Source organism: Strigops habroptila, chromosome Z, assembly GCF_004027225.2.
Source record: "Strigops habroptila isolate Jane chromosome Z, bStrHab1.2.pri, whole genome shotgun sequence".
Taxonomy (NCBI): domain Eukaryota; kingdom Metazoa; phylum Chordata; class Aves; order Psittaciformes; family Psittacidae; genus Strigops; species Strigops habroptila.
The window spans coordinates 37,872,393-38,016,571 of NC_044302.2; the positions used below are offsets into that span (position 1 = coordinate 37,872,393).

General features: G+C 39.8%; 1 protein-coding gene across 3 annotated transcripts; it reads left to right on the plus strand.

The window, feature by feature from the left end:
* Positions 1–34,070: 34,070 nt before the first annotated feature.
* On the plus strand, positions 34,071–118,978 carry ZNF608 (zinc finger protein 608). 3 transcript variants are annotated; one of them, XM_030470126.1, is made up of 10 exons: positions 34,071–34,322; positions 37,331–38,381; positions 72,147–72,402; positions 107,323–107,410; positions 108,150–110,601; positions 112,314–112,731; positions 113,291–113,463; positions 114,372–114,525; positions 115,785–115,866; positions 116,857–118,978. In XM_030470126.1, exons 2-10 carry the CDS (start codon positions 37,494–37,496, stop codon positions 116,861–116,863), a joined length of 4,518 nt encoding a protein of 1,505 aa, XP_030325986.1. In that variant the 5' UTR covers positions 34,071–34,322; positions 37,331–37,493; the 3' UTR covers positions 116,864–118,978. The 3 variants fall into 3 exon arrangements, with proteins under 3 accessions (XP_030325986.1, XP_030325985.1, XP_030325987.1); XM_030470125.1 differs by lacking the exon at positions 34,071–34,322 and adding an exon at positions 35,318–36,302; XM_030470127.1 differs by lacking the exon at positions 34,071–34,322 and adding an exon at positions 35,318–36,302 and having other exon boundaries at positions 115,785–118,978.
* Positions 118,979–144,179: the final 25,201 nt, after the last annotated feature.

The following is a 144,179-nucleotide window of genomic DNA, read 5'->3' on the forward strand; positions in this document are numbered from 1 at the left end:
TTGCTTGTAACACCTGAACTTCTGCAGATTTCCAGCCAATTCATTCTCTTAATCAGTAACAATAATTGTCCTGTTGCTCTGCATTCCACATAACAAATTCTTGTAACTCTTCTTGTAACTCATTCTCCCTTTGTTGTTCTATATGAAAGATTTGCTAAAGCAAAGTGTTTGGGGCTGATCATATGCATGGTGGGTGGGACTTCATGTTCTGCTGTTGCCTGTAACCACAAGGGAGCAGGTGATGGACCAGGTTTCATGTTCCTGACACTTTCTGGACAAGAACTTCAGTTATCAAATACAGGCTGAGCATTATGATTGTCTTAAAGAGTCAGAAATGCATTGCATATGTAAGCACATATGTTCAGTAAGAGAGACTGAGCATGTGAATTTGATATTTGCAGGCAGGGAGCTATGCAGTTGTCAGGAGACAATTGCATGCACCAAGACTGATCCACTCTCAGCTACGGCAACTCAGGAACAGGTTAGGTAAGCTACTACATGCAAGGTTTTTCTCCATGATTGCGCATTTGACCTTTCAAATTCAAGCCCGAAATGTCAGTGATCACCATTTTTGCTTGTTATACAACTCTAGCTGTAACTAGTATAACTGTTTTTACTGCTACTCTTTGCTTTTATTATTTTTCTGTGGTTAACCCCAGGACTCTAGAGGAACAGTTGCTTACTGGATCACATACGTTAATTTTGTTTGTCTTGCACATTTTTCCTCTTGGATGATTCAAAAATAAGGCACAGTGTATCTGTTGCAAGTAGCCACAGTTAAGATAAGAGGTTGTGACTCCACAGAATTGTTTGTTCACAGGATAGCCAAAACAAAAATGGTTTACAGAGCTTTTTCTTTTACATGTTTTCAGAAGCATTCTTGAAGCCTGGACTATAATCTGTCTCATGGAGAGTGCTTGTTTGGTTCTTGTTTTGGCTTCCTTCTTTGTTGCTCCCTCCATCTGTTCATCTCCTTTTCTTGCTGTGTTTCTTCAGCTACCTCTAGAGGAAACATTGTTCCTTCTTGTTTTTTCCATTGATCCTTTCACACCAGGACATCTGGACAATGATAGTCTTTGCCTAGCATTCAAGTAGTTGAATTAATAATGAGCTCGAACTTGAGGGAAGTTATGTAGAATTCTTACAGATAGTCTCCTGAATTTGGATATTTATGTCTGTTGTCACAACCTATTTAAGGACTTTCATGGTGTTTCCAAAAGGCTGCAAAGAAAAATACAATCCTCTCAGCAAGTTTGTGGTAAATCTTTTGTGGTGAATCTTTTTTCAGTTTTCTTTTTGAAGATTTCACCCAAAGACAACCAAAAATAGAAAACTACAATATCAGTATCCCCAAGGACATGCCCTCATCTGTTATAAATGCATCTAGATAGATACAGATGTTTTTATGTGAAAACACACCTTCAACATTTCCTAAATCCTCACAAACAAAATGGTGAATCATTCACCTAACTAGCCAATGGCATGATTGAAACCTCAATTTACAGATATAACACAAGAATTCATGTTTGATTTTCAGATCGAACAATTTATAGCAAATGCATAAATTGTATTTGGGATAGCCTGATTGGATATATTTTATAAAGCCCTCCATATTCTCAATACAGTGATTTACCCAATAACAGTTTTTCTTGGGAAACTACTAACGTGAGGGCTTCCTTTTTTCCACCAGCATTGTTCACCTCTATCTGCATATGCTTATATGCAACTCCTTCAAAAGTTGTACAACAGAACATAGCTCTTGTAATACCCAAGAAAAGTTGTCTCCCTTAGCTGCGCTACTGCAGTATCAGGTTGTTATCAGTATCAGTTGTTATGCAGTATGAGTTGAAAGTAACATATTTTCTAAATGAAATAAACTTTTTCAGATCTATGACTACTACGCTAAGATGAACAGGTCAAATATTTTTTCAGCAAAGCAACAGCGGAAAATCAGTGGAATATAATCCACAAAACTGGCAGAGTTTAAAGGCAGTATTCCCTGTATGTCATATTATATTTCTACCAGAACTGCCTGAACAGGATGTTAGACTGAAGTGCGTGAATCAGCCTGTCTAAGTACCTGCTTCGTCAGGCAGAACCTATTTTTCTCTGCTAATTTGATAAGGAATGTAATAAAAATAGCCTTCTAAAAATACATACTTTAATAAAGTGGTTTTCGAAGTTTTATCACAACAACTCTGTTCCCACATTACTTAGTGACAGATTTTCAAACAACTCTAGCCACAACAGACAACCTTAAACTACCTGGGGTCCTTGAGAGGGGTACCTGAGTGGGTTGCATGGTATACCTATGGAGGTCCCAGTGGGAGTTAGGCACATCCCAACAGGGTGCAGCATAGCCAGTACGTGGATCACTGAAGCTACCATCCTAGCAGGTCAACAGGCACTGCAGCCTTGTTTTGAATCTCCAGATTGAAATCTCCTCCTGCAGAAGGCTATCTGAAATATTTCATCTGAGGATCATTTCTATCTCTTTTAAATACTTCTAGAAAGTATAAAAGTTGCATAGAAAGTCATCTCATCAGATGTCTTTCCAGCCAGAGAGAAATAAAAACATCACCCCCCTCTTTATTTTCCCCACCAAAATCAGCAAATGATAGGGCAGTCAGGGTCTGAGGCACTTATGAGTCTTCTTGTTGAAGCAATTTTATTTCAAAGAAAATGATACAGGATTAGCACAGAGAGGAAGTAAGTTGACTAAACTTTGTGCTGATTCCTGCTTCAGGTGCTGTTCATATGGGCATGGAAAGGGCCAAAGATAGACAAGATGCACCCAATTAATCTGACAATTCTTGTTATATTAGTCCACAAAGGCAGAGCCAGAAAAGTGTACTAGGTGAGTACATGAAATACTAACTTTTAAAAGGAGAAACACAAGCAGGCAAAACTAATTGCAAACTGACGAGAGTACCAGGGAGCTGAAAAAAATAAGAAAGGAGCTAAAGGAAACAGAAGAGCAAAAAAGGATTTATGAAAAGTGACAAGGCCATTAGTGATTCCACTGTGGAAGCATGATTGACTTTGTCTGATAAAATGAGGCTTACATCCATTTACTAAGCAAAAGCACAAATGTGGATCATAACCAAAATTATACCACCTACTCTGTGGATAATGATTCAATTTTATTAAAAGTTATAAGAAAATTGCTGAAGGAAATGGAACACATACCTTTGCACTCAATGATTGTTAAAACTCACCTGAAGAAATTATTCTGAAGTTTCTTTACATGTCTTTGTGTCCCTTATATATTGAAAGGGGAAGAAAATTACAACTGCAGGTCCTTAGATTGAATAGTATCTATCATAGACTTAGCACACAAAATTGTTGTTGGAGCCAGTAGGAGAGGAAATCATGCCATAAGACTGAATTTCTAAAGGATCAGGCTGAGCTTCATTGCACATTGTTGGATGTATTTTCAATTCTACTTTTCCTCATGAGCAAAGCATAGGAAATTTGAAGATGGCAGATACACTCAGCCATTAATTGCTGTTTCAATTGCTTGCTGGTCAAGATGTTTCAGTAAGAGTCTTGTAAACAGCAACAGGGAACAAAATGTCAATTCAGGACATTTTATTGCAAAAATAAAAAAAGAAACAAATCAGCACAAAAAATTCTACTGCATTATTTTTCATCTTAAGAAACGCTTCAAAGAACCACTAAGACTTTCTCCAGAGGATGTCTCCAGCAGCAAAACCACCCTGATTTTTTATTAACCACCCTGAATCATTTTATTAACTAAATTGATTACTCATAATTATTTTATTCATATTTATAAGTAAAACAATAATTAAAATAATTAAATAATTAACCTTGAGTATAGTAGTAGCAAAATATAAACTACAAATAAACACTGAAATAAAAAAATACTATTTATGTAAATTTTATATTGTGTTATTTATTTATTGGCTTAGAGATAAGGTGAATGTCCACTGTCCTTGAGAAAATCCCCCCTCTACATTCTGGGAAACTCAGGAAACTCAGTAGGATTATCTTGCCTTACATTCAAGTTACAATTTTAAGGAGCCACACTAAGAGGCAACCCTGGGCTTTGCACATAAAAAATTAGTTGAGATATTATTCCTGGGTTTTATAAAGTCTTCAAAAGGATTTCATCCAGGATTTAAAAATACTGACTAAGAAAAACCAGGACAAAGAAGTAGCTGCAGAATTTTCAGCAACTGTATAAGGAGCCAATGAAAAGACTGTAGCATCCTTGCTCAACCCCTCTGAAGCATTTTCATACCTAGAATTAAACCAAACCAAACCAAAACAAAAAACAAAACAAAAAAGAAAAGCCTGTTCTCATGCATTGTGTTCATCATCTGGACACCCTGTTCTTTCATGTTTCTTTCATTTTCACCAAGACTTTGCTGATTCACTGCTCCTATTTCTAGTCAGTTAACATCCTCTGTCCTGAAGTATGTTTGAGTTAATTTTATGAAGTAAGAACTGGGCCACCATTTATTTCTGTGGACTTCCTGATATCTGTAATAACTCCCACAGAATTCATAATAATGTTTCATGCTATTCTTTGGGGAAAACAACAATGTATGGAAATCCATTTTTGAAAAGTCATAACTGTCTATTAAGTTGGACAACGCCACTGGAGAAAATTAATCAAAATTAATCACAACTTTCGTTGATGCACCTCTTGTGTACTAATTTACTTAAATCATATATTACCTTTCATGAAACAGCCTTTAATATGAATCTCACAATGTATGCTGGGACACAATGTTCTGTTTTTCTCTATACATACTTTCTTCTAGGTTTACTTAGCACTTTTCCTCAACAGTTCTTCTCCAGGTTCTCTCTTTCAGATGTGCCATTTCTTTTACAACAAAGAAGTTGAAGACAAACTTTCCAAGTAAGTAGTGGAGATATCCTCTAAACAGTAAATCCCAACTGTTCGGGGTTTTTTGTGGTTTGGGAGGTCGTGATGTTTGGTTGGTTTTTACTTTTTTTTCTTTTGGGGTTTTGGGTTTTTTTTTTTTAATATGCCAATTGTAGCTTTAGGGAACAGCATGGCCCCTCCAGATTGCTGAACCACCCTTGCTGGAGGGCCAGTAACCTTTGGTGTGCAGGTAGAAACAGGCAGCAAACAGATGGAGGAAAGAACTCACTCTAGTTTCACCATCAAAGAAAACGTGTAATGTAATTACAAGCTGTAGTACAGACAGGTTATCTTGTCTTTTAGTTTCAGTGAAGAAAACGGGAGATGACATGAAGCCATGACTTGAAGCACTAAAAGAAATGTGGCAGCAGAAGCTGGACCATTTTCTGTTTCAGTCGGTATGGTGTTGATGGCAGTTTGGCCTCTGACAATACGCGGGAGGGATGGCAGAGAGAGATCATTGTGAGCACATGCTGTTTGTTATAGTGCTTCTGGAGGTTTGCTCTTAGAAGCTGAAGTTTTTTCTGTGTGATCAGATGTAGGGAATTGCTTTGAATGACAACAGTGAGAAGAAGCACTGGTGACTGGCTATGTTAAAGCAGATCTTGCTAGCAATTTATGGAGATAGGCTGTTGGAAAGACATCACTGGAGATTTAGGGATTGTTAACAGGGAGATTTTAGGCATGTTTTTGAAGTAATTCTTAGGGCAGATTTTGCATCATAGTTGTTCTACAGGTTGTCTCAGTCAGAACACAGTCCATCTCAAAGGAATTCAGTTTGGTTTCAAAAGCAGTTTCTGATGGTAAAGACAATGACTTTGGAGTAGTTTAGTCAGTGTTTCTACCTTGTCCCAAGTTGTATATTCGTTGCTCTTCAGGGCATGCTGCAAAGTCCTTCTTATCTTTGCAGGTATTTAGAGAGTCTTCAAGTTTGTAAGAGAAGGAGCTGAAGATTACGGGTGACTTAGCTGATTTTTCATGGTGTGCTATAGTCAGGCCTCCTTTAGTGTTCTGTGAGAATCTGCTAACAGGAAAATGCATAACAAGCAATTTAATGAATAAAGATTATTTTACTGCAAAATGCTACATTTTCTAATTGGGTATTAAATTTTAGAGGATCCCAAGAAGTCTGGATAGGTATCAGAAAATAAAATAAAATTAAATTAAATTAATAATTCCCATCAATAAGGCCTGAAGTTACAAAATGAGGGCAAGTCTGGATTGAAAAGTTTAACATTGTTCAAAGAGCTCCACTACTAACTCTTCCCTTGACAGGCTTATTCCTTTAGCAATTTTTTTTTTCCTTTTTTAATATTTCTTTCCATGTGGCATTACCATATGTTTCATATTGCATAGATTTCCACAAACAGAGCACATGCACACATTTCATAGACTGTTGGTCTTTTTCCTGTTCTGAACAATGTTGACAAGTGTTTTTTCTCTGACTTTTATAAAAAAGGTTTTATTCTTTTTTTTATCAGACTGAACTGCATTATTTGCTGTTGGGGAGGTTGTACTTTTGTAAGCTATTCCTTATAGCAACTTTAGAGACTGGGGAGTAAACTAATAGACCTTCTTTTCTGGAGAAGCACACTCATCAGTCAGCGACCCCAAATGCTTATCCCAGGAAGCGAGCTCTGCTATAGTCACTGCGTGATGTCAGCCAGGACATCTAACCTCTCTGCATCTCATCCACATTCAGGCCTTGCTCATCTTCTTCTGCATGCATTGAGGCCACCGTTTTGAATGCTTCCATTTTTATCATGAGACATATTAAGTAGGATATAATTTTCTGAAAATTACAGCTTTTAACGTACGCTGTTAAGCAACCTGAATCACAGTCACTACTTAGAAAAAAAAAAATACCACACTTAAGTACATCTCCGAGCAGTTACAATGCCGTTGTCAGACATACTTAGTTATTAATAGATGTATTTTGTTTGCAATAATGTTAGTTTCCATTATATAGAAAAGAGTTGAGGGAAGAGATCACAGAAGTATGCCAGCGTATTAGAGCCATACTTTGAGGTGTAGCTATGCCATCCCTGATGCTGGAGAGGTCTCTGCCCTCTTATCTGCTGGCTGCTCCTCTCTGGGCTGGTGTCACCTTGCAGACGGAGCCCACAGAAGTACCTGTGTGTTTGTGCCATGAGGTGGGATCAGGAAACCAATACAGATAAAAGACAGCCTAGTACCAGCCGTCTCCATGCATTTCGGATGGATCAGTTCCCTCAGCTGCTTTTAGCCTCTGCTTCACAAATGCTGCTTCTGGCACGTTGCAGCTCAGCACAATGGAGGGAATGGGCAGCATTAGCTGTGCATGGGGATGGCTGTGATTTTGGCAGCACTGCCAGTTTACAGGTGCCTAAGCCTGCAGCCTAAGATTTTCAATAAATGATGAGGCTTCATGACACAAGAGCTCCATGAATTCTTTCTTCTTATAAATTAGACATGACTGAAAAATTCTGTATCCTATTGGTACAGAACTTATAAATAAACTAGGAACAGAAACACACAGATAAAGTAGACTGAGCAATAATTTACCAGTGTTGCATTTTTCTCCATTCTGCATAATATCCATCTCTGTGCTGATAATATCCATCAGCTCATTCAGTTAAGTCCCTCTTTAATAATCTCTTCTCACTTCTACAGGGTAGCCTTGCTTTTTTAATGAGGGAAACAGTACAGAATAAAGATCACTTATTGATGCAGCATCTCCTTTGTTAAGGTTATCCCTTAACAGGTAATGCAGAGGGGAGCAATCAATAGATCTGTTTGAAAGAGCAAATTTTCAAGGTGTATCATGTATAACTCTAATCATTCAAAAATGTCATAATGGTAGGGAAACATCTTTAAAAAGGGAAAACTGGTGCATCATGTCACACTGAAAGAATTGTGTGTGATTTTTAAAATAGCAGTGAGAAAGTTAACATTTGTACTCCTTTAATTCCTCTTTCTACACACAGACTATCTACACATAGCTGATTATTATTGCAGGATTGTTCCCTATGGAACATTTTTACAAATGTTTTCTTTCCTGTGACCTGTCCATAGATCCCTAAAGTTCACTCATACATAAGGAAAAGGGAAATGAGCAGAATTTTCCATTACAATAGCATCCCAAACCATCCTTTTAAGGCTATATCTTTCTTGATGGTACACACCACGGAACTCCCACTTCAGAATCATTCCCCCAGCAAGTGATAGCCATTGGGAGGAAAAAAAAAATACACAGTTATATAAGCTTATGTCAGCCATTCGAATAGCATTTGCCTCCAGCAGATATCAGTAAAATGGAAGAGAAAATGGTGCCAACTCTCACAACTGAATCTTAACTACCGTTCCCAAAAGGTCAAATGTTGACATGGCCAGAGAGATGTCAGAGCTGCTAGGGCTACAGTACTACAGTCCTGTGGGCTGTGAACAGCTTTCACTATGCAACAAAATCCCTATTTGGTGTTGATTCATCTGTCCCTGAATCCTTAGTTTGTTTTGCCATGGTGAGGTCTCAAGTTTTAGGACCTGGCCTAGAGCAATGCTCTGTTTACATGGGATTTTTAAGTGCTGGCTACTAATTGTATTATACTTGCAGAGATCTGAACTCTCTCAAAAGACCCTGAGAGAAATTTTGCACCTCTTTTCCTTTCCTCTCCGTAATGTTGCAAAGAACTAAAGAAAAAAATCCTGTTGCTTGTCATGGTTGATAAAATAAATATGTTTTTCAATCCGTTAGTGATAGAGTGCTTTCAGGAGAGGAGTGAATAATACCAGGTGTTCCGTGGGATACAGACATTGTACTCACATTTCGTTTCATAGGAAACAGTGGAATAAAGCCATGTTTGCATTCTATAGCTGGAAACAAAGAAGTGAATATTCTTGAAGTGGTTGCCTTCAGTGTGAAACGGGGAATGAGGGAGGTTTTGTTTACTGTGAGGAATGTCACTACCAGATTCCTTAATCCTTTGTCAACACCAAGCTAATTCAGCTTTCATGAAGACAGGGTAGGGCAATGAGTAAATGGATCAGTTACATTCTTCTACTATCACACTACATTGACATTAGGGTTTGCAGGTTGCTCTGCCTAAAGAGCTGTCTCAGATTTATGCTTCATGGGTTTTGGTTTTTTGGTTTTGTTTTGTTTTTTTTTCCTAAATCTTTCTTAGCCTATGCTTTAAAAATATACGGAAACAACAGAAGATAGCTGCGAAACAAACATGACGCATTTCACAATGATCTCAGCTATGCAGTAATAGCAATTAAAAGCTACAATATCACACTGGTCACTACAATTAATGCCATTAAAGTAATTAGGCCCAGCAGCTGTAGGGTCAAGTAAAGACAGCTTTGTAATGACAATATGGCAGAAGAAAATTACTGACATTTCTATCTAAATTATATTCCCTAAATTATCATCTTAATACCAAATAAATAAATTTAAGATAATTCAAAGACTGATTACAGATGAAATTAGTGCAACTACTTACTCTGCAGTTGGCTATGGTTCACATTTTAAACATAGTTAATAGCCTTTACTCACTGTATCTGGTTATACATGTTGTTTCTCATTTACATTCCTTTGCAATATGCTGACAGCGCTACATGTCTGAAAAGAAAGATCTCATCCACCAGAGGAAAATGGTTCTTCATGTTATAGTGCTTATAATGGACATCGTTGCTGCACTGTTCTAATAATAATGACCAGAAAAGGAATGTGGGAGAGAGAGGCTCTATGCTGTTTTCTTTTCAGTTTTGTGTTCCAAGCCTTTCCTGGAGTCAACGTGAAATGTAATTGCTCTTTTGACCTCCTATCTTCTCTCTCCCCAGGTCTGAGGAAGAGCTACACTGGTTGATTATTGCAGGAATGAAAGGCACTCTGACCTTGCCGACCGGACACCTTGCTGCTTTCAATGTTGTCCATTATGCTGAAGGCAGGCAACTCCTGAAGAGAGGCTGAAATCTACAGGAGAGCTGCTTGCTGGGCAGCCTGCCAGCAAGAGCTTTGGCAGCAACATGGCAGACATCTCCAGGCAGTGAAGGAAGCCAGCTGGGAGAGGCAGAGGGTATCAAAACATTGTTAGCACAGGCCGTAAAGAGCTCTCAGATGCTGATCATGGATTGCTTCTTCATTAATAAGACTTTGCATCATCCACCTGAAAAGTACCAGAGAAGCAAAATTTTTTTGCAGCAGAATGTGGCAGTCATTAAGTTAAAAAAAAAAAAAAATAAAAAAATACCACTCCAAGCCCACAGTTTTCACAAGGATAGAGAGATTGTTGCTGTATAAGATCCATTGAAAATACTCCTCCAAAGAAAATGGGTCAAATATTCAGTTGCTATAATTGTGCTAAATTGGAAAACATTCACCATAAAATCTTCCTTAGAATATTTTTGGAGCTGTAAGAGGCTGGAAGACATACCACCTGGCAAATACTCTCTCTCTTTTCATGTGTGTGTGTTTTTATACACATATTTCAGAGACCCAAAACCTCAGAATTCATAGTCATAAGAAGCCATTATTTGAAATTATTTCCTCTTACTCTGACTGTAACTTCGTTTGCTCTCAGCCAGCCATGATGCCTCGCTGAACAAGGTTTCTAATTTGACCTGAGGATAATACGGAGACACAGGCAAAGCTGTTGAAGGGCACTGATAGTGTGAAGCTGGCCCATTTTAAATGAAGCTATCCAAAAAGAGATTCCAATAACATGGACATTTCATTTAGAAACAGCCTATCCCAGCACGGTCACTACTGCTTCAATGTCATCATGATTTGAAGGCTGCCTAGTGACTCATACAAAATCAATCAGTGCTCTGTATTTGGTTTTGTTTTCTTAATGGGTCATGTATCCCTATCACAAAAAGCCACAAAACAACTTGGACAAGAAACACTCATTTTGTTTCCTCAAGCTGGAAAGTCCAGCAGGGACTGCATGATTGCTAGATTACTGTCACACTCATGGAAGCTAATGCTGCTTACCACAGTGGGAGATACGCAGGGTTAGGATGACAAACATACCATGTATCGTGCGCCCAGCAGTCATGACACACATTCTCCAGCCCCACTGGATCCCCGCACGTCCTGCCATGCTGTAGACATGATAGATGGCAGCACGGCCAGAATACGCAAGTGGCTGCCCTGCATTGCCTTTTGCCATTCACCTTCTCCAGTTCTAGCAGGAAAGGCATGTCCTATGTCTTCACAGGCACCTTCTACCTCAAAAGTATTGTTATATCAGATCACTGCTGCTCAGGAAGCGAAGCCCTGCCCCACACTGATGCTGTACTGCTGCCCAAAAAGCCCAGAGCAAGAAAGCTGAAGAAATTGCTCATGTCCAGAATTGGGCATGTATTTCCCTCATTGCTTGGTGCAGGGTGTTTGGACCAGCAATGGAGAATCTATTAAAAATCACTGCACACGGTAAAAATTGTTAATGACCTTTACTGTCAAAAGGAATACTTCCCATCAAGATTGCACTGAGATGGTCTGGTTTTGTCTAAGTGTACCACCAATTCATTCCATGCAGTTATGTCTCTGATGGAGCTCCACATCACCAAATTTCTGATTCCCTGTAGGAATTTGCCACTATGACCAATGCTCCCATTTAACCTCTCTCTGATAAACGAAACTGACTGCACACCCCAAATCTTTCACGGGGAGGCTTGTTCTCCAGTCTTTAAATTTATCTTCTGATTATTTTTTGTGTTTTCTCCTGAATATCAACATCCCATTTGAACACAGTGCTCCTGTATTAACCATCCCACAGAAAAAAAAAAAAAAAATATAACAACAAAAACCACAGACAAAACCAAAACAAACAAACAAACAAAAAAAAAAACCCACACCAAAAAAAAACAAAAAAAAAAAAAAAACACAAAACACCCAAACAAAAACCAAAACAAAACCAGAACCAATAAAATATGGAAGTGAGATTTCATCTCTTGAACCTATTTGAGAGTCACACAGCTTTGTTACTCAGCTGACTATTCCCCATAAGCCTCAGCTCATTTTCAGAGCTGCTGAAGTCCCCTACCCTGTAAGTAATGGCTTCTATTACTTGTTCCAAGCTGAACTGCTATATGGTATGGCTGGTTCCCTTCTTTTTCCTTTTGTTGGAAAACGAAAAGCTACAGTGTCGTGTCAAAGTGAAAGAAGCCATGTTTTAAAATAACCTGCGTAAAGAACCTAAGCCTGCTAATACAGGGGATCCTTTCATGAAGTTACCATACCTTCAAGAGTTTTTCCATGGGACAAACATACATCATAGACAGGAATTGTTATATTTACACTTCACCTTATAGTGAAAGGGCATTCATATTGAATCCTATTTTGAATATTAGTTTTACTCATAGCTTGTATATTTCAAAAAAAAGTTACCAGGATTAGCATTGGAAAAGGAAGCATATTGTACAGGCAGAATAAGCATAGTAATAGGAATGAAGCCAGGTGAGCAGGAGTCTAACACAAATGAGAGTAAATATATTTCCTCCACCACGCTGCAGGAGCTAAGTGGCTTTTTTCCCCATTCTTTCCAGAGTTGAAATCCCTGGCAAACAGCTTGCTGCAGCTCAAGTTATTTTGTTTGGAGAAATCTAAAAAGGTTAAGCCAACTAACACCATGAAACAAATGGATCAGAGGTATTTGAGCCCTGGAAAGTCAAAGTATTAAATAAATTGTAAGTTCATACTGTGCCAGTTCTTAGTTTTCATTGCCTTAATCTGAAGGGTGAAGAAAAATAAAACTGTGTTAGATAAAAATAAAACAAAACAAAAAGGTATGAATAACGTGACATGACATATATAAAAGAGTTTTCTCTCACTCTGCTCACATAGAACCTCATCAAATCAGCATATTTTTCCTGAAAGCAGTTCAAAGAACAGAAGCTGCCATTTGTATCCTGTGTTTTTTGCATCTCTCCAGGCTTGCCATCTTCCACACTTGCTGTCTAAATGCCTTGTATTGTAGTTACAAAACAGAAGTTTTGATTTGGAACCTGACAACGTGTTCAGGTTTTTTGGCAGTCTCCATGGTTGCAGTTCTCTGCAATACAAGTACCTATTTAACACAAATGGCTTATGAACATAAACAACTGCGTGCACTTTCAAAAGTAAATATTCCTGAACGCTGAATGCACTTTGCATGCATAGGCTTGAGGCACAGATCTCTGTTTTGCCTGTGAATCAGGCTTGGTAGGTATTCAAAGAGGACAGAAATGCTTACTACATAATACATTCTGTTCATCTATACCTTCACTCTAGTAAAAAGCAATAATAAATGTCATTTTTCTGAAGCATGGTGCTATGTTCACCTTGAAATCTCTAGTAGATAAAGCAAAATGTTTAGAATTTACCTACTATACCCTCTAAAAACACCTTTATGAGGACTTTCAAGGCCAGGTTGGACAGAGCCTTGGGCAACATGGTCTAGTGTGACCCCTCATGGCAGAGGGATTGGAACTAGATGATCTTAAGATCTGTTCCAACCCTAACTATTCTATGATTCTATGACTTTGTCCTGGTCCAAAAATTAAAACTGAATACTAGCAAAATTGAAAAGATACTAGTAGTTATTCAGTGTGTGTGTGTACACACACATTTTGGTGTATGGTCTATTTGGAGTATTTTTAATCCTCATTTGGGGATTCTTTTATTCGTTTTGATTGGTGGTGTTCTCACACAGATGACACTTCCTACTTTTAAATAATGAGGGGAAGGGCTGTTAGAAAGATGACCAGAATGGAAACCCTAAAAAATGATGGCTCCTTTGCTATCTGTCCAACCCTGCAAGGTGTTGGACTTTTACTGTTGTCATTGAACTGACTCGGAAGAGATGATAAGCCTCTGGAAACATCATGCACTCCTGGGAATTGGGCTCAAGTGTGTCTAAGGTTTCAACAATTGTGCTTGACGCATACATGCAATCTGCTTTTGCTCTTTGCTTTATTTTAAAGGTTGAAATGTGGCATTTCAAAAATGTAATGTCAGATAAGTAGTAAGTCTGAATGCTAAGGGTTTACCGAATATCAGATTTCATCCAACGAGATGGGAAAGACATAATTTCTGCAATATTTGCTAGATTAGGGATTTTATTTTTGTAGGAAAGGTAGGTTTTGTCAGAATGGCTGGCAGCTCCTTTTCAGCAGACAGGTAGGAGTACAAGAAGCTTCCTTGTGTTCAGTATCAGCAACTCCTGTTTGATTTGCATTTGAGGGAGTTTTTTCCATAGTGTATTCATTTGCCAGTGAGTTAATGTGTCCCTGCATAATCAGATAAGAATGGAATAGAATTACTAATTATAAGAGGAGGTGGAACAAGGGCATGTCAGTAGAGCAGCCTTTCCTTCACCCACCTAATCTGAACAGACCATAATTTCAACTATCTCAAGTAGGGTTTTTGTTTGTTTGGTTTTTTTGTTTGTCTGTTTTTTCTCTCAAAACTAAGCTCAGAAAATGAAATGCCGTGGATTGTCTATGACAGCTACTAGTTCATTCTGTGAAGCTGGAGTTAAAGAAAAAAGCTCTTTTGCTTGCAGCTAGGCAAACACGTCACCTTCTAAATCCAATCCAAGAGCCAATTAATTAAAGCAGAGTAAAAAATATTCTCTGTGAAGCACGAAGGACAAAAAGAAAACAGAAATATTTTGCTCCCAGTGCAACATACTCTTAATGTGTTGAAGTCAATAGCCATAATTGCGTTAGAGAAAATGCAAATGTCATAAACCTTTAGGGTTGTAATGTGCGGTTCATGAGGCAGGTCTGCAGAGTGAAGGAAGGAGGACTTCCAAATAGCTTTGTCAGCTGGTGTTGGGCCTATGGGACTCAGAAAGCAGGTTATGAGTAGCAATGCGTGGCTGCTGTTCCAGACTTGTTAATGTTCAAGAGGTGGGGCCTTGACCTCACCCTGGAGGTTATGGCTGTGGCACTATAGGGGTTTGTGTTGCAACCAGGGACAATGCTTCAGGCTGCTTAGCAATGCACTTGTGCGCCCTTCTTCAACATCCATTGAGGGGCACGGTGACAAGCAGAAGGCTGCAAGATGAAGCTGGGACATTTTAAAACATCACACAAAAACAAAAATAGTGAATTTACCACTAGCAAATTCATCCCTTCTACAGTCTCTTGGACAAAGCGGCAGTACAAACACCTTGGAGTTTTATGTTGTATTATTACTTCTAAGCTTCTGAAACTCGCATAGATTATCTGTTTTAGCTGAAATACTTTGTAACGTAGATGAAGCTACTTTTTGAATCAGAATTACATCATACTCGTGTATGATGTAATTTCATTTCACTTCAGTCAGCTTCTATTTTGGTTTTGTCTGACAAATTCTCACTGAACTCAGTGAGCTTTAAATATGATAGCTAATACAGAAAGTGGATACATCATGTTTATTACTTCTGCTTAATAAATTTCATAGTCATTTTAAAATAAAACTATAAGCATATATGTCATGATAATATTGAAAGTGAATACAGAGCTATGAATATCCATAAAGGTATATACGCAGTTTGAAAGAAATGAAAAGAAAAGGAAAGAAAGGGAAAGCAGGGGAAAGGAGAGGAGAGCAGGGGAGAGGAGGGGAGAAGAGGGGAGAAGAGGGGAAGAGAGGAAGAGAGGAGGGCAGGGGAGAAGAGAGAGGAGAGGAGAGGAGAGGAGAGGAGAGGAGAGGAGAGGAGAGGAGAGGAGAGGAGAGGAGAGGAGAGGAGAGGAGAGGAGAGGAGAGGAGAGGAGAGGAGAGGAGAGGAGAGGAGAGGAGAGGAGAGGAGAGGAGAGGAGAGGAGAGGAGAGGAGAGGAGAGGAGAGGAGAGGAGAGGAGAGGAGAGGAGAGGAGAGGAGAGGAGAGGAGAGGAGAGGAGAGGAGTAAAGCTACTGTCTTTAGAACTGTAGCGCCATGTCTCTACATACAGGATTATTGGATTCCTTGTTTAGATAGGACTATGCTTCAGTTATCACTCTTACAATCCAGATTCTATCCAAAAATTCTAGCTTTGATTACCTTCAAAGTCACCTTATAATTAGCAAACTACAGAGAAGGTGCAATATGCAAGACAGATGAAGGTGTTGAGATCCAAGACAGCAGCAGAACACAAAGCAAAAGGGCTCCTTCTGTGGAAACTGGAACACATCTCAGGCATTGTTTGAAGCGGAGGTGCCAAGCCAAGGACATCTAGCACCTCTGGTAGGTACTCATGCAGTAGGAACAATCCAAGAAGGATGCTTATTCAGTCTAAATGAGAGAGATTCAAGCTAATCTGCTGCACATAGTTTCTACTTTTCCATTGGTTTTACTGATGTCATTTGACCTCACAGGAAAAAAAAAAGGCATGGTCTGAATGTGCCCACTAGTACGGCAATAATTAATTGCTGGCTCTTTATACCCTCATGAAGTTTATTTATGGTAGGCAACTGGTAAAATGAAAATAACTACATGCCTCTGATTTTTAAATATCATTTTGTTCTCTCTGTCCTGAAGATTCTTCTGAAGCACAACACATCATTCAGTGAATCACTGAACTTAAAAGCATCTCGGGCCTCCACAAAATTTTCCAAAAATAGGTGTAACTAGCTTTCTTACTTCAACTTTCCCCCAGCCCCTTAAGGGATTGGTATTGCCCTTCAGGTACCCAGACAATGTCTGGGAATGTCTGTGATCTTTAAAATGTAAAATTTCAGCTCCACTGTATTTGTATGAAAGCCAATTCTGTATTTTTCCCTAAGCTACAGAAAATGTCGAAATGTGTAAGGCATGATGATGGTCAGAATTAGAGCCCTTACTGCATTATTTATAGACACTAAAAGATGTCACAGCACTTCTCCTAGATAAAGAAGCCCAAGAAGCTTGTATTTTTAAAAGTCTTCAAGTGGATATTTCCATAATAACAATTGTGAAGCAGTAGGTGTGTTTTGCTAGGCAAACCTTTGTAAATCGCTCATTTCCGCGATTGGCAAAAGCTTTTTACAAAATGTTAAAGGAATGTGTACAAAGTTGTTGCCATTTAGCCAGGAAAAAAAAATCCTAAAAAGTCTGCATTTTAAGAAGGATTTATTCACACAACTAGACTCTAAAGCTGTAAGTGGCTGTGCCATACTGTATGCTTCCATTGTTCCCAAAGCTGCTGTGTACATTTACTGAATTGGCCCTTTCCAGTGGTCAGTACTGGTCAAACCTTACTTTTTAAAGTAATATTAAGTCATATTTTTTTATACAAATATATTTATATATATAAAAAAGATGAAGTAATATTTTTTAAAATAGAAGTGGAACAATAAATTTTCTTTAAGTAGCCCCCTAAGCTATGGTCCCAGGTTCAAGGGAGTACAAATCTGTGTTTAGGATCTATCTTTCCAAGACTCTTCTCTGAACTCCAGCAACAATGTACAGGCAATATTCGACACACAGACTTAAAGAAAATTATATATTTTGATTCAGCAACTGAATATCCATTCCTGCCTGTTGATAAGCCGCCAGAGGATTTCTAAAAATGTTCACAGACATTAACTTGCATGGAGAAAAGCCACAGGCTGACAAACTGGATCCTCTCTAGAAACAGGATGATCTCAAATAATTGAAAGGCATGTTTCTGTGCATGCACGGTAAGATGGAAGGATCAGACTTCCAGTACATTGCTTGATGAAGATAGCTGATCACCACTGCCCAGGCAGCTCCAGGGACACCTGTGAGGTTGCACAGCAGCTTCGTGGAGAACATGCACTGGGTCCAACATGCCTGGTGCTGAGCATCCCGCAATGGCTGATGGAGCCACTGTGAAAGGAGACCTGCAGCTCTAGGTGTTCCTGCTCTGAGACAATCTTGTGAACACTAGCAGTAAGTGTGAGAAGCACTCAGAAACAGATTCATTATCCTTGCTGATTGTTTTGATCAGTTCTTACTGAGTTGTAAAAAACAGACAAAGCAATCACCTTTGTGCTTTTGAAATGTACGTGGTGATGACAGACATACATAAATTCTGACAACAAAGTTGTTTTCCCTTTTTCTGCTTTAGCGCTTATTGGTGACCTACGAAGAAGTCTGATGGGCAACAGAGAAAAGAGAGTGCAAAAGAGGGAGATGGCATTAATAAACAGGTGTTTCTCCGTGTTTTTGTCAAACAACTGCAAATTTGTTTACAACGTCTTATATACCATGCTGCATAATTGGTCCTATTGTATTCTTTTAGCAGCATGGAATACATGTCAATTACTATTTGTAGGTTTTGAGATATATATATTTGTTACGTCTTTCCTGAAAGGCTTGAAAATAAAAGCATTTTTATTTAGCTTATTAGCATTATGTAAATAGCAACATAACTAGCCTTGATTTCTTGCCACTATCTTGGAAATATTTAAACATTATTATTACTTAGCTCAACATTCCAGTTTTATCTCTGAAATTAATGCTCTTAGGCTCAATTTATGCTTGTCAACAAATAATGATCATCGATGTGAGCTGGTTCATAATCCAGAGGTACTAGGTTACAATGTGTTACCATGGAAACTGTGGTTTATTGCGTTTTCTCTACTTGATTTAAGACATTTGACAATCATAGCAACTGTTTGCCTGTCTTTCCATATCATAAAAAATTCAAAAACACAAACAACCAATAAGGGACACTCACATGGTTCTTGGACCTCACTATAAAAATAAAAAAGAAATTACAACCTTATATTTAATAGGGGCCTTTTGTGAATAGTTTATCTCACAGAATGTCTAGGAGTGTTGGAAAATTCAATCAGTGGTTAGTTATCGAATGGACCTGTCTTGCCTGTGGTTCATTTTGTTTATTGCATCATATATCTTTTATGATCACTGGGACTTTAGCCTGAAACAGCATTTTCTTTAACAAGAGCCATGTTTCCTCTAACATTGTTTATTGCATCTGAAACATTACTCTTTGAAACCACGGTACATTTTCAATTGAGCAAAGGTCTGTAACGGAATACAGCATGTCTGTGTTTATTCAGGATCCCAAGTAAAAAATATCCCAGTTCATGTAACATTAATCACTTTGCCAGTGTTCAGTTGAGGTCATTGCCACATTCCTAGCAGTATTAAGCCGAGTCAAGATTAATCACGTACATTAAACCCTGCGAGGAAAGCACGTGAAGCGGATCTGAAATTAGACATTTGGTGAAGGACTAAGAGTCCACTGTAACAAAATATGTTAGCAGTGCTGCAGCAAGCTTTCAGAATGAGATTTTTCCTACTATGTTGTTGTCAGCTCATCTATATTTAAAGCTTTGTTCCTGTCTCCTTCATTTAACCCATTCTTTAGAAGTTCTAAATATAACCACTAAAATGCTTGCTATATTTTTTTCCCTCTTTTTTTACTTATCATGTATTTTAAAAATGCTTTAATGTATTCTTATGTAACTCAGATTAGGTTTCTGGGATTTTTAAAAATCCAGGTAATAAAATCCTGCAATATTTTCAGACAGAAAAGTTATTAATTAAAAAGTATTTAAAATCAATTTTGCTTTCATACTTTCTCTTCTTTCTGTTTGTGCACATATTTTAGTATGGTTAATGCTTCATATTTCAGGCTGAGGTGTCCCTGCCCATGTCAGGGGGGTTGGAACTAGATGATCTTAAGGTCCTTTCCAACACTAACTATTCTGTGATTCTATGATGTTGCTGCAAGTGTAAAAGATGCATTTTAGACTGTTCCTTTATGTTCTACACAGTAGACTATAAGAATTCGTTTGTCCACTCTTGTACATTTCCATTAAGTATGCTTGGTTTTACTATGTTACAGAGTCATAAGAGGATAATTTAAGCGCAAATAATTCCCACTGAAATTCCCAAGGAGAAAAACCTACGGTGACACGAGGATTACTGTCAGTTATTTCTGCCTTGAGAATATATTGACATGTCAAAAACACCAGATTCATGTTTTAAAAAAATTAGGAAACCAAGCAATTCAGCAACAGGAATGGAAAGTAAACTGCTGAACTATAAAATTAAAGAAGGTAGATGAACATTATTTTTCCATTCTGCAATGGCCTAGCAATGGCCAGCAATATCAAATGCTCTGCTCTTCAGTGATAACAAAGTTTTTTTTACACAGCCAACATTCAAAATCTGGGATTGCCCTAATTTTATCTGTATAAGGTGCGGACTTATACAGCTCTACAGAGTCCCAGAAGTAAATAAAACATGCTCTCACACAGTCCTGGAGCACAAAAAAGGCTTCTGCCTGGAGCTGGATGGACTGAGCATTGAAGACAATCTTTTTCTCCTTGGAAACTCACGTACTTTCCACGGACTTCTGTGATGTGCAGGAGGGATACCACCACCTCAGGGTCCTTGACAGGAAAGGCTGTTTTCTATAGAAAAGGGAAGTAGTATCTGATCTTGGTGAAGACTCTCATCTTGAAAAGGACACCTAGCACCAAACTCTACAAGCTTTAGCAGAATTGTGACATTTCTGAAAGGGTTCAGACACTATTAAGTTTTTTGTCTCCTTCCCTATGCACTTTTCATTCAGCAAGAATGGGCTTTTTATAGTAGACCAGCACAGAAAGCAGTGAGAAGGTCTAATGCTTCCCTATACTTCGAAAAGAATGTTCCTCCTAGGGATCATCAGAGGCACTGGTCACAGGTGATGGCAGTAGATTCTTCTAGTAGCAATGAAATTTAGGAGACATCTGTTTCTTGTGTGTTTGTCACAACTTTATGCTAAACTGATGTCTGGAAACACTTTATTTAGATCTGACTGGCATTTACTCTTGATGCTCCTCTGTAGAATTAGTCTTTTTCCAGTGGTAGTACTGGAAGTTTCTCTAAAATGTTCTCCTTTGCTGCAACAAATGTTCCCCTTAAAACAACAACAACAAGAAGTCTACTGCTTTCCTGGGACATACTATAGGTGTGGCTTTTGTTGTTTGGATATAGGTCTCATACTTGCTGTAGGACTTGGGAACGAATTCTGTGGCCTATGTTTCAGTAGTATGTAGAATACATATTCTGTGCACCTCCTAAAATACTTACGGTGTGGTTTTCTGTGATTGCAGGGATTTGGCCTTCTTCCCAAACCTCTACTCTAGTGTGTCCTCTAACAAAATGGTTAGGAGTTCAATGATTTCGACTGTGCTTCTGGTTCTGCTACAGACTTCTTGTGTGACACTTGAATTTGCACTTGTCCATACTATCTGTCTATTTAGCAATTTGTCTACTAGACAATATTTGGGCTTCTGCCACATATTCTGAAGGGGTATTTATGAACATCTATTTGAGAAATAAACCACACTTTCTTGGGATTTTTTCAACCCCTTATGGGTTTGTGGTGTAAGGAAAAAAAGAAAAAAAGGGGTTTTTTCTGTCTTTGGGAATACTTGCTTACAAAAACTTTATTAATGCAAGTTTAGTCAACTGACAGGGCCTTGCAGGCTTGGAGTATACCAAACTACATGTGCAACACTGCCCCTGGAAATCAGCTTACCTCTGGCTTTATCTGAGACTAAATTGCACCAGTACCTGTCCTATTTGCTTTAGGTGATGTCATAGTATTATGCTGGGTTGGTAGTATTACTACAGTTAGTTCAAGTTCCACCACCATAACAACCTCACAATGTTTTTCTGAGTCCTTTTTTTTAAAATTTTTTTTTATTGACTAATTGGATGACTGATATACCATTACAGATTTAGAATTCATAGTGAGTTTATGCCAGTCCTAGGAGTAGGAGTGCCTCTTAGAGATATTTCTCCATGTCCAACTTCAGAGCTGAAGAAACAAAGTGAATGTATCAAGAAAATTCACTAAAAAGTTCCAGTTTTGTTAAATTCACAGAGAAGAACAACACTGTTGAATCCTCTGCAAAAAAATACGACTCTGTGGCTCCATGTGTGCTAGTAAATGGATCCCACACTGACGCACTGAAGCTGAACGGTGATACAGCACAAAGTAGTCCCATAGGCGAGTCTGACACAGACATGTGATGCTTCAGCAAATAAGAAGCCTGCCTAGAGACAAGGAAGGAGTCAGTGGGCAACTTGGCAAGAGATCAGGTGACTTTGTGTCAGGTTCCTCATACCTGAAAGAAGTCATACAGAAATTTACTTTGCGTTTCTAAAATCAGTCCATGAATTTAACTCAACACAAAAATACATAGACCAAGACAAGAAACAGTAATTCTTGTAATTATTTCCTTCCTCCTGATTTCTTACCATTTTGGAACATTCTTATGTAGCCAGTGGCCTGGTCCAGAATGTTCTGTGTGACTCTTCCAAATCATTTGTCTTCCCAACCATTTACTCTCATCAGCTCAGCTCATCATCTATTACATATGTTGATTTAACAGCCAAACCTTTCTGCTCTGCTATGAAAGCAAGTTATTTCTTCCCTTCCTTTGCCTAGGATTTCCCACGTGTCTCTGTAAGTCCCTGTTCCAACATCTTGATTTCTTTGCTCATTTTATTTTTTTTCTTCAGTGAGGAAGTTACTGTAAAGTTGTGAATTTATAGCACAGTCATTCTTCTGCACTAAATCCCTCACACTGCAGATGCTCTGAGGACAGAGGCAGATCATTTTACTGCAGCCATGCCAGGGGAAGTGGTTTCTATCCCTACGTACCAAAAGTTTTTACCTTTTCCTCTGAATGAGGTGCTTTCATGAGTATACCTTAGTCTGCTCCCAGCAAAATGATTGGTTTATGTTTAAAATGAGGTTTTTTGGCAATTCAGCCCACAGATTTGGTGATGGCACCTGGGGCAGCAGTCTGAGAAGAGGCAGGTCTCTGTCCTTACGGTATAGTTAGATGAAATGGCATAACCCAGTTTAATGGTTTACTGCGACTAAAAGGGGTGATCCCGGCCTGTTCAGCCCTCAACTTCCTCTCCCTTGCTCCCACCTAACCTGCATGCTGCCAGTGACCCCCTTAGAGGTGACAAACCACTCCTCTAACTGCAGAGCGAGCTGCTTCGGCTCACTGAGCCAGCAGCAAACCAACGACACAAAACAGTCAACAGGTTTTTGTTGGCTTAACAAACTCCACTGATTCACTTAGGGGTCAAATGAGTGCCAGAGCTGTGCAATGGAGAGGATGAGACCACACAGCTTGAAGAAGGCTAGAGAAAAAGTTGGAAAACAGGGCCTGAGGAATGAGACTGCCCCTTTTGGCAGCACCAAGCTGTTACAGCAGCTCAAGTGTCTGGCTGAGCTGCACCCTCACCGTGCACAAAGGATGCCCGTGTGAGAAAGAGTGCAGCAGTTAGTGTGCTGTAAAGTCACACCCCTGCATACGTTGCAGTAACTTCACTTGATCCATAGAAGTCTTTTGTTCTGTGCTTGTTCTCCAAATTCCCTCCCTCCAGGCAGGTAAGGGAAGTAGCTTCAGCTAATCTCCTTAGCATACCTATTGTCTAGCTAAAGTACAGTCATTATGTCCAACAAGCCTCCGTTGTCACCCATCTGGGAGAGAGAAGACACAATCCATGTGGGCTGGATACCCATTTGCCGGGAATTCAGAAGCACTGCAAGCTTGCAAGCCTGCCACACCAACCGGGACTCCTAAGTCTTACCCATTCACCCCAGTCGCTGCATTATGTCAGACTTCAAATTACTAGACACTGATTAGGTGGGAGAAAGGTTTGCCAGGAAACTTCTTCTGGCTGAATGCACATACATTGCACAGCAGAACATGTCGGGCCCCTTATCTAATTAATTCTGTAATTAACAGGCATTGCCCAGTTTTGGAAAGATCAGCCTTTTTGTGAGCACAAGCACTGCAAGTGACTGGGACAGAAAATGTGGGTTTGAATTAAATTTTCAGTGGCCAGTTTTGACCTTATTCCCTCTAGTAATTAGCAAGAATATTCTACTAGAATCAATGGCTTAACAACAATAGAGGCAGCTTCAGGATATAACTATTAGGCTGTAAACAGCCACTGTAGATGAAATAGAGTTATTTTCTAAGTCTACTGTGACTTATCACTGTACTCCCATGCCTCTTCCAAGAAATTACTAAACTTCACCTCTTCCAGTAAAAGGCCCCTCTAACTCACTTCTGCCTAACTGTGTTGAACTACTTACAGTGGGGAAAATAGTCTTGCTAATTTGTCTCATTTGGCTGGAATGGTCTAGGGAATGCTCAAGCCAGGGAGAATATGATGTCCTGTCCCCAGGCAGATGATAGGCAGTACCTCTTCCACTGCCACAGCCATCTGGAGAGTAAATGTCTATCTCTACCACTCCAGTCTCCCAGGGAGATACCCAGTAATGTCTTCAGAGTAAGAAACTTCTAGGGACCAGTTAGATATATATTGGATAAGCCATTAAAACATCACTTCATTTTAATGATTTGTATCTGCAAGAGGATTTAAATTAGTAATGGCTTATCAAACTTTACAGTTGAAGTTACTAAAAAAGACCTCTGAATGATTAAAAAAAATCATATATGTCTGTATGTACATATACTCACACAGATGCACATATGCATGTTATTGCAGGAAGAGCTGAAATCAGTTTGGGTTTTTTTGTCTCTCATAAAAGAAATGGCTCACACATGTCATCCAGCTTGAAAATTTCCAAGAGAGCTGATTGCCAGCAATTATTTTATATTTTATGGCGCATTCTTTCACTCTATATTTGGTTTTGTTCATATGGAGTGCTCAGTGCAATACAAAGGCTTGCAGAGGGTTGGAATTCCTAGATCCCTCCTGAAAACTTGTTATTAACAGAGGCTGCTTAAAAGGACTTTCCATGGCTGCTGGCTGATCCTGAAATGCCTAACAACAAGGTTTTGGGGGTAGGGGGAGGACACCTTAACAGGAAAAAAAAAACCAAAAAACGGAGATAACACTTATTTCCTCATTCTGAGCAGGAGGTGTAATGTCTTTATAAAGTAATAATTAAAAGAAAAAAAACAATTACTGGTGCCTTATCTGGACCTTGCAGCTGTACTTCCCCTTTTTGCATTAGCAGTGTGTGTTCTAAGGTTATGAAAAACCATGAAAATTGCGTCTTAAGAGGAGTTTTATTCTTTTTCCTGGGATTTGATTGAAACAGACAGCTACATTTTGTGTGTATATAATTAGGCAGTAAAATAGGCTTTGAAGGCAGATTTCTGTTCAGTATGTGAGTCACATGCACAACAGTCTTTCATTCAGCAACCAAAGACTGATCTTTTTAATGCCTCAACTCGCTCAACATGTTTTCTGAATGCTACATCTTGGGGGGGAGGGCGGGGGGGGGGGGGGGGGGGGAGAAAGGGAAAAAAAAAGAGAGAAGGAGAAAACCAAACCCTAACCAAACAGCTTTTAAGCCATATTTCTTTCTTTCTTTCTGTTTTTCCTCATTTCCCCAAATGAAAAACAATCTGAAAAGCCAATCTAGTTAGTCTGTGGTGATTTAACCTTATGACAAACTGATTTTTATCATCTTTCTTTCCAGACTGTTGTCCAGGGCAGCACTGAATGCTGCACCAGCTCTAAGCGTATCTAATCCCTCTCATAAAAGGCTATTGTGGTAGTAAAACTGAGACCAATGGCTTTTTCATTCTCCACCTCTCAGCTCTCCAAAGTAATGGCAATGGGGTGTCCTCTTCATGTTTTTCTTTTCAAATGCATAGTTTCTCCTTTTAATAAGGCTAAAATGAAGCGAAAGAAAGGAACACAATCACATTTTCCCCAAAGCTCTTTCTATAAATACCTTCTGGAGAACTGAATTTAGGGACAATTATCTGCAATCCGAGTTGTTGTGACACTGTGTGTGAATACAGCACCGTATCCTTGGAAGTTTCTGATCATTCCGAACTATGTGAACATGATAAAATGTTGGGCTGATAATACTTAGGGCTTCATATTTTCTGCTTAGGGTCACACTCTGGCACTCTTGCTCGCCCTGAAGCATGTGGAACTAACGATGTGATAAGGTTAGTGCTTAACACTGGCACAGTTCTCACACCTACCCCTTGCAAAATAATCACGTAAAAGCCATTGTCCACTTACTTTGTGCACTTGCAGTGCATTTCTGTCAACAGTATTTTCCCCCAAAAGACAAATTATAACCCTGTATTTTTACAAAAAACAAATAAGAAGAATAGTGAGTAAATATTCTCCTGAAAAAAAGTGCACTTTTTTCTTTTTTCTTTTTTTTTTTTTTTTTTGGTCAAAAAGCCTTGACCTAGGTGCTAGCTGTTTTAATTAATAATATACTAACAGATTATATTTCAGAACTTGTTCACCATTTTGAACAGCAGTACAAGAGAAAGTTGGTCTGCATTTCATTACAAATTTTCATTTAACCTCAGAGGAGTGCTTTTAACCACCAAAATACAGAGTGCTAGATAAAAAGATTTACAGCTAGAAATAGTTCACGCAAATTCACTTCTCCAAATAAAAACCACTGCATTTTAATACTTCTTATCAATATCAATGTACTTACAGATACTTTTTAATATCATAATTAAAATTAAAAACCAGCAACACTGTTTAAAAGCTATAAAACCATTCTTTGGGCAAAATATTAACACAACTGTTTTGATTCTGAGGGTATTACATTTGTGCACTTATAGAAGCAGAAAATGAAGAAAAAAATTTAAAATAAAAATTATGTAATTAATTCCTAAATTTCAAATATAGAGAGAAAGGTAAGGAGGATTATGTACTCTGCAAATACTATTCCATGGTCCAGAGTAAGGGAGTAATTCATAAGTATCATTGTCTTTTAAGTACAATTTGGAAATCTGGTGGGCATGACTCTGAGCTGGAATACCCTCTGTAGAAGCAGTGATCCTCACAGCATCTCCTCCAAGTTCTTTCATAGTATTTCTGTGGCAAGATAGTTGAAAAAATAGCACTTGTGCCTTCAGGACACCACAGAAAACCTTAGGCTCCAGAAGGATCCCTTGAGCATCTCCTAAGTTCTCAAGACTTCTGCAGCCAGAATTATGAAATGTACATCACGTATTTTTTCACTTCCCAGTGGCTTTTCCAGGAGTAAGACAAAGAAGTCTGCTGCCATCCCCACTTGGAAGGTTTGGAAGCACAGAGCACGTTTATATAAGGCAGATAAAGCTAGGACCTGTGTGTGACTCTCTGGACTGCCTTTCTTTTCTGTAGTCCTAAAGAAGAGAGCAGCTGCAGTCAGTGGAAGGTCTGCTTGAATAGCAGTTATTTGCAATACACGCCTAAATCCAATGCAGATGCTGTTAATCACATTACACTTGATCTCAATATGCTAAACAAACACAGTACTCAGGGCACACTGAAAGATAAAAGTAATCACTGCTACAGGAAACTACAAATGAGGAAGCAGAAGCATTGTGATGAGAAGACCCATGGGTTTCAAAGCCCAGATTGTGCAGAGGCTCACCAGCAGGTACAGATCACCTCTGCCTTGTGTCTGACACGAACAGTGCCAGCTCAAGTGCATGCCACTGCTTTAAAAGGGAGACACAAGCAATGCACTCCGTTCAGCTACAATCGTGACTTTCTTCCCAAAGCAGAATGATCAGCCAGCGATGATGGTGTTTGTTATTACCTCGTATCACAGCTGTGGTGTGGAACACCAGCTAAGTTTCATGGCCCCTGATGTGGTTCAACTCCTAGATGTTGAGCCAAGGAGCGTAACAAGTCCATTGGAGTGCTGTACACATACCACATATTGACAGGGCAAGACATCACCGAAAACATTTTGAATGCTGTATAAAATTTTCTGGATTCTCAGGTGATTTATTGCCTTTCGTGGTGAATTCCGACAACACTAAAAATTTCTATGATTTGATATTCCTTACCACTGAACTTATAAATCTCAGAGCTTTTTTCTTGCCATTTTCTTCATCTATCAGGCTTCTCTTTTGAAATTAAACTTTTGCAATCCTACCTGTGTGGAAAATATTTAAAGGCTGGATGGGTCTTCTCAAACATCAAGAATGCAGTTCTGCAATGTTTTGGGTAGCTACATAGAGAATGTAAACCTTGAAAGTGAGTAATACCTCATCTGATCCAGGCTCCCCTTCCACTAAAAAACATACCTGCGTTACTTTTGGCTGAGGAATTAAGGAATCTTTTACATTCATGCAATGGTTTAGTTACCATTTCCAGGCAAGATGGCCAAGTCACAGAGAGAAGTACCATGAACTTCCCAGGGGAAGTGAGACAGCTGAGAACAGACTGCCCCAATTCCTCTGCACTAATGAGATCATCCTTCCCCTTTTGTATTTACACTGTCCTCTCTTCTGTCTCACTCTCCTGGTCTCAAATCCCCATCTCCTTCTTTCCTATTGCCTTGATCTCCATCTCCTCATGCTTCTTTTCTAGCAGGTCCCTTCTTCTTGTGCAGTTGAGGGTACGAAGCTCTCTGTGTGTTTCTCTCCTCCTGCTCCAGTATAGCAAAGGCAACAACAGGAGAGCAACAAAGCCAGCCAGGAAAGCAAGAGGCCATGGTTGCCTGCTTTGGTAGAACAGAGAAGTCCTATGGATACTCTCTTCACTTGTAGCTCCAGTGGCCCCCAAGCTTCATTTGGTAAAATGCCTCTTGGCCTGATTATTGAGATCTCTCTCAGGCATTCCTCTTGTGCCAGAGCATTTATTTTCTCCTTCCACATCTCTGCAGTTTTATATCTATCAGATGTAGCTTTGCATTTACCAACTCCCAAACACATACTGATAACTTCTTTGGTGAGTTTTCAGCGTCGTTCCCCTTCAAGCTGCTTTCTGTCAAAAATGTAGCAGCATGTTTCCTCATTCCTCCCCCAAGGATGACATACCTAACCTTGGTTTTGAAAACTTCCACAGATTCATTACTCCCTTCATCAGCCAGTACACACTCTGCCTCTTAGTCATCTTTATCTTACTCCTAGTATGTACTATGATCTAATCTCTGGCTTATTCCTTATGTTCATGCAGCATCATACTTCTCGCTCTCCTTTCATGGACAAATCCTTCCCACGGCCTCTTCTGCTGCAAACTCCTTACATCTAACTGGCTACATCTCTGCAAATTCCGTTTCTAGACTCATCTTCCCCCTCCCTGGCCTATGACTCCTAGTCTTCTCTATAATAAAACAATCCAATCTTATTCGCTAAGCCTCAGTTTCATTCCCCATGCTCATTTGTTCTCTCGTAAAATCTGAAATATGGCACCCAGCCACTGACTTTTTAAACTTTTTCCACCTTAGCACTGCTCTAACAAGGATGCTGCTCATATGAAATACTGAATCCATCATTTCTATTACAAATTATAACTGTGAAACATTAAGCTATTTTGAAATAAAGTAGCTGTAAAAAACACACAGTGTAATTGACTACTAAAGCTATGACAAAAGGCTATAACAGATTTTAACATGGATTGCCTGTTTCTCATCACACACAGCCTATTAAGCAAGAAATACATGTTTGTAATATTATCTGAATGTTTATGCAATGCACTACATAAATAAATAAGCTGTTGTTTAAATTACCTGAGGAGAAATTGAGTATCTACACAGTGAACCAAAGGCTATATTCATGTCAGGGTAAAAGGTTTGTAGTTCAAATTCTACGGCAGAACTTCACAGAAGAATTAAGTTACAAAATGGAAAACACTTACTAGGTCATTCAGTCCAGTTCTAATGCCAAAATGGAGTCATTCCCCATAGTATTTATTTTTAGTGCTTTTTCCAGCCTTATTTTCAACCCTGTGCAATGGGACTGAAGAACTTCCTTTGGGACATTATTCATTTCACTGATTAGCACATTACACTGTTAGGGTTTTTAAAAACAATCTTCAACTGTTTATTTGGTGGGGTTTGTTTTTTCTTTGGTTATCCCCTGGGCTCTGAGAAAGATGAGAGCACCTTTTACACTCTCTCCCTACCCCCAAATAAATACACATACACACACGAGTCTTTCATAAATCATGCCCTCCAGTTGCCAGGCCATTTTTGTTGCTCTTCTATAAACAACACAGCACTACTTTGTTTCCATATATAACCTGTATTTGTGTGCTGAAACATCAGAGACACTGACCTTTAGATTACATATCAAACTGAGACTCCTTGTGAATGTTCAGATAAATGTAAAAGAGTCTGTGGACTGTTCTAATGAAGAAGTAAACATTATTAACATTGTGTCTGTAGAAAAAGAAAGTAGTATCTAATGTAAGTATCTGCCAAGTGTATAATAACTCAACTGTATGCTTGTATCACCAGTTCCCACACTCTGGATCACTGGCAGTTTACAATGCCATAATAAATTATCCACAACTAATCCACAGAGATGGCAGTTTGTGCGCATTAATTAAAAGTTTATCCACAAGACTGTGGGATAAGTTCTGAAGATTCTGAGGATGCACTAACCCAAAATTTTCAGATCACTATGATAAATTTCCAAGGTACTGCTTTCAAGCCTGCTGTGAGAAAACCCTTTACGTGCAAACCGTTGCATACAAAAGAAATGCCACCTATTGTATACCTAATCGATCTGGCAAGTAGGAACTTGAGAGAAGTAAGTTTTTGCCCTCTGCTCAGTGCCCGGTTGAGGAGCGTGGGATGGTGTAACCTTTGCGGACGTGCTGCATGCGATACCGAGAACGTCTGCACACACGCGTACCTCTGCAACATGAAATGCAGGAACAAAGGGTGCGGTTGAAAGAGGTCGTCTGAGGGGAGGTAGCTGAGGGTCAGGTGCACATGACGGTAGGACGATGCGGCGTCCTCATTCAGACATTTAGACATTACTACATCTTGCAGTCGGCCCTACTAGCGGACGGGGGCACAGACAAGGTTGGAAAACAGCCCTTTCCGCAGTTGCAGGTGAATAAGTACTCGCTGCAACCCTTACTTCCCTCCTGCGGGCACAGGTACCCCGTAATTTCAGGGAGCGCTGGACGGGGCTGACCCGCGGCCCCGGGGGCAGTGCCGCCGCCGCTACCCACACTCCCCCGACAAGCCTCAGCCAATGAGAGTTCGGGAAAGCGATTTCTGGAGAGCTGATTGGCCGCTGTCCGATCGGCGCCCCGGGGCGCCGGCGGCAGCGGGAGCAGGGCTGGGCGCGGGGGCCGGGCAAAGGGCGGCGGCTGATGCGGGGCTCCGGCCGGAGAGAAGCCGGGTCTTCATTAGGATGTGTGATGTGTGTATCTGGCGAGAGTAGGAAAAGAAAGAAGGGGGAGGCGGTGGGAAGGGGGTGTGAACGGGGGTAGCGTTGGGAGTATTAGCGGTCTGCAGCTGCATTAACTAAAGACAGATTTCCTTTTTTAGACAAACATCGCTAATTTATTGGTCCTCTGCCTTGTAAAACGTGCACGAATGCAAAGTTGTAATTTAATTTGGCGAGCGGTCATAAAGGAAGGCGAAAATAAGTCACACGGTGGGCACCGGCCTCCCTCTGCAACTGGGGCAGTTTCTCCTGGGCAGGATGGTGTGGGGTCAGTGGTCTTCTTGCAGCCATTCCTGGGAATTGGGTGCTGAAGAGGCACCATGGGCCCTCAGGCTGTTCTGCCGCAGAAACGGGTGAATAAAACCCCACTTCCGTAAATCACATAGTGGCTTGGGGTGGCTCCTTCCTCGTGTAGCCGCACACAAAAGCCAGGAGGGAAGGGAGAGTCTCAGCTCTGAATTTTGTCACAAGCCTAAGGAGGCTTGTGAGAATATTTTGCCCATCATCTGGCAGCTGTGGCTAGAGAAACGTCTCTCCCACTGACCGCCGCGTTCAGAAATTAAAGTGATGCTGTAGTGCAGATAAAGCAGAGGCATTTTTGCAATCTCTCCCAGTGGCTGTTCTTTGGCTAGTTAACAGACCATCTATTCAGAAGCAATTTTCTTTGGGATGAAATTATGTGCTGACCGTAGCAGATCGCTTCCCATAATACCCCTTCCCCCACCCACTGCTAAATACAAACTGTCTCCTACTCACTGTATAATAATGTGAAAATGACTGTAATTTTGCAGACAAGAAGCAGCCCAAAGTGAAACGTGTCTAAACAGAGGTCGATATTGAAAAATCAGGGCTATTACGTAAATCTGAAAAACACATACTGTAAAGACACAGGAACAGTGATCCACAACTAAGTAAAGTAAAAAAAGTAGGCTTGGCGTTGCTGACCTTAAAATTTTTGCTAACCACTTGAACAAAATCACTCAAAAGTTACCTCGGGGAATCCATGATTTTCAGTACCTGTAACATCACCACGTTCGTGTGTCCCCCCCCAGCCTGAACTGCTGGTGCCTGGTCACGAGTGGGCCTCACCAATGCTCCAGCCGTGTCTGCAGCCCCTTGCTGAACTCCTTCCATCCGATCATCCCAGCGTTGTCGGAAGGCCACTGCGGCAGGACAGGGACGCGTTCGCACCGTGGCGTTTCTCGTCTGCGCTACACACACTCGGTGCCTCTATTTTTCATTAATATTTGTTTTTTCGCTTTGTAGTGGCTTAAAAATTTCATGTGATCCAGGGCTTCCCTGGCCGTGAACTTCCCCTGTTGATGAACCCCTCGTTATCAGCCACTGAGGAGAAGTGTTTTTACACCGGCAGGAACGGAGCTGGTTGTCCCCGGGCCGGCCCGGGGCCCCCCAGGGGAGCGTGTCCCGGTGCCCCTGGGCTGATGGTGACCGGAGGGCAGCGTTTTCCCCAGGGACCCTGCTCATGGTGGCTTTTACACCCACTCCTTTCCCCCCCGAACTTGTGTGTCGGTCCCCGGTGCTCCGGCAGCGAGCAGGATTTGCCCCTCCGGTACCGCACCGTTAGGCGGGGAGGGCACCCCGCGTCCCTGTCGGCTGGATGAGGTCCGAAGCTGCGTTTCGCCACCCTGTCGCGGGTGTGCGGGACGCGGTAAACGCCACACTGACTTCCCGACGGACACTCTGACCTGGTCAGCGCGTGCCTGGTGGGGAAAACATCCCCGATTGATTTTTCACAGGGAAATCAAGGGAAAAAGGGGAAAAAAAAGGAAAAAATAAGAAAGAAAAAAGTCAGCGCTCTGGGCCATGAGAACGGACGGAGCCTGACCACCGGCCCGGCGGCGGCAGCGCCCCTTCCCCCTTTCACCACCACCCTCCCGCTTGCGAAGGGTTAAACGCAATTTAACGCAATGGTGTAGCATAATGGCTCCCAACCTAAACAAAAGGAATGATTAAGGGGGATATTTTCGAGCCACACAAAGCCCGATAGGGAAGATTTGTGTTACTAATTCCTGTGAAAGGATGTTCGCGCGGTAGTTACAGGGTCGCCGGCATTCACACCCCAGCGCCCGCGGCCGTAAATCAGCAGCCCGGCGACAAAAGGGTTATTTTCTGTCCGTCGCCCACACCCACACCCACACCCCCCCTGAAACAGAGGCGGGGGGGTGGGGTGGGAAGAAAGACTAAAACCTTACCTGCCCAATTTAAGCCATATTGTAAGAATTAACATGGAATAAAATAGGCGGGGGGGGGACGGGGGACGCAAGGATGGGGGGCTGGTCTGGGTGTTCTCCCCCGAGCACGGATGGGAAGCTGTCCCTCCGCCTCCCTTCGGCCCCTTCCTCCAGACACTGTTTGCTTTTCTCCTCCACTAAGCACGAAAATAATCGCACATGTGTACCAGCAGCCCTCTGTCGCTGGCTTCAAGCTGTTATAATTTTGAATGAGGGGGCATTTAAAAATTATGAGTGAGGTTCTAAATTGCCTCTTTGAAACCGGGACAGAAAAATCATTCATCATCCCTCCAAAAACTGCCCTGAAAATAAATTAAAACGAAATGAGGGAGTCTTCCTCCCAACGTGTGAGTCTTGGCAGAGCTACTCTCCACCTTGGTTTTCTGATTTTTTTTCCCTCCTTCCCCTCTCTTTTCTTTTTTTTTTTTTTCCTCTTTTCCTAAGCCCTAAATGTTACATGGGATAATTGAAATGGGAAACACGATTTGTATCTGGCTGCAGCGGGAAGCTGCCGGCTGTAGCTCGACGCAGACTGAGGGCTGCAAAGCGACAGGAGAGGGTGGGTTTTTTGGGTGGGGGGGAAGGGGGATTAGGGGGGTGGTGGGGGTGCGCCTAACGCCTGTGTGTACAGTGTGTATGTGTGCGTGTTTCTGTCTCTCACCCTTGCCGGCAGGCAGGAGGAGCGGCGGACCAATCAGAGAGCCCGGTTTCATAAAAGCTGGCTCCTGATTGGCCGGCAGGGTAAGGGCATTGTGAACAAAGAAAAGTCCCTCTCAGGTACCGCGCTCCCCCTTCCCGGCCGCCCCGCGGCCCCTGCGCCCGCCGGCCAGCCCTCGAGGGGCCGGTGCGGGTCCTGCCTTCCCTTCTCGCCACCCCCCGCCGCCGGGTTTGCTTTAATTTCGCTTATAGAGAGAAAGGAAGGTTCACGGTATCTGGTGCTCTCTCCTTCCAAACACAATAAATCTGTTGGAAGATATTAGGGTGGGTTTTTTTTTATTTTTTCCTCCCTAAAATAAAAAGCGGCTGCAACAAAAACACACTCAATGCAGTTAGAAGGAAAAGGTCAACTCGATCCAATACAGACCGTAAGTACGGTTGCGTGGTGTGTCTCTAGCACTTAGAGGGGATTTTTGTGGGTTTTTGGTTTTTTTTCTTTTTTTCTCTGCAAAAGGGAGTGTTAAAGAGTTTTGGGAGTTGAGACAACTAGGGATATGTTTTGGCTTTTAAAAAGAAGACGAAGGAAAGAACAATCACACAAGCAGGATGAGTTATTCGAGGGAAATAGGAGGGCGAGAGCGCTGTAGCCACACAAATCATACTTGACGGTGCACTTGGGGGGCGTAAAAGCGTAGTGCTTTTCTGCGGGATTGATTATCCAAGCGGGAGCGGTACCAGCGAGACAGCTCCCGACAAGCCCGCGCCCCACTCAGCCGGGGAGCGGTGGGCACGGGCAGGGTGTCGCCGGGGGTGGTGGTGGTGAGCATCCCGAGGCGAGAGGAGAGCCCCGGGACACCGGGAGGTGTGCGGGTGGTTTACCGGGAGCGCCCCCCCCCCCCGCCCGACGGCAGTGGGAGCGTGGCTGTGCCGCCCGCCGGTCGCGGTGCGGTGTTGTGCGTGTGCGGGGCCGCCCCTCGCTGTCGGGACACGGCTTGTCACCCGTTCCTGTTCTCACGACAGCCAATGGATCCCGCCGGCCTCACGTGACGCTGTAACGGAACCGCCGCGCCTCGGGGGTTGGCGGCTGCTGCCGCGAGTGCCCCTCCCCCCCCTTTGCCTTCACCCCACCTCCCCCCGCCCGCCGCCGGCAATTCATTACGGCTTTTAGCTTCCCATCGCCGGCTAATTAAAAATACTAAGCTAAAGCTCCGAGACCGTCTGACTTGGGGAGGGCGGGGGGGGACGACGGGGACTGGGGGGAGGCAGGGGGCAGGAGCAGACTGCGAGGTTTGCCGAGACAATAAGGTGGGAGCGATCTGTCCTGAAAAAAAGGTCGTCTGCTTTATCTCCTCGGACTCTAATTACCGAATTACTTACCGCGTGACTGGTTAGCCCCAGCTCCCGGGTTTTTTCATTATTATTACTATTGTTGTTTATTTTCAGAGGTAGTAATTTGAAACTCTGTGTCTACGCTTTTTTTCTTTCTTTTTGTTACTACTATTTTTCAAAGCGCCTGATTGAGGCGAGTGGAGGGAACACGGGGACAGACAGCAATCCCCCCACCCCCTTCCCGAAATCGTATCCCTGGGAAAATACACTGCGTTAGAGAGCACGCTGTCCTTCCTCCACTCCCACAAAATGTTTTGATAACCGGTTTATCAGATCAGTGATTCCCCCCCTCCCGCTCCTCCTCCTCTTCCTTGCTCCCCCCTCGCTTCTCCCTCCCTCCCCTCGTTTCCCCTCAAGTTACTTCAAGAAATCAGATCTGTCAGGACGGGCGAAAAAAATGCCACTTCCCAACTAACAGGCGGAATCCAGCCCAGATTTTCAGTCCTTTCTTCTTCTTTTTTTCCTTCCTCCCTTTCACTAATTTATCCCGATGTTAGCACATTCTGTCTTGTAACACCCGGGCGCCTGTAGGTTTGGTTCATGGGATCATTACTTACTGATCAGGATGGCTCCCAGGTCCGGGGCTGAAGACGGAGTGTGAAGTTGGGGAAACAATTTTTTTTTTTTTTAATTACTCTGATGATTATTACTTCTTGGTGCTTATTGAGGAAAAGCAAACAAACAAAAATCTGGTCCTTGATGCTTCAATTCTGAATGTGAAATATTACCTACCAGCTGGTAAAGTTGTGAGGTTCTGCATTTTCTTTTTTTTTTTTTTTTTCTTGGTCTTTAAACAAGGAGGGAAAAAAAACTAAACAAAAAAAAAAGGACTTCTGATCCGTGTGCCAAAGTAGGGGGAGATATGTTACTGACCGATTTATACTGGCTGAGATGATACTTGCGCTCTACTTCTTGATCACTTGCTCTTTAAGTAAAATGAGGCACAGAGTTGTTGCTGAGACGAGTGGGAACAGCATTTTGATTTGCTGGTTTAATTAAAAAATGATAAAGGACTAAAGGTAAGCATTATGAATATATATGTATAAATATTTCGACAGTCGTCTGTAGAAGGGAGAGAGCCCTTTAAAAATCGTTTTAACTAAGCTTTGTCAAACACACACTCATTTGCGGTCACTGAGGCCACCTTGGTGCAGATCACTTAAAGTGTACGTCTTAATCAGTTTCCTGTACAGTCAGTAATACTATATTTAACAGACCTAACAATTGTGTGACCTAGGAGTACATTAGAACTGCTTTTAGAACTGTTGTCTTGAGAATACAGGCGTTTTTTTAAAGAAAAGAGACATTTTTCTTTTTTTTTTTTTTTTTAACCTATGGAGTTTAATATTTTCCAGTAAACGTTTGTGTTTGTAGGTTGTTGGGTTTTTGACAGAAGCTGTATCGTGGCAAGGAAAATGAGGTTTCCCACTTCCCTTAGCACTCCCTCTCCCCTCACCCCAAGAGATTAAGTGTAAGGGGGGGTAAAAGATAATATAGGAGAGTCACAAAACTTCAAGGGTCTGGTTTAAAGCCACAAAATCCATGGAATGCTGTGAAGAGTGAATCTGTGTTCTTCCTTTTTTTTCTCCCTTTCGTGCCTAGGTGGTGGTCCAACGGGTTAGATTACAACATGTGCTCCAACAGCTAGGCACCACTTCTAAGACTGTATTTCCTGAGCTTTGTGGATTTAAAGACTAGAGGGTTTTTGGTGTTTGGTTTGTTGGTTTTTTTTGGTTTTTGGTGGGTTTTTTTGTTTGTTTGTTTGTTTTTTTGGTTTAGGTTTTTTTTTTTGGTTTTGTGGGTTTTTTTTGGTTTTTTTTTTGGACAGTACTCTTTAAGGGAGGTTGTGGGTGTTGGTAGGCAAAGTAGATTAAAGATGCTCACTATAAAAACATCACAGCCATTGCCTCCCATTTAACAAATTTGAGGAAGAAACGTGACAATGGTGAATAATTTTGACCGCCTCTACCTCGCCCCCTTTTTATTAGTCCTATTATATTCTGGTTACACTCAGACAATAAATACTCAACTTTTCCCCTCCTCACAGGACAAGGTAGACGTGGACTGCAGGTTGTGAATGTAGACACACCTGGGGAGGAAGACAAGAAGAGTTGAACTTCAGAGAGCCAAGCGGAGATAGATAAACGAATGTCCCCACATCTCCAAAGGAAAGTTCATCAGATTTTGACTCTAGAGATCTCATCTTCAGGATGTCATTGAACACTTCTACTGCAGGAAAAGGTGTGGATCCAAACGCAGTTGACACTTATGACAGTGGCGATGATTGGGAAATCGGTGTTGGGAATTTAATAATCGATTTGGACGCCGATTTGGAGAAGGACAGACAGAAATTTGAGATGAATAATTCTAGTAATACCACCAGCAGCAGCAACACCAGCTCCAAGGACTGTGGGGGTCTGGCTTCCAGTGGGGCTAATGCTACCTCAGCCTTAGCTGATGGCCTAAAATTTGCTTCTGTTCAGCCCTCAGCTCCCCAGGGGAATTCCTCTCACAAAGAGACTAGCAAATCAAAAGTGAAAAGGAGTAAAACTTCTAAGGATGCTAATAAATCTCTGCCTTCTGCTGCCTTGTATGGGATTCCTGAGATCAGCAGTGCTAGCAAGAGGCAGGAAGTCCAAGGGCGCCCTGGAGAGGCAACTGGCATGAATTCAGCACTGGGTCAAAGCGTGAGCAGTAACCCAAACGGCAATAATACCACCACCAGCAACACCACCACCATTGCCTCTTGTGGGAAAAACAAAGAGGAGAAACCAGGTAAAGCCCCAGGCAGCAGAGGCTCTAAGAGGGATAAGGATGCGGGAAAATCCAGGAAGGACAAGCAGCATGACCTGCAGCAGGGCCACCCCAACGGCAGTGGGGGTGGCAGCAGCCAGGCTCCCCATGGGCACCTCTATAGCTTTGGGGCCAAGGGAGGCGGTGGTGGAAGCAGCAGCCCCTTCCAATGCACCTCCTCTGCCATGGGGGAGGTGAGCAAAAGTACCCTGGATTCAGGGCTAATGGGGAACTCTATTTTGGTAAAGAAGGAAGAGGAGGAGGAGGAGAGCCACAGGCGAATCAAGAAACTGAAAACAGAAAAGGTAGGACAAAGCTCCTCTCCACATCTGCTCTTCTGTGTGTCCCAGCGTCTCTAATAAATGTCCAACAACTCTGTGTTTGGCTCCTTTGTCGTCTCTGCTGTGTATTTGTGATATGCATCTGTTCTTCCAATTTCCCTTAAAAAAAGAAACACCGAGACCTCTTCTCTAGACAGAAGACATCATGTTCTGAGTGTACTGCTCTTCCTTATCTTCTCTCCCTGTCATTGGACCTGGAGAATGTTTCTGTTTTGTCTGTTCATTTTGATAGCACTCACCCAGAAGGAGAGAGCTGGAGGTGGCCCTGACTGAGCTGTCCCTGGTTTTAGCACAGAGCAGCAGTGTTGGTGCCAGTGGGATGGCACGTGTTTGCAGGATGGAGATCTGTGTTTGCCTAGGGGGGTGCATAGCTCAGGCTCCAGGAGTAGCAGGAAGTCCTGTATTGTGCTGACACTTGTCCACAACACCACTGGGCATTTGTGACCATTCCTCTCCCGGAGTCTAAAGGCAGAAGTCCCTTCTGCCTTCTCCTGTCTGGAGCTGAGGTTGTGCTTGGGGGACGAAACAGGAGGCATTGGCAGAGACCCGGGCTCCGTTGTTCTTTTTTATTGGAGACACAGGATGCTTATTGTACACGAGGGCTCCTGTGATATAGCAGCAGCCCAGAGGCCCCAGGAGCTGGTGTAGAGGACAGGGAGGAAGAAGACAGCAGACAGGCGGTGCCTCTCGTCTTCCTGGAAGGAGAAGGCTGGGAGGAGGGGAATGCACCTTGTGCTGAGATGTGTGTGTGCAAAGCAGCTTTCAGAACAGAGCAGAGCAGTTTGTCTCCTGTGTGGGGGAGCTTTCCTGTCTGAGCCAGCGCTCAGATGTGAACTATTCATTTATTGAGTGGTTGAAATGTATGAAAGAAATCAGATGAGGGTGTGTGTTTTTCTTCCTTTCTATTATGTGATGAAGGATGCTTTCTGTAAGAATAGATGGCCATGACTCTTCTTCAGGAAGGGTGGAAGGAGAGCTTGGCTTTTGTTACTGCTGGTTCAAGGAGATTCTGGTGTCAGTGGGAATTCTTCTGTCTGTAGGGCAGAAGGTACCTTCTGGGGGACCTTGGGGTGAGTGTTTGCCCCGAGATTGCAAGTCCGATGAATTCTATAGGTTGTAAAACAAAGATAACCTGGTCTGCCTGAAAAATAAAGCAAACTGCCTGTCCCCCACCCACCGAACAATCTCAGAGTGTTAGATTGTGACTTTATTGTCAGCTGTTGGTCTTAAATTGCTTGCTTTAACAACTTCCCAGAATGAATGTTCAGCAATGGGAAAACTTTTGGGTCGGCGTTAACTGTATGGTCTGCAAGTGTCTGGGAGGGCTGGAGGTTGCAGGCAAAAGTTAAGTCTTTCTACAACCTGTTACTGGCTTTTTTTGTGTTGTGGTCGTCTTGAAGGCTTTGTACTATTTAAATCCAAAGGAGGATTAGATTTGGGTGTTTGTGGCACCTGATACTTGTTAAAACTGGAAGATAATTTCAAGGGCTTCTGTTCAAGGCAAGGAACAAATTAAATTTCATATTGTATGCATATTGCTGCTTTTAAGATAGCGTATCTAGGGATGAATTTGAATGAGCCTTGTGACCTTTTCTAAATGCAGATGAGAGTTCAGGTTGCTATAATTCATGTGTGTATGTTTGTGCTTTGATTTATGAAAAGTTCTGTGCACGGTGGAAAGGTGTCCTAAAATCTCATGGTCTCTTTATTAACTTAGTACAGTAGGCATTTACTTCTGTTGCCAGTAGTCTTCAAATTGCAGTTCTCTAATCTGTTTTAACTATCTAGATAAATTGCCCTAATCCGGCCTTCACAATGGCTGTGGTAAAAGAGTCAGAGCCATTTGATTGGATTCAGTGGCTGCCTGGAATGTGGGAGGTACTGCCCTTTTGCAACCCCCTTAGCCTTTTAATCTCTCAGCCAAATGTTCACATTCAACAATTTTGTTTAGCTGGCAATCTGAACATTTCAGTATCTCAAAGGCTGCTGTCATGGCAACAGAGATTAGAGGGTGGTGTGGTTTCTCCCGGTTTTGTGTTCTTTTCACACTCTACTCACACAGGAAACTGCATGAAGAATCCCTATACATACAAGTAATCCTATGTACGATGTAAATGGGATGGCATGCAGATTGAGAATGAACACGTATGGGGCAGTTCAGAGGCAGAGGTACTCGCTGTGTGGTGGCTGTTGCTCCAGGAGGAGGCTTGGATCTTGCATTTCCAGCAACAGCCACTGCTGTTGGCACACACCGACTCTAATACAGGCTTTGCACATTAGAGTCGTGCAGTGTTGGCCATTGTCTGGCACAATGGTGTGTTTGCCTGCTGTCTGAAGTAACATCCCTTAGTGTCTCACAATAATAATAAAGGTCGCTGCTGGCAATGGTTGCAACCGTAAGCTCAGCCTGTGGCACTCTTAGTGGAACTTAAGTGTATTATGTTTTGTTCAGGCTTTTTTTCCCCAAATGCTTAATAATAATCAGAAAGATTTTTTGTTGTTGTTGTTGTTGTTTTATAAGGGTTTCAGATTTCTTAAGTATTCTTGCTTTGACTGTTTATACACTGGAACATATCTGCTGTACTTGGCACAAAGCACCTTGTGTCTGTAGATAACAAGCCCCCATTTAAAAATCAACTTCCAGTTATCTTAATGTTGTGAAAGACATGTCTCACGAATTTGGATGTTTCCTCTTAGATACAAATGAGTTCATGCCTGCTGATTCAAAGTCTACAGGTTTTTGTATGTGGTGTGGAACATAATACTGCATTTGTTTACTATTTGTGAAAAGCTTGGAGCACATTCCCAGGAGTTTTAGTCACTGTTTAACTTTCACAGCATGCTTCAGTGTCTATTTTTGATCTATTTATTCTGTTTCCTTGCTGCAGAAAGTCATGTAAAACATGATAAATTGGATCTTATGAAGCCTAATTAGATCAATGACTGTATTCTGCTGGTTCTTTTATGCAGAAACCACAAGTATGTTGTATAAGTCGCCGCTCCCCTAATATGTGGATAAAGTCAAAGTATGCTGTAATTCTAAGATGCTTGAGCTATATTCGTGCAGCCCATTTTGTGGTTAAGCCACCAGTGACATGTCTGAATAAGTAGCTTTGACAGGTAGGCTAACCACTCCTAAGAATTTTGGTGTTAAAACCTGTCGCCATTTTCCATTTCTCATCCATACCATTTTTAGCACAGTTACTGACTGTTTGTCAGCATGAACTCTTCATCTGTTTTAGCTAAGGGGTTTTTTTTCTGTCTTTTCACAGCTGCTACATTGGAAAGCATTCAAGAGTGTCTCCAAGAGTTTGCTTTGTGTGTGTTGCAGGGCGACTTTGGGATTCAGTCAGTTAGTTTACACTGAGATATGGGAAAATTGTATTTGGCATGTGAAAATCAGTATGTTTATGTGAAAATAATGCAGAAGATACAAAGCTATAATCAGAGGTGTCTAGTTGCAGTTTTTGAACGAATCAGTCTAGTGTTACTTCAGGATTGAATTTGTCTCTTGTATTAGCTTATTGCTCCTCATTAGGACTGCATTTCGCATCTGAAAGTTGTCTTCAGCAAATTAACATGTTGGCTGATATTGTTTATTTTAGCTTCATTTTTTAATAGTGGGGATTGAGGGTGTTTTACACTTCATCAGGAAACTGCATTTTACCTATTGATGTAAATCATTTAAGTACATGCTTTGATTAATTATGTTATGGAGAATGCTTTTCATGTACTTTCCTTGCTGGCCTTGTGTGTAGTTTATTCACTGTGAAATAAAAGGTCAGGAAGGTCACTTGCTGTAATTAAAGAACAAAGTCTATTGTTGTTTGACAGCAAACTGTTTTGAAAGCTACATAAGGGATTTAGCTGTTAAAAACATTGATAACTATGGGTGTCTAACAATAAGCATAGCTAAAGGTTCTGAAAGTTCTGTAGGGCTGTCTAGTAGTGTGACGGTGCTTTCTGAGTTGGGTGAAGAGGTGTTGCCCTTTGGCCAAGGAAAGCTTTTCATGTGAAGCTGCTGACCTCTGCCAATATGTATGACCAGAGCCACTATTGGATTCCCGTGCAAAGCAAAGTTAGTGTAGCACAACGGAAGCTGGTCTAAAACATTTATAAAATAGAGTAGGGAAACTGATAACCTTACTCAGAACTACTGGAAAAATATTTCACTTTGGGCATTGGTAATTTTACAATTTTAATAACTTCATAAATACCCAGTAAAAAGGGAAGGATTGATTGTCCAGATGTCATGAGGTTAACCATGTTCTCCATGTTAAAGGGCTTTCCTGCAAGACTGTTTTAATTACAGCTATATAAAGACTTGTTTTTCCAAAGTGGCATTTTATAGTCCAATAAATGAAATGTATGTTAAAAGTGCTAAGCAAAATCTCCTGTAACTATAGAGGTGTTCAATAACCAGATTCAAGTAACATGGAAAGTCCCATCTGTTCCTAGTTTTCAGCATAAAACCAGGAATTGAATAGCTGAGGTTTGCTCTTATTTTTTTTTTCCTTCTATATTTTTGTTATTATCATCATTTAAAAAGTTCACCTGGCACTTTATAGAAGCTTTCTGAAATGCAATAATACAGGAGAGGCTGTGAAAACACATGTTCGTACATACAGTTAACCAGTTCCACTTTCATTTAAAGAGATTTCCAGAAGCTCAGTCATTGAAGAATTTATAATAGTGAATCACCTCCTGCAGGCCAACACAATAAGGGTCAGTTCTTCAAAGGTCTTACTATTTAGGTAGAACCTGAATTACTCTGTCAATTTTTCCCTACGAAGTAAAAGGAAGGGGGGGGGAGGGGGAGCAGCCTTTCAAAGGATAACTTTAGCAAGCTCTTATCAGTCACCTAATTGCATATGATAAAACCATTGACTAAAATTTTCCATGCAGAGACTTTTCTGCTCTTCAGAGAAGTGTTCTAGAATTGTTGATAGGGGGAAAATTACTCTTTTAAAGATAACTTAAGTTCTGAACTGTTAGACAATGAGATTCTTGGCTGAAACCCTGGATAAAACGCCATCCGGCCTTTGTTTGAGGTCTTTTACTGAAGCTAATGACTGGTCTTGTGCCGCCCTGAGATAAATGACATTATCTCTGAGTGGTCTGACAGGAAACAGACATGTTAATGGTGAAGCTGCGGGGAGGATCTGCTGTAGCTCTGACAAAAGAGTAAAGCGTGGACCCCTGGTTGTGATCATTAACACATAATGCATTCCAGCTTCTCCTACCAGGGCCTTAATAATTGGAAAGCTATTTTATTGACAGCAACGTAAATCATGAATCTGAAATGTGCACTTTTTCTTGTATGCTAAAACCTTTTTTCTTTTCTTTTTTTTCTTTTTCTCCCTTAAGAAATGAGTGATCTTTATAATACTGACTTTTTGTAGGAGATTCTGTGGCCTGCCTTCTGTTAATTGGACACATCCTTTCCAATCCTTTGCATGTTGAATGCAGGTTCGCCTTTATTTGCTCTGTATTATCCACACGATGTGTGTCTGTAAAACTAGGCTGAAAGAGTAAAAAGAAAAAAAAAATCCATTTCCTCACATCTTACATGGTGTTATTGGTACATGTGGTATTGAGCACATTTTTACAAGCATCAACAGGAATGCAGTCTCAGAAATACTAGCATTTCTGCTATCATGAAGACCCCCTTTACATCTCTGTTGGATAAAAACACATACATTTTGGATTCCCATCACCCACCCTTGACAGAAGGTTACATTACGTCTGTAGCTAGTTTTGCAGCTTTGTGTCACTGCCACGTGCTCTGTATTTCTCAGATACAATAGTATTCACTTCTTGAATATGTCAGCTGCATGTTCCAGATCTGTTCCATGGTATCCAGTTGGGATTGCTGAATATAACCAAGTTTTATAGTCTTGCCTTGCTCTGAACTAAGATACTTTGTACAGATGATCCAACAACCAGGTTATTCTTTATGTAATACGCTTAGCACTGTACCAGCTGTATATTGTACTTATATAATGGTCTAATATACGTGGCGATGATGTCACTGCTTTTCCTGAAAGGCTGGAGAGACTGCCTGACCTCAATTGTGCTTTATTTCTTACAACTGACATATGTAAGTCCCCAGATGGGGTCACACCTGTGGATCTGTGGATGCAGTGACCTCAGTTGAAGGACTGGCCATGGTTTTCCTGAAAACTAGTGTTTGTTTTAGTGTGTTTATGTGTCAAGGAGTTATTTTTATTTCTTAGTAATAATTGCAGAAAATGTGTTGACTTTTTTTTAAATTTGGTCTGTACACAACATTCCTTGTTGGGTGAAGGACAGCAAAATAGTGTTCCATGAAAATTTCAAAATGATGACATAATTACAAAAGGTAAATAGCTTTTAAAATTTAGAAAAGTTTGTTATATTTGTTTTTCCTTTTGAGTTTGATGATTTTTTTTTTTTTCTTTTTCCCTTTTTGCACCAGAGTGTTTCTGCCCAGTGGAGCTCTTTCGTGGTGCAGCATTTCAGCAAAATGAATAATAATACAAGCTATGATTTTTTAATTTGCTTGAAAATCTGTTTGAAATAAGCTAATTTTAATAAAGATAATTATAATTTTTCATAGAAGGACTTGAGGGGTTTTCTTAAAATGAAATTTTAAATCACAAGATTTAAAAAAAAAATCATTATTACACACTTGAATTAAACCCACTATTTACTGCAGGCTATGAGTAGCCATTTGGGCAAATATGAAGATCAGACTGACTTTTGGTTGTGCTGTAGCCAGGGTTTCAGTAAGCACTCTATTGCGTTTTCTCTTTCAATTCTGACTAAATGGTCTTGGCAATTGGAACAAAGCCTTTACATTTGAATGAAAGGTTGTAAAACTACTCAGAGTGACCTGACTGACAAGCAAGTTCTTTGTATTTTTTTCTCCCTTTTTTGAAAGAGCTGAGAGAAAACTGAGGGTGGTGGGAATAGGTGGTTTCCTCTCATGCCCCTGTTTGCCTGTACATGTACATGTACATAGTATGTATGCTTATATAGAAAACTACATGATTAAACAACTCAAGTGAATGTGTAGGGTAAGTTTCATGAAATGATATCAGATTGATGAGTGTATATATTTGTTTTCCAGCTCCAGGGTAGCTATGGTGTTGATTAAATTTTCTGAAGTCTTAAGCCAACACTGCAAGAAAAGAAGTTGTATTTTAGTGACAGAAGTTTATAGTACATCTGCTTTTCCTGTAAGTTGGCAAATACTGCGAAATCCATAGGAATCAGCTTCTACATTCTACCTGTAACGTTGACTGAGGCTGTTCAGATTAAAGCCATTGGGAATTAGATGTGAAGCTCTTTGTTTCAGTAATTCTGAAGTGAAGATGTTCTGTGTTGAATTGTATGTCCTTTATGATAAATCTTCCTTAACCATTAGACTTAAGAGTCTTCAGAAAAAGAAGATACCGAACATTTGGTTCCCTTACCTTCTCCCACCTTCTTCTCCCAGTTTTTGAGTCTTCCTAGTCTAGATCATATTCCTGGGCACAAACCCAGCTTGGCTGAGGTGTTTCTGTCTCCTGAGAATCTCCACTGAATAATAACATAAGAAAAACATCCTCATGGGGGTGTTTGAAGCATATGCCACTACTGGCATGTGGATGCAGTTCTTGCAGTCAAAAGAGCAAACTAAAATCTATTGATTGTGGTTACTGGGTGCCTTCAAAACACTGGTATTCTAGTTGTTGAATTGTCTTGTCATGTTAACCAAGAAGCAGATGGCATTATGCCACAAAAGGGTATTTTTACTTAAAGGAACTTCAGAGGTTTTGATGTGTTTTCTTTTCCTCTTATTTCCCTGATGGCTTGCTTCTTTTTATTGAAGAGTAACATGAGGAGACCTGGTAGCAATTTTATTGCTTTCCCATAACAGTTTGAAATAATAGCTTGGTCTTTGGTTGCCAGTCACATTTCTACCAGTCAGCTTGATTCTGTTTTTTATCATGTGGCAGTGGAATATAAAAAGTATATGTTTGTAGTTTGCCCTCAGAAACTGGCTCTTTTGTTCATGCCTCAATTAGCAACAGAAGACTAAGCTCCAGTTGGTCACAGTTTTGTAAACTCCCAGAGCTCACTTTCTTCATTCTGATAAAAGAAAGCACCAAGTTTAGGCTCAGTTTCCCAAGAAAGCTTGTGGCACATCTGGCCTCTTTAACTGCGTGCACTAGACAGTTTGATTTTGCACACATTTAGTAATTTGCATTAGCCATTGCTTTAATTCAAGGGTTTTGTTAAGTCCACCCCCTCAAAAAAACCCACAACAAAACCCAACAAACAAACATAAATTCACACTACTCGAATGCCACGTTTACTGATGAATTTCAGTGCTGCTGTGGCGGATGGTTGAAGAAATACAACTGTCACGGGAGCGATACCATCAGTGTCCATTAGATAAGCATAGCTTTTACAGTCTTCAGTGCTTCCCTGAGCCACTAAGAAGAGTGAAAACCAACTTGTAATCGCCTTTCTCATAGTGCACAGGGCCAGACCAAATTATTTTTGGATTTCCTGTCACCCCCTTGGCTGATTTTTGTGGATGGCTTATGTTAAAAGCAACAATAATGTTTGAATTGGAAGGGTTTCGTCTTTGGGTTTTCATTCTTCATGGAGAACTGTTTATTTGTGTGTGGTTCACCGCACTACATGAATAGTGCTATCAAATCTGTGCTTTATTATAGTCTTATAGCAGTGGAGTAATGGCAGTAGATGTTTTGGGGTTTCATATTCTTGCCAATTCTTCCCTTTTGAAGGAGGGAATGAAACTAGATCTGTGTCTCTGTGACAAAAGGTAATAGTTAGAATCAAATACAGTTAGAAATGGACCTCATTACTCAGTTGAACTTTGTTTTGCTGTTAGCAGTTTTAACTCTGGCTTAGTGAATGTCCAGGAAGTTGTTTAGTTAGCCTACACTGATGATAAGGATCTAATATTCCAGAAGTATTTCTGGATATATTGAACATATTTGACATAAAGTTTTACTGGTTAATTTTTTGCCCTGGATTTAATGTTAGACAGTGTGTGTTCAATTGCAGTGGAGTTCTGGAATTTGAAGGAAAAATGCTGATGCAGTTTGAGAACAATGAAGGTGGTTTTCCACACCCAGTGTTACTAAAAAAGTAAATTAATGTTCTTACCCACTTCAGCCAGTAGTAAGATGCAGTGTCATGTACTAGTGTTACTGGTTGCTTTTTAAACATAGGTTTGTATGTGTGTATGTATACCAATATATATTCTCATAGATATGGGGGAGGTGCGTATGTGTATAGATGTGTGTATATATAACACACACACATACACACATGAAAAAAGAGCTGCTACTGTTTTATAAATACAGCAACTGAGTTTTGGCTAATGGTCTATATTTACATTTCATGTCCAGATCCTTTAACAGTCTTTCCTGTGATGCTGCACCAGATGCCAGACATTGAAGGAGAAAGCAAGCAGCTGTTTCCATTACAGCATTGGTACATTAGCCTCTACACTTTATTTTGATTTTTATATTCCCTTCCAATCTTTCCTAATCACCCTCTAAAAAGGATATTTCCCTCCTGTCTCAGATTTATCTGTCTGCAGGGTTCTGTGTTATTCTTAGCTTTAAAAATGTAAAATCTCTCTGGGTTTTTTTTCCTCTTAAGAACTTAATGCTTTGACTCTTGCTCACAATGAGCAAGAGTTTATAGCCCTTTCTCGACTCAAGTCAGTAGTTCATTGCATTATATCTGCGTAAGCCCTGCTTGAGATGGATCCAGGTTACAAAACAGGGTCCAGTATGACCAATTTGATTGTTCTTGTAACAACTTGAGCCACTGTATTATTTATATTTTTCTGCACACTGCCTGAATAGTGTTTTGTTCATTCTTACTCTTTCCTTCACCGTGTCTCTGAAAATAAGTTTCATGGCTGTATGCTGTTACTGCTGAGATATGACTGAAAACTGCATGCAGTACAGTGAAGCACATTCATTTTAATCTAGTACCCGTTTATTGCCTTGAGCACTGTAAATCTGTCAGCTCTTCACGATGCTTTCACCTCTTTCTTCATTTGCTCCAGCTTCTAGTTTGACAATGTTCCCCTGAGGCAGAATTCTAATCTGCTTCCAATTAGTTGCAAAATGTGACTCAAATTTCCACATTATGGCTGCTGTTTTACTTGCACGCACACAACTAGAAACAAATTAATGCTCTTGAATATTTATTTTTGAGTCTTCAGATTTACTCTGGGAGGAAAAGTTGCCAAGTATTTTCAAACTACTTCCAAGATTTACTTTTTTCCTCAAACTGAAATATTTATTAGAGGTTTTAAATGCCTCTTACTACGTAATTTTACAAAACCTTCCCAGCTGGTTGGTTATTATTGAGGATACATTGCATGTCGGTTTAAAAGAAGAAAAAAGAACAATACTTACAGGTGGGGTTAAAATTTGGTTGTGAATGCTGTGCCAATTCACAATTTGAGGCACAAAACCAACCTGCCCTGCCCTGCCCTGCCCTCCCCTCCCCCTCCCCCTCTCTCAATTGATTGGGGAAGAAGTGAAATTTTGAGTGGAGCGTATGGAAATCTAGACTGAAACACCATGGAAATGACTTGAATCTGAATGCAAGTGGTAATCTGAACTTCAGTCCTCGTTCAAGGCAAAATTGGTGTCAGAGGGTCTGTGACAATTCTGCTCTGTTGCCTGTCCGCCTCAATGCCTTATGTCTGTAGTTGCCTATATGGAGAACCACAGTGCATTTAATTCAAATATACCAGTAGCTAAATTTATAGGTGCAAATCTTTAGTGGATCTTAGCACTCTGCAGCTTGGCAGATTGATGTCAGCAGCCATAATAGACTTTAAATAGGCTTGCAGAATTTCATTGAAAGTATATTGTTGAAGTTGATATTGCTAAGTACCTGTCATTTCTAAATGAGATTTGCAACTGTAAATTTAGCTTTTCATTTACAATAATTCATTTATTTATAGTCACATTTAAAAAAAATATTTCATTGTGTTTACCATCCCACATTGAAGTGGTGGCCTGCTAGCCCCGTGTTGTATGTATAAACATCTGAATGAAGGCAAACACACACAGACAGGCTGTGTTTTGGTTCATAATCCCTGAAAACTTATTTTTCACCAAGAACAAAAACATAAAAATAGAGGTAAAGGAAAATTACCTTGGTGTTACTTTGTTTTCTCATCGGTTGTGAGCGACTCTTAACTGCAGAAATGAGAAACTTAATGTGTTATTTATTTCTGTGAAGCTTTTGCTTAGTCTGGTAGGCTTCTGTGATTCACAACATCGTTTTATAAGGAAACAATATTTGCAAACATTGTGAAATGCTTCAGCAGCATGGCTTTTTCTTTTTTCCTCATACAACATCAAAGTCTTTGAGGTTCAGCTCTATACCCATGGTGAATTGCAGTTTTGTGATTGTCAGTTATTGAGAAAAAAGTACACAGACAGTTAAAATTGGAGTGGGGGAAAAAAAAAAAAAAGGCATGCATTTGTAGGTTACAATAACTGACTTAAAGACATCCAGAGTTTTTAACCAGGCCAGTACATTAAAAAAACAGCCCCACACATCCACACGTGTGTGTACACACACATGCAACCACACATTATTAATTTTCCAGGCAAAAGCCACAGTGTGTCAGAGAAGCATTAAATGCTTTTGTTGATAGCTTATAGTTCTATAAACTCTAAATGAGCTTATTGCCTTTTAACCAGCACTAAATAATAGAAGAACCTATGAGCCTTCACATTGGACAGCAGCCAAGGAGCCAAAGAAAGAAAGAAAGAAAGAAAGAAAAAAAAGTCTGAATGGTTTAATTGTACAGCAAATCATTTGTTTACAGATTAAGACTTATTTGGTAGCTAAATCCTGTGGACAAGGAGATGAAAGAGTGAGGTGCTAAGGTACAGGAAATGAGCGTTATATTTTGTGACTACGTCCTGCTATTTTTGCCTCCTCCTGAAGCAGAGGAGGCAGGGAAAAATGAATTGTTTAACAGCAAAGTCTGCTGAGCAAAGAGCACATATTAAGTAGGAACAAAAGGGTGGGAGAAGGGAAGTGTTGGTGTGCTTTACGTGCTGACAGGAACCTGACAACTGGAGTTGCTTCCAGCTAAGGGGCACCAGTCGGTGGCAAGAAGAGTTGCCCTATTTTGTTTTCTGTCTGAATGGGGTGGGGGAGAAATGCCTCTGTTAATGTGAGCAAACATAATACATTTTCTTGAACCTTTTTCTCCCTCATACGCAGTTTGGCTTGCTCACAAGACCTTCCCTCCCCCTCTCTTTTTCCTCTCTCTCCTTTTTAAGAGCAAGTTTTTTAAATGGGCCTTTGTTTCAGTATTGTAATTAATTGGTTGACAGTTCAAATGGTTAAGAAGTGCTTGTGGGTCCTGCTTTATTGTTGTACAACATTTTTTTAAAGACCCACTTACTGGTGGCCTGTAAATTTGAAGGTATCATTTTCATGAGTCACTGGTTTAAAGATCAAAGTCAAGAAAGCATTACAGCAGAAGTGGAGTAACCTCTACAGTAAAGGTTGTTTAAGCTTCTTCATTTGAACCTCCTCTTTTTCAATAGTTTTACCTTTTGAGTTGAATTTTCTGTGACTTCATTGCTATAGTTTCATCACCATGAAAATGAATTTATGAAGTCTGAATAGGGAAAATGTATACTAGGGGAAAATAATGTCATGGGAAAGAAAACATTTATGCAGAACATCTGTGCTGCCAGTAGCTTGGTAAGCAAAGCCTTCTTAGAATATATGTTATGATTGTGTGGGAATTTCATTTGATCAGATTATGAACCTTCTGAAGAATTATGTTTGGCCAATGTAAAACTGGCTGTAAATATTCTGTTTTCCACCTTCAGTGGCCATAGTAACTTTGCAAGAAAGAGGGAGTATGCATAGCTGAGTTGGGCAAGTTGTGTCCAGTCATCTGAAGTCAGTATAAAATACACTTTTAGTTTGATCCTCTTTAAATTATAATAAAACGGACATTTTGGTATTCATCCCTTTGACTAGTAGGAAGCTTATGTAAAGAAAAATCAAAACATGCAGGAAAAAAACCCAAAATCCCAAACTTGTCAGTTGTTTATATTTGAAATCTAGTACAGGAATAGGAAAGTTTTTAGTGTATATTATATTGTGTAGTTTCCGTAAGGGAACAGGAAAAAAGTTAATGAGCTTCAGGTGTGGCCTTTTAAGTTCTTAGCAATGCTATGTGTTGTTTCTTTTCATACTGCTTGATTGAAATTTACTGACCATATAGGAAACGTTACTCTCTGGTTATATATAAACAATCATAAAAAGCTTTGCCAGTAACTTGTGCTATTAAAAATACTGCTCTCTCAAACTGCAGTCTACTAAGTAGTAACCCTAACAACAGTGTTCTTCTTAATGGAAGATTCATACTATTCATACTATGTTCCTGGTGTATTTCCTGATCCAGAAAATGGGTGATAGATAGTACATGGAAAAGTGCTTGTTCCTGTATTCCCAAGGAACAGGTCACTTCACACATTACACTTAGAGGCAGAACCTGGTTGCTTTGAAATGAGTAGCAACATTAGCACTAACATCTCTACAAGAAGAATGCTGCCTTAAAAGTTACCTAAGAATTGAGTCTTTTACATGCAGCCTAATTCTAGGCGTATTTGTGTGCAGTTGAAATTACTGTTTCCACTGGAACATTAAATCAGTCTGTTATCTGATATCTGTTTGGTAAAATGAGCATTGACATTGTATTTTAAGTAATTGAAAGCAGTGTTCTAAGTAACTCTTAAAGAACTTTACATTATGTTGTGGTATTGTGATTTTGTTCACATTGAACTTAAGAACTTGTATAATGTGACTGGCATAGCTACAAAACCAGTCTGTAATAGGACATCTGCAATAGAAAATTTTAAAGCATAGCCTCCATGTGGTAATATTTTTTTGCATCTATTTATGAGTATATAATTTTATTACTACTTCTAGCAGATACACGGATGGTCTTTGCATCTCAGGTTAAAAATGATAGCGTTGAAATAATGGGAGAAGTTTCGTAAATTCTCAAGACAACATTATTCTTTCCTTGAAGGTATGTGAGGCTTACCTATCTGTAGGCAAATTCACTCCAGGCTGTCTTCCATTTTTGATCAATGTAGTGAAGTATGTAATAGAAAGTTGAGGGTTTTCTTTCTCAGTAGTACCATATCCAAATGCTCTATAGATTTAATCAATTTCTCTGTCTCCTTGGAAGAGTAAAAAACAGTAGTTAAGCAATGTGGTCCTGAATGTGGGTCTCAGTAAGTTCAAAAGGAGATACGCATTCTAAGTCAAGAACTGAAGACCAAGAAGATACATAATCTCAAGATTTTTTGAAGTTTAATACAGCCTTAGTTTGATTTTTGTTGTTGTTTTAGTACCAGAAACTAAGGGATTGGTAAAATTCTGAGAAAAAGGAAGTTGCTGAAATTATTTTAACTCATTAAGATAACAGTAGCTGTGGGTAATATTTATGGTGGTATAAGAGCTCCTCTTTCTTACAATTCATACAAATACAATATTATATTCAGAACTGAGTGAGAGGTGTGCTTAACCTGCACTAACAAGTGTTCAGTATTTTGCAGGAGATAAACCTTTGATAAGTTTAAATACAGATGTCAGAGAACATTTTTCTCTGTTCTGTTTGGCTTGCATTGTATGGCCCATGGGTGGTTTTGGTCTGATCTTGCCCCTGGTGCACAAAGGAGTTACTGTATTTACTTGCTTCTGCAAATAAAAACCAGCCCCATGGACGAGGAGTGTGTCACGTTTGTTGTTGATTCTCATACTTTCAGTATTTTCAGAGTTTTGACTTAGAGAAGGTCATACGATCTGGAAACTGAAAGTCAGTATACCGGGTTTTCCAGGTAATTAGACTAATTTGTTTTAGGCATTACTAAATTTGTAAAGCATTCACTGAGAGACCAGACTATGAGCAGGGAGGACATATTAGTTACTTTGAGATTAATTGACTTTCCTTTTAAATTACGGCTGCATTTGTAAATAAACTAGTAGCCCACTTTAGAGTTGAATTACTGCATTTGTTGATTTGGGCTATGAGAGCAAAGCATTATTGCAAGTCCTTTGAGTAGGGAAATGTAATTTCTTTGGTTTGGTTTAAGTCAGACTGCACTTAGAGGAGCCTCTACATCTAAGACTAACTCCTCTTATATCGCTATAGAAATTCTTTGATATCCTTATGGGTTTGCTGGTGTGGAAGTCGGCTGTAGTAAATCTTGTTTTCTGGCACAAATGGTCACGTTTTTGTTCAGTTCTCTTGCAGAAGGTTTTCCACAAAACAAAAGACTGCAAATGTCTTGGCTGTACTGTATGTAGCCTTTGTATCTGGACGAGTAGTGAAGTTGTACCTGTGAAACTGGTATGAATGGAGGAGTGCGAGGGCAAAACTGGTAGCTGACTGCCAGAGCGTGCCTCAGCCTGCAGGTATTGGTGGAACGCTTTTGTTAGGCTTCTGAAAATGAAACTCGAGCTGCAGTCCCATGTGGGGTTGTAATGGCATTTTCCCAGAATACTGCCAGTACTCATCACTGATGAGTGCTTTCTTACTTTCTACAAGGTGGGTCATTCCCTAGCTGCCTTCTGTCAAATAAAATAAAAAGTCCAGGTGATCACAGTAATGTTCTACTTCTAACCCAGGTCCAGCGTGGCTGGGGTGAAAGGTGGAGTTACATGGGCAATGTGGAGGGAAAGGCAGTGATCTCCAGAATAGGCGAGGTGGGCCGGTGATGAGTAGCTGGGTTTGATACCCTCCTTTCAGTTCAGCTCAGTTGCAGCTGCAACAAGATGTGTGATTCCAGCCTAAATGTATTGAGTTTATTTGGGCATTTAGACTGACATTTGCAATCTCTTGGTTAACCAGAGGAATTTATTTATTTATTAAAAAAAAAAAAAAAAAAAAAAATCAAGATAAATGAGCCCTAAAAGTCTTTTTACTTAATTGTATCACATCATTGTCTGCTTTCTTCGTGAAGGCCATCACTATATGTGTAATTCTTTCTCCTCATTTCCACAAGATGAGTGATTGTTCTTTTGTTTGTGTTTGTTCCTTGCGTTTGAATCTCACATTGTAGTGCCTCTTTCATTTTTTCTGATGTTGTGCTGTATTTAATGTTAGTAGAAGAGGTGCAGTACAGGGAGGAGTTTTTCCTCAAGACCTTCCTGTTCATTTGACGGATTGCGTATGCAGTCAAATCTCCGGTTCCCTGGATTCTCTGTTATTTTTCCCTGTTATTTCTGTGGACTTATCAACCAGTTACCAGAGGGAGAAAAGTATTTCCAAATTAATAGGAAAATGTATCATGAAACCACAAAAATGTATAGAAGTCTCCAGGGTAAGCTGTGTATCTGGAACACTTGACAGGGATTTCCTTTTTAAAAAGCTTTCATGAGCCTGAAAGAACGGAACGGTGCCTGTAGAAACCTGGCTGCTGAAATCCTTGTCTCCTTTGCCATGCTGTCCTGGAAGTCTCCATCTAGACCTCTTCTTTAGCAACATTTGAAACTTATCATCTGGCTGTCTGGGGCCAGGTGCTCTGGTTGTAGCTAGGAAGAAAATCACAGGAAGGACATGGTTTACAGGCATAATTGTGGGAGCCAGAACTGAGTCGCTTCGTATGAATGAAGCTCGCTTAGGTAAGATGAAAATTCACCCTTCAGTTCTTCAGAGGAAGCTGTCTGGGGGGAGGTTGAGCAACATCTGTCTTCTGGTCATGAAGAGGGATTTTTAAATTTGTTTTATTTCTCTCTGTTTCCACACTTGCCACCATACTCTGAGAAACACATTTTTTGGAGCCGGCATAAGACAGGAACAGCCTTGTCTTTATGGCACTCTTGAGTACTACACAGTCTTTTGGGAATCTCTTGTTGGTCTGTTGATTGCACTGTGTATGTGGCGAAATAGTTAATGGTAACCTGTGGAAACAGGTAACATATGATTCCCTGTGCAAATGATGTAAATTGATAGATTATGTGCAAATGTGTACTGTTGAGGGAGCCAGGTAGTGATATGAGTGCAGAAACGGCATGCTGTTGTCCGACATTTAATGCACATTAGCCAACTTTCTATAAGCTATCCCATGTTGAGGAAATAAAAAAGCATCTCTTTGGAAGGGAGGAGGAAGCAAGAGAGTGCAAGCCCTCAGCGAGGGAAGGACAGCCACTTAGATAACACTGAGTCTCCGTTTTGCCTACTTGAGGTTGTGACACAGAGTGACTCAAGAATCTTGGCTGCCTTGTCCTTCCATGGCCCTAGCCAGGTATTGCAAGTGCTGTGTTTAGTGCTGAAATGTAGCTTCTCAGTAACCAATATAAATCGACAAACATTTTGTATGAACTCATTCCTCTTAGACATGTTTTCACAGTGCAGAGGAGTCTGTGGCAGTAACTAATTACTGAAGGGGTTTTCTTCACTACACCAGCATTTTCATACAGATGCTTATGCTTGAAGTAACTTGGATTTCAAGCTGTTTTCATCTCAGCAAGAGATGCCTAAGAAGCACAAGAGATGTATATTGGCTGTTACAGTACCAGAGATTGAAAGCAAAACACTATCTTTCATGGTTGTGGTTAACCTCTGGTTGAATTGTTGGCATCTTAAACTGGCACTGTTGTCCCCAAAACAGGATCCACAGAGACAAGATATTTGTTTATTCCAAGTTTGCACAGAAAAGGTGGTAGTATCCCACAAAGCTAGTGTACCACCCCATACAAAATTCATGCATTTATACAGTTCAGTTCAGGTTAGTAACTCCCAGTAACCCTCCCACCATTTAACAATTGGTCAGCTAATCTACATATGGCTACATCACCGATTCCTTACTACACATGCTCAGGGAAGGGTCTTTTAATGTGGGCAGGAGACTTGACCTGTCACCCTGTCTGAGTGTGATTTTTAATACTATAATGAGGGTATAGTGAGGATAGTTAATCTAAAGGGCACCCAGTCATGTCGTGCTGACATGCCAAAGTCATATCTTGACTATGTCCGTGTATTTCAGGATGTACCAGTCTTTGAGGATTGTTTTGCCTGATTAGAGATTTATTAGCCCTTTTTCTTAATCTGCCTACACAAGGGAAAAAGCCTTCTCCCCAGCTGTCAGTGTTTAGTCTCTTCTTTAGTCAGTGTTGTTGCCAGGTCATCCTGACCTCTTAGGAGGCCCTTGTATTAGTTCAGGCTTTTCTGTATTGACACAAGTTCAAGGTTTTTTGACTATGTATCTATATTAGTCTCAATGTCTTTACTATATGCCTACAGCAGCACCAGCCCCACATCTCTCTTTTGGAGCTTCCTCTTCCAAATCTGTACATACAGGTACCGTGGGAGTTGCCATGATAATAACTGATGCCATTTACAAGGCAGTGGAGGCCTAGTTTAAATGATCTGGACTGAGAAATGTGGTTTAGGTAGCTGTAGAACGAGGCAAAAATACTTAATATATGAGGCAAATGAGCACAATAGTGACAAAAATATTTCGAGACTGTTTTGCTTTGTCTAACCTCACTAAAGATTCAAAGAGTTCTGTTACTAAGCCACAAATACTTACTGTGCAGAGACCTATAGTTGCTTCCATATAAATGAGCTTGAAAAAGTGTGCATAATTGGAGAATACATCTTGCTGTGATGGGTGTGTGCTGTAAATCTTGTACATTTAGAAAGTGGAGGCTCTCTTTGGTTTGCCCACAAAATCTGTATCTAATTTAGTGGATATTAACACTGCCTTTGATTATCAAACAGTTTCAAAGTACAGTGAAGGAATGTTTGCTCCCAAGCTGTTGTCTTTCTGAAAAGTCACTGTGTATCGGTTAATTAGTGATGTTTATAGGGTCAGCATGTTGTTCAATAAGCGAATTCCTCACGTTAATTAAAACGTGGATGTTATAATCTTAAAATACAGTTATCCGACCTTTTAAAGGAATGGCTTTTGTGCTACTCTATGCCACTGTTATAATGGCTAGGAATCAAAATCTGTTAGTGACTATGTTTTCTCTCTAATGAAACGAAGTGTAGAGATCTCTTCCCAGTGTGTCACTGCTGTTACAAGCAAAGGCCTTGCCAATATTAAAATTTGAACACCTCCTCCTCAGTCATCACCGCTGAATAAACTTGTTTTTGACTGTAACTTTACAGATTAGCAGTTCCTTACTGCCCATATTGCTCTCTAGCACACAAGGGTAGCCTAAAATGGCTGCAGATTATGATGTATGGCTGCTCTTGTGGAGCTGCAGCTGTGAATCTCAAAGAGGATGTAACCGTGCAGAATCGCTCTTTTAGATGGTCATTAGCGCTGCGTAAGTACAAGCCTCTTTTTCAGATGGCATTTATTCTTCACGGTTCTTCTACTAGTATGTGATGGCAATGTCATTTGCCAAGCATTGAATAACAATGAATGTTTTATTGAAGTACAGTATTCTGAACCAGTGCTTTTTTAAGCTGTTTAAGTGCTTAATTTTCATTTGACTGCTCCTTTTCATGCAAATGTGAGTGTAGCAGAAAAAGCCAATACATCCTCCTCTCTTCTGCTCCTGTGATGTATTGGACTAAGCCGAAGGCTTGTGTGGGAGAAGGAAACATAGCTTAATTTGTCAGAGTTACCCACTGGCATTCTATCCTACCCCAGTTTTAGTTCTCTTTCTTAATTTTGCTTAGAACAAACGTGAAAATAAAAGCAGAACGCTTTCTGTGTGATGCTAAGGAAAAAGCAAGCCAAAAATCAGTCTCTTCCTTGTTCCCAAACAGAAGGAAGACCAAATTCCAGATTCCTTTTACATGCATGAAAATAGGAATTAGGTCTAAATATTTCAATGCATGGTTATCTCATTCATCTTCCAGGATCTCAAAGTACTTGGAGACATTACAAATTCATTTCTGAAGGGCAGATTTTTAATGTGGTTAACACCTACAACTAGGGTAAGATTTTTGAGCTGTCTAGCACCTACTTTTGCCATTATGAGAATCTGAGGGAAACCTATGCACCCAGTGTGCTTTGTTCTTTTGAACATCTGGCCTCTTGTTTTGATTGCGAGCTATTTTGAAAATCTGGCATCAGTTCTGCATTTTAAGTTCTGATCAAATATAGTACACTGTCTAGCCATAAGCTTCACAATACCCAGAGGGAAGGAAGGGATGTTGGAGGGGTGGGGGTGAAGAAGCTATCGCCATTTTATAGTCAGTGAAATTGAGATGGTGAGATCATAGACTTGTTGAGAATTGCCAATATATTACCACACTGAATAGCTCCATCAAAAGTGGACCACAAAATTCAGACCACAAGAAATGTGCCTGTGATCTCAACACTCTTGGGTTTTAGAACCACAAAGCAAATTGTTTGTATTATGGCATGGGAATTATGCCATAAGCACTGACTGCAACTCTTCCTACATTATCATCAGACTCTTTAACACAATTTTTGAATGTGAAATAATATTCACTTGTTTGGGGACAGAACAACAGATACTGTGTTCTTTCTATGGAGCAGTAAGCAAATACTCAACAGACAAGTGCCGTGACACTAATTTTAATAAACGAGTGAAAACTTTTCAGTATCATACCTATCAAGATCAAAGGAGCTTGTGTTTATCTGATTCTTTTTGCCATTTTTTCTCTGTAGAAAAGCTAGGCTGCAGTGTAAGAAATGTATGAAGCTCTTTGCCTTTATTGAAAGATCCACCAATTCTGTTTCTGTATCTCAGATGTTTGCGTATGCTTTTTCCAATGTGTTTATGTGTGCCTTTTCTGCTTTTTCTTTCCTCAACACACAAGCAGTGCATCTTCGGATGTCTTTGATCCAGTCTTTTCTGCTTGGCCATTAGTCATATTGATTCTCCAGTGATAAAGGAAGCTTTGTTCTCAATGCTGTTTTAACAGTACAGTATCAGAGCCTGTCACCTAAACATTACTGACATCAAAGAGACTTTGCAAGACCACATAATTTTGCAAAAATACAAACTGATTTGTATTTCACATTTTGCATTTCAGATACAAAAAGCAAAACTGACTAGATTGGTTTTAGTGCCCAAAACGAGTGAAATTCCAGAAGCAAATAAAAATTACAAGAAATTTTTTTTTTATTTTTCAATAATCTAAAATGGTAATAATAATAATAACACAAGCAAGGTAGCTTCATTTTTAATATCATTATCCCCTTAATGTAATTTATTACTGATACCATTTTCTGCATTTTCAGGTGGAGGAGCTTGCTCAGAACCAAAAAATAAGTGTGCCATTAACTTCAGTATCTGAGAGTAGTGGTTTGAACTACTTTGTTTGCAAGTAGGCTTTGAACTAAAATATTGTGTTACTTACTGAAAACTGTTGTAAACCGATGAGCTTTTCATGTTTTATTGTAGTACAGTATTTGTTTTAACCCATTTAAGAGTCCAATAAGAAGGAAAGGAAAGGTAGCAGAGGTGTAATAAACACTGGTTTAATTTGCACACACAGTACATTATAGAACTATAAAATTGTGTGATTAGCTAAGTCATTAACACTGTCTTAAAGCAAATAAGTGTTTAGAGCCTGACAGAGTGCTGAAAACCTTTCTAATGGTGAATTTAAAAAGTAACTAGTGATACTTGGAAAAAGGATTCTGCTGCTGTGCATCATCAGGAGCTCTTTATTTATTAGGGCTATCATCCAATTGTTATATTCTAATGCATTCCCTGTTTCACAGCACTGTGTATCATTTTGACACTTCCTTGAGAACTGTGCCATGTAGAACCTGCAGAGCATTTGTACAGGATCACCACTGAAAAAAAGTTAATAGATTTAAGTCCTGCTCTCCACTTGATGAAAAGGTTTATTTTTACTTGCTGTTTTGTCCTGCTTTTATTGGCAGTGAGTTAGGAGACATAGTAAGAGTCAGTCTAAGAGTCATGAGAGTCACTTAAAGTCTCCACTTCTCTAATAGGATCCCATTTATCCAGGCACTATTTTACTTGTTTATGCTCTTAAATCAAGATTTTCAATTATAATATGAGAAATCTCTAACTGCCTGGTATGAGACATCTCAAAGGTCACAGATTTTATGTAGAGAGACTGGTCAGTGCTTTCTGAGAAACAAAAGCTGGAAATTAAGAAAACCTTGACCCTGTTCTGAATACAGTCTAAAAATAGATCTAAACAGTCTGAAACAGTCTTGCTTTTTAATTTGCTAGATAGTGGGAGGCCACTCCTGTCAAACTTTATTCAAGTCACTTGGCACATTAAGTCTAACATTTGGTATTAATTTGTATTAGTTCATTCGAATTTGAAAACAGTGTTAGAGAACTTTTGGAAGACAAATTTCCTGTCCCAGCCAAACAAACAAAAACATGGTCTCTTAATAAATCTAACTTCTTTTCAATATCCCCCCCCCCCCCTTTTTTTTTTTGCCATTATCAGCTGAACAATGGTTGAATCACTTGTTTTATGATGTACTCATGAAGTTATTGCTTTGGAAGACATCCGCCTGATAGAAGTTTTTTCCAGGTTAGCTTTTAAACAGTTGAATTGCAAAATTGCTAGTCCCCATAGAATGACAGAAAGAGAGAACACTTGGAAATGAAAAACTTCAGATATTTTAAGCTCACTCTCTTAGCATAGTGTCTCTTTGGACATGTAAAAAAACCCACACCCTTTTTGAATATATACCATAGAAAATCTCTTCATTTAAAACAGTATATATACTCACAAAACATGTCTAGAGTAAGATAGAAAGTATTTCTAACATTGTGTCAGCTGTTAAGCTGCAACTGATAGATCTTTAAGGACCTGGTGTGCTCCAGGCACTGCTTTCGCTATGGCAAAATAAAGAGCAAACCTAAGTGAGCAAAAGACTCTCACACACAGCATTCAGCTGTCAAGCATCAGTGTGAGTTTAAGATCTTGCATGTCTTTGCCAGCGGTTGCCATCTCCATGGCTATGCTGGCAGAATGATTGCATGAGAGCTGTCTGTCCCCTTCAGTGCAAAGCCTACACTTGGCCTGTGGTTCCACCTCTTCAGGAGCCAATTTTAAACTGAGCTGTCACTGTCACACTTTTCCTTGGACCACGGATAACTAACTGGCATGTCAAGATGAATCCCACCAAAAGTGTGAGACAAGTTGTGGGGTATTTTTTTTTGGCCAGATGTGAGTTGTCCACATGTTCAGCTGTAGGAACCTAAGGACTGATACAAGACAGTACCTTAGTTAACATTGCTATTACAGGTGTCCCTGAAGCAGTAAAGCTGTGGAAGGTAACACTGACATGGTTAGGCCAACAGTCTGCGACAGGCATCTCTTTGGTCCAGCTGCTTACTAAAGGGGCAGTTCTACAATATGAATCTGCTGCTTGAAACACTTCTGCCTTTGTGTCCTTCCATGTGTGATTATGACCCTCTTAGCTATGTCAATTCGACTAACAATGCTATCCTCCAATAGGATATGTATGTGTAGTATTTTGAGTAAAAACAAGAGGAGGGAATGAGTATCTGGAAGACCACAGCAAAGCGGGAAACTTTGAAAACTGGCTCATCTGACAAGGAATATGTATTCTGGAGCTGTGCCTAAAGGTGCAGTTTTCACATTACTGGCTTTGGGGCAGCAAAGATGGTCTGAAAGGTTCCTGCTTCTTGTCCCCTCTTCACTCAGAGGTTAATCGGTGGCAGTAGCTGAGATAGCTTATATGAAGGCAGCCCTGCAATGTCCCCACAGACTAAATTATCTTTTCCAGACTGCATACCCTTAAATTTGGTACTGCTAGAATTGAACACAGGTTGTTTGCAGCCATGCTGTCTCTCTATTTTTGGACCCTTGAGTAGAGTCCATACAGGGTAATTGATGACTGGACAGTGATTGCGCCAAGCTTAAAGGCTATGCAGTTAATATTGCTGCATTTAAAATGCCATCAACAGGTTGTTTGAGATCCACCTCTATAAGCATGTTTACATTTGTACAGAGGAATAACTGCTCCCTTTGGAGGTATATTCTTGTCTTGTTTCCATTCATTTATATGTAAGAAGACTAAATCTCTAGTCAGCCGCCCTTCATAGAAGTCAGTAAGATTTTTTTCCCTACTCATTTGAAGACAGAAATGAACCTGAAGATGAGTTGGTAGTATTTCTACTTTAGTTTTATCATTAACGAAACAGGGTAAATGGATGCCTCGAAGGCTGGCTAATTTGTTTATAATAGTAAACAGCTCTAGTTTTGAGGGAGAGAAAAGCCATTAAACACTTCTGTGCAAGGACGTTCATTTCCAAATATCTGAATAATGATTGAGGTCATATGATTGATAGATTCAGGAAAGGAATGCATAGAAGTTGTCACCTTTATCCACCAAATAGAGCTTTTGCAGCCTTTCATAACTTCCCATATGTTAATGAAAAACATTTTCTGAGAAATTGGCAGCTGCGTGCTTCGTAGCTGATGCCAGCTTTTTTCATGGACCAGTTCAAGGCAGAGCGAAGGGAAAAATGACTTGGTTTAGTGCGTGAATTACTCTGACAAATTTTCACATTGCCCCTCCTCTTATTAATATTCTTTTTAATGTGAGCTTGTAAAACAGAGGATTGGCTGTTAATCTCTGAGATCTCAAGGGGTTTTGGCAGTGGCCCATAATTGATGTGTTCACATGGCTGTTGTCTGACTACTAATGATTAGACAGCAGTGTTATCTCACAGCTAAATCAGTGTTGCTTATAAATCACACTTGATAAACTGCAGTTTCATTTCTTCAAAGGATCTGTACATGTCTAGATAGTATGATAGAGCTGCCAGAATAATTTCATAATTTCATGACATCTTAGATTAGGTTTATTTTTTATTTCAGTTGAGCAAAATAATTTCTATCAAGTGTACAAAACCGTTTATTTTTGTTATAAGATCATGCATTTCTAGAATAGAAAGGATATGTACAACTAGGGCAGGGCAGAGAATAGAAGGTGTAAGTAACTGCAGATTATACCACAAAAAAAGTGGAATACTTGGACTATTGGTCTGTTTTGTTTTATTTGAACAGAAAGGGAGCTTTTGCAGCAGGTGTTGATCACAATGTTAGGCTATAAAAATTGTCTATAGGACAAGTGTAAGAAAGGAGGACATTAAAGGTTAGATTGGCATACTGAGACACAAGGTGTTTCAACAATGATGTCTGGGATGTTCTGGGTGAAATCGGGTCTTTGCATGCTTCCATTCTTTTTCATCAAGACGGGAATGATAAGCCCTTACTGAAACGCTCCAAATGTAAACTTTTGTCTCTCTTTGGGTGCTCAGAGAGCATGCTAATGAGGATCCCAAAGTACTAAGGCAAAATTAATAGGGAAAAATGTCTTTGAGGTAGGGACACGAGAACAGAGATCTGGGAGTGACCTGGTTTTAAGCCACAGAAAGGACAAGATTTGGCTGGCTGTTCAGTAACACGGCCTGTAATCACACAATTTGGTGCTGATAGCATAGATGCTGTCATGAAAGAGAATTAGGAAAACACTAAACCTGGGGTTCTCATTTCTGCCAAAACCAAATGGCCTCAGAGCTGAGGCAAGTTGGTAAGTAAATTTAGAAAGATCTTCCTTGCTAACTTAAGTTCCTACATTTGCCTTCATACTGTAAGCTTAATCCTTTAGTCTCATTGCTAAGGGTTATTGGACTCTGCGTCAGTGACGTGTTCAGCTTAGAGAGAAACCAACCCAAAAACTATTTGGAGGGAATAGGTATTGGCAGTTTTGTCCCCACAAGGATTGTTTTCCTCTTAAAAATCTTCACTGCACATGTATTATTTTCAGAAATTTTTTTTTAAGCTCTTGAAGAATTATTTGAATTACTAATTACTTTTCTCACTGGTAAAACAATCATAACAGTCCAAATTCTGCCCATAGTTATGCTTCAGTGGAACTACTCTGGATTTGCACAAAAGTAAAGGTGTACACCGAGAGAAAAAAATGACATCATAAATTTTGTTTCCCTAGTAAAAAAGTAAATACCTCAAGCTGCATTTGAGTGTGAAGATTTTATTTTTGTTATCAACTATAGATACTCAACAGCAGACAGCTGCAGGGATAGCCAAATAATAATGCTTCAGCTCTTTTTTCAGTTCAGGAAAGCTGAAAGGTCATTTTAGAAGTGTTTTCTTTAGTGGCCTACTAAATAATCATGATTATGTATATCCCATTCTTTAAAGTAATAATACAGTCTTGTTCTTTAAATAAATTTGGACATGGTATCATATACTTGGTAGTCTTTGTAGCTGATGATACCATAAAGTTGATCTAAGGAATATAGAGGAAAAACTAACTGATACAGGATCCTACGCCCTATTGAAAAGCCCAAGTCGGAGGCCAAGGCAATAATACAGGAATATATTAGCCAAAGATCCACCTGTCTTGCCAAAGAAGCCTAAGGGCTAGCTAAATTAAAAATTTGGTGATAACTGATACTTCTCAGACACTGGTAAATATAAGGCTATGAAGTCAAATGATAAATTTTCAGTACATGCTAAAAACCATCATCCATAAGAATCTAGTTAGGCAACTAAAAGTTTTTGGTATACACAGACCATCAGGGAAGCTCAGTTCTATTTCTGAAGATTATAGACATTCTTCGGCAAGCTTTTGGAAGATAAATTAATAGTTTAGTTGATTTCTCTCAACAAAAATGTATTGAGTTGAGGAAGCAACAACCTGAATTGCAAAGTATACAACTTTACACTCTCAAAGTAGAGCAGTCAGCAAAGGGGCAAAAGACAACAATGCCTTTGACACGCAGAAAGTTGAAGAGGTGCAAAGACGCTGTTTCTCTTCTGAGTCTTGCCACTGTATTGATTGTACATTGCAGATTCCTGGAAAAACTCACAAAGTTATATTGATTCTTTATGTCTTTGCGCTCTAGAATGCCTGAAAAGGCAGCTGTTCCACCAGAGAAATTTGTTTCTTGACTGTTCAGAAAAATTTGTTTCTTGACTATGGAATACATATGTCTCTAGACAGGATAGGTATCTTGAGCAAATCTCAGTGCTTGTTCTGTATTAAAGGATAGCAAAGCACCCAAGCTGACTGAAGAAAAGTTTGGAAGTGCAGTCTGAAAAACTGACCAGGAGAAATGACATTTCAATGGAGAAAGGTGTTCTAGAGATGCATGGACAAAATTATCTCAATGAAAACGATTTTCTTGGGCTGAAAGAGGAGAACTGACTTTACTAGAAATTTGCAGGTGGTGATCTGGGCATCCTCCCAGGACTCTGCCAAACGTTAGTTGACATACAGTGTTTCACAGATGCAGCCTTTGGCAGAAGGATATCACTGTCAGCTGTCAAATGCTAAGCTTTCCCACAGTAAAACGACTGAATGGCTTTGGGAAATCCCAAGCATCCGAGTTACAATAGAAGGTACAAGAGAGGACAAGGAATTTTCCTTGCCTGTTGTTTAGCACCATTGTTTCTGCAATAGAATATACTCAAAGCTTTGAGTTTTCATAATGGTTTCATTGTATATTAATGCTGTCCTAAAAAAAATACAAACATTATGGTGTCCGTGGTGGTGGTCTAGATTCAGGCACATAATGTTGGAGGAGGTCCACAGGTCTACATGTAGGAAGAACATGTAGTTGTCTAAAGATGGTGAGTTTGTAGAACTGTGTGTGCTGGTTCAGCAGTTGTTGGAAGTGGCATAGAGGATCCTGAATACAGGGGGGGGGATTTTTTTCCTTGTTCAATGTAGTAAAAGATTACTAGCATAATACAAGTTTTAAGTGGATTTTTTTGCTTAATAACAAATACTCAGCATATTGAAATTATTCCAGATATGAGAGATTTGCTTAGTGTTTCTTTTTGCTTGCCATTTTTTCCCCCCTTTCTCTCCAGCTACTTGATTGAAGTCCAGAAGTTAATTTTAAGAGTAGGAAATACTTGGTATTTCCAAGCAGATACTACTTGTGTTAACTTGTGTTCAACACAATTGAATGTCAGGTTTCTTATCTGTATTGCAAAATTTCTAACACACAGGCATGGGTTTTTTTGTGTTTGTTTGGTTGTTTTGGTTTGGGGTTTTTTTTGTTTTGCTTTGTTTTGGGGTTGTTTTTTTTCCTGCTTTGTTTTGTTTTATTCTCCAGTATAGGTTTTTAAGTCTAAAATTTTGAATGACATTTAGGCAATGTGAATCTCCTTCATCTTTCTTTTATATTCAAGCTTTTGTGTTTCTCAACTAAATTGACCAAAATAAATAACTTTCTTAGTAGCTCTGACTTTTCTGTATTTTGAATATAAGTCTTCTAATCGATAGTTTGTCCTGTGTCTAAAATTTTTCTCTACATCCATGTCTTCTAGTGTTTCTTTCCTGTTTTCTAGGCATGTCCCTCATGACACTGATCTTTTCTTCCAACAAATCGATGGAGAAGGTTTTTTTGCCAAAAATACCTTTATTAGATAATAAGCGTGGGTTTTAATAAATGAAATACCTTTATATGATGACCAGTATTTCAAAGGTGTAATTAAATCTTTCTCATCTCAAAATCAGTACTAGGTTATTTAAGGAAACAAAACATCAGTTAAGTATGGTGTCAAAAGGCTTCTGAGCAGCCTCATATGTGAATTTAGATGCAAGAATATTTATATTTCAATAACTTAAATTGAAATTTAATCTCAATTAATGAAATTATATTAAATTGAGATTTTTCACATGACACTGAGATTCTCCATAGGGGTAGTTTCCATTACGTTGCAGAATATGAAGAAATACTTTTAGTTTTTAGATATGCAAATTCTTTGTGGGGCAAGGTTTGTAGCAAGAAAAGTTTTAAACATCAATGAGATGTCTAGAAATGCAGACACACTCCTGAGCATACAAACTTTTTTTCCATGTTACATTCTCCCACATTTGTTTTCTTCCAAAGTCGTTTCATTGATTTTGTTAGAATTACTTCTGATTTATGATGCTGTGCATGAGATTAGAGTGAGGTCTTCTGGGGTCACTGTTGCTTTAGAAAATTAACATAGAGACAAGCGTACTTTATGTAAAAACAGAACAATCTCCTTTTCACCTTATCTAGGGAAATCTAAAGAAAGCAAAACTTCCGTATATGGCTGAATTCCTTTATTTCCTGTTTTTCATTTCAGACATAGTGAGTCTGTGAAGTATTAACTCATAACTCTTAAGAACTTGTCAATGTCATTTTCAAGGTTGGATGTTTCTTATTCCTTTCAGTCTTTATATTAGTGTCTTTTTTAAGGAAGGATTTAGTTTTGCAAAGGGCCAGGCTTTGGTTTTTTAGGTATATCCTATAATGGGATTCAGATCTTCTTTCCACATTCTTTCTACTAGTGCAGACTTTCCCACTGGGAATGCTTACTGTAGATTTCTTCTCAATTTAAAAAGCAGTGCTTTTTTGGAAGGGCTTATCCCAAGCCTTGAACCTGCTCCTCTACCTATCTCCAGGCTGTATATTGGTAGATGGATTAAATGGCTTCTGGCGCATACATTTCAAAATCACCTAGTGGGTGTCACTGCAGTAGTGTATGACCCCATTTGGTAGACTGTGTCATCATTGAGACATGCCTTCAAAGATACACCTCCATTAATGAGGTGGAACTGCACATACGTTCATAGTTATGTACGTGATAGCATACTTTGCTGGGTCACATCACATGGCCTGGCTGCACGGCAACTCTTTTCTAGCTTACATTTTGTCATTTATGACAGAAACATTTCACACTGAAGATACACACCCTCTGAAAGTTGGAATGAATGAAATACATTGATACAGAATACTCCCACTTAATAATATGATCAAAAATTAAATGTTTAAATCTCTCTGAAAAGTGATTTTATTTTGAATACTAGTGTAGATCTGCTTCTGTCAGGTTAGAACCATGTCAAATAGGGCCATAGGTGTTCTGGTATCTCGCTCTTCTTTCATTCAGATGAGTTTCCTACAGGAGTACGTGAGTGATTCTGTCCCATAAAGACATAAAATTCTCCCGTTCCTGTAGGAATGGGAATATGATATGGCTGGTCGCAGTAGTATGAAGTTGGGCACTTTTTGGCTTGGAAAGTCCCCTCAATTCTGTGTACATTCTTCTGTGAGCTCAGCATTACACACTGGATTCTGTCCTGGTTGTCAGGAAATTGTATACAAAGGACACAAAAATGTTAATTTTCAGACATAATTTTAGAAGCTTACGTTGCATCAGGAAGATGAGCAGAACTTAATTCCAGCATGTAAAGTGCCCAAGTAACTGAGGGAGAACTCTGGTGATTAGAAAGTCTTAATAATATGTCCTTTCTCTTCCATATGCTTTTCTTCATACTGACTAATGTTATGCAGCCACCAAATTTATGTATTTATTTATTTATTTTTCATGTTCAGATAGAGGAGATGTCCATGGAGCACTCACTACATTACTTGGCAGGCATTCTTCATTTTCTGGGAGCTTTCTACTGCTAAGTGCCATAGCTCTGTGATACAGTCAAACACTTGGCAGGGGAAAGCTGCTATGAAAAACACTCCAGCTTTGCAGCCTTTGCCACTAATCAGCTCTCAAAAGCTCTTGAAATTAGGTGAATGAAAAAAATATTGCTTGAATATTTCTGTCTTTTTTGGAGCCCTTTGATTATGTGTATAAAGAGAGCATCTATGTAAATAACCTTCCTCGGATTCAGATTTTCAATCTCATACTGGAATCTCTCATGTGATAAACAGCAAGACTACTGCTCAGTATGCGCCAACACCTGGGAATAATCATGCAAAAATAACAGTGAGAAACTGCAGAGCATCTGTTCTTGACATTAACTTTCCTCAGTTTGACAGGCTGCCACCACCAGATGTTTGTCTTATGTGCCTTTTTTCCACTGGAGATGGCAGCCTTCCTGCCTCTCTTTGCCTCTAATAGCTTACATCAGTGCCCTTTGGAGAATTCATGAAAACAACTGTGTCACTACAGTGATTGCTGAGAACCACCACTTTGCTATGCTGACGTTATGATTATCAAACAAGACAGGATAATTTTAAAACATGGAAAACTGGAGCAATATTTAAGCTTAGCATGTTTTTTTCTAATGAGTAAAGTTGTATTCGTGCAATGAATGTGAACATCAGGGACAGTAAATGTCCACTTAATTCTCTACCAGAGCGGTAGTGTTTTAATTCACAGAGCAACAGCACCTTTTACTGCAGTAGTCACTCTTTGGCCATGTCCTCCGTGTTTCATGGAGAACATGAAAATTTATTAGCAGGTCTAAATAAACCAGAACTGAGTACAAATATTTGTAACAAAGAACTTGTTAGGGTACACTGTCAAATCTGTGCTTTCTTTAGCTCCCCCTCACTGTTTATAATACTTGGAAAATGGAAGACACATCTGCCAATTCAGTCCACGTTCGTTTGAAACATGGGCTAGTTTACTATGATAATAGCAAACATTTTGGTTTTTCTCTGGCTTTGTGATGAGTATATTTTATGGAAGAATGATGTTGCATGTGTAGTAGGAAGTTTTGCACAGCTTTACAAAACACCATGTAAACTATCAAACATCAGCATTTCATGGTTCTATAAAGGGGTGTAGCTTAGCTTTTCTTAAGCACTAGGCTCCGTTTACCTGCCAGTTCCTGATTCTATTCTAGCTTGAAGTAAGATACGTTAAGAACTCCTAAGAATTAAGCCTGGGGTACATGCTGACCCCGTTTCCTTGAAAGAGTTCCATTATGCAGCCTGCGCCAAGGAGCAGGGCTGTATGCCATCCAACTGTTTGCCTCCGCTTGGCATCAGACAGAATCTGTATCGCATAGAATCCATATCCCTCCATTCTAGGCATACATGGTTATGATTTTATGTCATGCTTACTATTAAAAATTGCAAGTAACAGCTGCTGTTGGGGTCACTTGATATTTGACTTGCCTGTGTGCATTCAAACTTGCTCTGCAGAGTGTTCTTGCCTGTGCTTTAACCCTGCAGTTGCGACAGCATAAAGAGAATAACCAAGGTATCATTGCTTGACTGAATTGTTTTTATGACACAGGAGCTCTGTGTCAGTAGACTCAGCAGGGTTTATTGGTATTGGCAGTTTTTTACTCCTAATGGATGCTTTTAGTATTCATGTTTTACGTTGATTTTTTTCCCCACCTTGTTCTATCTCTAACCTGAAGATTATTTTTGCCCTAAATGAAAAGAACCTCCACCAAATGAGGAGGACTTTGGAGAAGAATGTGGTTATAGGTCCCTCCTCTTTCTTCCCTAGTCCTAGTGTAATTGAGATCAGAATCCAGGCTGGTCATACAAAGACCACACAAAACATTTTTTTTATGCATTTAGCACACTTAAAGCTTGTGTGCATGAAGTGTTGGCTCTTAGTTTATATGTATGAATAATGCTTGAAGCGGAAGAACTGTGACAATTTTTAAAAAGTTATCTTTAATTTTAGATTTCCATTTTATTATCTCCTTATGAAAAGTGGTCGTGTGACAAAGTGAGCTGATCTGTGATACAAAGGATATAAAATACAAGAATAATACTCTTAGGTTTGTATCCCCATTTGCCCACTTGGCTTTAAAACAAAGCAGAATTAACTTTGGTCTACATTAAGATACATTTGAGCAAAACCTGTATGACAACATACAGTCAGTCATTATGTCTTTTCTGATGAGTCTTCTTAAGGGGTCCAAAATTATAAACAGCATAAAGACATTTGAGCATCTCTTTGAAAGCAGCTAGAAAGTGGCCATTTAAAAAAAAATCATTGGATTGAAGAATGGTTTCTTGGTGTGATATCTATAATCCAGTGGGCCAAATAAATACGAATTTTAGGTGGTTGAGCTAATCTGAGTGGGCACACTTATACCCTCATTTAGCTATCTTTTATGTGACAAAGAACCTTATGGCCACAGTAAAATGCCGAGAAGCCTCAGGCCAAATCTGAATACAGCAGATCTGCTGGGTATATTGGAAGTCATATGGGAAAGATAACCTCTTCAGTTCATATATAGATACTGTCTCTATGGGAGTTGTCAGTGTACAAACTGATTGTCTGGTGAGTTATATTCTTCCAAAAATACATTTTGAAAACCCTGAGAAATTAGGTGTTTGGATGTATTCTTGTAAAAGTCCTCATCTGTTATTTCAAGTAGAAAGATGTAAATGTTACCTGTAAGCTGTGAGGTGGGTGATCATACTGTATTTTAAATGATTGGATAACAAGAGATTATCTTTGATGCCATATGCATATTAGAATTGTTCCAAGTGCTAATTTGTCTGTGATGCATATGAAGAAATGGCATTTATATGTCTTTGTACTGTCTTCATAAATGTTTTTCTTTAAATAGAAAATGAAGTTTCCAGTTTGCAAAATTAATTTCCATCCATAAATCAGTCTCTGTCACTGCCAAGAAAAAAGTGGCCTTAATCCTTGTTTTTAAAATGTATTATTATTTCATACTAGTGGTCTATGACAATAGGGGATAGTCTTGTAGAAACGTAGCAATTTGCCTTGTTTAGCATGATAGATATTTTTGCAGCATTTGGGCTGATGTAAAAAAAATTAAACTTGTAAGACTGAAATTACGTGTGATGATACACCAAATCCTTGCATACACAAACGCGATCTCAGCAAACTGGGCTTTTTTTCTTTTTTAAATCTTTCTAATATCTGTCTTTGTTTTTTGTTCTGTATTGTTTTAAATCTCACAGCACCATTATAGTAAGTTTGTCTGTTGTTTTCAGGTTGATCCCCTGTTTACAGTACCTGCACCTCCACCTCCGATTTCCAGCAGTATCACACCTCAGATTCTGCCTTCCTACTTTTCCCCATCTTCATGCAATATTGCAGCACCAGTCGAGCAGCTTTTGGTACGGACTCGTTCAGTGGGTGTAAATACTTGTGAGGTTGGAGTAGTAACAGAACCCGAATGCCTTGGACCCTGTGAACCTGGGACCAGCGTGAACCTGGAAGGAATTGTGTGGCATGAAACTGAAGAAGGTAAATTGTTTTTTCCATTCAGTTTGTTTGTGAGATATGTTAACAAGGAGGAGACTTTGCTCTATCTGCCATGGTGCTAACTAAGGGCGTGATAGTCTGTCATCATGCAATTATGTACAATGGCAGTCACAGCTTTGTAGCTCAGTTAGTGAGTTTTTATTTAAAAAAAAGTCAGATTTTTCATTATTTAAGCAACTATATTTACCAAATGACCTACCAGGCAACCCAAGTTAAAATAGAATTGTTTCCTATTGCTATGTTGAGAAAAAGCATATGGAGAAATAGCTAATAGAATAGCATAAATATGATATTTAAATGTAATCATGAGGGAGGTATATGTGATGGGAGTGGATATATGAATAGTTTAGATGAAAACTTTGAAAGCTGAGTATTTTGTAACTCAGACACTGTGATAAAAAAATGTCACTATTATGTAAAATAAAAGTCCCTGAGACCCTGCAGAAATTCAGTTTGATATGTCTATTGTTTGCATTTTGGTTATTTGAAACATGCTTTAAGAGGAAAGCATTCTTGGTTGAAGAGAAGTATTCCATCTGGTGAAGAAGTGCTATCTAAACCAGAGTGTTTTCACTAATATCCTTTGCAGGCCAAGTAGGAGTGCTGGAGAGCTTTGGGGGATATTAAATGTTGAGTTGCTATGATTTAGAACAAAGTAAGTAGGAAGGGGATTATGCTGTGATATGCATATTTTTCCATTTTGGTTTTCAAAAGCTCATTATTAAAATACCAGCTTTCTCCAGTTAATGCTAAAAATACTGCATGTGTACACTAAACTTTTGCAATTTTTGCTTTAGTAATATTGGATTTCTCTAGTAACAGCTGCTTGAGAGTCTTCCTTTGATTGTTCTTATGCTTGTTTTAAGGATTATTTAATTTTTAGTGACTTACCTCCCTCAACAGAGAAAACAAGATTGTTTACAAAGGGATATAATGAAAGAATAAACAGTGCATTGCTTCATGACACATCCTGACATCCTTCAAACATACACACAATGGCATTTGGTCCTTTGCAGTGATATATAAGACCTCACCAAAGTGCTCTACACTGTCCTCTCAAAAATCAATAGAGAGAGTCAGATTTACTTGCTTTTATATGCTTTCATCCATCTATCTTTCTCTCTGTGTATGTCTACAGCAGATTCATAAGGTAGATTGATCCTTTTAGATTGTTTTTAAAGCACAGTATAAATTCTGTTTAAAAATATCACTGCAGAGATGACTGCCCTTGGCAGCTCCAATCTTCCTTGACTGGCCTGTTTTAAACAGAGCTGGAACGTGTGGGTGCTAACTGTGTTGACATGAAAGAGCAGTAGCTGTTAATAGTGTTAATTCTTGCTGAATAAACTAAACTTCTGACCCCACTGAATTTAAGAAGCCTGCCTTGTTAAAGGTTTGGCACCAGAAATGAACTATTAAAAAAAGCACATTCTGGTCAGGATGACATTCCATTTACCAGTGACTCAGCACTCTACTGGTTTAAAAACTCTTGTTAGTTAATAGAAATTAACTTCCTTAACCTTTCCCCAACTTGTCTAAAACAATTTTCTGAAACAACTCAAGAGTTCAGTGATGGTATGTTTAAGCAAAACGGTTTAGAATGTGCCTGTTTTCACAGCTTTACAAGTACTGTTTGGCAACACTACAGCTATGAGTGACTACAATAATACATAAAATGGGATTCTAAAATACTCTAGAAATATAGCTAGAATGTAGATTAAGAAACTGAAGATAATTGATAGAATTTCATATTGTATGGTTGTACTGTGCTTTTTGTGGTTTACTGTTTCAGAGGCCTGCTGACAAGAGAATAACATAAATTTTACTGTTTTTCCCAGTGTTCACAATCAACGCTTTATTACAAAAAAATGAGTTCCTAATGATCATTTTTGCATTTTAATTAAGTTTTGATGTTTGGGGAACACATATATGTATATATTTATCTGTTTTCAAATTTTCTGCCATGTTCATGGAAGCAGCTACGTACCAGCTTGTGTGAAGCCATTTCTGCCAAATTTTAGAAAACAAGGTGCAGATGGGTCTTCTATTTATCTTTAACAGAAGAAAGATTATCAGATACTCAATTTTCCAGTTATGATTTCCAGTTATGACTTCAATTAGGCCAGAACATGACCTTTCCTAAATTGATGAAAATCCAGAATACTCTAACTGCAATCTTTGTAATTGGTGTCATCTAAAACCATCGTGATGTTCATAATGACCAACTGAAATAAAAAAATTATTTTGTGATGCCCGTAGGTTTGGTTCATATTTACTCCTTTCACTGCTTTCCAAACCTGTTAAAAACACACATGCAAACTGATACCTACCTAGCTGTCTATATATCTGATAAGTTTTTAACATAAAACAATTCTAAGAAGGTATGAACATTTCTGACCTTGGCTTTTCAGATACCTGAATTACTTTGTATCTAATTTTAGTAAGATGAGTTGTGAGGTGATTAGAATAGGCTTGTAGCATGTCTGCATACTCTATGGCATATGGGTACTATGAACCAAATGTGCTGCAGAGCAGCCTTCATATGCTGCAACAACTAGCTGTGGGAATGCAAATACAAAAAGGATGTGGTGATCACAGTTGTTATAAGAATGGTAGAGTGAGTAGAAAAAGATGAAATCATATAGTGTATGTAGAACTCATTATTAAATGTAATATCAGCGTTAAAAAGGACAAGGCATATACTTGAGAATTCATGTTTTGAATGTTTTTGGTATCTGAAATAACCAGTTTTCTTTTAAAAATGTTAAACAGGTTGTCATGTTCTGTTGCATTTGTTCTTCAAGGTCAGAAAAAGAATGATGTTTGGTTTTATTAGTCATACTTTTAAGATAATCACTCCGAAGGGGGGGAAAAAAGCAGCATTGGATTTCAGACAAAACTGGCAGATCAAAAGAGTGTTGTTACTACATCTCTTTTCATTTATTCTATGCCAGTCTATTCAGTTCACTTGATCGACAGATTTAATAAACCACACCATTTTTCCCAGCGTTTCAATCTTAAGACATGTAGAGGGAAGCTGGCATCTGAAGTCTGTCACATTTTATTAAAGGGCTTTGTAACTAACCATAGCTGGTTACTCATATAATTGACTGAGACTGGTAGTTATCACATGGGCATTTTTCAGTTGCACTAGGAAGTTGTGTAGTGTTTAATTTTTACATATGTATGCTGTAGGCATTTTTATCTGCATACAACCTTGTTTGGGTATGACTTGATAATGTGTCCACAGTGGTGTTAATGGCTTTACATAATAATACTGAAGGAATTAGTTGAAGCTACCCTGAAGTAGTGGAATGAGAAATGGTTACAGGCATGTCAACCTGCAAGTTGGCAGCTGATGTAGATATTTGGCACCAGAAACTACCATCCAGTAATGGTAACAGTCCTTCACAAAAACCAGCTTGGTAGTGTTACTGGAGTATATTTTTTGTTTGTTTGGTTCTTACGATACTCTGGGAAACAGCTGCTGAAAGTTTGTATTTCTATACTAAGAAATAAGCTTTATCTAGAATCAGATACTTACTAAATTGTGCAATTATCTTCTGGGAAAACAGTTGTGAAGAAAGCAGTAATTGTTTCTTACTGCCTGGAGGAAATAAAAATGACACAGAAAAAAGGGAAACCACCAACCAACTTTCTAAATTGCTTATTGCTTGCTGTTTTGTGTAGTTTCTCACACGCAGTTGCCCTCGGTCATGTCCTGTTTTTGGTTCTGCATCTAGCAGTAGAGTCTGCCTTTAGATGTGGGAAGCATGAGTTCTGATGATGCCTTGTTTGGCTGAAAACTGTGTAGGAGACAGCCATCCGTCACCTTGCTGCCTTTCTGTGCAGAACAAGCTGTCTACATGCAGCGTTACGAGTTGTCACATTGCTGCAGTGATATTCTTCCTCTTTGTGCAGTTTGGGTAAACATGCTCTTGTTGTTCAGTAACAAATAATGGGAAAGTAAGTTGTATTTTTTAAAGTGTCCTCTTACCGGGGTTAGCTGGTTGATTTTTATGACTTGAGACTAGTTGTCAAATGCGAGAAATAGGACTCTGCTGGAACTCAGAAATCTGATCGGATCATCTCCAGGGTATTCCAAATTTATCCCAGCATTAGTTCTGATGCTATTTTGCAGAAATTTTCAGTAGAAAGGAGAACACTGAGATGACAAAGAGGCATGCCTGGTACTTGTTGTGTATGGGTTTCCAACCCAGCCACTTTTGCAACTAATATGCATAGGTGTTGTTTTGAAAACATACCTGTTGCAAAGAGCTGATGTGGATTCTTTCCTGCCTTATTATGTGGTGTTTGATTTGCAAAAGCTTTTAAGAGAACAGTCTGTTTTAAATGTCTTTGGTTATGTATGTGTTTGTACATGTGTGATAAGTAAGGGTGTGTGTCTATAGAAATAGAAGAATGAGAAGTAGTCTGCCTCTGATTCTTCTTAGCAATGTGCGTTTGACAACCACATTTTCCTTTCTACTACTTTCACAAATATAAAGGCATGATGAAACAATGAAAATTGCAATGCCATGTCAAATATGTGAGCAAGCAAATGCAGAAATTTGAGATTTTTTTTTTTTAAATCTGTTTTATCAAAGAACATTTACAGTAATTAATGGAAATGCCCCATCCTTGGCAGTGTTCAAGTCTGGGTTGGACGGGGCTTGAAGCAACCTGCTCTCGTGGAAGATGTCCCTGCCCATGGCAGGCGGCTTGGAACTAGATGACCTTACAGTCCTTTCCAACCCAAACCATTCTATGATTCTATGAAATTCAGATAAATATGATTAAATCACACTTGTTTTGGAATCAGGCAAGGTTTACAGAGAGAGATAATAGCCTTTACAAACCAAGTGATACAGTTGTCAAATACAGGTAAGCTTTCAGACTGGATGCATTTATATTCTGTCCTTTCTGTGTGATATAGACTGTTGACTTGCTGGATACAGGAGGCTTTGGTTTGGCATTGTTAACCACCATATTCACTTCAGAATTGAAAGACAGTGGGTATTCTTACAGGAGAGAAGCATAAAGATACCCATTGCTCAATAATCAGGCTTTGTTATGTCTGTATTACAGAGAAGTGATTTGTGGAGAAGATAGGGTTGGGTTTGTTAGCTGTATTAACAGAACACCTAAAATCCAGCTGTTTCTACTGTCATGTGAGTTATCTGGTGACCAGAATGAGTGTCAGCCAGTATAAAAATGTCATCTGTTTTGAAAAAACCTATACATGTGTTTGTATTTTGAGATGTTACGTTTAATTTTTCCTCTTTCTACTGCCTGTGATATCAGACCCAATGAATCAGTGGATTTAAGGAAGCCTGAAATAGGTGAATCTTTATAGACCTCAAGTGTCTCATTGTACTGTCCAAGGCACTTGGAGTCGGACACCTAGTACGTGTTACATAGAACCTTGTAGCAAAAGAGGAACAGGCTATAGCTCACAAAGGTAAGCCAGAGACTTGCATAAAAATGTTTGTATTTTATGGAAGCTCTACCTACTTCACAAAAGGAGTTTGGGAGATTGTACTTGGGGATGTACGCAGGCTGAGAAGAATTTTAAGGGTTTAACATTGCAGGATTTGGACTGTCATATGAATTTAGCAGTAGGTACACTGAGCGGCCTTTTTAATCATCTCAGTATTTTCCCTGACCTTATTAGAGCATGCATTTGTTTAGGGACATAAATTCTGACATTGTCCTGTACCTGGCTTTTGCAGTATTTCTTGTGCATTTGAAATATGTAATGCTGGCCAGTGTTAGAGGCAAGGATAGAACTAGATGGACTGCTTGGTCAAAGCCAGTATGGCAGTAATCTAATTTTGATGTATTTTATTGCTGTAACACAAAATGTTTGTGCTGAGAGAACAAGAAAGGGGACTGGTTTTGACCAAATCATAGAATCATTTAGGTTGGAAAAGACCTTTAAGATCATCAAGTCCAACCATTACCCCGTTGGACATCTTCAATTTTCCAATTAGAAAACCATTTGCAGTCTATCTGATACTACTTTCATCTAAAATAAATGAAGCAAATAGAGCCCAACCCCATGTATCTACAGAAGCTCCTTAAAATGGTTTTAAACCATTGGGACTGGCTCTTATGAACCAGGTGCACATGGTTGAATTGATGTGGCTTTAATGAGTTGCCATGAATCAGCTAGGCTGCGGTAACCAAACCCTCGTAGGCTCTTTGTTCACAGCAAACAGTAGATAAATCATGTCAGTATACACCTTCTCAGTGAAGCAGAAATGCAAAATAGGCTACGAATGTGCCCTGTTGGCAGAGCTGTATGTCAGATGGGAGATACTTTGACCTCTTTGAATTTAATTCTGATTCTTTTACAAAGCATTAATTTTTCCAGAAATATTCAATTACTCATTCATGTAAATAGTAATTTAAGTTTAAAGCATTTGTGTAGGTGATGGAAAGCATCACAGATTAGTGAAGATCTGGAACGTGGGGGAAGGAAAAAAATTAGGTACAAACACTGCTAATTTCCAGGCTGTCTTAATGCAGTGGAGAAGTCAAGCTAGTTCATTACCTCTTCCATTCCTTCCCAACACAATCGCTTCACAAGATTTTTGAAAACTGCAGACCACAACTGGAAGAAAAGTACTTGGGAAATTTGTGTATATATTAAATTTGGTATTTAAATGTCATCATTCCTCCTTGAACATACACACACTGCAGGGTCTAACTAGTGCTAGTCCTGCAACTTTGTTTAGAGAGGCTGTACATGGCTATTGCGTAGAGGGATGTTTGATTTGTTTACTGCCTACTGCTCGCCTTGTTGCTTCACTCTTACAGGTACAGATGTAATGCTAAGCAGAGCATAGCCACAGTACAGTTGCAGTACCTGAACAAAAATATCCAAAGGGTCTTATTTAGCCAGGACAGGAATGGCCAGTTTCTCTAAAGGAACTCGGCAAATGCCACATTTTACAGCTCAGTGAGAAGACTAGGTTCAACTCTCTTGGTATAACCTAAAGCAGAGAATGAAAAAGCTTAACAAATTCCAGACAGTGCTTACATAAAAAGCTGTATATTGCCAGGCTGCTACAAAGGAATGCTCCCCTGCACTGCTTGTACATACATAGAAAATTATCCCTTTTACAAACAAGCATATGGGGGCAGGGAGGGTGCATAGAGAAAGGAAGGAGGCTAATTGAAATTGGAAACATTTGCTTGGAGCTATTTGAATGTGAAACTGAGCCTGCTCAAGCAGTGAGGTTATGAACACTGAAGGAGTTGCTTTAAGAAAAGCAACAGTTTTGAGCATTTACTGCTCAAAAGTGAAATCTCAATAGCAGCAGATTGCTTAGAAGTGAGACTGTTCCAGTAAAACATACTTGCAACATGTGGTGTTTGGATTTGTAGATAGCAGGGGGGAGAGATGATTTCTAATGAATAAAGTGTGTATGCGTGCAAGTGTTTTCTTACAAAATAAATACCACTGGAGTAAGGAATGAAAGCACAACTAAAATGGTATCTTTAACTGGTGTGGTTCAGGGATTAAACTTATTTATTAACCATTTATAAACTTATTTATCAATCTATTATTAACTTATTTAAAGATGTTCTCACAGTCACTCTTAACTTTGTACATCATTTAACTACTCAGGACAAGCTGTGATCTTCCAGTTTTGTTATACTCCTAAGTATCGCTGGTCTGCTGCAGTGGAGAACAATAGGAGGTTCTCTCAGTTGCAGAACTGTATGTTTTCGCTAATGCAGATTAATACCAATTTAATAAAATATTTTTTTTATTACATTTTCCCTTTGTTTCAGGCTGTGTACTGAAAAGCTGCTTTTGGCATTGGGACTAACGTGCTTGTGTAAGATCAGTGGCTGGCCTCACGGGCAGCTTTTCATTTTTTATAATCATTGGAAACTTACATTTTGTCACCCTGAGGGCATATTCATAATTTTTTGCAGTTATTTCTGATGTGGTTGTAACTAGCTACTAGTCTGGAAATCTTGGTGACAAGAGACAATCCAAAAAGCAGGAGGAAAGCCTCCATTTAAAAAGTTTGAACAGTGAAGAATTCTTTGGCCTTCAGGGTTATTAAAAGATTACAGCTTATATTTTTGTTCTAAAAAAGGGAGACAAGAAAGGCAGAGGTTGAGTGTAATAGCAAATAATATATATAAAAAACCGAAAGCTCAAGGGAAATTGCTTTCTTGATTTAGACTGAAAAACTAGGTCTAGATTTGCTAAAGCTAGTGTTGCAATGGAAACCACAATTGAGGTTCATCAATTTTATATCACCAAATGCCATGAGATTTAGGGGAAAAAACACCAAAACCATCTGGAATAAACCGAAAAAGTCAGTACTAGAGCGCTTTGCTTTAATTCTGTGGGTTTGGGTTGGTTTGGGTGTTTTTTTTAGGAGTATCAACTAAAGCAGAAACACTTGTATATCCATCAAAAGTAACACTGGTTTGTATTTACAAATTTATTATTTGTAATTTAAATTTAAATCATAAAGAATTTTTAAGGGTATATAGCTATTGAGATAAAAGGCTATAGAATTAATTTTTAATGGCAGAATTTACCACCCTTGTTAAAGATTTCATCAGAACAAAAAAGAATTTTTAAGAAAAGCCTTCTTTTCCCCTACTTTTGTTTGGTTTTGTTTTAATTGATATCTTGTTATGCTCACTTGGGAAGTTTCCTAGGGCTTTGCTTGGGGTGTTGTTTTCCGGTATTTAAGTGATTTTGTTTTGTTTGAGTTTTATTGTTTCTGTATGGGCATTATCAGGCTGATGAGGCCATTTGTTTCTTTTCTAGTGACTTGGCTAATAGTATAAAAATCTCCATTAATAAAAGGGAACTGAAGTTAGTTGTGAGTATGTGGCCATTCTGTAGCTGGTCCCTAACACTGAGGACAAGCATTTTGGAGAATCGGTTTCAAGCGCAGGCAGTTCTAGATCAGTCCTCAGTTAGTCTAGAGGTGTTTTGTTTTGTTTTTTCACCCAGTCACTTATACTTCAGCATTTAAGTAGGTAGAAACAAGTAATTACATTTTACTGCCTGTTTACTTTCCCCGACAGTGACTGGACCTGTGCTTCTTAACCTTGCATTCATATACAGCTGGCTTTTGTGGATCTTTTAAAGCCTGAGGCTATGTGACCCCCTCTAGTTGGGAGGTTTTAGAAACAGAAAGAAGAGTCTCAGGTTTCACTAAAGGAGCTATTTTCCTTAAGGAAGAGATAAACTGGTGTCAACCTTTAGCAGAGTTTTACTTCTAATGTGTGTTATGGATTTAAAAAAACCACCCAACTTTCTAGATTATTCTCTACAATTTTATTAAAGTCCTGAAAGTCATGACTGTAGGTTCTGTGGTTTGTGAGAAAGTTTTGCAATGAATTAATACTTGCTCCTTGAGAAATTTTGTTCAAACCACGATCTGTGGCAGTGGAGCCAGTACAAGTTTGTAAGCATCCAAGCCAGTTTCATCCAGAAGAACCACTGGATATTCGTAGACTTCATTTAGCTTCAGAGTAAGAAGTGTCATGGGTTACAAGCCTGAGAAATTAAAAACAAACAAACAAACCACAAAACAAAAACACACACACACACACAAAAACACCAAAAAAAAACCCAAACCCCCAAAACCAAAAAGCAACCAAAACCAACAACCACCACAAAAAAAAAAACCCCAACAAACCAACCCACAAACAAACAAACAAACAAAACCCAAACAAACAAACAAAAAATATCAAAAAACCAAACCAAACAATTGTTCCTGGGTTTCAAATATTCCCAGCTAGGGACCTGTATTTAGAGCTAATACAACCTGAACTAAAGCCAGGAAGCTACTGTTGTTTGTTGCTTAATGAAAATCAGATCATTTTTGTTGAATCCTGAGAGGATTACATTTCAGCATGGTCTGCACACACTTGAAAAAGCCTTTCATTTTTCCATCGTTGTATAAAGGAAAGAAAAGTTTTCCTTGGAGTCTTATAAAAATTAAGAATTCAGTATTTTTAAGCATGTCAGACCTGTGTGATTCTGAAGTGGCAAGTATAGTTTAGTTCTTTGACAGCAGCTGATGTCTAAGCTTTTTCAACTTCACCAATTTTTGCCGGCCCCAGTTAGGCCCCATTTCTGCCAGAGTGGAAGGCTACTTAAGATGAAAGATCCTGGTTTGAAACACAGTGGCACAGCAGTTTGTTTCTCATTAGGCTGGCTAGTCAGGGTTTGTTAGAAACAGATTTAGCTGGGAAAGTGTTCAAACATTGTCCTGGTGGGGAAGAAAAGGCATCAGCAAAGCTGTGCCTGCAAATGCTGGTGGAAGGCTGAGAGGTCCACAGGGAGCTGCCAGCTCCCGAGGACCCAGCGTGTGAGGGCAGAGGCATTCGCTGAACCGCGGGCATTTCCTTCCAGCCTATGTCTTTCGGAAACTTCCCACATCAAACCTTCATATCTTATTTGAGAGCAGTCACCTCACCATTGTGTGCGTATGGGCATGTGTGTCACAAAAGCTGCAGAGACCAGGTTCTTTGAATTTTCCTTTCTCCAGTGCTCAAAGTTCTGATGTCCTCAACCATTGTGGTGTTATACCGAGGTATGGCTTCTTGCCCACCAGAGAAACTGCAGATGCTAGCGGACTTGAAACGCATTTTGACTGACTACACCGCCCCTGCAAACACATTCCTACTGGCAGTGGGAGTGAAGTTGTGTAGCATTTTAGTAATTTATTTCATGGTACCCCATCTGGAGGTTTTTCCACAAGAACTGACAGGCGGTTAGTCCCTCAGATGAAGATTAAAGGTGGCACGGAGGCTCAGATTTACCAACTGATGATGCATTTTTATGAAACATGAACTCTGGTTCAGACTAACACCATTTGTTCTTACCTTGATTCTGCCCATGCAAGTGGCACATGAAATTAATAAAAATAAGGGGGAAAAGGAATTCTTGAGGGGTGGGAGTAAATCTGTGCTTGGGTTTGTTCAGAGCAGTGGGTGGTGATTGGGTTATAAATGGTTCTGTTGGTCTAGACAAGCAAATGACAGGAAATAACTTAGAGAAAATGTTTTTGTATCCCCAAAGCTTATCTTCAAGGAGCACAGTCAGTAATACTGTTGTGAAAAGAAACCTCCATTTGGACAGACAGCTTGATGCAGGCAAAGCTGCTAATTTGTTTTCAGCTTCAAGGAGATTTAGAGTCTTTGCATCCTTGGCAGTAACACACGATGTAATTGTTTCCCTTGTCCTTAATCTTCAGTCTAGCTGTATTGGCTTAGTGTAGTTAGGAAAGGCTGGAATGTTGACTGAATTAGCTGCACCGGATGGCTTCTCCTAACAGGCGAGAAGTTAATGCCGGGACTCTTCTGACTTTCTAGTATGTATGTGAGGAGAACACTCGCTTTTCCTTTCACAATTACATCTAGTCTCAGAAACGCTTTTGCGCAGAAAGGAAAATAAATTCTTAGGTATGAAAAGGAGGTGACAGAATTAATGTTCTTACACTGGCAACGTTACTCAGTCATTAGGGGCTCTCTGTAAATAACAGCTTTGCTTTCATCTATTTTCTGCCTCTTTCTTCCACAAAAGTAATTTTGTAACCCTACAATTTTTAAATACTTAAAAAAACCTAACTGTGCATGGGGAGATTTGTTTGCATTCCTATTATTCAGTTTGGCAATGTCTGTGGGCAGCAGCTGCTTACACTTTTGGAATATGTGCCATTAACATACAACTGGTTTAAACCTAACTAAATTCACTAGAAGTACAATCTTCGGAGAAAGGATACAGCATATCATTGAGCAGTTAAATTATTTAGTCAATCCAGTGGTTAAGCTTGGGTCAGCTTTGAAGGGTAAATTTCATTGCTGGGATACATTCTTGGCTATGAATGAATGCATGAATAATCTTTCTTTGAACCTTAAGATGCACAATAGACACAATAACTCTTGAGTTGAACTCTGGAGAGTGGGCTGATTTATGGGCAGCTGTTGAAAGTACCTCTAGTAAAATTATTTTTTCATCTGTGAAGTAGAAACCTGTATTAATTACTGTATACCACTGCAATGGTAGACAGACAAAAGCTGTGCATGCTTTTATTTTATAAATTTTTAATTTATATATGAAAAGAAAAAGTAATGATTTTGACATGGTACGCTGCCATAAACTGAGATTCACTTGTCAGGGCTCCAGCAGGAAAATAGCTGAAGGCATTATTGACCTCAACTGTTCAGACAGTTGATCTGTGTAAGTTACCTCCCATTTAGCAGAGACAACAGCAGGAATTGTGTGCACTCCCCAGTGCCAGCAAGTTCACAAACCTGCATAAGTCAGCAGTAGTTTCATTTACATTAATGCTGTGATTGTAGGTGACCAAGGATCAATACACATTTGTTTCTACCCTCGCTGCTTCAAGGGCTGCAGCCTCAAGTAAAGGGCTGGGGCAGACAGGAAGGGGCTTACCATCACCTTCTACATCAAGATCTGGCCAAGTTTATCTGCTGGAAGGCTTAGTTTACTGGAAGGATCAAGAGAAGTCTGTTTTGTGGTCAGTAATAATGCCTTGGCACAGTGCCTCTTCAGTTCTGGGGGAGGAGGGACTGTTCTTGGCTCAATACCCATTTCTGTGTGTCTGCACAGTGCTAGGAGGTTTATTGGTTATCATAAGGCATTCTGTGTTATTAAAATTGTGTCATGGAAGTTGTTTTTTAGGGAGTTCTTCAGAGAATTAGTTGCAGAAGGAGCAATTTGATTTTATTTTCCTTCAGTTAACAGGCCAAGCAGATGGGAAAGCAGACTTGGAGTAGTTTTGCTGGCTGGCTGCCACAATTCTGTAAATTTTGATTTGTATGGATATGTAGCAGTTTTATTTTTCCCTTTTTGGAAACGTATGCATGTAAGTCTTTGGGAAATTAATCACTGGTTTCCTGTGAAATGTGCGCTTGTAAAACAAATGTTGTAGCAATGTGCCATGCAGACCCTGTGTTGTGTCAATTAGGAAGTGTGACATCAGCAAACTCTATAGGCTGTCAAAGGCTAAAGCACTTTTCAAAGCATCATTCCTTCACAGCTCTCCAGAGAAAGGATTAAAAAATGACAGGAATTTGAACTGCAGTTCAGTACTGTTCATTGTTTGCCTTTGCCACTCAAAAGGGACAGAGTTCATAATTCTATCCAAATGAGATTTTTAATGCCATTTGACCTTACACTGTTTCGTGTTTGAAATTAACAAGGCATTCAAATTTGGAAAATCTGTATTAACAGCTACGTGTGAGTTGATCAAAACTAGGAAATCCTAAATTTAACGTTCCACAAGGGGAAAAATGAAAAATACAACTCATGTTGCGCCCTTGGTCTGTCTCCCCTTCACTTCCTGCTACTCCCTGCACCTCCACACCAGAATGACCTGCAAGGAAAGAGTTACTTATGCATTTATTAACTGTGGTATTGATAATGACATCACCACTAATTACATGCCAAGAGAGCTATGTTTAACAGTAAAAACGCTAGGGATTTAAGCACATGATTGACAGTCTGGGTCGTAGTTCTTTTTTTGCAGCTTTTTCCCTGGAAATTTAGAGAACTCAGATTCTCACTGTTCAGCATTTGAATCTTTGAGATCAAAAGGCCATTCCTTCAAAGAGTTTCATGTTGTTATTTAAATGGTAATTGGCTCTATCCTCAGTTTGACTGTGAGCATTTTAACTTTAGTGGGTTTGGGAAGGTCATTATTTTCAATTCTGTGCTTCTGATGGAGGAGGTGATTTGGGGAATGACAAAGATTAATTGCAAATTTGGAAGCTAGTTACTAGTGACAAGGGTTGATAACTTTTGGGAGGGTGCGTATACTATTTGAGCAACATATGTTCCATAATGGATGATTTTGCTGCTGTAATAATGTGTCTCTTCTTTTCTAGTGACTTTTATATCTGGAGTAGTTCCTTACTGACAGGTGAATGTTTCTGTGCAGTGTGGACTGTGAAGTAGACATAAATTATGGGATTTGTTACACTATTTACCTGCAAACTTTCTGTTCAGTACAGTACTCTCTGCAGAGAAGGTCATGGCCATGAAACTCTGATGTCCAGGGAGGCAGTGCTTAAAGAGTTCTAATCTTTGGTCAGTACTTTCTATTGTAATCTTCAACACTTTCTGGTGTAGAAAAAGTTACAATCCCATGATTTTTTTAAGAGACAGATCCAATATTTTCTTTAAATCCTATTCTCTCCTTGCTGAACAGTTCATCTCTTGTAAAGTCTATTGCCTTCAACTGTCAATGTGAAGAAGAAACATGGAAATTGCTATCCTTGTTACCCAGGAAAGGCTAAAATGCTTTCACAAACAAATGTACTGCTATATGATACCACTATCATTGAAGTTAAGTAAACTGCTGTTGAAGAGCATGATGAGACACGATTGCACTTCCTGTGATTGGTGACTTGGTTTTCTTTCTACTGGGTGGGTGAAAACCCCTAAGACCCTCTGTTATAATTACTGCTGAAGTGGCTAAGCTGTGTTCAGGATTAAAATGCCTCCATGCCAAACATTAAAGAACAACCTGCAGGCCTGGGTCATAGAAACAAACAGATGAATGTGTCAGTTTTCAAAATGCAACAATTAAATTTATATGTGTAAGGGAGAGAGGCAGCTGAGGAGTCTACAGCAGGGTCTTTGTATTGGTGATATAGTGCCAAGGACTGCATTAAGAACCTCTGGTGTTTTCTGATAATGTTAGAGGTATCTTCCCATTTACATGTTCATTTTCCACTGGCTTTAGACCACCCAACATCACGTCTAACCTGCAGCCTTCTTTTCTTGCAGTCTCTTTCCTACCCTCCCCCAAACGTATGGTGCATGTGTATTCATGCTGTTCTTTCTGTTCACGGAGGTATCCAGCTGGGAAAATATAGTGTGTACAATACTCTCTGCCTTCAACTGACATTTCTCATAAATTGCAACAGAAACACTGCTATCAGCAGCTTAATAGCAGGTAGAATACAGCTCTACATATCAAGTCTCAGCAGGACACAGAAACTATGGTTACCAAATTTCCAAAGAGAAAGGGCTAGGAGGGAAAGTTTTTATGTAAGAATAACTAGGGAGAGGGGTGAGAAACATTTAAAATGGATTCATTGAAAGCTGCCTTTTTTGGGAAGGAAAAAAAAAAAAAAGGCTTATAGGGGCTGACTCAGTGGCGTCAGCATTCACTTTTTGCCGAATTGTTGTTTTAGAAGACCTCACAAGAGGTTTCTGTTATAAGTGGTGCAAAAAAAAAGCAGTGCAACAGTCTTTCTTCTCTTTGGTCCTTAAATATCTACCCTCCACACCCATTCCTTGAAATACTTTTTGAAAAACATGTAATACTTAACTACTGCTGTAGTATAAGGTGTTTATGACAAAGTCCGGGTCAGCCACCGTGCGTTTATGCAGGAAATACAGGTTGGTGGATATAGACTAGTAAATAGCATTATGTTCCTAATCACAGGATTTAATAAGTTTCTGTTTTGCCCCCAGCTCTATTTAAACCCAATTCTTGGCTGAGGAAGGTCAGTCTAGATTAGAAAATAACTCACAGCATAGGTTAGAAAATATATCACAATACTGAAATAAATTAATTAGTTGAGGATTTTTTGTTTGGGTTTTTTGGGGGGGGGAGTTGGTTTTGGGGAGGGCATTAAGTCACATGAGAGCTTGTTTGTCACAAGTTGGTCTGTCTTTGTGACCATGGCAGAAAGGGCAGGAAATAATGATCTGAAATTGTGGTAAGAGAGATTCAAGTGAGACATTAGAAAAATATTTCTAACTGCAAGGATAATGAAGCTGTGGAGTAGGTTGTCTAGCAGCTTGTGGAGTCTTCCATTTTAGGAAACTCTGTGCAAACATTTTTTAGGATAGGCCCTGATTCAGAAGTAGGTAGGTGAACTGGGCAGCTTTCTCAGGTCCTCTTAGCTCTATAGTTTAGTGCTTCTAAGAGCAGGATAGAACTATAATTGATTTGGTTGGTTTTTCTACTTCTCACACAGGAATTTTGTAGGAAATTAGGACACAGTGTGTCACCTTTATTTTTTTTTTTTTAGATTTAAAATTAATTGAATAGCATTAGTAAAATATTTTTAAATGGCAGTAAAAAGAAAATTGTGCTACCTAAACCAGGGCTGTATATAAATTATAACAGACAGCTATTAATCAAGGGCTCATGGGAACTAAATACAGAACAGAGAACACCACTTATAGGCATCCTAGTAATGAAGATACCAACTGCTGAATCTATACAGCTGAGAAAAAAGGAGGGTGTTCAGGTACTCTTTGCTGGAAAGTTACCTTTGTGCTTGGCTTAAGCTTTAGTTTTTCACACCAATCCCTAGCTAGTAAATATCTCATAATTTTGAAGGATGCTTCACCAGTAACCTTTGTTTTTTTGAAATGTAATCTTTCAAAGCTATCTTATGAGGAATGAGGGAAGGCAGTGTTATAAACATAGTACAGCATTTTGAGATCCAAGAATACCGTTGAGTCTGAGTGAGGCACATAAATAACACTAATCTTCCTTCTGTGAGGACAGCTGTTGGTTTCAGTTTGGAGAGTAATAAAGATATACTGCTCTTCTCCTTCAGTTTTTCAAACTATTTTCAATGAAATATTTTTCCAGCAGTAAATATGCATTAGCATTTTTTTTTTGTTTGTTTGTTTCATTGTGGAGTATTGGTTGTATGCTGAGTTTGGCTTGGAGAGAAAAGAAAAATCTCTTCAATGTCTCAAAGATACAGCCAGGTATATTTTATTTATGGCATCTGTAAGACAGGTGGCAGCCAGCCATAAGCAGACAGAATTTCACTCTTAAGTCTTTCCACTTTCTCACTCTTTCCTCATTATTTCCTACCATCTATTAGTAATAGTATTTACTATTTTCTTAGTTCTGTGTTGTTTTTCCTATAGCTGACTCTTCTGTGACACAGGAAGAGTAATAGTGATCTTTATGAGCAATGTTCTCTTTGATTTATCGTTCAGTTGGGTTCTTTCTGCAGTCTTCCCCTGTACTCTGGAAGTTTTACGAAGTCTGAAGATTTCATATAAATTTCTCAGTTGGTCAGCCATACAGTTTTGTCAGAGAACAGTCTGTATTCATTTGATATCTAACCATGAACCTTTGCCAGTGAAGAACTGGCTTGCAAATACATTACACTTCTCACTGTCTCTCTGTCTCTAAAAGAAGGAGGGTAGATGTAGCCTCTACAAATGCTTTCCATGATGTTTATTAAAACCCTACTTTACTCTCAATTTTAGATACTCTGATAGCTATTTGAGGTGTTTTCAGATCTTTGTTAAGAAAATATCAGTTCCTGTTATCAAATCTGCAGTCCTCAAATCTCCACTGGTGTTCTTTGTTTCAAAAGCAAGATGTCCCCCTTCTGTGGAGTTTTCATAGGTCATTTCAACATTTTTGTCTCTAAAAGACATTTGAAGAAGCTTTTAAACCAGAATAGGACAGGTCTTCCAGAAGGAAACATCCTCTTACCAACAGACAAAAGTCCTACTTCCATTCAGCTCATGTAAGAAGCAGAAAGACTTCCATGTTCTTCTGTCCTTTAACAAAGGTATAGTCTTATCGTGATGTCTAGTACTCTTTTCTGTCTACGTCACAGAGGAGGGTCCATGAGAAAGAAACCCAGCCTCTGTAATCTAAGTAAATAGGTGACTAAAACACCCAAAGATCATTGGTGGAACCTCTGAACACAGTGAAACTGTGAGGAAAAAGTGCCGCAGCCTCTGCTGCTTTCTGGGTGAGGAGAGAGGTTTCTGCCAAAGAGTTGAGAAAGGCAGCCAACTGTCATTCCTTTAACACCTTCCTGAAGTGTTACAAACTTCTTGTTGTGACATCTGTTGTTACTGCATTTGGTTTTCTACTGCTCAGAGATGTGGTCCATCAAAAGGAACCCATGGGCGGAGACATATGGAGGTCTGATCTTTTCACCACTGGCACCTTTCTGTCAGTGCTGCCTTCTTTTCCTGATGAAATGCTCTGATTCTGTGCAATTCTACTCCATCCTTCCCTCTAAGCGGCCTTAATCTGCTGGTGAATATTGCACAGAAAGCTTAAGGGAGAGAAAAATACAGTATTATTTTTGCTACTTACTTTTGTGGTTTCAGATGGTCATCTACAGGTGATATTGTGTCCTGAAACACAAAGACTCCTCTTTGTAAGGCAGGTAGGTGAGTTAAAAGATGACAACTATTATACAAATAGCAGGGAGGACCCAGAGCAAGGGATCAGCCTTTCCATGCAGTTGTTTCCCAGCCTACAGGAGTGTGAACATCCACCCTAGTGAATCTCCACAATCTGCAGGGGTAGAGCGAAAAAATGCATTGGCTAAATGGTACCACGTTCACTTTGGGACTGACAGAGCTAGATTTTAGAGGGGTTTGATACATCGTGCTGGTACTTCACAAAAAGGGGAGGTCTATGTGAGCTATGTAGATTATTCCATGTAGTATAATGATGGAATAACTTCCCTTGCTTCCTTCCTGACAGAAACCATTAGCTGTAGTGGCTTAGCTACTGTCTGAGCAAAAGTTGTTCTGAGAAAGATTATCATGCTAGAGGAGAGAGGTCAGGAACTGAATGCTTTGGAGGACTTGAAGAGAAAGAACAAAACACTCCCAGAAGCCTTGCTTTTGTGGCCTGTCAGAAGGAGCTTTCTTCATGTGGTCAGAGAGAACATAAATGACAATAAAACATGCAGTGAAGAGCTGTACTTAATCTGACTAAATATTATGCATAAAATCTTTATCAGTCTTTTCTGTTCCTGCTGTTGTAGGCATATATTTTCAGACATTCAGTACATTTCACCCTGCCTCCCTTTTGCTCCTATTCAGGGTTGCCGAAATTTAAATTAGCTGTCATTTTCAGTATCATACATAGAGGATGAAGGGTTATACTGGTATGATCTGGTAACAGTTACCTAGTTCAGACATGCCATTGTTCCCTCCCCCCCCCCCCATCAGTTACAGCATATTACAGAGCACAATTCACAGTGTAGTGGCGATTGCGTTCACAATCACTATCATCACAAAGATGAGAAATAAAAATGTTCCTTGGCAAACTTTTAAAGCAACTGTGGGTGAGGAGTGGAAATCAGAATTAGGCTCTTGGGGCTTTTGATCAATGTATGATGCCCTCCCCCGCACAAGTCTGTGTAACAGAATGAAGGGAAGAATTTTCCTCATTAATTCATGTGACAAGGAAGTGAAACAAACCACACAGCTTTTACTACAAAATTTTTATTGCTTCATGAATTTTATTGAGATAGAAATTAACCATTTTCCTCTGTGTTTAAACAGAGTCAGTTTGTGTTTACTGACACACGGGAAGCTCATCTGTGTTCAAGAGCAGATCTGTTTTCTGTTAGAAAAGGCAGTTTCTGAAAGTTAGAACTTCAGAGATATTTTTAATACTATCATGTATTAACTTGACACACCATGCTTAAGAATCTGTGGTTTGGGATTTCTTAATTTAACAACAGTTTTTCTACCTCATTTGATTTTGTGATAAGCAGTGAAGTATCAAGAAAGAGGTATTAAATTACAAGAAAACCACTGTGCGATGCAGCAATACGTGCCAAAGTCTAGAAATGTTTATATGCATTTCCAAAAACTTTTCAGCACTGCATCCACATTAGGGCTGCTGCCATGTTTACTGAAGGATTTGAATGATGTTTTCCTGCTCATTTAGGAAGGAACATAAGCATGGGTGCGTTTACATTGTGCCAAACATATTCAACAATGTCTTTCATTTTAACTGTATTATTCATTAAGAGTTTTAAGCTGCCCTAAAACATATGGAACATACACAGCTTTATTTCAGTGCTTCAGTACAGACAGGTCTGTATTTGAAATGGAAGCTTAATGAGCTGTGACTATCTGAAAAATTAAAATGTATAGGCAGAGCCCTTGAAACATCACCCTTTTTCCCTGTTTCTACAATAATGATTGTACAAGATGGGATTTGCATCTTTGAGCAATGAGTTAAATGCTTCCAAATCTCCTTGAAATCAATTTCATGTGATCACGCATGCAGATTGAAAACCATGACTTAGAGATTTACGTTCTCTGAATAAAATTTACGTTCCCTGAAAAGCAAAGAAGGCTGTCATTTCATGCTTCCTAACCTTCATTGTCTATTTCTCCTCAGTACACACAAGCCCAGCGCGCCTGCGCACAGCTTTCTGCTCTGTCGATTTTGTTTTATAAAAGCCCTGTTTTCTTTATTGCCTTTATCTATTATATCTGTAAAATTTATTTAAGCAATGACAAATTTCTCTTTTGGGCCTGGTCTCTAAAAGAATACTGTCATGCTATTGATAAAAGATTTGTTGGATATGACTGTTTATTAAATTGCAAGGATCTGTGGGTGAGGCTAGCTGTCTAAAGCTGCTGTTGAGTAGGTGGGTTATGGGCTGTACTTAGTGAATATACATCATCAGAGAGACAAATGTGCTTCAGCAGCCTCTTGTTTTGTTCAACTAAAATGGGTGTTGATTTTGGAAAGCTCAGCAAAATCACTTGTCATTTTTCTAAATCAGATGTCATTCATCGTACAGAGCACCCATGAAAAACAGCATTTAGGTTAAATATAGCAGCATTACTTCTCAGCTTTGTAAGCTGACAAGAATAGCCTTACATTTATTTCCCTTAAAAAAATGCTCAGGCTGAATGCAGTGCCTGTGAGTGAGAGCTAATTGACAGCACTGTAAACAGGAATCCTTGTACACTACAAATGTCCAGTCCAGGGTGGTACAGCATGTACCTTTTCACATTGCTTTGCCAGTTTCAGCCATGTTCTATGTTCCCATACAGACAAGAAATTTAATGCTGCATGCATTGTTCCTATTTTTAAGAACTGAAAGAAGAGAATATTCATAAGGGTAAAAACTTGAGTAACTAATACTGTGACTGATCCACAGAAATAAACTGGAAGGCCTGCTGTATTTTTAATTTTTATTATTCCACTTCAGCATTACCAGTACTTCCTGCTCTGTTTATTCAGGTGTCCACCTAAATAACTGTGAAAGTTCATCTTCAGCACAATCTGAAAACAAGCTATTTGATGGACTACAAATTACGAGTTCTTCTCATTCTTAAGGGTGTAAATATGCTTTCAGCTGAAAGCCAGGGAGGGAAGGGAAGCCTTCATTTGAAACAAGTTTTTAGTCTGCACTTGATCTCCTCTGGTTTTGTATGAAAATCCACATTGGCCTGAATGACAACTGAAAAGGCAAGCTGCTGTGTCAGGGGATTTAGTAGAAGGATGCTGCTGTTCTTTCAACCATCACCTTCCCAGAAAGCTCTCTGAATCTCTTACCAGTTCAGTCCAATCGTGAAGTCAGTGGATGAAGCAGTTCAATTGAAAGTACGGCGTCACTAAGATAGTACATAAATATTCACTTATGGCTATCAATTTCTATTCTGTAATTTAAAATGTGATTATCCTTTCCTAAAAGCTGAAGTAATAATGGTCTAAGGCTATTGCTCAGTTAATTAAAAAAAAAAAAAAAAAGGAAATGAAAAAGAGAAAGAGCCACTCGTTTCCTTCTGTTTCTTCAATATCCAGGGAAACTAATCTCTGGAGTTACTGCAGTTGGTTTCTACTAGTTGATCACAAGTTCCATTCATACCAATGGAACCGCCTTAAAAAAATGCTTTCTTGTTTGTTTTTATTTGTTTGTTTTCTTTCCCGTTTTAACTTTGATAAATAAGAAAAAACAATACAGAAGACTCTATGCAATATTGAAATTCTTACACACCAAAACCAAAAGGGCTTCTGCACATTTAGTGACAGCACATTATGACTCTGTAAATGACCTGTTGGTGGTATTAAGATTTATGCATATAACTGAAGTGATACACAGTTGTTTAAAAATAATAGTAATAATTAAGGGGTGAATGTTATCAAAGTCAGTATTCTTCCATGTCAGACATGTAGGAGTCCCAGTTAAATGCTCTTCAGACCTAAGGAGAGTGCTAGAGAAAAATAATGACATCATGATTAGTTCTGAAAGTGTTTTTCCATTTTGAGCACAATGTGGTATTGATCTTGAAATACTGTAGAGTGACCAAAGAATGTACCTGTTTGTCCGCAGTTAGTATAGCATGATTTTTCACAAGGGGTATTTTTGATCACATCTGTTTTGATCACTGGTTTTCTAATACACAAGTTATGTTACGGCAAATTTGTTCCATACCAAATACCGATATTTGTATGACAGTTCTATGAGACTGAAAGGTTACAATTCTTGGTATCCATAAAATTATCTTAGGAAATGTAAAGCTGATGAGTATAGCTGTTTGAATGTTACACCTTTCTTTCACATAAATATGTGTCTAGGAGCTGATCTTTGTTACCCATTATTATTAGCAATTAGGAATGTGTTACTTTCAGGGAAAAGGCTTTGGGGCCATTGTTGTGCAGCTCAGAGTCAATAAACTCTGAGCTGCTCATAATAGCCATTCTTTCTCATTGAAGTGTTGGACTTGCTCTAACTTCATCAGAGCAGAGCAAAAGAGAATAATGTGAACAATAGGAGCCATGAAGTTTAACTTAGGCCTAATGTGAGGAGGCTGTAAAAGCTGTCAGGGAGCTTGATTAATTGGCTCAGTCCTCAGCGCAAAGCAATAATGTTCCTGCCTCTTGTGAGGGGGTTGGATGTACCACCTGGGGTCAGAGCTTATCAGCCTCAGGGGCCAACGTTTCAGATGAGGCCAAAGTGCAGTCAATAATTTATACAGAAATTTGTGTGTAGATTCTGGAGTAAAGCAAGCTTTATCTTGATATTGTTTGTCTTACCAAGAAAAGAATTAAATCATGGCTAAAAGTCCAGCCTCTTTTTTTTCCCCCCTTTTTTTTTTTTTTTGGTCTTTTAGTGACATGGGAAAATAGTCTCCTGATACGGAAATGTGTTTCTGTCATTATGCTGGTCATACTTTAATGAGGGAGAGCATACCTATAATGACCCTTTATGTGATGTTTCATTGCCAAAAGAAATGTAGAACATTTTAACTGATTATATTAGTATTCCTAGAACCCAAAAATTTTACTTACATTTTAAGCAACACTGCTCTCTCCTCTAAAGTCTAAATAGTTTTGTTTCTAAACCCATGAGGGTCAAAGGCTGATCAGCTCTAGTGCATGAAAAAGCCAAGAGAAGCTGTAGCAGCAGCACAGATCACAGCAGTCAGAGACAACCAGCCAGGCTCTCTTTAGTAAGTGGAGAAATTGGGACAGCCTGCACAAAAGGACACTTACAGGAAAACTGTCAACCAGTTGCTGGCAGAAGACAAGCCTACCAGAAAGTGTACTGATCGCTAGTGGGCAATCAGTTTGCTGGTAGCTTGCTTTTGCATTGCATCAGTATTCATGAACAGCTGCAATAAGCCAGCTGATTAACTAGATGTTTTACTAGTTTAACCACTTGTGAGAGAATTTAAAACAGAGGAAAGAAAATCACAGTGAACGGGCTCTGCAGAACTGACACCTATTGAAGTTGCATAGCTGATAAGTAGCTCAGTTCTGTCCCAGCAAAATGACTACTTTGCTTCAGTAGATGCTAACGAAAGCTGTTCTACCTTTCTTCTGCGCAAGGAGAACACTATTAGTCACAGTTCATTAGGATTGTTTACAAAACAGAACTGGTATCTTAAGTGTGTTACTGAAATACTTGTAAAGTGTTCTGGGCATCTTTTCCCTCACAAAATTAGAAGAATTTTGTAATAGGAAGGACAGCACTGCCTATTATTCTTTCAAGGGAAAAAACTAGTTTGTGGGATGAGAATTGTAAAACTTATGTAGCATTTAGCCTTGGCAATGCATAGTACTTGTTTTGTGGTTTTCAAATCTAGGAGTTGGAGTTTCAAGCATAGTTTTGTTTTTAATCTGTTAACTATAGCAACAAAAGACCTTACAATAAGGTAACTCCAAATATTAAATGCAATTGTATAGGAAGAAGAGCCTCAGATGTGTAAGGTCCTTGGTCTGATTTTCCTAGACGGAGGAAAAAGTGGTATGGTGGGCCTCACCATACCATACTGAATTGGTTCTTTCTTATTTACAGTTACAGTATTCGTAGCACTCTAATGTAGATCCCATGCTTAATTATACACCACTTTCAGCTTCATATATTTTACTGTGATGTTTTATAGTAGCATATTACTGTATTAAGATCTTTATTAATAGAGTTTACCTTCACAACCATCGAAGATGTGTCACTGCAAGTCCCATGAACTCAACAAAATAAGAAGTGGTACTTGTCTCCTATCAGCTGTAGTAAGAAATCCTGAGGGAGTTCTGTAAAAGAAGTTCCAAATGTTAGGGTTTTTTTCTCATCCCCTCTGTCTTCAATATGTCTGTCGCAGGTATTTACGTACTCTTTTCCCAGGCGGAGGACAATGAAGTCTTCATGTAATAAAGGAAGCAAGATGCAGAGCGAGATATAAAATGCAGTTCAGTAGATTTCAGTGTTTTCAGCCACTGCTTTAAATTGCTATTTTAAATTCCAGTGAGTGGAATAATAGAGAAGTTATCATGTCTAGTAACTGCAGTTGGCCTTTGTAAAGAATGGCTTGTTAGGAGGCTTTATGATTTGCTGAGGCCACAGCTGGCTGCCAGCAGAGCCACAGGAGTGTGGTCTCTCTTGGGCCTGGCAGCTAGAGATGAAAAGGATCCAAAGCTGGCACAAAAGCAAATAAATGCTTTGACTTTAAATAAAGCATCATAATTTATAAGAGGCTCTGCTTCTTAGTCCCAGTGAGGTACACGGATCAGCAGTAGCTCTTTGAGGTTGAACAGAATTGTCTGCCTGGCTCAACTGCAGTTCTGGTATCTGCAGTGTACAGATTTGGAAGCATTTTCATGGTTTCAGCTTGGAATTGTTTCTTTATCCATGCTGTTTCTTTTCCACAAATTATCTCTCTTCATTCCTTTATGTTTCATTAGCTGCTCTACTGTTTGATAAATAATTGTACCTTGGTTTGCACCTGGCAGCTCTTTATCATGATGTAGAGCACTGGGGAGCTAATCACCAAAGACACCTGAAGGTTTATAGGTGAATTTTGTCATCTGTGATTTGCTTGGCTTTTACTCTCTAAGTGAATTTTTCCTACAGTAGCAGAGTTCAGAGCTGGGACACAAGCTTCTATTGAGATGTCCTAATACTCACCTTAGGAAGAAAACCAAAAATGTATGAGTTCCTTAAGTCGTTCCTTTCCCTTTCCCTTTCCCTTTCCCTTTCCCTTTCCCTTTCCCTTTCCCTTTCCCTTTCCCTTTCCCTTTTTTCTTTCCTTTTCCTTTTCTCTTTTTTCTTTTCCTTTTCTCTTTTCTTTTCCTTTCTTTTCTTTTTTCTTTTATTTTCCTTTTCTCTTTTCTTTTTCTCTTTTCCTTTTCTTTTTTCTTTTCTTTTCCTTTTTTCTTTTATTTTTTCTTTTTTTCTTTTTTCTTTTTCTTTTTTTCTTTTCCTTTCTTTTTTCTTTTATTTTTTTTTTTACTAGATACACATGCATACACACATAAATATATACGAGTTTCCCTATTTCTGCAGCTGTTTCTCAACAGTCTGCTGATGAAAACAATATTGCTGTAGTCTGGTGTTTGAGATGAAGAACAGAAATAAGGCAGGTAATTATTAAAGGAACCCCTAAATGCTTATCAGAGTGAAAAATAATGGTTTTGGTTTTCCCTTTTTGGTCTTAGTTCTTGTATTTAAGCAATAGTAGTTTTCCCTACACTCCAGTCTTGTTTTCCTTTGCCATTTACTTGCTTTTAAGGATGTAAGAGTTTTGGAGAGAAATACTAGCTGAAGAGATCCTAAAATTAATATGAACTGCAGGAAGTGAGTGTGACAGACAAGTTAAAAAGCCCTATGTTCTGTTGCTTATCTCAAGTGACATATGGTCCTACAGTACAAGGAGAGGCAGTGGATTGTGAGGCTTCTTTTTCTTTCACTCTACTAGAAGGCAGAGGAGTGTCTATGTGTTCCACGGGGCAGGAATACAGGAGCTGAAGTAACATATCTTGAGAAGCAAGTGGGAAATTCAGGGGATTACAGAACAGCATTTCGTTCTTCTAAAGTGAGACTATGTGATATTTTTCAGTGTCAGGCTATGTGAATCACAGTTACGATTACTGAAGTAGAAGAGAAAAAAATCTGCTAGAAACAAAATACTTTATTTCTGGAACAGACTTTGTTTTCTTCAGAACGCACAGATGTTAAATTATTTTCAACTTGCATTTTTTGTGTCAGCTGAAATAAAGTAAGACTGTTTTATTCTTGAGCTTCAGTAGAACAGTGAAGTGGTTCAGTTACTCTGGCCAAAGAAAAGGTAAGGTTTGTACAAAACCAAATCTTTAGTTGTACTCCGGATGTTAGAAACCTATGGTTAGTTTATAATAACATTGGCTGTACATTTTCCAGTAAACACTGCAAACATGTGGTCTGACATTCAAGAGGTGTAACAGCAATTTATCGAAAAGTTTCCCTAGTCCTGCCAAAATCTCATCACTTTGTTATAAATCTGACAGGAGAAAATTAGGTTGGTCACTGTGGCTTCATAGTTTTCAAAATCACCATTCTAAGTAGCTCATATTTTAGTAGAACTATTCAGTTGTGGATAAACCTACAAGCCACTTGGGACCCAATCTGATGTACTTTCCGGGGTATTACCCAGTTTTCACTGAGTCTTTTATTGCTTTTTTAATGAATGTAATATTTAGCCTTGTATTTGATTAGGACCATTTGTTTTTCTTTCAGCTCTCCATTTGCATCTAGATCTTGCTTACTGGCTATTTGCTAGGCAGGCTGTCTTTAGAAGAAACATACACTGAAAAAATTATAGTGACATTGTTATTATAACTGATAAGGGACATAAGCTCTTCGATTAGAAGCTGCCCTGTTTTCCAGAGCCAACCTGCCTTTATCATTTCAGTCACAGCTTTGTCCAGAGGCACTATCATTTCAGCTCACCCTCAGTAACAAGTCTTCCTAATGTGCTGTTTTGTTTTATACTAAAGCTGGAAAAGGATAATATTACTAGGGAGGCAAGAGAAAGAAAAGAAACCAGAGCTTCTTTTAGCTGACCATTCCACTGAATATTGACCAGCTGTCTTCATGAGAGCAACATAGATGGTGGTGAATAAGCTAGAGTCTAGTTTTCGAAGAAGCTCAATGATTTTCCCAAATCAATACAACTTATCAGGCTTCAGAACAAAGGCTGCAGGAGACACGACAGGGATGTGGAAGTAGCTGTGTGGGGTTTTTTTTTGTATTAAGCACATGGGCTTCTAGGGAAACAGGCCTTCAGTTATTTCAGTGTTTATTCTTCTATATGCTCTGAGATAAATCTCTAGATTAAGAAAATATATTACAGTTATTATTGGGTGGGATAAAAAAGGTGTCTCCAGCTCCCTGGCTTTAAGCGGTACTAATTGCTGCTGCTTGTCTGAATGCAAATGAGAGTATGTAATGCAAGTCCAGGGAATGTTATGTTCTGTTTGTGTATCACTGAAGGTGTAAGATAACAGTTTTTTCAAGCAAGGGTGGTGGCTGATACTCTAAATACATTGTACTGATGACTTCATAATGAAGGAGTAAAAAAAGGGCATGCCATTTGAATAAAGTATCCATTAAATTTAGGTTGACATTACTCAGAACTCATTGGAAAATCACATGTATATGAACTAAGTTTGTTATGCTGTTGAAGAACCTGCTGTAGTTTATGTGGTTAAAGCAATCCCAACCTGCTTTAGCCACCAACAGGGCAAAATTACCTCAAACAGCAGGTTTTAGCCTCTCAGCCCTTTAACCTTTAAGCTTACTATGCTTTCATAAAGTACTAAATCAACACCACAGCTAAGCATCTCAAAGGTTTATGACTGTACCAGCAGTATTTCATTATACTGCTTTTCCTTAATGCTATCCAAGCTGCTCCACTTCATTGCTATACACAGTATTTGTTCAGATAAAGTCCAGTGTCCAGCATGACTAATTGCAGGTCTGTGCTCCAGATGATTTGATTACAGGATGTGGTTAAAGTGACTTTTCAAACATGTAGCACAGCAGTAGGGCTCTCAAAGAAGAAAACCCAACAAAATAAAAAAACCCACCTCATAGTCTTGCGTTTATTTCCAGGCCACCTGACAGTCATTATATTCTCAGGCTTGCTGATCTTGATGTCTGTTACATGTGCACCTGCTGTACATGCAGTTAAGTTCTTGTGCCATGCTAGACAGAGAGGGTGATTAAAGTAGTACATAAATTGTATGTCTACGAGATAAGTATTCAGTGTAGAAGACTTGACTTTATAGGTAGAATGTTTACTGTTAATTTTAGATTACTTTCTTGATGGAAGCAATCAGGGAGAAATAAGCCATTTGCATTGCAAGCCTAATATAAACATTGTTCTGTGTTTTTTATGGCTGGGTGAACTGCAGGTGTTTATGTGGGTCTGGGATTGATGACAATGTATTGGATGTTGTGAGGCAAATGAGTTACATACACTGCTCTTACTAAACCAATGGCAGTGAAAAAGCTGGAGATAATCCTAAAATTACAGATTTTCATCTTGCATTTCATACACTTTAGTTGCTGTTAGAACAATGATGTCAAACAGATATATGGGGGATTAAAAAATCTGCCGTGCCAGATGCAGAATGAAGTATGTTTAATCCACAGTGGTGGTGTACTGACTGATGACAGACTGGCCGTGGTTTTGTTATCCCAGGCATGTCTGTATTATTTGTATTTGGCAAGGCTGTGACAAAAGGCAAATAGAATTAGGTCTGCAAACAAATTGTGAAACTAATGATTATAAAGATATGAGGAATTGATTTTGCTGTAATGTTACGTCAAGTGATGATGTGATGCCTTCTCAATACTGAGAATTGCATCTGATCCTTGAAGATCTTCTATGCCACAGGAATATTGCTACAAGAATTTGTCATATTAAACTTTTTAAGAAGTAATTTTATAAAAGTTACTACAAAACACAGTATACTTTGATAGATCTTCCCCTGGCATCAGCAAGAGTTGTCTTAAAATGATACTCAGAATAGTAGTAGGCAGAACTGTTGAACAAATGGGAATTTTGAGCGAGTGGGACTCCCAAGTGACTTATGTGGCGTTTTAATCATAAGTGACGTTTGATGACTGAAAAGCAAACAAATGATTCCTAGTTTTGGAAAATCATTTAAATATTCTTCAACAAGTCTGTTACAAAAGTGTTCAGAAAGACTACGTGCAGATCTGCCTTCTCCAGAATTTTGCAGATGCTTTTGAGCAGATTTTCTGCTAACAACAGAGGGAACAACAACTTCTACAAAAATGAAGGCATATCCATTCACCTGTTCAGATAACTGGTCTTTTGAGTTTTCTGGGAAATTAATCAACTTGAACTAAAACAGAATTTTGTAGCAGTTGCTGTGAGCTGAACACAAAAGCAGCCTATGATGTAAACACTGAGTCAGGCTTTCCAGTCTGATTAATTGAGTAGTGTCTACTTATATTGGAATTTGAATATGTTTGTTTTCTAAAGCCAGTATTTTAAAAAACTTGGGCCTGTGTTTTAAGATATGAATGTGATAATTTGATTCCTAACCACATGATCTCATTTTCAAAGTTTTGAATACAAAGAATAAAAATACTTGGCTGATCTTCATTGCAGAAGACAGAGTCAAGAAAGCAAAAGGATTTCTATTAGTATCTGGTTTAGAATAGATCCTTCACTCTTTTGTTCTTTAGTTGAAGGAACATCTGCAACAGTGTGTCATGTTAGATTTGAGTAGATCCTTATGAGCTTGATATGGCTGCTAGAAGTGTGGTTTCAAGGTAGTCAACATGAATGGTACCTTGGCTTGGTACTGAAGATGCCTTGTGATTACAATACAATGCTCTATAAAGCACATCTGCATTCGTTAGGCTGACTTTAAAAGACCGTGGCTCTTTTTTTCAAATAGTGAACAACAAATTTAGGTAGTTCATGTCCAATTTGTGATGACATATTTCATAATGTTACATGCACTGTGAACGAAACACCAAAAATACAGAATATTTTCTTGCTCCTAACAGGCTAATTCAGTTCCCCTTGATGTTAAAGGAGGGACCTCATTGTGGTGGGCACTAGATAACATCCACTTTTACCATACATTAAGGTATTTATGTATGGTCCTGCCTTGGCTAATGATACGGATTTTGGCAGAAAAGATACTGACTAGTGTAAGTGAATTGTGAAACTTCCAGGGAACATGACCCCATTTTCTTTTGTTACACACCATTTTGTAATTCCTACACATAACACGTTCACCACTTTTACTGTGTCTGCTTCTTAATGATACAAGTACCATGGGTAGTAACTTCTGAAATTTTTATTATTCTCATCTGCTGTAATTTAGGATAGGACTGAGGAGGTCATTGCTAATTCCAGATATACTGTAACTGTAAATAATTACATAATTTGTATAATCTAGGCATTGGAACAGGTTGCCCAAAGACGTGGTAAATGCTCTATCCCTGGCAGTGTTCAAGGCCGGGCTGGACAGAGCATTGGGTGATATGGTCTAGGGTGAGGCGTCCCTGCCAATGGCAGGGGGGTTGGAACTAGATGATCTTAAGGTCCTTTCTAACCTTAACTATTCTATGATTCTATTCTATAATTTGCAAATGGAATGATAAACCAAAATAAGAAATTTACACCATCATTTGGGGATGTTTTCCTTTATTACATCCCACTCTTGTGAACTTTGCGCTGGTAACTGGTGAAACTTTGGAGCTGACACCCTTACTTGTTGGAAGAAACACGTGCATGTATTCTAAATATATTCACTGTTTGATCTGACCTCCCAAGAACAGGATTAGGTATTTGGCCAGGTTTCCTGAAATGGAAACTTACAGTACTGATACCCTCAACTACATTGCATTACAAGCATCTGATTTCTCCTCGCATTCGTCAGTAATGGTTACTTTAAAGAGTTTAATCTCTTGAGCTTTTTTTTCAAGGTTAAAAATTCATCTCCCTATTCAGACATATGAAACCTGTGGGTTCCTCAGACTGTCTTTGCCTTTTCACTCCTGTTCAGGCAATGCTAAATGAATGATTGTTACATGATGTGTACTCTATAATGTGTAATCTAATGGAATGGGAAGTCTCATTACAGGGACTTCTTATGACTTGACAGAGCCCTAGTGAGGTTTGATCCTGTATGTGATACGTTACTTACTTTCATCAGATGAAGGGAGTATGTGGAGAGCTATGCCTCAGACACACAAGCTCAAAAGAGGTGTTGGAACAACTTTGAGAGGGTTAGTGCACCTATGACCGTCTGCCCAGTGTAATTAGATGCAATACTCGGAGGTGAACTGAAGACTGCTGTAGTGCTCTTTGTGTACTGCCTCTGAGACAGTGGAGAGAGGTCCCAGCAAAGATTCTTATTCTGAGCTTGAACTCTGTGCCAGAACAAATATTTTGAATCAAAGAAATGACTGGATGCAGCAAGAATAATCTTTTCAGTACTGCAACTAGTATATAGTGTGGATTTCTCATCTCTATTTTAATTTTCCAATGCTCTGGTCTAATAAACTTCCAGTTGCATGTTTACTTAGGGGTCAGTTTTACCTCTCATGTTACTTTTATTTTTTTGACTCATTTCTGTGATAACTGCATAAGATTAAATGAGCTACCTTTGCTGCCCATTCTGTGGAATCTTACCAGTGGCTGAGTGTAAGCTGGTCATTAGGGAAAGGAAATTTATTCCTTGCTGCTTATTCTAACACAGCATGGAGATTAATCTTCCCTCCTAGTTACACAGTGCGGCCTTTGCTAAGGCTAACAAACTTAATGAGATGCTAATGTTACTGTCTTTAAGGGAGGAACTAACTTGTGTTTGAAGTACTTTCTTAGGCTGGAAGGTCATTTGAATGTCTTCTAAGAATTGCTGAAATATGTATTGATTTCAGGGGTTCTTATTATTTTATGTACTCCACGCCTTCTACGTTCTACCTTCTGCCCCCTATCAATAGGTAACAGACTATCCCTAGGCTTGCTATCTAAATAAATAAATAAATAAAGCAGATAGATAGACAAGCCTACAAATATTGAGGAACATGGAGATTTATTTAGGAATCCACCTTAATTAAAAAAAAACAAACAAAAAAAAAAAAACAAACCACAACAAAAAACCAAAAAACAAACCCCAAAAAACCCAACCCCAAAACGAAGAACCCCAGTTACATTTTAACGGGAAGATACAGGTGAACTGGCTGAAGAGAAATGAATGGCACAGTTAATACTCATAGGGAAGCCAGAGACCCCTCCTTCCTTGTACATTTAGGAGATTGGACCAGCACTGGTAAATGGACAGGAGGGAGCAATGGTGCTGGTATAGGGAGGTGGGTACCTCATGTCACAGAACTTAGCGATGGAAAATACCCGTGATTTTCACTCGGAGCGTTATGGAGCCCGCTGACAAGCTGTTTGGTAGAAGGAACGCATCAAGGTTACCAGAGAAATTGGTAACCTTCTTCCTCCTCCTCCGGTGCGGAGCGGCAGGTGGGAACACAGCCTGGAGCTGCTTGTTTCGAGAAAGCCAACTCCCTGCCATGCGCTGCTTCCGGCGGGTCAATCCCACACGTCCGAGCGGGTGTAGCGGTTTCGAGACGTGTCGTCACTCGGGGGATGCGGCACGGCATCTGCTGTACCGGGCCCGCCCGCTCCCCTCCCAGACCGGGGACGGTTCTGCCGAACCTGCCAGTGCTGTCTGCCGGCGGCCGGACTCCTCCGCCCGCTTGTCCGGGCCCGGGAGGCGGCAGAGGGCAGCTCCGGCGCTGCGGGGCCCGCCGCCCGCCCCGCTCGGCTCCGCTCCGCTCCCCGACAGGGCCCGACCCGGGGGGCGACAGGCACAGGCTTCCCGTCCCTACCCCGCCCGGCCGTGGCCACCAATGGGCTGGCGGTGACGGGACCGCAGCGCCGGGCGGGCCAATAAGCAGCCGGAGCTGGCGCGGGCGCGGACCAATGGCGGCGGGGGTCGAAGCGCCCCGCGGGGTTGGGGGCGAGAGGGTCCCCTCAGCGGCGGCGGGAATGGGGCTGGGCCCCTCAACGGGCCGTCTCCACCGCCTGCCACCGGCCTTTCCGTTGGAGGTCCCGGTCGAAGGGGCTAGAGTAAAATGTGTTTGCTTTGTCTTCCGGGCTGCCAAGCTGGGTAGGTAATAAAAGTACGGCATAGCGATTTAACCGTGATCGTTCAAGGTGTTTGGCGCCTGGCTGTGACCCTGGCTGTGGGAGGTGATTATTGTTCATCCCTCAAACCAGTTAGCCCCAGCACACGGAATTCCAGTCGCCCTATCATAATGGCCATATAACCATATGGGGAGTAATTTTCAAATTTGCTACAGAGCGTTTTCAAGGAAATCGCTTCTTCCCCGGTACCTCCACTAACAACACAAATGCTTCCCCGCTGTTAAAAGGCCCCTGAGGAAATCAGTGGCTGGTTGCATGTTTACTTTACCTTGGTGTGGCAGAGGGGGGATCGTTTTAGTGCGAAATTAGGAATGGCACTGGTAAGACAAAGTGAAAAGACAGGCTGGAAACATTCTGGCACCGTGCCATTATTATATCTGCTGTAGAAACGCTACAGTTTCAACAAGGAAAGCGTGGAGGAAAAACAAGTCACAAGGCTGGCAGCTGCAACGTACTGTCTTCACGCTTCTCATGAACTGGAAATGTTTTGCGCAGTGCCTTTCTTTGCTAAGTGAAATGTGTTTTCTTCATGTGTTTAGCCTGTGGCGGGGGGTGGGGTTGGAACTAGAAAATCTTGGGGTCCTTTCCAACCCAAACCATTCTATGATTCTGTGATTTCAGTGTACATTCTAATGAGATGGTTGGTTCAATAATACTACTTTATGTTTATCTGCAGAAGTTAAAGCATTAAAGGGATCATTATGTCGGCTAATCCATAAATCTCATGAAAAATTACATGCAGAAGTGTTTGATGGCAACCTGAAAACGTTTGAATGACATTCCCCACGTGTATTTTATTGTTATGTAGGGTATTCTTACCATGCACACATTTTACGTGTATGATTCTAATAAACCAAAATTAAAAGTCTGAGCTGGGTGGGCAGATGAATTTAGATTTAATAACAGTCATAAGTGGAAAAACAATTAACTTACAGTGTATTTGTTTAAAGGATCCCTCTTTCTATGTAACTGTATTGCAGTTACAGTTAGCTTTACTGTGTGGTTGCTGTTTCATGAATAGTCCCCTTGCTTTCCACAGAAGAAGAAGAAATAAAGCAAATAATACACGTTTCCATCTATATCTGCTGAACGCAACCTGCAGTGCATACGTGTGTGTGTTTGTGTGTTTGGATATATGCAATTTCAAATAAATAGAAGCATCATTATCATACTGTTCAAAGCAAAGCAGATTCTTCTCAGTCACCTACTGATTTAAACACTGTAACTGGTGCTTAGTTTATGCTGGCTGGCTGCCAAGAGAGAGCAATTATGTGCAATAACAGCGAAATTAAGAGGTGAGTGTTGCTGTTGTACAGCAGGACATGGCAAAACCCATTTCCTTCTGTCAGCTGTATCTTGATTACACACAGAGTCACACAGGCACACACTCTCTCTTACACACGCACACATGCACACACACTCTCCTTGTTATTTGACATTTGCTGTCTTTCCCGTGGGTTTTAACTTTAGGTCACTGAAACCAGAAAAGGGAGAGAGTATAGACCACAGTGTTTGAAAGCGAAAGAGAATAAAGCTCTTGCTTTGTGGGGAAGGAGAGAAATAATGAAAAAAGACCAAACCAAAAAGCCTACTACCCCAGTTATTGTTCTGCCTGTGATACTTTGTTTTACTCCTGCTGGCAGGTGTCCTGGTGGTAAACGTTACATGGAGGAACAAGACGTATGTGGGAACACTGCTGGACTGCACAAAGCATGACTGGGCCCCTCCTAGGTAGGCAATTGTTCTGAGTCTGTTTTTTTCTCAGCTGTATTTTAACCCTCAGTTTCTGTGAAGAGACTGCATAGAGATTAATAAAAAGCAACTGCTTATAACTGGAAACATGCACCAGTGAAATGAGTAATTAGAATCATAGAATAGTTAGGGTTGGAAAGAACCTTAAGATCATCTAGTTCCAACCCCCCTGCCATGGGCAGGGACACCTCACACTAGATCATGTCGCCCAAGGCTCTGTCCAACCTGGCCTTGAACATTGCCACAGATGGAGCATTTACCAGTTCTTTGGGCAACCCGTTCCAGCACCTCACCACCCTCACAGTAAAGAATTTCTTCCTTATATCTATCCTGAACTTCTCCTGTTCATGTTTGAACCCATTACCTTTGTCTCTGTTCTACACTGAAATGTGGGGTGGAAGTTGGTTGGTTTTTTTTTTTTTTTGGTTGGTGTTTTTGAGAGGGAAAGGGAAATACATGGGATTGAGTCAGAGGGCAGTTAATTTAAAAATGCATTTCAGTAAGCTTGGAAAAATTTTCTTTCTGTTGTTCTAATTAGGTGGTCTTGTTCTTACTGGTTTCATCCTTTTAAAATTACTTTCCCTTTGAGACCGTAACATTCTAATTTGGCAGAAGGACATCTTTCCTTTAACAAGTACGAAGAGTCTGTTGTGGGAATTGGTGTCGTTTTGGTATTTATTCAGTCCACAGCTGATAAAATCTGCTCTTGTTCGTACAGGTTCTGTGAGTCGCCAACAAGTGACCTAGAGATGCGTGGAGGGCGTGGCAGGGGGAAGCGCGCAAGGTCCGCTGCAGCTGCAGCTGTACCTGGCAATGATGCCAGTTTTGCAGAGTCCAGAGGCCTTCAGAATAAGAACCGCGGTGGTGCCAATGGGAAGGGCAGGAGGGGCAGCCTTAACTCAAGCGGGCGCAGGACACCCCCGAACTGCTCCATGGATGAAGTCAAAGCTAGCCCCTCAGCCACCAGTAAGAGGAAAACTAAGCCTCCAATGGAGCTAGATTTGAACTCCAGTTCTGAGGACAATAAATCTGGAAAACGTGTTCGTACTAACTCTAGAAGCACTCCCACCACCCCACAGGGGAAACCTGAGACTACTTTTCTGGACCAAGGCTGCTCTTCTCCAGTGCTGATTGACTGTCCTCACCCCAACTGCAACAAAAAGTACAAGCACATTAATGGACTACGATACCATCAGGCTCACGCACATTTAGACCCAGAAAACAAACTGGAGTTTGAGCCTGACAGTGAAGACAAAATTTCAGACTGCGAGGAAGCACTGACTAATGTGGCCCTAGAATGCAGTGAGCCAAGCACAAATTTGCCAGGCTTTGATCCACTGAAAGCACCGACATCTCCTTCCTCCATCACTACCCCAGGGACCCCCAAGGGAAAAAGGGAACTGACCGGCAATGGCCCTGGTTCAGTTATCAGTTCCAAAACTGGCAAGAATTCTGGCAAAAAGAAAGGTCTTAACAGTGAACTGAACAGCCTTCCGGTAATTTCTAATATGGCAGCCACACTGGATAATTGCTCGGTAGTTGATGGAAGCTTGCAAACTGAAATGCCAAAACTGGAGGCTGAAGGGTTAATTGACAAGAAGAGTTTGGGTGATAAAGGCAAGAAAGCAAACAATTGCAAAGTGGATAAAAACCTTTCCAAACTGAAAACAGCCAGGCCTATTGCCCCAGCGCCAGCACCGACTCCTCCTCAATTGATAGCTATACCTACTACAGCCTTTACAACCACCACCACGGGGACAATACCGGGACTGCCCTCTCTTACAACTACTATTGTGCAGCCTACACCAAAGAGCCCTCCGCTAAAACCTATTCAACCAAAGCCCACAATTATGGGAGAGCCAAGCACTGTAAACCCAGCTCTCACATCACTCAAAGACAAAAAGAAAAAGGAGAAGCGAAAGCTGAAGGACAAAGAAAGCAAAGAGATGGGAAGCCCCAAGATGGATTCTAAGCTGGGAAAGCTGGAGGATTCAAAAGGGTCTGGGAAAGACTTAACTGGACATTTTTTAAAGGACCATCTCAACAAGAATGAAGTGCTACCTAATGGACTGTCAGAGTCTCAAGAGAGCAGGATGGCAAGTATCAAGGCTGAAGCTGATAAGGTTTACACGTTCACAGACAATGCGCCCAGCCCTTCCATAGGGAGTGCCTCCAGGATGGAATGCAGCACTTTGGTGAATGGACAATCTGCCATGGCGCCACTGCACGTGTTAACACAAAACGGTGCAGATAGCACTGCCACTAAAACCAACAGCCCCGCTTACTCAGATATTTCTGATGCAGCTGATGATGGTGGCTCTGACAGCAGGTCAGAGGGCATGAGGTCAAAGGCCAGCTCTCCGTCGGATATTATTTCTAATAAGGATGGTGTTGTAAAAGGACATTCTTCAACCACAGCACAACCGGCTCAAGCAAAAGAGTCCCATTCTCCCTATTACCATGGCTACGATCCGTATTATTCCCCAAGTTACATGCACTCTGGACAGGTCAATGCCCAGGCAGCTGGGAACAGCAGTACCCCACAGGGACTGAAAATCAAAAAGGAGGCTGAGGAAGAGGCTGAAAAGAAAGAGAAGGCAGAACTGTCAGATGCCAAGAAAAGCGAAAGCACTTCCTCTAATTTGCAGCCACAACATCAGTCAGTGATAACTCAAAGACACCCTGCACTTGCTCAGTCACTTTATTATGGACAGTATGCCTATGGGCTCTATATGGACCAAAAGTCCTTAATGGCCTCTAACCCTGCTTACAGGCAGCAGTACGAAAAATACTATGAGGACCAGAGACTAGCAGAACAGAAAATGGCGCAAACTGGGAGGGACTGTGAAAGAAAGAATGATCCCACTTTGAAGGAGATTGGGAAGGATGACAACAAGCAGAAGAATATTCCATCTGCCACTATTTCAAAGGCCCCTTCAACTCCAGAGTCCAGCAAAAATAACACTAAAATAGGGTCATCAGTACCTAACAAAGGTGAGGAGACAAGTAAATCACAGATCCTTTCCAATCACCAGCAGCAGCTTCAAGCTGACAGCTTCAAAGCCAAACAAATGGAAAACCACCAGCTTATAAAGGAGGCTGTGGAGATGAAATCTGTTATGGACTCCATGAAGCAAACGGGAGTAGATCCAACTACAAGATTTAAACAGGTGAGATCACAGGAAAGGCAACAAGAATGTCTTGATTTAACCCTAAGTTGAGGTTTTGTCCCTGAATCTGCTATGTTCTTCTACCCTTGCAGCCAAAAAAGCTCCACCATCCTTTTTTCATAGTACTGCAATCTGTGAACAGACCAATAGACCTTTCACTTGAGCTGTTTGAAAAGGAAAAAAAACAATTTTGCAAGGTGGTGAAAGAACCCAAGCTTAAGACCTGAATAGACTATTTTAAATTACATGCATGAATAAAACAGAATTAGATTTCTCTTTTAGATGTAAATTGTAAGCAATTTGCTTAGTTCAGAAATGTGAAATTTCAAGCAAAATAAGCGCCTTTCATTGTGAGGGGACTTAAAGTAGATTTGAAAGGTGGTTTGAAGTGGTTTTTTTTTTTTTAAATGACAGTTGGCATCTACTGAAGATGGGTGAACTGGTTCTTTGAAGAGTTGGCTTGAAGCTCAGCTCTTCATCTTAACCCAAGGTGACCTTTTTGAAGCAGTTAAGTTCCCCATCTCTCCTCAACCAACCTCAAGCCCCTACAGACCTACATAATGGATGAAATCCTCTGTCCATTGAAGTCAGTGATAGTTTTGCCATTGACTTCAGTGGAACCAGAATTTCATCCAGTGGCTTCATGCTGACCTTCCTAGATGTCACATTGCCTTCATTTGAGGCAATACGACCATCTGCGTGCTCTGAACCTGAGCCTCAGTGCTTGATGCTTTCATGTTCCGGTGTACAGTACATCGCAGACTTCACCATTAGGGACCTGTTAAGGAGGTGGGATGGTACAACCTCAAGTAGGAGAAGATTTCTGCTGATTCTAATGGGTATTTGAACCAGACCGCCTAAGTGTCCAGTGTGTGCTTATGTTTCTGTTGCATGTGCCATAAATCAGAGACAGTGTTTACAATTAGCTCTTGCATATCCTGTATTGAAAAAAAAAAAAAAAAAAAAAAGTCTTCCTGTTACAGCTCAGTACTGATTTGGTGTAGAATTGTAAAAGAACTCACCTACTTAATTCTAGAACACGTTTATAAACTGGTCTATGTAATATATTATGCAAAAATATGTTTATGATACCCTGTACATGTTCTTTAAACCACGTGGTCCTGATCCTGTAAAAACTTATTCATGTGTAATTTTACAAACTTGGAATAAGACTGTGAGCTGAAGAAGTCTGCCTTAATATATGACTTCCACTGATCCCTGAATGTTTTTAATATCAGAGGCAGCATTAGCATCTTTCCAGCTAGATCAGTTTTTCAGGTTCATTGTTTCAGGTAATCTCAGTGTTTTGGCATATCATTAGCCAGCTTTAATTTTGTGGTTCACAGATATTTTTTTCTCTCTAGTGGGAAGATCTCTCTATGGGCTTTAATTAAAATATTTTATGAATAGTGTGGTCTCAGAACTTTGATACAATGCATATGTACTTATATGTAGTTAAAGGCATGAAGAAGGATATAAGATGAAGCAATTGAATTAAATTTTGATAATTGTCTCTTGCTCCTTCATGGGAATATTGGTTTGACTTTGAGCTCAAGGCACTCCGTAGCAAGCAAAACTTTCCTCTGTGTAGCAGGGATACGTTAGTAAAACAGCTATTAAAAAACCATTAGCTGAAGTAGGGGAAATATCAATAATGATCTTATTCCAACATCTAAGTTCAGAACAAAATTGCTTTTTCTCCTCCATATTAGGATCCAGATTCACGAACATGGCATCATTATGTCTATCAGCCCAAATACCTTGATCAGCAAAAATCTGAAGAACTTGATCGTGAAAAAAAGTTAAAAGAAGACAGCCCTAGAAAAACACCTAACAAGGAAAGTTCCCTGCCTAACCTTCCTGTCTCATTAGCAAGCATTAAAGAGGAGCCTAAAGAGGTCAAGCGTTCTGATTCTCAATCAGTGGATGAGAGCAAGATAAAAAACGATGATCGAAAGACTCCTGTAAATTGGAAGGACTCTCGGGGTGCTAGAGTAGCAGTTTCCTCCCCAATGAGTCAGCATCAGTCCTATATCCAGTACTTGCATGCTTATCCTTATCCACAGATGTACGATCCCAACCATCCAGCCTACCGCGCAGTCTCTCCTGTCCTAATGCACAGCTATCCTGGTACGTATTCTGAAATTTGCCTTGCATGCCAGTTAAGATGTACACCCTCAAACTGCAGTAAAGCCTGCATTTTAATATTTCTGTTAGTAGCTAGGGTAAATTAGAAGCTTCATGGGTGACATTTGTTTTGCTTGTGCTTCCACTAAGGAAAGTTCTGTAGATGAAACTGTTTAATACAAGATGTTCCTTTTATGAACTGTCACAGTTCCCAGCTACAGTTTTCTCAACCCTTGACAGCCTGCTATTGCTGTAAGACTGACAGATAGTTTATTGCCTGTAAAAATATTCTAAGCACTTACTGTCAGAACCATTATAGTTACTATTCCTTTCACTTAAAGAGGACCCATAAACGTCTGAAACGGCTATCAGCTCAACCCTCTTTATAACCTCCATTCATCAGGGTAAATTAGGTGAAGAAATTGAAGAGCAAAGATGCTGTTTGATAGTCATGTGATCCATTTTTGATGTCATTCTCTATCCTGGCATCCCCTCCTCCCACCTTGATATAACCAATATGTAAAACCAGTAACTCGATGTGGTATTTATTGTTTACCTGCAGGGGCCTATCTCTCTCCAGGATTTCATTATCCAGTTTATGGGAAGATGTCAGGGAGAGAAGAGGTGGAGAAAGTCAATACCAGTCCAAGCATCAATGCAAAATCAACCACTGAGTCCAAAGCACTGGATTTGCTCCAGCAGCATGCCAACCAATATCGCAGCAAGTCCCCTGTTGTAAGGCTTCATCTGTTGTTACTGAAGAGTGGTACATATGGGAAGGGATAGAGAACATAATTTTAAGAAGCACACAATCTGGCATCAAGCTCTGAGTGCATGATTCTTCTTTATAGTACAGCTTAAAATAAAAGCAATTTATAGTCAGGGTGCTTCTGTGGCATAAACTGGAAGTGACACATAGAATACAGTTCTGTGCTCAGAATCTTTCTATCTTGAATGGACTCGTACAGAATCATAGATTCAGAGATACCTCCTGGTGCAGTTTATTGCAGTTAAACAGGAAGCTTCTGTTTAGAAACAGATAATGAAATGAGAAGTTGGGCTGTGGGATTTGGTAATATCCCCTCAATATATTTGCCAAGAAGCTGCATCTTCCACATAGCAGACTACCAGCCCCTATTTCTGAAGATTTTCATCCTGGAGTAAATACTATTATTTTACTTTCAGATAAGCTGGTGCTAGTTTTAATTGTGAGCAAGTCACTGACTCTGATTCTTTTTATAAAAGGGCTTTCTTGCTATTCAGGCAGGCTCGATCCCCAGAGTGCATTAGAGGGCTGAGGATTCATTTATGTCAGCTTTCAGTGGCTCAACTCGGTTGTTCCTGCATTGGCAAGTCAGCCAAGCATCAGGGAGCCCAAAACTAGAAGTCATCATGGTGGCTTCAGGCTGCAGTCTGTTGCGTCAAAATCACTGTGCCTTGGAAAATCTTTCATTAGCCAGATACACCAGCTTTAGATTAGAATCAAATGCAAATAATCCAGCAGAGAAGATACTTATTCAGAAAAGATCAGCTTCATCATATGAATCCATAAGGTTGATGCCAGGTAATGGCAAGTGTGGTTTAATTGTTGTTTTATCCCTTCTAAATCCTCACATGAGTTTTCTTACACTTTCTTTTACAAGCCTGTGGAAAAATCAGCAGCTGAGCGTGAACGGGAAGCAGAAAGGGAACGAGACCGTCATTCTCCTTTTAGCCAGCGGCATCTCCATACGCACCATCACACACATGTTGGAATGGGTTACCCCCTTATACCTGGACAGTATGACCCATTTCAAGGTGAGCAGAAGATTTCCAGTGGTGGGATTAGCTTGCCTCATCAAGTTGTTACCTTGACATTGGAAATCATGCCAATGTGAAGCATTTTGGATAGAGAGCCCCTTGTTAATCAGAAGTGCTTCACATTTGGGAAGAAGGCTTGAAAATTCACAGCATTGACTAACGGCAAATGAATAGCCTTATGCCTGAAGAATACCAAGTTTTGTTTCCAAAACTGAGTGTTGAGAGCATTATTAAAGATGCACCAGTTAGTCTGTCATTCATGTGAATGTTTTGATTCGTACTTTAAACTGACATTAACTGGCTGAAAGGCAGTAAAAAAACCAAACCAAACAACCCACTTTTTGTATAATTACGGTTGTGTAAGCAATGGAAGAAGTGTAGCAAAGACAAAGGCTTTTTATACTGAACATATTTTATGTACAATGCATTGCAGTCACAAGGCTTTCAGCTTGTTATAATTCCACCATCTGAAAGAGGGCTCTTTGTATTTTGGCAAATGCAGTGCACAAAGTTGCAGTCAGGGAAAAAGTAGCACAGTAAGATACGATTCATTCTCTCTAGGTTTTATACCAGTCTTTGACTGTTTTTCTCTAGCTCTGGACTCTAGCTGAATTAAAGAGAGATTTCCTCCCATGCAGCAAAGTACATGCTATCACAATTGGTGGCTAAATGACATTAATTCATTATGTTCACTTGGTGCCTCAGCGGTTATTTTTCCTGTGTAAAAATCTTGACATTTCTCAGTTTGATTCAGTGATTCCATATGCCTTTTGGATGCATTATGCTTGTTCAGTAGGAAAACTGTAAAAATGGTAAGTTATTATGAAAGTATTGTATTCTGAGCAGCTGGCATGTCGTTTCTATAGTTCACTGTGACTTTTGATTCTTGTTGTTTCCTGGTACCTATTATTTCTGCTGAGCTTCCTATTCAGGAACTCACACAAACCACTTAGCATCATGCAGTGCAGTACTTGGAAAGGAATACAATAAGTAGCAATGCTGTATTTTCTTGTAAAATATATATCAAAGAAAATTCAGTTTACTGTATGAAGTCATATTTATCATACTGGGCAGACTGCGTTACAGCTGTTGCCTGAAATATTTGCCATTTATGTAGTGTTAAAACCCCACCATTTTCTGATGGTGGGGTTTTTTGTTCATTTGCCTTAAGAGATGATTCCTAACACTTCTCTGAGCACGAAAATCCATTAAAACCAGAAGTACTTCAATGTTCCTTCATTTCTTCTTTCTCTCAGGATTGACCTCTGCTGCCCTCGTTGCCACTCAACAGGTGGCTGCGCAGGCATCTGCATCCGGTATGTTTCCTGCACAAAGAAGGTAAATAGCCAGTAAATCTCACATTATATATCTTTGCCAGATATAGAAAGGAAGAAGCAAATCATAAATTTTGTAGCCTGATAGTCTGCAGTATAACACAGTTTTTAAAGGTGAAGAAAAACCTGGGACTTTGAATTAATTGTAGTTCTATTTTCTTTAAGGTGAACACTTTGTCCTTAGTTGTAGCCTTTAACTGTGATGTAGATCATTAACAAGGAACAAGTAGTCTGTCTTCTGAGATTTTCCACAGACTATGTTTTAAGGATTGGTATTAACATAAAACAAATTATTATGAAATATAATTTAAAATGCAAATTTTTTATTAGAGGGGTTTAAAGTTCATGTTCAGTTAGATCCATGTACTACCAGGAAAACTTACAATTTTATCTATCCTGCAAGTCTGCCTGGTTTGCTGATTTTGCTTTCAGAGAAGTTTGCTTGGGAGTCCATTAGAGGTGACATCATATTTAAGTTACATGCCCATTCCACACATTTGCCTTTAAGTTATTTACTAGGTTTTCAGTAGAATTTACTATTCCAACCAACCATCTTCAAGAGCAAACAGACTCTTCTGTATTATAATGATCCCATATTGAGTGAAAAGGCCAAGGTATCCTTAACATAGGGCTTCTTTCATCACTGCCATGTTAAGCCTGAGCCTAGTATATTTCATGGTTATGACTGTCTTTCTGAAAGCTGACTCTGAAAACAAGCGAGTGTGTGAGGCTTGTAGCTAGAATTATTTGAGTGAGAAAGGTTTGCAGCCCTGGGAGAGCTGATGGTGTCAGAACTCAGAAGATAAATTCTGGCACAAGTTACTCGTTAGTATGTTGTTCCTGGCAGGGGAGGGATGAGGACATGGCTTGCTGCCTTTCCTTCTTGGGATTGAGAGTACTGTACAGATTTCATTTTGTGATGTATCCAAGGCACAGAAAAAAAACTAGGAGGAATGGATACTGCATACTAAAACATTCTTTTTTCTCTTTTCAGAGAATGATGAGTTTGGAAATGTACATTGTCATGTGACTGGATCACATGAGGAAGCGCTTTATTACAGACATCAGTTCCATGGTGTTAATTTGAAATGCCTTAATGGCAGGCAAAAACCAGTCATTTCATTTTTGTAAATTGCAGATTTTATCACAGAGTAACAAATGTTGCTGTAATTAGACTTCTGTTTATATATATATATATATGCGTATATATATATACATATACATATATATATAAAAATATATATATTCTTTACTTTTTTTGTATCAGTACCAAGGCTCGCACACAGGGTCTGCTGCTAAGTTGCGAACCACACAGTAAAAGGAGATATGTATTTGTCATGTTTAGAAAGCGTTAACCACAAAAGGCTGTTCGTTTCTTTTCTTCTTCCTTCTTTTTTTTCTCTCTTTTTTTTTTTTTCTTTTTTCCTTTTCTTTCCAATTGTAAATAAATAATGTTATGTATCAGTGTGCCTGAACCTTGCATACCCTTCTGGTATTTCCCACAAGCTCTCAGAGAGGCTAACTGTGATGACACTTTGGTACAATGTAGATGTCTATTTGGTGGCTCCTATTAAGATGCATCAGTGTAAAATGTTATATTCACTGTTTCATTGTAATTGTGTATTGTGAAAAATATACCTTTGGAAGGCATGGGGATTCTAGTACCACAAAAACTGTGTTGTATATAATGTATAGATTTTAAATGGAGATAATGAGCATCTGTGAATAATGAAATGTCTTTTTTGATAATCTTGAATGGTGGATAACCTAATAGCCTGCATACCAGAAGACACCTGTGATTGTTCTATTACTTGAATAGTCCTGCAGTCTTTTTTTTAATGTTTACAATTACCCAGTTTTAGAAGAGAGACTTTAATGCCATTGCCTGGTTACTTGTTTTATGCTGTAATCTAGTTTATTTTATGTAAAGCATATATTGGATGCTTTCATTTTTATACCTGCCTTAAACAATTTGGCAATCAGAATAAATAAAAAAGAGGTTGGTTTTATACTTTAGTGGTGCCTATGGCCCACTTCAAAAGATGTATCAGAGGCGAGGACAGCAGAGGCTGCAGCTGCCACACAGGTACTAGTGTGTGTGTGCCCTGAGGCCCTCCCTGGGGCTCACTTACCGGTGTGTACCTGCAGCCATCCCTGCCTCCCCACCCGGGCTGGCCTCTACCAGTGGGCACTGTGGGGCCCAACCCAGATGGCAATGGGCCTCTTTCAGTTGACCCTGACAGGCTCAAATAAGGCCCATTGTAACACCTTGGATGCTATTAGTGGAACTTACTTTAATGACTGGTTTAGAGCAGCTCTGTGTGCTGTAAATTATAGACAAATTTTTTCCTATTATATCTGTATTATCCCACCTCCAAAATGAATAGATGCCTAAACCAGAGGACCTGACAATTAAAAAAAAAAAGTCCTTTGCTGCGCTTAACCTGCATTACCCCAAAGTACATACTTTATGTGGCTATACTACCTGTTTTGTTACAGTGCGGTTAACACAGTTCACAGTAATATGAAATCACTAATCATGATTAGGAAAAAAAAAAAATCAAATTTGCTGGTCAGGTTTCCAAGGCTTTAACTTTTATCCTTTCTTTCTTATCCCTGTTATACTGATTGTCAAAACTGTTTTTTAAAGTTTTACTGTTTTGCTTGGGTTTGTGTTTGTTTTTTTGACAGGGTGAATTACTGCAAGTTAAAGCTTGTTCTTGAAGTTGGTTCCATTTCTTCTACCTTGTGAATACATAATACAGAAGGATGAATTAAAGATTCCCAACAGACAAGCACACTTGGACTTTTTATATTAGTATGATGAATCTGCCATTAATATTGCTATAATTGTTTTATTTTTATAGGCATAAAATCAGTTCCCTTAGTGACTAGTTATAAGGTTTATTGATTTTTACTACACATCATTCATCTGTAGCTTATTCTTATTGTCTTGTTCTGAACACATTCAGAAGTCTCACAGTGGTGGCATACGGCAAATTAGCCTCATAAAAAATGGGAACGAAGGGGTGTTTTCTTTCAAAAGGGGATATTGTGAATGCAGGGCTCTTGAAATAATAAATGCCTTATTACTTCTATAGTAAAGGCTCAGATGACTTTTGTATTGAAATGTACCATTGATTTTTTTTTTTCCCCAGCCTTGACCATTAATGCTTCTGCAGCAAACAGGTCTTACAAATTCATGCTGTTGATGACTTTGATTTAGTTGTGGTTTAAGATTGAGTATTGTAAGTAACTGGAATGAATTACTCGGATACAGTGTAAGCAATAGTTAAAGTTACAACTAATGGTATAGCTTTATTACATCCTTGAAGTCTGTAAGAACAGCTAACATCCATTGCCATTTATTGTCTTCCTCCACTTAAGGTTACTGTCTTCCCTCTATTGTTACAGCTTTCCTTTTGGTTTAACACTTGCCATGCGACCTCCTTAGAGGCTGTGCAACAGTGAGCATGACTCCCTGGTTCAACACTCACCAAAGCCAGAAGGGATCCACACATATGTCCAAGCACTGATGTGCAGCTGCCATGGTCATTTTCAGCACTAATCATCCAAAGGATGATCAGACTGAAGCAGTAATATGAAGAAGACAATTTATAAACCTGGGAACTAAGAGCTGCAGAGGCTGGTCCCTGCAAAGGGGCAGCTGAAGCAGCATGATACAAATACATTTGCATTCTTTTCCACAGGAAGGGCTTATACTTCTTTTTGACCCCTCCAGGTGACACCTCTAACACTGCTCGTCTGGCAGCAGTAATCTGTGACCCTGCTCCTATCTTTCATCCAGATGTTACTGGATATCTTGCAAAGGTGAAACAAGGCTTATGCATTACACTTACTTGAGTTTCTAGCCTGTCTGTGGAATGCAGCTACAGAAATTAAAGGTCCTTCAGTAGCAGCCCACCACACCCAAAAAAACAGCCAGGGAGCTACTGCCTGCAGCGCTTGCACTGGGAAAAGTTGGACATGAACAGAGAAGAGGTTGGAGGTTTTTGTTCGGAAACAGACAGGGGTCTAACTGACTGAGCTGGCTGGCTACCAGGACTGGACTAGAGCTGGGAAAATGGGGGCTAGGAGTAATATTTCTCCAGTTTTCTGATTTTAGATTCCTTGGTGGCTTTAGGGAACACCTGAGAACTCACAGAGCTAATTCTGTGCCACGTCATTCCCCCCTCACTTCTGAAAGGTGCACTGGTTGAGCTAGTCCCACTTGTGACTCTGGCAAGTGCTGGCAGGGCAAGTGTCCCCAAAGGACATGAAATTAAGAGAGCCCTTGAAGGTATCGTAAAACACACCAGAGACTGTTGATAGCACAAACACAGGCATAAGCAAAGAACAGCACAGTGCCCTCCTGCAGCTCTCCACCCTGGCTTTTCTTAGGGAACCGGCAAAAGAGTCAAGCAGGGAGACTAGTTCGTGTTTCCTTCTGGCATCACAGTCTTGTCGCTATCTTTATCACAACTGGCAAATGTAACTGTCTTCATCTTTCTGTCTCCCAGTTTCACTCTAGTGTTTGCTAGCTGCACTCTCTCGCTCCTTTCTTCTCTCCCCTCTGTACCCTACTTGCCCACTTAATAAGCCCTCTCACACTCATTTGATATCATCAAAACTCTATGCAGCTAAAAGCCTACATGTATTTGTGTCTCAGCTTTACATCCCTGTTTTACTTGTCTTTCTCTTTCATTTTATCATGCTCCTCCTTTTGACCTGTGTTTTTTTTTCTCTATCTTACGATGTATGTATCCTGTCTCTCTTCAGCTTGAAGTGTTTGGGACAGAGAACATGTCTCACCTCAAATTCATACAGATTAGTTCATATTTATAGTTGCCTCTGAATAATAGCTATAGCATCTCATAGATGATAGCACAAGATGCTATGAGTAGCTAGAGCAAACCATCATTAACAAAGAGCTTAAGATAACTGGCAAAAACTATTACAGTTTTAAAAGGTATTTTGAAACCACCTAATGGGTCAAAAATTAGGAATGATACCAAGCCCACATAGGAAGTCTGAAGCTGTATCTCCTTGTGTCAGAAGAAACTGGAGATGTACAGTCATTAATTAACTGACCAGCTTTGTTCTGCTTTAGAAAGAGAGCTCTATTTTCTTCATTTGTTTCCATTTTACCCCTTTACCTAGCTTTCTGTACTAAACAGTCTAACATTACTCAAGGTGAACTACAGTTCTCCTTGCTGTAGGGGTTTTGTTTGGTGGGTTATTTTTTTTTTTTTTTTCTCCTTCATAGCTTCAGTCTTTTCTGTAAGTTTTCTTTTAGGGATTGTTATTATTACCAAGACATGCTAGAGGTTTTCATTCAGGAGAGGGGACATCAGCTGATGTTGCATGTTGCAGCGGTGGGAAGGCAGACGCCATTAAAATCCTCACTGGATTACTGGCTGCTAGTAATTCTTGTGCAGCATGTGCTGAATAGTATTTTCAACCTCAGTAGTAACTCTGAAACTTCTTCTCTGGACTGATAAATTAGCAAACTTAAGGATTTAGGAAAGGTAATTATTACTTGCAGCCTGACAATATTTATCATGCAGAAAGCTTGTTCTGCACTACAATATTATAGAGAAGTGCTCTGGAGGCTTTGAATGCAGATTTTGTTATGGTGATGAACCATAATGATGATTTTGTTTTGAGATGAACTCCTGCAGACCAAGCTAGTACCTGTAGTTCAGTTCCAGTAGCTTCATAGTCGTTTCAGCAACATTCTGCAGTCATTTTGGATGGTATAATGGTGCATGTTAACTACATGATTTCCATCATTTGAGTTTGCTGATGGTGGAATAATGCTTATTGCTTTGAGCATAATGCTACAGTATTTCTTAATGAAGTTGAATGGTGTAGCAATGCCTGCTTAAAAAAAAAAAAAAAAAATCAGGAAGCAAAGGTTCTCTGAAAGCCTGTTTAAACCCTTAATTCTGGAGACTAATTTTAAAGCATGCATCTTGACAGGAAGAGTAAATGACTGCAGTTCCCTTAATTGTTTTCAGGGCCCTGAGGGCACTACTAAGCCTTGTCGGCCCTGCCCAGACTCCCATGGAGCCTCCTCAACTCCAGCTCAAGGACCTAGGACCCTGTTTCAGCTCAGCCCATGGCCGTCCATCCACCCCAGGGCCACCTGATGCCCTGGGCTGGGGCTGTACTCCAGCTGCCTTGCTCCGTGGCTGGGGTTGGTGGGATGGGACTTGCCAGCCCCCAGCAGCCCCCAGCCCTGGTGGTGCTCTCACGGTTGTGAAGAGGGATGTGCAGTTTCTGCTCTTACAGGACTTGGGTTTAGTTTGTTTCTAATAGAATGGTATGTGGGGAACGGGCTTTAATAAGACCCTTACTAATATTTTCTTAACTAGACAAATGAAAGGTGAAAGAGGAATTTTGTCATTATGTTTCAAAGCAAATGCTACCAGAATAGTGGAAATGAGATGAGGAATAAAAAGTCCTGGACATGAGTGATTGAAAAACCTCTTGCATAGTTAACAGGCTGCCATAAAAAAAAAAAACAGTCCTTTTTTTCCTTATTTTTTCCACCTTTTTCCTTAGTAGTATAAACTGGTGTTTGAGAGTCCAAGTGACGCTAGAAATAACTTGAGAGGAGGGAGGAATTTTTAGTTCTTTCCATTCAATATGGGTGACTGAAAGGAAAGAGATTTGCAATTAGTTTTAAAAGGAGTTGGCCCTTAATACATGTGCTCAAAGTAAGCACCTTCCTTACACAGAACATGTTGGTGCTTGGTAAGGTCCCTATTCAACACTGGTCATCTCTGATGCCTGCTTCAGAAACATGACTCAGCCTCCTTCCTTTTGGGCTCCGTGTTCCCCAGAAGAGAGTGGGAGGAATCAGATCAAGGGGTGGATGGACAGCAGGGATATTTGAAGTTTCTACTTTCCCATTGCTTACGCATTCCAGAGTAAGGCTTTTATAATCTCATTTTGTCCACACCTTTTCCCAGCTCTGTCACTAAGTCAGTTGAAGTGTTTGCAGGGATGAGACTCATCTAGCCACTGGTTTTTTAAACAGAGCTCCAGACAGAAAAGGTCATTAAAATGTCAATGACACAATATGTCTCCCCATGCCATACAATAAACATAACAATTTAATACTAAGCTTTGCCACAAGTATCTTCTGTACTAATTCAAGATCTTCCTACTCGGAAAGAAGGTGGCTTCCTTTAACAGAGAATTTGCCAAATCCTTAGCCTCTGTAAATGGCTTGCAGCTCTGCTGAAACCAGCTGACCACTTTCCCTTTTATCTGCCAAAAGCCTGTCCCCGTTTTTGAGTTACTTTCCTAAAGAACCAAGGTGCAGAAGAAACTGCTATAGAAAGAAATCACTAAAAATAGCAAAACAGAGTCTTTTTTTTTTTTTTTTTTTTTTTTTTTTTTTTTTTTTTGTGCTGGATGACTTCCTGTTAGGCTTGGGTGTTTCTGCAACTCAGATGAGAATTAAGTCCCTTGAGGCTGAGCAGTAATGGCTATTCAGCATAGCTCCTTATTTCTTCCTTGAGTACATGCACACAGATGTCTCTCTCTGATGTTCATGTACCCACTCTCTCTTTTGTTAGAGGGTCACACATAAATGCTATATGCATGATTTGATACTAATTTGGTTAGGGGGTTGTTTTGTAGCCCACTGGGAATAAAATAGGTCTCTAGGGTACTAATGACTGCTCAGATTTTGAGTTTTATCTCTGCACCTGACACTTTGGTCACAAGCTTCTAAAACCCATCCCACTTATAAAAGAGTTATTACTTCTAAGTTGTGGGTACGCTAAAAGAGCAGTATATGTATGGGCCTGGCAAATAATGAAAATTTTATGCAGAAAGGTGAGGGAATGATAAAAGCTGGCTCTGATGGATAGGGAGGACAGGAGGTTTTGACGTAAAAGTGACCTAGCTGAAAACATCTGAGTCTGCTCCAAAGACTCCAGGGATGAGCTCAGTACCGAAATATAGGGATTTGGAGAGTCACAGGTCCATCAAGGTCACCCAAGCAGCACAAGGAACAGTGGCATCTCATAAATCACTGTGCAAGCACAGGTGAGTCCCCAGGCACTGACACCAAGGGCTGCAAAGGCTCCTGGTAAAGAAAGCTCCAGCACTGGACAGGCAGATCTTCTTTACACATCTAACATGGAGCAAATGCCCTGGGAGCCAATCTGGCTATCCTAAAGTGCTTGGGTGCTTGCTACAGGCTCACATGCTACTGGTTTATGAGTTGCCATCTCAGCATGCTCTTCTTTCTTCAGTGGCACAGGTCTGCAGCATCAAGAGACGGGTATTCATGATCCAAAGGGTAGTGAGAGTTATTACGTCTGAGCACTTTACAGAAGATGAAACAGGAGAAAGCATGAGGCAGCATTAAAGTTCAAGCATGGCCTTGACAAATATTTCTTTAGAGGGCATTATAACTGTCCCACTACTCACATGCAACTCCCCTGCCCCAAGGGAACATGATTTCACTAGCTTCCAACTGCTGTACACCGACAGCCAGTCTTTTCTGTCTGCATGTGGAGACAGGAGTAAAGAGGAGTCCTTCTTTTACAGAGAAAGAGAACTTCATTGCAGAGTAGAAAATTAACAGCCAGGAGACTGTATGCGGCAAACCAGAAGTGTGTGACTCCATTTGCACTTCCTTTCATGGCAGTGAGTTGAAACCTTTGGTCTTGTTCTCTATCATTGTTTGTTGTCATTAAGTACATCAACTCTTACATTCTTTTGGGGCCTATTAAATGGCAGTATTAGATTACTAGCCGCCAGTAAAAATGACCCATATCTCCTCATTAATTGTTCGATACATGTTTCAGAAGCCATCTTGAGTATTTTGCTGTTTGAGAAGGATATTTCCATCATGGAATATGTTAGTTCTGTCCTTTCTAGATGCTTTTGCTTTAACAGCTATATTTTTAGGCATTATACTTCAGCAGGCAGCTTAGATGAGCTCTCATCTGAATCTTCAGATGAGGAGGCAGTATTTCATATGTTCCTAAGTTCGAAATTGGTACTAGACTTTCATATTAAGTGCTACATACATTTAGTAACGTTCTGAGGGTGGGAGTTGGTGTTTTCTCTCTCTCTTTTTTTTTTTTTCCCCAAATACTGTTCATTTGAAAGGGAAAAATAAGCTTCCAGGAATTCAATTCTGACAGCTTGCTCCCGCCCCCCCCCCATTTCTTTTAAATGACAAAATTCATTCACAGATCATTCAAATTCTTGGCAGCATCTGGTAGCAGATCCAAAGGAAAACAAATTTCACAACAAGTCATTGATTTAATGGAGACAACATTTATCAACAATACGATTACCTCTCTATCTCACACTAAAGCTCATTTGACAAGCTTCAGTGATCAGTAGGAAGAGAATCAAAAATCTCTCTATGTGAAATCTGTAAAGTAAACACATGACATCACTGGTTTCAGGAAAAGGTTTTGTCAGGATAGCTAAGGGCAGTGTCGGATGCAGACCACTTCACCATTGTCCTTTCACACCCCCTCATCCCTTTTCATATTACGCTTTGCCCCTGGCTTGCTTCTTATGTTACTATGTGTGTTACTATCCATTAGTCCCCAGCGATAGCTTCAAGGTTGGGTGCTCTACTTGAATGAACAGCTGAATTACCCCTATCTTCTGACACCATCAAAACCAAATTGCTAGCTAATCACCAAGGAAAAGAGGCTTGAAGAACAACAAATAGTTCTGTGACCAGTGTAGCTAATAAAGACCAATTTTCAATGGCTTTCTTGCTGGTTTAGACTCTCAGATGTTCAATAAAGTGTGAACTTCTTATTTTTTTCCTAAATGAGGCCACTAACAGGCTGTCTCTCCTTTTCCTGCTTACCAGTACTTGTGAAATTACAGTATCTTTGGAGTATCTGGTTTAATTGCAACTGATCAATGGACTCAGAGGTTATGTGCAAGACAAAGGTTATATGTATGGTGTGTGATCTGCAAGGATCTCCTCTGCATGGTCTTGTTGTGTATGTATCCTGAGCAGTCAAAAGCCTTAAAGATGGCAGTGAGCAGAACAGTATCTTTTCCTCTCACAAAGATGGGGTGAGAGGCATGGGTCCTCTTTCTGAAATTACTCCAATCTCTTATACCATGCTCTGCACCACAAGTAAGATGCAGAACATTTTTGGCATCATAGCTGTTAGAAAGAACATAACTGGTTCATAATTTGTTTGGGTTTAGGGTAAAGCTATGAAGAAGGAAAACTCAAATAAGCTTAGGTCATGGCTTTTCACTCCTGAATCCGTCAATAATCACAAGAATGTATAACTTTGCAGCAGTCCATTATATTTATGTATTCAGCTGTAGGCTTTACGTGTCCCTATTATAGACACATAGGCAAAAAAGGAGCCTGGATTTAAGAAAAGCTATGGCCATAGTCTTTGTTTAATGCTTTTGGGTGCTAACAAACAACAGTGATTTTTTTATACTGTTTCAAAATAAGCTAGTTAAGATAGATAAAAAAAGAAGAAAGTAATTTTTGAAAGTTCCGAGTAGTAACAACATAATAGTTTCCTTATCTAAAGTTCAGTCACAACAAAGACAAAAAAAAAAATCCCCCTTGTGTCTGCTGAAGAGCTTTTCAGTTTTGTAAAAAGTCAATACCATGTTCACACTAACGTTTGCTTGCATAAAATATTGACTGTAGTCACACTGGAGGTTTTACATAAAGACTTAAAAGCAATCTTGATCGTCTGAAAGGTTCGAATTGTTTTTCCCCTTTCCTGAAAGAGTAATGAAAGGACAACTAAAAAACAGAACTATATAGTTATTTTATAACTGGCACTAACAAATTTCACCAATTACAGAGTCCATTCTGTAAGCAATGAATGTGTGGCTCCCAATTAATCTAGTGTACCTCCAGGCAAGGTCTAAATCAGCTGGATACAGCTGAAGCAATTTGCACACAGCTAAAAGCAAATTGGAAAATAAGTGTTCCACGCTACTGCCTATCTTTCCAAGCCAAATACACAATCAGTATTCTGGCAGCAGCACTCTGTCATGTTATTTGCAGCTATCAATTTTAATTATAACAATTATTGATTGGTTGGGAAAGTGAATAATCTAATGTTCAAATGAGGCTGACGTGGCTGCTGGGGATCTTTTTTCCCTTTCATGCACATATACATTTAGTGTTAGGAAATACCAAGCATAGAACATACCTGCACCACAGTACTGAGCTCAGAAAACCATCACTGAAGTTGCAGTGGTGAATTTTTTGTTTATTTGTTTGTTTGTTACAACAAATATCCAGTTTAAGGATTCACTAGTCTGCTGTACAGAAAGGTCCATATGAATTGGATTAAGGCAGGAGAGGACTGGGTTGAGGAACATAGGCCAATACTTTCAAGCTTGGACACCTGAAGTCAGACTCCTGTTTTCTTACTTATCCACCCAAATGAATGACCTATTCTCTATGGCGAGAATGCTACTGTTGCCCATTGACACCAGCTATTTTGCTAACCTACTTACTTTCAGACACAGGCTGTTTCTTGTTTTAGAACAATGCTTCTCTTGGAAAAGAGAAAAAGGAAATATCCAGCCCTCGCTGCACTAACAAGCTTTATGTGTTTTCAGCTATATAAATAGCTGGGGGAAGAGTACATCCTGACTTGAGCAGGGTCAAGTCAAGCCACAAAGGCTGAACATGAACATTCTGAACCTGAGTATTTGGTACAGGCTGATCTGCGCTGCTAGTCAAGCGCCCTTTGTAGTGTTTCTGAAAACATTCTGTTTCCATTTGAAGTGATCCAGTAAACATTCAGCTAATAACTACTGTATCCCAAACTAGCCCTGAAAGCGTGCTGCAGACTGCATCTGGCTGGGAGAGCAACAGGAGTTTCCTCCATACCTCCTGCTCCTCCTGAGCTGTAAGCTCAGATGGCAGGGGGAAGCTTTGGCAAATTTAATTCCGGGGCTTTAGGATGCTGTTGCCATGTGTGCCCAGCTTGCCCCATGGCTGAATATGCCCATTGTGCTGGGGACAGGCACTGAGGCATGGCACAGAGCTGCCCCACATCTGCTGTGGGCTGTGCTGACCCCAGCCCCAGCAAGGGAGATGAGGGCATAGCCATGCTGCCTGGCTGGCTGCTTCTCACAAGGGCAAAAAGGTAAGGAGGGCATCTGGGGCCCTTCTTACCTTTTCTAAAGCTTTAAAGCTCTGAGCTACCACTGAGGCAGATGGGCAGGATCAGACCCAGGGTCACAACATAACTCATTTACCCGCTTTTGAGTTTAAAGCTGTGTTCTAAGTACAGGGGAAAAAAATAATTAAGCAGTTTTGCAAATAATGGCCACTGGATAACTGGCATAGCAGGTAGTGCATTGCACTGATGCCTGGAAACTGGATGGATAAGACACTGGGAAGGAAGGTCAGCTGCTGCAATTAGTTTTATCAAGACAGAATAATTTCAAGGACCTGCACAAGGAGTTAGCTATGCAGCTCCCACTGTCTTGGCAAGGCCTAGGACAGCTAATCACCTGCTTTGAAAATGTGAGCAAATGCGTCCTTGAATTGGACAAGAAGATCTCTGCCTCACTGGGAGCCAAAACAATTGTGCTTACAAGTACCTCATATTGCAATGGAAAAAAACAGAGGAAAAAGATGGCAAGGACATGGGAATGAATCCTGAATGTGCCAAACGTGGGGATGCCTGTGTTTGATAACAATATTGTTCTCTGAGGGGAAAAAAAATTAGTGGAACACTTAAATATATAGGCATGCATGCAAGATCAGCTGATGATCAGATATACCTTCAGCACACGCACACACAGTGAGGGTAATACTGCTGTCTGACATGCCTCCTGCTCTGTCTTTTGTTTTTCTGAGCTCTTTTGTTTGGAGTTTAAATTATTTTACCCTGCCCACCAAAAATTCCAGCCTGCTCAGCTTGATGCTGCACAAAACCGCAGAGATGTCCCCCCATACTTGGCCTTCTTCCTTTCTTTCTCTTTTATTACATTGAGGAACACCCCTCCCCCCGTGCGAAATTTCCTGTTTAATAGTATTTAGCACTATAGTATAGTTGTAATACAGAACCATGAAAAATTATAGACTGCAGTCCTTTAATCTGGCATATAGCAGTGTGATTCATATTTTGTTAGGCCATAAATTGATAATCTCACAGCTTCTCTATTATTTAAAATATAGTATTAATATGAAAATTGCTGTGTCTGTCCATAACTTTGGGATCAGAAATGTACCTCAAGGGATCCTGCTCCATCTGCAATAAGTGCTTTTCACTTCAGATTAATATATATTCATTTGCCCTGTCAGCCTATGCAGATGGAGCAGGACTCAAACCACACGGGGTCAAGTAGGAGACCAATTAGGCAAAGTTATTTTTAAGTTCGGGGGGGCACAGGGTCAGCACGCTAGAGAGCTTTAAGCACCTAAAGATGTAGATAGGTGTCTTATGTATTTTCAGAAGTGCTATCACACTGCAGCCAAGGGGAGTTAGGCATCTGGCAACTATCTTGTGAAACACATTTTAAGCTTCCTGCAAAGCTTTCCTGAGCGCTATTGGAAATCCAGCTGCTCCTGCCATAGGAGGGTTCAGGCTACACAGCAGAGGCCACCAGTAGTTTCACATTCCAATCCCCGCTGTCACAAGTCTGTTGAGATTTAGCTTCATGGCCAAGATTCATGTGGCAGCGCTCGGATGTGCTTATGTTGCTCAGGAGGACATACGTACATCATCAGTCCTGGGAGTTCAAAGCACCAGGGAATAGATCAGGAGACAGGAAAGCCAGTGGCCATGCGTGAGCAAGCTGCACGCAGGCATGGCATGGGGATCTACTCATTCAATACTCTTCTCTGTGCTCTGCATAAAGGAAGGTCAAGGAACATAAACCCAACCACTTTCCAGCTAGCTCAGCTATCAGCAGTAGCCACAAGCAACTGCCTAGAGAACAGCAAAAGCAGGGAACATATTTATACTAACACTCCCCCATTTTCTGACAATTTTCAGCCAAGGGATTTTCTATCATGTTTTTTCTATGCAATCATTTACAAACCTTTTTTCCCAAAGAGCTTGTTCAATCTTCTCTTGAATTCATGGTAAACTTTTTGTATCCACAATGTCCTCCTTTACCAGGGAGTCTCCCATATGCATTGTCCATTCAATTAAGACTCTCTGTGTGTCCTGGATGCAGCCTCTCTTATGTTTATTTGATGACCCTGGCTTCTTGTACTAGGTGCAACAGGAACCAATTTCTTCCCCAGTCATCTTTCCCCTATAACTCTCATGATTTTACAGACTTTAACGTATTCCACCATAAGTAATCTTTTTTCCACACTAAAGACTCCCAGCCTAATCCTTCCCCCCCCCCCCCGCCCCCCCCTGTATGGAATCTATTAATCATCCTTGTCATTTTTCTCTGAACCTTTTCTATTTCTAGATAGTTGTTGAGACTCATAGCTATCTTTCGATTGTACTACAGCCCATTTATTCCTTCCTTTAACTTCCCGCATTTTAGCCAGTGATTTTCCTGTATGTGTTTTCATGCTGGTGAGTTTCTTTAAAAGGCATGGTGAAGTTCCCTGTCAAAAGCCATTTGGAAACCCAAGCAGACAATACCATAGGGACAATCTGGTCAAATCATCCTTTTCTATATGCTTGCTGATCTCCTGATTGTCAAGAGGTTTGTAAGGCCTTAATTCCCTTGCCAGGAAAGGTATACAGAAGCCAAGTTTGGAAACGCATTTTGTGTTGGTATCCAGCATGAAGGGGAAGGAAAGTCATTTAGAGTTATGAGTACTTTGACATTTTAATCTAGTTCTGTATATTGTCTTGTGATTATATACAGATTTAGAATAGGGCAGATAAGACATAATCCTTAGGAAACTTTTTATGACACAACTTAGGAAGATGAGAAACATGTACCCTGAGCCATATTTCATTAAATACACCTCTTTTTTTTTACACCTGCTTTGTTCTTAGAATTGCAGAATAATTTCTGCTTGAAGAGACCTGTGGAGGTCTGTAGTCCAACATCCATCTCAAAGAAGGTTTGATTAAATGAGGTTGCTCAGTGCTGAAGATATTTATCTTCAAAGATGGAAATCCCACACCTCTCTAGGCCTCTGTTCCAGTATTTCACCACTTTCACAGTGAAAATTGCCTTTATTATACCTAGTTGAAATTTCCCATGTTCCAGCTTGTATCTTTTTGTCTTTTCTCCTACCTTGTCTAGCTTTGGCCCCACTTTCTCTGCATCCTTCCATTAGGTAGCCATAGCCTACAGCCTTCCTTTCTGAAGTCTGAACAAACCCAGTTCTTTTTAAACAAAAAAGAAGCGATGCATTGGTGTCACAGCAGCAGCAGCAGCAGCAGCATGTTTCAGTTCTCGATCTTAGCAGTGAACGGGACAGGGCCAGGATGTGAGTGTTATCCACATGGTATTGGAAGAAATCCTTAACAAGTTTTTTAATTAGGTTACTCAAAAATAGGTGGTTAGATCTAAAGAACTGTACTAGAAGTCAGTGACTAATTAATTCCTGAAGCATTGCTGAATGATGTAATATGTACAGTACATAGGAGGGTAGAGACCATGTGCACTACAAAGTTCAGTCCTAGTAGAATAATGACTCCAGAAGGGGGCCATCAAAAGCTAGTAGAAATTAAAGCAAAGTGATTTCAATGCCATCATCCGTCAGAGTGGATCTGCAAAGACTTGCTGAGGTTTTAACTGCTGGTTTGCATACTTGAGGTCTTACAGCCTCCAGCAGATGTGTGTAGCTTTTCGGAAGGGCAAGAAGGGATGGGGCTTCACATGAGGCAGGCAGAGAGAGCCTTCACCACAGCAGTGGGTATTTGCTCCTCTGACAGCATAGACACTACACCACACGGTTCTCTGCCATTTCGCTCTTTCAGAAATATAGGCCCACCAGTGGGTAAAGTGGGAAGGTGCTATGAGTCTTTTCGGTCTGCTAGTAATGCACAGATTCATCTCTCAGTCACTACACAGAGCACACTGAAGTACATTTCCCAGAGTCTGAGTATGGTGCAAGGTAGATAAAGGCAAATCAGCTGAAATAATTGTAGAGAACAGCAAAAAACCCTCTAACCTGGACCCTCTCCAGAACAGCTGATTTCATAAAATTCCTGCTATTTTAATAGGAAATAAAATTGTCAGCTCACATGAGACTTTGACCACAGCAAATCCCACACTGACTGCTTAGACTGCGATCCAGATCTGAAATCTAAAACATTCAGAGCCAAGGATTTTAATCCAGATTGTGTCCTCACATCTACAGTCCTGAAATTTATTGCACTACTCTACCATCTCCAGAAAGTGTGTTTAGTGAGTGTCAGATGAGGAACAGTGTTGCAGCTCCAGTTTTCTTTCAGACAGGTACATGACAGCAATTCAGACCACAGAGCTAACTCCAGATAACACTGTTTGCCTGAACATACACTGATGTCAACTGCAGGAAAAGTGGGTGAGTCCTCATGTGTTTGGCATACAGTTCAGTGGTCTTTACACCTGTAGGTGGTATCATTCTGTTTTGGCTTGTTCAGAAATTCATTTCAGTGGCTATAGGAGTTCTGTAAGGCTCTTGTGCAGGCAGATATCCACAAATCTCCTTTAAAAGTATATTAGTATTAATTGCACATGTGTGTGTAAGAAATAGTTCTGAGTAAAGCAACCAACTGGAATCTGATCCATTAAATGTTTCCAATGTTGAATATAGTATTTTTTTCAATGTGCTTACACTTCACATATGCCTTTGTTCATATGTTTTTCAGAGAGAATATTAGGACTCTGGTATAATACTTCATCTTAGCTTTCAGAGATACCAGTGCTAAAAATGCAAAACAGTATCAAGCAAATCTGGACAACATGAAAAATAAATAATAAAAAGAAGAGCAGCTGAGGGTTTTCTTGACAACATTACTGCTGAATGTGACCTAAACTGAGTAATGCATCCATTTAATGAGAATTTAAGTCTCTTACAATGGGTTTGTAGTGTGATAGGACATCTGTAAAGTGTCTTTTGAAAAGAAGGAGAAAATTGGATCTGATGCAAAATTTCAAAGAATAAAGACTCATTAAAAAGCTTATAACTAGACCTAATTTTACTGGAGAGGGGCCAGTGGAGGCCACAAGGATAATCATGGGTCTGGAGCATCTCTCTTATGAGGTGCCATTGTGGGAGCTGGGCCTGTTTAGTCTAGAGAAGAGAGACTGAGAGGGGATCTCATCAATGCAGAGCAGTAACTCAAAAGTGGGTGCCAGGAGGATGGTGCCAGACTCTTTTCAGTGGTGCCCAGTAACAGGACGAGGAGCAATGGCCATAAACTAAAACACAAAAAGTTTCACCTCAACGTGAGGAAGAACTTCCTTACATTGAGGGTGACAGAGCACTGGAACAGGGTGCCTGGGCGGGGGTGTGAAGTCTCCCTCTCTGGAGACATTCAAAACCCACTTGGACATGTTCCTGTGTAACCTGCTCTGGGTGGCCCTGCTTTAGCAGGTGGGTTGGACTAGGCCATATCCAGAGGTCCCTTCCAATACTAATGATTCTGTGATATATATATGTGTAAGTATGTGTATACATGCACATATATGCGTAAAACTACATTACAGATTTTCAGACAGTTAAATACATGTTGTATTTTTCAAAGGCATAAGTAAATTAATCAGTTAACTGTTCTGTAAGTGCAGAAGCCTGAGTAAAGGCTATTTTTTAGCTAAACCATTGAGGATTCAGGAGTCTCATCAGCATATGCAGATACTGTGGATGTAGAAGTGGCAACAGGCTGTTGACTGCTGTTCCAGAGTGCACCCCAGCACCGGCTGATGCCTGTATCACGTTTCCTGTCTTGCACCAGAAGCAATAAATTGCACCACTGTCATCAGAGCTGTGAGACAAACCACTTTCCCTGGCACACAAGGAGGAGAATAGCAGCTGGTGGAGAGCTGTGGGGTGACTCTTTAGTTGGTTGAAGGACATCTTGCAGGTTTTGGGGAGTGTGTTTGGTTCTTCTCATTCATCATTATTTCTAATTTGTTTTAAAATATTTTAATGTGTGTAGGATAACCTGCTGCCTTTCAGCAAGTATTTAGCCAATACTCCAGAGAGGTCCTGCTACTTTTCTTCCCCCAACCGTGTTATTTGGCCAGGGGCAGTGCCAGCCAAGGGCGGGCTTCAGGGCAGCAGGTGTGGGATTTTCTTTTGTATGCTCAGCAGCTTCCTTTTGGGCACTTTATCTCCCACCTCCCAGCCATCTGCTCATCATATCCATTGAGTGTACAAATCCATTAATGCAGCACACATTTTGAGAAGGTAGGAGCTGCCACCGCCAGCAAAGTTTAATGGAATGATAAAAATGTTATGGTAGCCAAGTTTATTTTGTTGTTCTGACTCCTTTTTTTTTTTTTTTTTTTTTTTTTTTTTGGCTACTTCAGTTCCATTCCCTTCTCAGCAGGTGAATTATACAGATTTACATTCACTGTGTCAGAGACGCTGACCTCTCTAATTAATTCAAATTCACAGTGATGTCAAGGGTATAGAGGTAATTTGGCCCAATGGATCAAACACAGAGTAAAAAACGTACTATTCCCGCAGAAATTAATGGAATTTGTTTTCACTTAACGCAGGGCTAACTGTGGTTCAGTGACACTGAATTTCACAGATTTGCATTGATTTGCTAATGAGAAATTTACACCACCATTTACTTGCCTCTAAATTTGACCCTTTCACTTCAGCTTGAATTGATGATTACTGTGGGAACAGAAAAAACTGGATTCACTTCTCTGGAGTGTACAAAATTATGTGAGCAAACTATAGAAAAAAATTGAGGGCAAAGTAATCCAAGGATTAAAAAAGAGCCACTGAACAAACAGCAGCAGAGAGTGTCTGTCTGATAGCTTATCACTGTGACTAGTATGTGATCACCAGCACTCAATCCTAAATGCTGGGGAGCTTCCATGTGAAAATTTAATGTGCTATTGATGAGAGCTGGGCATACACAAATCTGATTTTAATAAGCTCCTGAAAGGTGGTCTAAAACCCAGCCAGATTCCCTGGCTCCTCTGTGGAGGGCTTTGCTGCAGGGATCCCTCCGGGAGCCGTCTGTGGGGTTCTGGACTCTTGCACACTGGCTGCAGCACGGGAAAAGCCTGCACAAATCATGTCCTTCAGACCTGAGCTGCAATGCAGGCGCCAGGGGTTCGGAAACAGTTCACAATGTGGCGCTGAACCTTGCTGCACAGCTGACCTGCTTTAACTAAAGGAAAGCAAGCCCACATTAACATGTGAGCAAAGGAAGTCAAAATGATCTCATTCATAGAGCTTTCTCCCATTTATGTAAGGGGAGTTGGCCCCCACAGAATAGCATGTCTTTCTCTGGGCCACACAGGGCTGTCTGCCTAATTTTCCTCATTCTTAACCTTCGCCTCTCCGTGGGACTGAACTGGAAGACAAAGCTGGGACGCTGCATTCTTCCCTTATATCTTAGCTACAATAGCGAGGAGGTGGCAGGGTTAAAAATATTTGCACACCCATGGGACAGCTTGAATGTACAGACCTGTTCTGTCTTTGCTGTCTGTGAGCTGCAAGGACTAACTGACTTGAGAATACGCATGTCCACAAGAGTCTGTATGTAGCAGGCAGCCGCAGCCACAGCCGCCTAAGCTTAAATTATTGAGTTTAAATTAATGATAAAAATTAGCTTCTAAATAATAAAACTCCCCAAAGCAAAACTTTCATCTAATACTACTAATTGCCTTTGAATTAGTTCTTCTCTATAATGCCATATTAGCACAGCAGCACATTAATTATAGAGCAATATTTAAATCATTCTGAAGTAAGTAATACATTCATTTGCCGCCTCCTTTAGATGGGAAATATCTCTTATAGTATGTTAAGTTTTTTAAATCTTCATTATTTAAAAAAATATCTTTTGTTTGTCCTTTTTCATTAAATAGTTGTGAATTTTTGTGAAGGCAATGCTGCAATTGATCTGCAGGTTCAGAAGAAAAGTATCATATTTTTAATCTAATAACTAAAGTTTTTTAAAATTATGCCTCTTAGCAAAGTGTATTCTTGCTATTTCATTGCTGTATTGTTGGACAGCTTAGTAAATTGCTTTTTAAAGGAGTCTACCTGGATTGAATTAATTATTTATGACACTAATAAACTAAGTATTCATAAAACAATATCGATTGTGCCAACATGTGTCTTGAATCTGTCTCTCTGTTGAATAGCTAATACTCATATTCCTCTGAAAAAGAATGCAGCCTTTCTGTCACTTTATGTGCTATATATACAGTGTAAAAGATTAAATTACCTTGCCTAAAAGTAAAGGCAGGGATATACTACAGTAGAAATATATGAGCAACAACTTTATTCCTTCACTATTTTATTCTACAAAACCTATTTCTTCTCTTAGTAGAGGTTTTGGTATTTTGTAAGACCTCTTTTTTGTTGCTCTGTAAGAAATGCATTAACGTATGTATTCCATTGAATTTATCAAACAAATATTCCTCTTACCTCCTGGGGCTTTAGGGTGTTCAGGCAAGAGATTCAGCTCATCAACAGAGAGATCTTAAGGTGCAAATCAAAACATCATGGCCTACAAAAATAAACTCTCACACACAGCTGAACATATTCACAAACAAAACCCCCAAAGAATATATGTATGTTCACCTTAAAGGGCAGGCTAGTGAAGGTACTGGCACTACAGTCACGCAGGACATCACTGTGCTCAGATTCTGTATGCATGTGTTTGTGGGCAACAGTATTGGACACATATGGGATCACTGGAAAAACAGAAGAGGTACCATTCTTGGTGCTTGCCCTGACATACATACTGACGAGATTCTTCATAATGTAGACAGGGTTTTTCTTATCTTTTTCCCCTCCAGTCGTTTCATGAGCTATCCTATAGGAAGCTCTAAGACTCAAATGAACCTCTGAAGAGCTTCTTAGGGACAAAATGAGTTATTAGAGCATCTACCTCTACTGTACAATTTTGCATGACCTGTCCTCAAGTGCTATACACAAACTTCGGAGGCACTTCCTTTGTGCCCAATATATGTGGTGTTAAACTGAAACCAGCTACAGGAAGTCATGATTAGATCAAAACAGATGCAAATTCAGGATGCTAGAAGTTTTATTACTGTCCTTGGCAAAATTGTGGTACAGGTCCTCTTGTAAGCTGTTATATCCAGGTATGTGGAAGACAAGAATTTGACTGGGAAAAGCCAACACAGATTTACAAAGGGTAAATGGTGTGTGACTAATCTGGTCACCTTCTATGGTGAAACAACTTGCTCAGTGGTGAGTGGAGAGCTGAGGACATTGCTTAGCTTGATTTTAGCAGGGTGTTTGACACAACCTCCCACAATGTCCTTGCTGACAAGCTATTAAGATATGGACCAGACACTTGGACCACAAGATATATGGAAAACTGTCTGAACTGACTGGTGGTGGTTAGTGGCTCAAAGTCAAACTGTCTGCCACTCACAAGCAGAGCTCCTCAGGGTGAATACTGGGACCAGTGGTACCCAATATCCTTATAACCGACCAAGATGATAGGACTGAATGCACCTGCTCCAAGTTTGTGTATAACACCAAAACGGGAAGAGCTGTGCATGTACAGGAAGGGATGACCACTCCATAGAGAGCCATTGATAGGTGGAAAGATTGGGTTGTAAAGAACTGCATGAGGTTTAACAAAGACAAACATGAATTCCTGCTCTTGAGACACAGTAATCAAAAGCAAAGGCACAGGCTGGGGTCTGCAGTCTGAGGGTCTGGGGCCCTGAGGTTCCTGATGGGCAGCAAGGTGAGCATGAGCTAGTAGTGTGCCTTGGCAAGGCAGGCCAGTCATGGGCCAAATTTTATACTAGCCTTGACAGTAGCCTGAAATCTGGGTAGCCAGACTCATATACCATGTTTGACAAGCCGTATTTCTCCATTATCAGATTTCTCCTTTTTAACCACTTTCTCCATTCTGGTGCCTCCGATGTTTCTATTCCAATTCTGACTCTTGTAGCATCCATTCTGTCTTCCTCTGGATTCCTTACTTCAAGATCTTTGCATCTAGTTGTATGAAAACCTAATTTTTATTCATTGGGTGAGATGATATTTTCTCACATAAACTTCTGACATTTAAATCTTCAGGACAATAGTCCTTTTGTGAGAAAATCCTTTAACTCTATAACCTCAGCCTTCACTAATATTTGGATTCATGTTGGAACTATGCCCTTTTCCCCAAGCTGTAAATTTCTCCAGGTGACTAAAAACTGCAGAATGTTTAAGTGTTTGATGGATTATGAAACTGTTTAGCTGACCCCCTTGTAGGGCAGGATTGCAGGGAACATATGGAGGGAAATCTAACATTGTGTCTAATTCATGATCCTTCCATGAATTTGTTAGTGTCCTTATCAAAACTGATGGAAGGTACCATAAGGTTGCATAAACATAAAAGCTCTCAGCAGAAATTTCTAAGTTTAAGACTCCATACAGCAATAACATGTTGTTTTGATGGATGACCTCAGAAAGCAGACAGAAGAAATCTTCCAAAACAGACCTTATAATATTGAAGGATGCAACCTTTTTTTCACAATACTGAGATGATATCATGTATAGAAGGCTCCCAAGATGGACATATCTTTGTAAGCACAGGGGAGTAGAGTGCAGTTTTAGAAATTCCTAAAATCTATCTTTAAATAAATTCTAGATTTAATGATTTTCTAATGATGCTCACACTCTTCAGCAAAGGGATTTTGTGTAATTACTACTAGAAATCTTTGTAAAACTTTGAAATCCTTGTTTTCAGGTGGAGACTATGGATAACAAGTGGCACTCAACACTTAAAGGAATCCCTATAGCAAACTGCAGTTTGGGCTTGATGTGCATAGTATGAAGGGAACTCACCTTTGGACCCAGTAACTTGGGTCACAGGCCCTAGGCAGGTTTTGCTTTTTCCCCCACCTCCCCCACCCCCATTTAGTAATTTCAGGGCTTTTTTAATCGCTTCTTCCTCATGTGGTTGTGATTAGTATTTCCTTCATCCTGGGATACTTTCTAGGTGAATTTGCAGTCTTTTGTTTCCAGTTTCCAAGCACCTGAGACTTTGTGCCTGCCAGGACTTCCATGCACACCTTCTGGCACTTTCTGGATCTAAGCTGTCTATGATCCTCAGCTACTACTTCTTTCTGAATGCTAATTTTGGTGTTGACACTATGCAGCAATGGAGCACTGGAGAGTTACTATTGTGTTCAATCTGGTCTGAGGACATCGCTGCACCTTTTGGGACAGAGAACTATTTTCCAGGTATGTAACATGTTATTTCCAGTGTGTGTACATTACTGATGAAGTAATGTCTGTACATTAGTGTGCAAGAAAACATGGTTGGTTGTTTGCATCTTATTTAGTCAAAACACACTGTATTTCAGACTCACCATCATGACATTCCTCTGGATTGTTTCATCTCACTTGTTCTATAAAATCAGGTGCCTAATTTTTTTAGCCTGAATGTAAGAGGTCAAAGGAGATATTTTGCTAACTGTTTTTGCCAAGAACAGTTAGACTAAGCTAATGGAAGCCAATTGTCTTAGTCTTTCTTTGAGAGCTTGGTACAAGCCATTTAACCAGGGTATCAAAGAAGTGAGTAACCTGGCAGGGGTGAGCAGAGTTTTACAGGAAGATGGATATCTTCTCCAGACCTGCCTGCTCTCTCTTCCTACTTCACTGATGAACTGGCCTTGGAGAACAGGAGAGTAGCAAAGAAGACTATAGCTGCTTCAATCATAAATTGAACCTGCATAGTCACTGAGGAGGAGAGGATGAACGTTAGTTGAAAGAGACATAGATATTTGTGTTTCTGCACGGATCTGTGAGGCTCCTGTGCTGTCCAAGAATGAAGTGTTTTAAAAATTCCTCTACAGACCTCGTGTGTTCTTTTCTTTAATTATAGTTTCCAAGAAGAAACACTTTTGACCAGAGTACCATGAAAAAGGAGCTCTTGGAAGTCTATATGAACTGCCAAGGAAACTTTGTAATGGGGATCTTCTCTGATCTGGCCAAGACTCTCATCCCAAGGGAGAAGAAGGCTCTCAACAAAAAGTACACACCCATGGTACATCCAGCTGGCTCAAAGGTAGAAAATAATTGAGATCGTTTGTGTGGGAAATCACAAGGTCCAAACACCGGGTAGCCTGATACGAAGCATGCGGTAAGACTCAGCTGGTGCTGCAGTGTAAATAAAGCAAGAGGTGAAAGAGCAAGATGGGATGGTAGCATTTCTGTCAATGGAAATGTATCCTCTGGAGCAGGACAGGAAGAAGGACACTGTTGGGAACGAGAGGGTAGGTGACACCATATGTTGAAGAGGACGAGATAGATGATTAGGATTGGGGGAAATCCTGTAATGAGAAAGACATAAAGGGAGGGATTCAATGTCAAGGAAAAGGAGCATTTGGAGATAAAGGATAAAGAAGGATGAATGTGGCAGAGAAGAACAAGAAAGAAACAGTAGAATGAAATGGAAAACAGACAAAAGAAAAGAAAAGAAGAGAAAGATCATAGGAGAAGGAGACAAAAAGTGTATGGGTCAGTGAAGGATGCAGAGTACAAAAGCAGCGAGGAATGAATGGAAAAGAAATGCTTTTTTTGGAGAGAAAAAGAACAGATATTTACAGAGGAGAAAGGCAGGAGAACAACATGCAGAACAATAAAAAAAATAACATAAATAATGGGGAAATGAATGGAATGAATCAGAACTAATAGAAAAAAGAAATAGAAAATAGAAAAGAAAAGGAGGGGGAAAAGACTGAAGAGAATAAAAAGTCAGTATTCAGGAAAAAAGGATGACTGACTTTAATTGTATTTATTTGTCTATATTTTATAGTCTTTCTGCAAGAGGTGTATCTTCCTGTATTTTAATATTAAAAGCAGTGGCTATCTATAGACTATTGTTCAACATTTATTGCATTTCATGATTATATTGCTTGTGGAAAAGCTTTTACTAGTGCTACGTTAATATAATCTGAGTAGCAGAAGAAATCGGTAGGAAAGGATACCCTATACGAAAAGTGACATCCCCCCACACCCCATTATTTTTTCTAATTATTCTTTCAGAGTGAAATTGAGTTTAATTTGATGTCTTTTAATTGAGAGGAAAAAAAAGAGCTCATCTCTTGAGTCACACTTTTTTCTTACAAGCTCCCTGTTTACAGCCCATCTGAAATCTGAGGGTCTCATACCCTGCTCTTTTGCACACAGCAAAATCAGCAGCTTATATTTAAGATGTTTTGCTTCTTTTCTGAGTCTCTTGCCAGTGTACTTAGCAGAGAATAATTAAAACCTGTGCTCTCTTAGAACTGTTGCAGTGTTTAAACAAGGAAGTCTGTGTTTGTTTAAGAGAATGGAGAAATGGTTATCTTGACAGATTAGACTGAAAAAACAGGACAGCCACAGTCTGGCACAGATGTCCAAATTTGCCACTTGGCTGGTTTTTTGAGGTTCTCTAAACAAAACTTGCTTGTGTATTTGTGCCTTTGCTCTGTTTGACACCTGACTGAGGAATGTGATTAAGCACTATTGCCAGGGATTACATGTGTCTCGTGGGCAAGTGTTCACAGGGCTGAAATTTCTTCATATCTGTCTGTGTCATAGCTTGCTAAGGAAATACAAGAGAAACATCTCAAAATGGATTAAAGCCCTTGCAAAAAGGTTGGTTTGTGATGAAGAGCCTGTTTTGGATAGAAAAGCAGTGAACTTTTTTTAGAGCTGAATTTTCTAGTGTCTCCATTCACTTAGTGGCAGAACATGTGGAAGTGAGAAACGTATAAGCCATTTGCAAGACACATTGCAGCCTCCCAAATGTAAAGCACATCTCAAAAGAGAGAAATGTTACATCCCTAATCAGTGTGAAATGATAATTTTCTAATACATTTAAGATGCATGCTTCACTTGATAAATCTATACAACTGTCTACTCAAACACTTTATCAGTTTCCATTAATATTATCATCTCAATTAGTTGTCCTCACATTACTTCCACAGTAGAAAAGTCACTTTCAAAGCCACTGCCATTTTCATATCTTTAAAAACCTACTTATCTGTAAGCAAAGTTTTGGTCTGTTCAATTAATGTTAAGCCTAAAAACAACAGCAAGAATTTGAAAGATAAAGGCCATTGACCTTCAAGAAGAGGACACTACGCTCTTCAGGTTTATATGCCTGTAAAGGCTTGTATTTGCACAGTGTCACATGTGAGAAATGCTTTGCTTGGTGTGCATATTCTGTGTAGTACATGCATACTGGCCATGTAAACAAACTTGGTGTATGCCATAGGGCTCCAGAAGTAGATCAGAAATCCATGCCAGATCCAGAAAAACAGCAGTGCATAGCACCTTATGAGGAAGATGTGTAAGTACTTTTAAAACAATTGCTTTTGATTCCAACCTTCACAAGGACTCTGAGGAATTTAACCTATATATGCCTGTGAGAGTACAAATGTTTGTTGCAACTATTAATGGCAAATATACAGTTAAAAAGAGAAGAAGGCTCTTTTATGGAGAAACGTCTGAAAATCCATTGATCAATTGTCTGGACTTCTCACGCTGGTGTTGGACAGCTATTATATAAAGCACCCATGACAGAGGGATTATTGCCAATCATTTGTCTTTTTTCAGATCTAGAGTTCAAGTACTGGTGTATCCTGATTAAAGATGTATACTTGTTACAAATATGAGGTACTTGATAAATACATGATAAATATGAAAATTAGTCTGCTTTGGGGCTCAGGTTTCCACACAGCCAAAGGGACCCCATAAACAATTGAATTTTATAACTTCTTTTGTTGTCCTAGAACTTTGATATTTTACTGTCTGCTTAGCTAATAGTTTAACTTATATTAACATCTGCTGAGTATCATGGCATTATTTGAAGCAATAATGAAACTGAAGCCATAATCAAGCTTTACTTGAAACTTAGCAAGTGTTTTAACACTTTTCTGGGGAGCTGTTTGAACTGTCTGTCTGACACTAGAAGAAGCATGAGAAGGCAAAGGACCTTATGGGAGAAAGTGTTTATGGCAGGAGACTTCTGTTTAGTTGCTGATAGGCTTTTAACTATTTCTTATATAATCACTTGCTGATTTTTATTTTCTTCCCAAGCCTTTGACTTGAAAATTATGTTTCAGAGATCATATGCAAAATGTGCTGTAAGAGGAGAGATGAGCAAACTGCTTGTGGTTGAAATTGTTTGTTGGCTTGAAACAGCTCACTGCCACAAGGTGCTTAAAAATCTCTGGGTTTTTACAGTATGTCTGTGCAAGTGTTCAAAAAGTGATTCTGTGCCTAACCAGTTGGACCAGTTGGATTTGTTTTGTGTGTCACAGTGCAGAAATAACTCCACCAGCTTTGCAAGAGGAAGAAAATAGGAATTCAGGGTTAGTGCAGCTTGTTATCTGGGGCTTTTAGGCCAACTTATCTTCAACTTCACAGAATAGAATCATAGAATAGTAAGGGTTGGAAAGGACCTTAAGGTCATCTAGTTCCAAGCCCCCTGCCATGGGCAGGGACACCTTGCCCTAAACCACGTGGTCCAAGGCTCTGTCCAACCTAGCCTTGAACACCGTCAGGGATGGAGCATCCACAACCTCTCTGGGCAACCCATTCCAGTGCTTCACCACCCTCACTGTAAAGAACTTCTTCCTTATATCTAATCTAAACTCCCCCTGTTTAAGTTTGAAGCCATTACCTCTTGTCCTACCACTACAGTCTCTAAGGAAGAGTCCCTCCCCAGCACCCTTATAGACCCCCATCAGATACTGGAAGGCTGCTATGAGGTCACCACGCAGCCTTCTCTTCTCCAGGCTGAACAGCCCCAACTCTCTCACCCTTGTCTTCATACGGGAGGTGCTCCAGCCCTCTTATCATCCTCGTGGCCCTCCCCTGGACTCGCTCCAGCAGCTCCATGTCCTTTTTATGTTGAGGACACCAGAACTGTACGCAGTACTCCAAGTGAGGTCTCACAAGAGCAGAGTAGAGGGGCAGGATCACCTCGTTCGACCTGCTGGTCACGCTTCTGTTGATGCAGCCCAGGATACGGTTGGCTTTCTGGGCTGCAAGCGCACACTGCCGGCTCATGTTAAGCTTCTCGTCAACCAACACCCCCAAGTCCTTCTCTGCAGGGCTGCTCTGAATCTCTTCTCTGCCCAACCTGTAGCAGTGCCTGGGATTGCCCCGACCCAGGTATAGGACCTTGGCTTGGTTAAACTTCATAAGGTTGGCATCAGCTCACCTCACAAGCATGTCAAGGT

Excerpts from the sequence above, each read along its gene's own strand:
- ZNF608 (XM_030470126.1), top strand. The coding sequence starts at position 37,494 with ATGTCATTGAACACTTCTACTGCAGGAAAAGGTGTGGATCCAAACGCA. Across the intron at positions 72,403-107,322 it reads GTGGCATGAAACTGAAGAAG|GTGTCCTGGTGGTAAACGTT; the intron begins GTAAATTGTTTT and ends TCCTGCTGGCAG. Across the intron at positions 113,464-114,371 it reads ATCGCAGCAAGTCCCCTGTT|CCTGTGGAAAAATCAGCAGC; the intron begins GTAAGGCTTCAT and ends TTCTTTTACAAG.